Raw genomic sequence first — 144,179 nt, forward strand, 5'->3', positions numbered from 1 at the left:
ACTTTCACAGCATCATCTTTCAGGATTTGAAATAGCTCAACAGCACATCTAAGAAGGGATTCCCAGATGGTGCAGTGGTAAAGAATCCGCTTGCCAGTGCAGGAGACACTGGAGACCAGGGTTTGATCCCTGAGTTGGGAAGATCCCTTGGAGGAGGGCACGGCAACCACTTCAGTATTCTTGCCTGGAAAACCCCAGACAGAGCAGCCTAGTGGGCTACAGTCCATGGGGTCGCAGAGTTGGACATGACTGAGCACACACACGCACATCTAAAACATACCTTCAGAGCAGTATCTGGATTCGTGTTTGACCAAATTAATTATCACACCACCCATCAGAAGGGAGAAAAGTAGTACATACATCAGAGAATTGTGATGCAGTGAAGCATACAAAGCAGGGAGGATGACTCCTAGCATTGATCTTGGTCATCATTATTCCTGTCCATATCCTGTGTTTACAGGAAAGCTGGCCATTCATGTAAATCGGGGATGTCTAGTTTGAGGAAGGGGTGAGCAGAAGGCTTGATGGATTTATGACAGGTTGTTTTATTCCTTACAGAACAAGAGCAGGGCCTTTGGGGTTGGTTTGAAATTGATGTTTGTTTTCAAAAGAAAAGGAATTTTAAAAGAGCTCTGATCCTCTAAGACTGAACGATTGCTTTAGAGACCCATCACCTAGCAACAGAAAGATAATACCTTCTCTCCTCCAACAGGTAAACCTCTGGCTTATCTAATTGAAATTTCAGGCTTCCTGCTACACTCCTAAAAAAACGATCACTTTAAAGGGTTCAAACCATACAAACCAAACAAAGTCAGATTTGAATGTACCACTTTTCAAATGGCAGGCTAATGAGATTTTCATTGGGAGAAGAGATTTGAAGCTTTACAGCTCATAATTTGAGCAGCTTTGTTCCACTGGCATTCATTGAATTTCACCAAAAGACTCTGCAGTAAAATTCCTTTTTTGACTCCTGTCTGGGGATCAAAGATAAGTGTTAGAAAAAGAAACAAAGTATAAATTGGAAGAAAATAAAGAATTATCTAGACTTTTTGCCAGGTTGAGTTATCTGTTATTCTTTCCTCCCAATCCCCTCCTGTCCCCTCCCATATTCATTACAAATATCATCCATTCTACCCCTAAAATGACTGCTCCTTCATGCTTTCCCATTCCTCCGACACTGCCATTGTCAGGGCTCCTGATCCATCTTCCTGACCAGATGGTCCCCAGTCTCATCTGGTCTTCACACACTAGGCTGGTTTATTCTAAGACATGGACTTTCCTCTTTCTACTCTGCTTAAAAGTTTTATTGCTTTTTTCCCCAACAAGTTCAAACTCCTTTACCTAGCATTTAAGACCTCCTGTGATCTGACCTCAGATTTTCTTTCCAAGTTTATTTCTCTTCTTTCTATCCAACAATTCTATCCAAACACAAATTTCTTGTCCTCCGCAAACAAATCCTATGCCTTTTGACTCCACACCTGCTTGTACTTGAACATTCTCAAATGCCCTCTCCTTGAGTCCTAGTACAGTTGACCCTTAAAAAACACAGGTTTGAACTGCATGGGTCCCCCTGTATGTGGATATTTTTCAAGAGTCGTTGCTACTGGCAACACTACACAGTCTGGCCCTGGTTGAATCCACGGGTGTGGAGGAACCTTCAATGGGGAGACCGACTATAAGCTACACAGATCAACCCCCGCACTTCTCGAAGGTCAACTGTAATTCATCTGGCCCAGGTCAGATGCCACACCCTCCTTGACGTTCCTTCTCCTAAGTAGTAGACTCACCTCTTGGTTACAACTCTGTTGTGATATTATTACATTTAGAGAAGTCAATGGGGCACCATGGTTAAAAGCACAGCCTTGGAGGTAGAGAACTGGGTTTGAGCCCAGCTCCGCTGCCTCCTAGCTGTGTTAGCTTGGGCACACTGCTTACCTTCTCTGAGTCACACCTCCATGTTTGTCTATTTTGAGACCCAAGGAAGCCCACGATTGTGAATGTTGAATAAATTAAATTATGAAAAGTGCTTAGCACAAAGCCTGGCGTGTGGTTGATAGGCTGTAACATTAACTCCTATTGTATAAAAACACATTTAACCCTGATTATAGTCTGTATCTTCTCCATCTCCTTCATCCGCTGTAAAATCTCTGTACAAACTATGCAGTAATCACACCGAGTTCTACTGCCCACAGCGCCTACCCTGGACTGATACTCACAAACAATTTTATTCCAAATCATGCTCCCATCAGCCTTCCCTAGGTGAGAGAAAGGAAGGCTAAGACTTGCACGTGAGAGAGGAATTCACATTCCACGGGGCAGAGCAGAGAACGTGAGTTGAGTGACGCCAGTACGGGAGAGAAATATTAATGCCACATGCCCATCTGCTGTGTAGGTGTGCAGAGACCAGGTTAATGGACCTTCAGATTATTCAAGAAAAGTTAGAAACCCAGATGTTTGGAAGAAATAACCAGATTTTAAAATGATGACAAGATAAACAGCGGTGCTGGTCAGACAGAACAGTTTCTGGGGGCTTCCCTGGTGGTTCAGTTGTTAAGACGCCATGTTTCCAACCAGGGGCCATGGGTTCGATAAAACAAACCCACGCGGCCGAAAAACAAACAAACAACAATAGCAATTTCTGGCCGAGCGGGACGACTGACTGCACTCTGACCAGTCAGTGAGGCTGGCGACTGGAGGCAAGTCCATGCTTCTCCTGTCACCTGAGCCTCTGCCTTTCAAGTGGCTCTGGTTTGACTCCATGCAGAATGTATTTAACCCTGGTTAAACTGAGCCTAGATGTCACGCATTTACTTTGCATAATTCCTTACTGTTGAGAGGATTTTAAGATATGCATCCCCCCATTAATTTTGCTCTGTCAACAGTAATCGTCCCGAGCAGCCACCAGGCTGGTCAGAGCTGTGGAAGGGGGTGGGCTGTGATTAATGAAACTCTGTTTGCTGAGAGCAAATGGCAGAGCCCTCAATCACGCCTGAGGCCTCTCCGGCTGCCTCTGGAGAAAGCTCTTGTCCAGGATTATGATTGGAACGGCATTCCTCCCCATTTACATTTTATTTCCTTTTTCAATTATGGTAAAATATACACCATATTTACCACTGGAACCAGTGTAAGGTGTACCGTCCAGGGGCATTAAGTACATTCACAGTGCTGTGCACCCACCAGCCTCCATTTCCAGAACTTTCTCATCATCCTAAAGAGAAACCAGTACCCATGAAACAGTGGCTCCCGATTCCTGCCCGCCATCCCTGTGAATCTCTGTTCAACCCCCGTCTCTATGAACTTGCTGCTCTGGATCCCTCGGGGGAGTGGCATCAGGCACCCCGGCCTCTGGTCCGCCCTGTAACCCTCGGCATAGCGGTCTATCCCTCGGGGGAGAGGCATCAGGCACCCCGGCCTCTGGTCCGCCCTGTAACACTCGGCATAACGGTCTCAAAGTCCACCTACGCTGCAGCAAGTGTCCCGTCTACTTTTAACTTTGCTGCTTTCCCCATGTTTCCTTCATCCCTTTCCCTATTTCAGTGGTAAATATATCCCTCACGGCTCAGATGGTAAAGAGTCCGCCTGCAGTGTGAGAGACCTGGCTTCAGTCCCTCTGTTGGGACGATCTCCTGGAGAAGGGCACAGCTACCCACTCCAGCATTCTGGTCTGGAGAATTCCATGGACTATGTAGTCTTTGGGGTCGCAAAGAGTTGGACATGACTGAGTGACTTTCACTTTCATATACAAAAAAGGATATTGCTTTAGCATAAAAACCACTAAGGATATAACATTCAAAGCTTTAATTCTCTTAAAGATAAAGAATCTTGATTTGAACCCTGGCACCACCATTAACTGGGGTAGCACTACTGATAAAGAGCCCACCTCCCAATGCAAGAGCAGTGAGAGATGCGGGTTCCATCTCTGGGTAGGGAAGATCCCCTGGAGGAGGGCATGGCAACCCACTGCAGCATTCTTACGTGGAGAATCCCATGCACAGAGGGGCCTGGCGGGCTACAGTCCACAGGGTCGCAAGAGTCAGACATGACTGAAGTGACTTAGCGTGCACGCACCACCATCAACTACTTGTATGGCTCCGGGAATGTTATCTGACCTTTCTATTCTTTAGAATCCTCATCTGAAAAACCACAGTAATAATTTGTGTGTGTGGTAACATCCGGTGTTATACACAAGCATACATGAACGTTGCATACCCATTTGTTCTGAAGACTTTTAGTAACTTCATTTTCTTGAAAATTGACTAGGGCTGGTCATATACACTATGCACGTTTTTTATATATATATATATATATTCCAAATAATTTTTAAATAATCTAAATAATTTCCTTGAATAAGTCCTTGTTAGTCGGACAGGACTGAGCGACTTCACTTTCACTTTTCACTTTCATGCATTGGAGAAGGAAATGGCAGCCCACTCCAGTGTTCTTGCCTGGAGAATCCCAGGGACAGAGGAGCCTGGTGGGCTGCCGTCTACGGCGTCGCACAGAGTCGGACACGACTGGAGCGACTTAGCAGCAGCAGCAGTAGACACTGACTCTTTACTAAGCAGGGACAGAGCGATCCAGGGCTACGAGAGGCAGAGAAAGAGCCCAGGCGACCCCTGTGAGGCAGACGGTGGTCCCGTCCATCTTCACACTGAAGGTTGGAAGCCGAGAACACACCACTTGGCAGGATGGATCGCAGTGACAACCATCAGTAAGGAAGTTGAAAGGAAAACCTGGAAGGAACGAAGCAAGGGAGGGAGAGATGAGTAGAGGCAGTGGGGGGGAAAGGCGGGACGGCACCCCAGAGCGGGGCAGAAATCCTGACTCCCTGTCCATGAAGCCCCAGGGGCACCAGCGGCCTCCAGAGCCAACCCTGAACAGGAGGCTGGCGGGACGCAGGGCAGCGGCGAGCCGCTCTCCCCAGACCCCCACAGGCCGCCCGCCGTCCGCGGAGAGCGGCGTGGGGGCCGGGGGTCCTCCATGAGTGACGGCACCAGGGCCCTGGAGGAGGCTGACGGACCGCTGCCCTCAGCTAAGGGCCCTTCCTGCCATGCGCGCCGTCCACACCGCAAAACCGCGTGGGAGCCCCCGGGCAGAGCAGCGTGACGGGGAGGAGGAGGCGGCGTGTGCCGGCGTGTGCCAGCGTGTGCCAGCTGCACTCGGGAGCGCAGAGCACCCCTTACCACCGCTGGGGCCTGCGAACCGACTGGAATGTCCTGAAAAGCTTCTAAACTGTGGCTTTAGTGGCAAGGATGCAGAAGAAATCTAAGCAAATGGAGTGCTGCTTTTATTTTATTATTCTTTCTGGCCTTCACAGTCTTTCCCTCAACAGGTGCTCGATGAGCATCCACTAGTAACCAAAGTATTTCATTCACATATGACCCGTGTTTAAGCTTTCTGAGTCATTTTCACAAACTTCAGTATCATGTTCGCTCCCCAGGGTACCTATGTGAAGTAGTAAATAAGTGTTATTAGCCCATCTGACAGATGAAGAAACTGAAGATCACGAGAGTGAACTTAATTCCCCCCAGGGCCTCACAGATACCAAGCTGCGAAGGCTCAGCTTAGACGCAAATCTTCTTACTCTGGCCCAGCTGTGCCTTCCAACCCACCCCAGGACATCATGTTGTCGTTCAGTTGCTCAGCCGTGTCTGACTCACTGTGACCCCCTGGACTGCAGCGTGCCAGGCTTCCCTATCCATGACATCTTAGTCCAAAACAATTTCCCTATTTGTGCATCCCCAGGAAGTGAAAGTCTGCCTGGCAGTGGGCTCTCTGTCAGGGGAATGGAAAATCTTAAGGAAAAATGTAGGTTTTAGCAGTTTGTGGAATTCTCTAAGTCATTGATCTAGACACAGATGGGAAGGAATGCAGAGCTGTTTCTGGTCTGTTTTTTCAACAAGCAGTGAATCCACTTATTTGCACACGGCTCTGGCACAGTTGAAGCTGTTTAGCTGCTCAGTCATGTCTGACCCTTTGCGACCCCATGGACGGTAGACCACCAGGCTCCTCTGTCCATGGGATTCTCCAGGCAAGAATACTGGAGTGGGTTGCCATTCCCTCCTCCAGGGGATCTTCCTGATCCAAGGATCAAATCCACATCTTCTGAGTCTCCTGCACTGGAAGGTGGATTCTTTACCACTGAGCCACCGGAGATGCCCCTGGCACAGTTAATAACAAGGATTTATGGGGCCTTCCGTGGTGGCCTGCAATGTGGGAGACCCAGGTTTGATCCCTGGGCTGGGAAGATCCCCTGGAGAAGGGAATAGCTACCCGCTCCAGCATTCGTGCTTGGAGAATCCCATGGACAGAGGAGCCTGGCGGGCTACAGTCCTTGAGGGTCACAAAGAGTAGGACACATGACTGAGCAACCGACATTTTGACTTTTTTTTCAAGGGGTGACTTCTTTCCCTGCTGCAGGAGTAAATATCTATAAAATCTCCGCCTTAGATGGAAAGGCTGATTGGGCTATGAAGATCTGTCTTGATCACTAAGGGAAACCAAAAAGCACTTGGTGACCCCTTTAGGCTTCATTCTCTTTCAATCTCCTCTGCCGTCTGCAGCACTGGGAGGTGAGCTGGTGTTCAGCCCATTTACACTCTCGCTGTGTTTGGGGTCTCCACTCACCTGCATCCCCGACACGAATCCCTTCAAAAAGGCAAAGTCACCTCTTCCCCTCTTGCTGTGTTCATTATTTATTTGTGGCTCCCAGACCTACTGTGAATGTCAAAAGATATTTTCCATTCAGAATCAAATCTGGCTGGTTCCACCCCTGTATTTATATGAGCAGGTCTGTGTTTTCTTGCTGTAGAAAAGGGTATTTTCCGTTTAGAGAGCTCTTTGGGCTGAGCGCCCCACTCAAAGCCACACTGTTCTGATGATGCTTTTCTAAAATCAGTTCCTTTATCCCAACAGACTTTGTGAAAGTCTGTTGGGATAAATGACCTCGAGACACAATGAACCCCCCCAACCCCCTCCCATCCCCATAAGCTGGCAGAGCAAACAGCCTTAAGGAAGGTTGTTGTTCAACTGCTAAGTCGTATCCAACTCTTTGTGACCCCAGGGACGGCAGCACGCCAGGCTTCCCTGTTCTTCACTATCTCCCAGAGTTTTTTCAAACTCATGTCCCTTGAGTCACTGATGCCATCCAACCATCTCATCCTTTGTCGTTCCCTCCTCCTCCCGCCTTCAATCTTTCCCAGCATCAGGGTCTTTTCGAATGAGTCAGCTCTTCACATCAGGTGGCCAGAGTACTGGAGCTTCAGCTTCAGCATCAGTCCTTCCAATGAATATTCAGGGTTGATTTCCTTTAGGATGGCTTGGTTGGATCTCCTTATGTTGGCAATTTGTTTCCTGAACCTTCATGGGAGAGACTGCTGAAATCTGGAACCTAGACCCAACTGCATCAGTGGGGAAAGCCTGGCTAGAGAAAAAGCAGCGCAAGACTGGAAAGCACCTTAGAAATCACCCAGGAGAGTAAACCCCGAGCTCGCTTCCTCTAGCAGAACTCCTTTCAGCTGACAAAACTCTCACTTGCTGACTGGCTTGGCCATTCTTACCCCAGTCCTCCCCTGCGGCCTCCCAGGGCTTCACCCCGGGAAGAGTCTTCACTGCAGGGCAACTTCCTCACTTTACAGATAGGAAAACAGAGGTGCGGAGAGAGGGCGAGGCCTGCTCCAGGGCCGACAGCCAGTGAGTGACGAGGACGGCGAGCTGCCTCCCGAGTCGAGGAGGGACTTCAAAGGAGGACCAGGGCCGGCATCCTCGTTCCTCTTCGCTGGCTCTGATGTCAGCGCCTTTCTCCTGAGTGGGAACCCCTGGTGGATCTTCAAGCTGGGTTCCTCTCTGGTTTGTTCGTTTCTGATCCCCTCTTCGTGGAGACCACCGTCTTTCTTTTTTTCCTCCTTGAAGCAGGTTGACATACTAGAGACCTTCCAAGGCAAACCGATTCATCCACCTCCCAGAGCCTTTCCCTTTGTGAATCATAACATACGTAGACAGCGGCCAGGGTTTTGTCGAGTGGTCAGGGGCACACATCACCTCTGGGTCACCGCCTTGGCCCTTCGAGGGCCTGTTTCTGATGCCCTCCTCACCCAGGGATTCTTCCTGGTGTATGTCAAATAAAAAGCAAGCGGCGCAAACCTAAAATGTCAGGATCCAAGCAAACTGCAAGACTAACCTGCTTAACCAAGCATTTCTGGGACGGAAGAGCCCTTTTGACGGATGCTTTTAGACTGTCTGCTCGCTCTCCATCCATCACCAGCTCTTGTTTGCCAACCCCGAGCAGATCATTTATATGTGCTCAGAATCCCGGGGTAATGGGCATGCTGTCGAAGTAAATGGAATAAACAAATTAATGCTTGAGCTTCTCAAATAAATCCAGTCGCATTAGACACACCTAAAGTCACTCAGTCTTGAAGACAGCAAAGTGGAGACTGTCAGGAAACGAGAGGCAGGTTTTTGTTTCAGAAAAAGCAAGAAGAGCAGGAAAAAAAAATCTCACTCAAAAGGCATGAAAATGTTCAAGAAATAAAGCGGGTCATGTTTTCACAGGGAGATAGTCACGATTATTTTTGAGGCCTTGTCTCCCAACTGCCTTTTTCCGTAGCCTCAACTCAGCTTATATTTCTAGAGCCTTCCACTGAGATTTGCATTTCAGGTCTTTTAAAAAGCGGCAGTGACAGTTACTTGACAATGACTGCACGTGCCCAAAGAGAAGATAAGGCTGTTACGCCTCCGAAAGTCACCCTTCGGAGAGGAGGAAGTAGAGCAAATTTTCACATCCTTATTGTCTTTCCTAATACACTTCGACGGCGAGTTTCTACTTGGCTTAGACACACGAGCTAGGGACACGCACGCCCAGGCACGTAATCGCGCTCGGCTGAGACCCCGAAGCACACCAGGCGCTGTCCTAAGGCCGCTGTTCGTACTCACCGTTTTGGTTCTCACAACAGCACTATACATCGTCGTCATCACCCTCATTTTCATATAAGGAAACTGCCAGTGTTAGACTCTTACGAGGTCACCCTAGAGTACTGTTCTTTAAAGAGGCAAAAGAGGAAAATCAACAAAGACTTGAAACGCATTGTACGGTTAAGGTCAATTACATTCAAAGCAAACATTTAGGGGATTCTCTGGTGGCCCAGTGGTTAGCACTCCATGCTTCACTGCCGGGAGCCCAGGTTCAGTCCATGGTCAGGGAACTAAGATCCTGTAAGCTGTGCAATGTGGCCTAAGAAAATAAATAAAGTAAATATTTGACATCTAGGCCTTTAAAAGTTTATGTATTTAAGTTGGCCTAAACTGCATTTTTATTTTTTAGATCTTTCAACCGGGAGGATAAAATGTGACCTTGTAATTGGGATTATTTTCTACTTCAGCATATGCAGTCTTGACTGAGCATAAACCATGTTTGGAAGACCCCGCTGGCAACAGTGGGAAAGCTAGTGACGTCATATTTGGATGTTACCGCCAATCCAGTCACAGGCAGGACTCACACACACACACACACACCCTCTCTTCCTCCTCCCAGAGCTGCGACTACAGTGAGGAAAGGGAGGCCTCTCAGAGAGTGAGCATCTCCTTAAACAGTCCACCCTAGATGACTTACTCGTCTCATCCTTACCCAGACCAGGCCCCCTTCTCTTCAATACAGACCGCATGCCGCAGTTTAATGCAGCAGAATGCAGTGCGGTCGTATATTCCGGTAAATGGACTATGAGGAACACACACATCTGTAGGTGGTCAAAGGGAGAGGGCTGGTGTAGACTTGACATCAGTGAATTCTGATTAGCAAGCGAAGCTGCCAAGCCAGTCAGCCTTGAGCAGGAACATTTCGAGGAAGAGGAAATGACTTTATTGCAGGAAGACAGCTGAACAGGAACAACTCATTAAAATGGGTTTGATGGGCAGGAAGGAGAAAGCAAACGATTCTCCAGAGCAACAGCAAGACTCGAAGTGCAGAAAGTAATGAGCTCTGCAAAGAAGAGCACCCCACCCACCCCGGGTGTCCCAAAGGTGAGGGTGCACGGAGCCTAGGTTTACTGAGTCATCTCAGCAGACAGGGGACACACCCCCTCCTCCATTCAGCACCTCCTCGTGGAGCACCAATCGCTCCCCCAGGCGCTGGAAGCATGGCGAGTGCAGAGCATGGGCAGACCCCAGGCAGGGTCAGCGGGGTCTCCCGGGTCAGCGGCACCGGGGCCTGAATCCCTTTGTCCGGGGTACCACGCCTGCTAGCCGCTTAGGAGGCTTCTTGGTTATTGGATCGACTCTCACAGTATCAAATTGCTTGTGATCAGGTAACTCTTATTTTACTTAACAATGACCCCAAAGGCCAAGAGTCGCGATGCTGGCAATTCAGATATGCCAAAGACAAGCCATAAAGTGCTCTAAGTGAAAAGGTGAAAACCTTCAACTTCACAGGCAAAGGTATGCTGAGGTCTCTAGACCTACAGTAAGAATAAATCTCGGTCCATGAGATCGTGAAGAAGGAAGAAAATTTGTGAGTCTTCCTGTTGTATCTCCAACTGCAAAAGTTATGGCCACAGCGCTTGATGAATGTTTCGTGAAGTTGGAAAAGGCACTGACTTTGTGCAACAAGGTATTTTGAGACAGAGAGAGAGGAGAGACCACACTCACATAACATTTCTTACAGTATGTAGTTGTAATTGTTCTGTATTATTGTATAATAATAATAGGATTGTTCTATTATTATTAGTTGCTGTTGTTAATCTCTTACTGTGCCGAATTTATAAATTAAATGTTACCACAGATGTGTATGTGCCAGAAAGTACACAGTCTCTGTACGGCCCAGTACCACCCGTGGTTTCAGGCTTTCACTGGGGGTCTGGAACGTACTGCTTCGCTGATAATCAGAGACTACTGTATTACAACTATTGATTTCATTCTGCGAAATTTGTATTTCTAATTAAAATAATATTCTATGAAATGGAAAAAAAAAATTTTTAAGTGTTTTGTATATGTTTGTAAATTCCTTTGTTTGCCTACTTCTCTACCCAGTGGTTCTCAAAGTGTGGCTCTCTGCCCACTGTGGGGCCAAGAGGTCTTCCTCATGGCTGGCCTCCTCCAACCCCAAAACTTTTCCTTAAATGTCTGAATGAGAGCAACTCGTTAATAACTGCCTATATATGTTTCGATAAGTTCAGTATTTTTAAACTGAAATTAGCGCTTTTGCGAGTTGAGAGAGTTTATGCATGGCTCCAATTCAGTGTTTTACTAATTCTGTGTTTTATTAACATCGCAAGGCTTCTACTGCACACGTGCATATGCAAATAGCTGAATTCCTGCAATTTGGGGGAAGGATGGGTGTTCATTATCAGCACTGCCTTGAATGATCATGTTTTTCAATTGCTGCTGTTCTTGCTTCTTAATAGCAAATTGTTGTTCGTTTTGCTCATCATTATCAATTTAGTTTGTTGTGTGTTGTTTTTAACCCCACAGTACGTAGTAATGAATATGTATGAATTTTTAGGCTATAATTTTCCAAACTCTCTCTGCTCTCTAAGCACTGGTTGGAGTATGAATCATCCATACCCTTATCATTACAGCAGATGCATACATACTCCTCCCTGAGATTTGCTCATGTGAGAATATCTCATTGGTAATGTGGGCAGTACATGGAATCTTAGCATGCAGATTACTCACAATATACTATCAAGGTAAATCTAATACAAGTACTGGCTTATTTTACATTTGTATGTAAAGTAATTGTTTTAAAATTAAAGAAGCAAACATGAGTTACTGTTTTAATTTTACTACATAATGTGTGCTCAGTCGTGTCCAACGAACTCTTGCAACCCCATGGACTGTAGCCTGCCAGGCTCCTCTGTCCATGGAATTTTTTCAGGCAAGAATACTGGAGTGGGTTCCCATTTTCTCCTTTGGGGATTTTCACGACCTAGGGATTGAACCTGTATCTCCTGCTTGTCAGGTGATTTCTTTATCACTGAGCCACCTGGAAAGCCTTATTACATAATAATAAACACTTAATGCATTTTTAAAACCAGATTTTGATGATGTGGGGTAAATCAAAATTGTGAATCATTTTCAAGGTCAGAATTCCCCAAAATGTGTTCTAACAGATGTTAATAGGTTTTCTGCAAATAATGAGTTTTTTACTCAGCTAAGTTGGGGCTAAGTGATGTGCACTGTGTTCCCCATTTACAGATTTGCAAGGCCCTTGAGCATCTTGTGATGGTTAATTTTACGAGTTAGCTGGGGTAGGTCACAGGATCCAGATATTTGATCCAACATCAGTTTTGATGTTACTGTGAAAGTATTTTTTGTAGGAGATTAACATTTAAATCAGTAAATTGATGAGAGTAAAGCAGACTGCTCTCTGTAGTGTGGGTGGAGTTGAGGGGTATTCAGTCAGTTGATGACTTTAAGAGAAAAAAGACTGGCTACCCTTCAGGAAGAGGGGATTCTGCCAGCAGGCCGCCTCTGGACTCAGTCTGCAGCATCAGCTCTTCTCTGGGTCTGCAGCCTGTTCCGAGCATTAGGGACCTGCCGCAGCCGCTGCAGTTCCTTAAAGTAAACCTCTCTCTGGATGATGCCTACAGACTTACAGATCTGTGTATACACATGTAGGTCTGGATGTATAATTGATACGCGTATCAGTTCAGTTCTGTCGCTCAGTCGTGTCCAATTCTTTGTGACCCCGCGGACTGCAGCAGTCATGTATGTGTGTACAATACGCTGTGTGTGTGTGTGTGTGTGTGTGTGTGTGTGTGTAAATAGAGAGAGACCTCATATAGATACACATACACTTACATGTTTGAACAGCAAGGGTTTTGACTTATACCCAGATTTTTCAATACATGTTTACTAGGGGACTATGTTGGAGAAGGAAGTGGCAACCCCACTCCAGTGTTCTTGCCTGGAGAATCCCATGGACAGAGGAGCCTGGTGGGCTGCCATCTAAGGGGTCGCACAGAGTCAGACACGACTGAAGCGACTTAGCGGCAGCAAAAGCAACAGCAGGGTACTATATGATCTGGTGATCCAGGGTTGGTTAAACCCACAGATGGGGAAACTGCAGATACGGAGGGCTGACTCTAAAGTTACAGACAGATTTTCAACCAAGTGGAGGGTCAGCCCCTAACCCCTGTGTCATTCAAGGGTCTATATCAAGAGAGACAGAATACACACACTCACACACACATACACACACACACACACTCACACATATTCTATTGGTTCTATTTCTCTAGAGAACTAATACATATGTTAAGTCTCTGAAAAGTTCTACAATTTTTTTTTAAAAACCTATTTAACCTAGTATTTTCCCCATCTATTCAAATCATAGAACATTTTTCATATAACACCTGCTAATCTCGCAAGATACAACTTGGGGAATGCTTTTATCAGTCCTTACCGTAGGTTGGCAGCAGTACCTGACTCTGAATCCATTTGGTTCTGGAACAAATAACAGTGTCGGGACACAAGACCCCACGTCTTCTTCTGCACGTGGTGAAGGCAGCAGAAAATAACCGTGTGTCATGTGAGCACAAGGAGGTGAGATGTCCACGCGGTGAGGACAGGTGAAAATGCCTGCCCGTGGGATGGACCGCACGCCTGCGCTTTTGTCCAGGGCTCCTTTGAGGATGTTCTCGGGGACCGCGGAGTCATCCTGAAATACCATCAATCACGGTCCAGCAGGCACAGGGCGGTGCTCCCGCGGCGGGGGCCTAACAAGAAGAGCCAACTCTGTCTCCATCCGAGCCTCCTGCCTCCTCTGTCTCCTATTGTCCCTTCCTGAAAGTGTTTCCACATACGGTCCTCACTGACCCCCATTTATCCTTCAGATCTGCCTTTTCGGGACTACATCTCCTCCCCCGAACCCACCAGGTCAGCCCACCCACCTTCCGGCTTCAGCGCATACCTTTGCTTTGGAGGTAAACATTGTTTGTTAATACCTGTCTTCGCTACTAGGCTGTGAGGTTCAGGAGGACTGGGGCCCGTTCCCATCCCGTTTGTTTTCAGCAGCCCCAGTGCTCGGGGACTGTCAGTGGGAGCTCTTGGCGAAGGAAGGGCGGTTGCAGGGGCGGTTCCCTCTCCTCACTTCTCTCCTGACTCTACCCACGCTAGCCTTTCTTTGCAGCCAAACCTGAGTGCTTTTCTCTCCTCTTTCTCTAAACATCTTCACCTTTTCAACCTTAAGAAAAAATCTATACCAAGAGTCTATGAACTGTTCATACATGTGCGTGTGTGCACACACATTCAGAGGCATGCTTGCACAACATGCATCTGTACACCCAGTTACTTCCAGCGAATAATAATAAAATAACAAAGCTTCCCCAGTGGCTCCAGGGTTAAGAACCCGCCTGCAGATGCAGGGGACACGGGCTCGACCCCGGATCCAGGAGGATCCCCGGTGCTGCGGAGCAACTGAGCCCACGCGCCACAGCTGCCGAGCCTCTGCCCGAGAGCCCAAGAGCCGCAGCGCTTGGAACCCCTGTGCCCCTCGGGGGGACCACCGCCAGGAGGACCCGCGCCCCGCGCCTGCAGAGGAGCCCTGCCCAGTGCAACCGGAGAAGAACCCCCACAGCAGCAAAGCCCAGCACAGGCAGAAATAAAACAAAAAGTAAAATTTTAAAATAATAATACCAACTATCATTTGGCAAGTATAACTGTGAAGAGAGATGGGGAGTGCAGGGAGCAGTACGTCTGGGGAATGAGAGAGGCCAAATCCGATTACAGCTGCGTCACTTTCTGGGTCAAGTAAAATTGTGCAGAAGTTTTCAAACCTACAGAAAGAAAAGCAGCGGCTCGTCTGGTTCCCGGTCAGTCCCTTCCCCACCCCCACCACTGTGGCCGTGAGCTCCACCGCGGACGCTGGACACGGTATCCTCCTGCAAGGATCATCCCTGGAAACAAAAGTATTGAGAAAACCAATGCAGTGGCAAATGGACAGGCCCTCATTTCAGGAAATGTGGCTGATAGCTGGAGGGGTGACGTACGTGAGGACTGAAGGTGAGGCTGGCTGTGGTGGACACCGGCCCGGCCCCGCTCCCGCCGTGCCCCTGGGACCTCGGGCTTCTCACACTCAGTCCCCTCGAGTCACAACGGGAGGGTGAGGACGGCAAGGGTCTTGGAGCCGACGCAGGCCCACCCTGTCCTTCCAGTCCTGCCCCTGCAGGCAGGCCACTCGGGCCACCCAAACCGTGTCATCAGAAGAGGTTGCCGGCGTGGGCTATCCCCAGATGAGGCGCACATGTAGGGCTCTCCCGTGATCCCCTCTGCCTTGCCCTGGACCCCATCAAGTCTGCGGAGAAGTCTAGATCAGACTCCAGATGGGACCCAGTCCTGGCCAAACTCCTGGAGGAGCTAAGAGCATTTATATGCCTTCAATGCCCTCTTCGAGTCAACTCTTTCTCTAGCTGATACAAAAGCTCAAGCAAGAGCAAGCGGCTCTAACAACAATAAGCAATCTCTCGCTGGCCCCAGCACGCACGCTCACGCACGCGCGCGTGTGCGCGCACGCTCACACCCTCTGTTTGAGATCAGGGAGCTCCACACCAGAAATTCTAAAATATGTTAATTCAACTTTTATACTTTCAAACATCTGGACTCTCTAAAAATCTTGCTTTTTTGGTACAAGAAATGGACATTGAAGCACAGTAATCTCTCAAGTTTAAACTTAATAAGGATCACTTTTTAAATTTCCCAGAGAGCCAGGGCATACCAACACTAGCATTCATGCATACCTGATCATTGATAATCCCTTAATTAGGTCACCTGTTCAACTGAACTGCAGTTCACTGATAGGATACTGAGTTATTCAGTCAGAATGCTTTTTATCAAAAAAAAAAAAAAAAAAGGCTCTTCAAACACCGTCTGTCCCGCTGAAGAAAACATTTGTTTTGTTTTGTTTTGTTTTTTGGTGGCTTGTGGGATCCTATTTCCCCAAGCAAAGATTTAACCTGAACCTTCGACAGTGAAGGTGCAGGGTCCTGATCACTGGGAAAATGTGTTAAAAGGTGCTTTTCCAGACACAGAGCCAAGAGACCAGGTCGTGGCACTTTTCACTACACAGGGACCTGCATGAAATTGTTCTGCACAAGGTACATAAAGATGGTCCAAACGGCATCATTTCTAAATGGTACAGGATGAAGGTGGGGCCACCAGAAGTCACAAAAACCCCAACTGCACAAAAACACACTTGGACTTACTCATTAAAATGCATTCTTTAGCTTCTCAGAGGAGCCACTTAAAGGTCACCTCCACTTAAAATCCTTGGCTCAGGAGCTCCTTGTTGCTTTATGACCCAAGTCTATTAAAATTCTTAGAGTCTCTGATGATGAAAATTCCAGCCAGCTTTTTTTTCTCTCTTCGTGAGGTTGAGGGGAAGAAAACCAACACATGAGTCTATTTGAAATCATTTCATGAATTTTAATCATAGCAAATGTGTTTTAACAGTAGTCATAAAATCAACATTACCGCATATACAAAGGACAAGACACCAGATCGGCGTACAAAAATACCACATATTAAAATCGGGTTCATTGGAAAACTCAGGACTTGCTAAGACACCACCTACCACAGAGAGAGCAAGCAAGAATGCTTTTAAGACATTCAGATTGATAAACAGCAGCTTGATATCCCCCTTATGAAGTCAGTATTTGGCAACATTTGGACAATATTCTCTACACAGCCCAGCAGCTCATTTATCTGTAGGGCTGTTTGGCCCCTGAAAAAAGATTCTAAAATAAATAATCCATGGAACTGTAAATGAAACAGGTAAAGGACTTGCGTTAACAGCCTCTGAGCAGCATTCATCTAGCCATTTTACTGGAGTACTAGTTATCAAGAAGGCCAGGAACCCCACCAGCGGAGCCGTCCAAGGGGCTGTGTGGCTTATGCTGGGAGCGTGTAACCATCCCAGGCTGAAACCAGCCTCCTGCAACTGCCAATGGAGCGAAATGGGAACTAGTGGTAGAATAAAATATGATAAATGACCACAACCAGGAGAGAAACCGAAATGTTCTTGAATGAGCCTTCCCAATAGTATCAACCTACTCAAGTCAGGTTACATCCACAGGCGTGGGCACCGCACTCCTCAGGTAAGAGGACATCACTGGAGTTTGTCCGTCATGACTGAACCGCCATCCCGAGAGCAGGTCCTGAAACTGTATGGTCTGCCGCCTGACACCCAGTAGGGCCTCCTCCGACGCTCCCATCAGCTGAGCACCTTCCCATGTCTTCAGTTGACACATCCTGAATTGAGTTCGCTGGGCTGTACTGGAACGACGCATTGTGCTTGGCTAAGTTAATTCCCACTCTTCTGTATTCTTCCTTCAGCTGGTTTCTGCCACGACTGACCTTCAGCTTCTGTTTGGCTTAGGAGCTATAGTCTCACTAGGGCTTCCTCCCTTTGTACCACTGTCTTCTCACTTCCTGGGCGTGCCTGCCTCTCTTTTGCTACAGACTCAAGGTCACATCCCCACCGCCACCACACAGGGCCTGCCTAAAAGTCCACTTGTCTCTCAGCCAGGAAAATGCAACCGGGAGTTTTCTGCAGCACAGTGAAAGACACCAGCTCTTGTGTCCTCCCACTCTCGAAAGAGAGGTGACATAGTTGCCTCAACTTGTTCCCCTTAAGGGGCACCTGCCTCATCTATTTCCTCCTTTTTCAGCCCATGCTCCTTCACTGCCATCATATCCAAATGTCTACTTCTGGATTCTCAAAATGCAAATGTCAAATTAAAAACTGAGCTTCCCTTTGGAACACTCTCATTAGAATAATCCAGTAACACAGCCCACGGAGATCACAGAAGACCTTCACAGGGGCTACCAGCCCTGCACCCCATGATGAGCTTACAGCAGTGTTCTAGAAGAACCAGGCCAGCTATAAGAGAACATACCTCAGAAAAACAAACAGAAATACATGCTGTTGCAGACTTCAAGAGACCCCTCAGTACTTTTGCCCCAAATATTACTGATTGTCTCTAAAAAAGATCATAATATGAATAGTATCAAAAACCTTAGACTAGAATAATAAAGTCCAGCTAATGAGATGAGTGTTTTCAAGCACCACTACATCATAAGTGAGATATAGACAGTGGGATACCCCAGGCAGTGAATCCTGAAAAAAAAATCATTGGCCCAACTGTGCAAGGAAACTTGTGCAGAAAAATGGAGCCATATTGCAAGAGTTCAAGAATAATGGTGCTCTACTCACGACCAACTGAGCAGAGCCAAAAAATAAGTCATTCGGAAGACAGAAATTAAATGTCCCACCCACTAATGTTCTTCATATGGTAGAACTCACCTCTTCATATATATGAAGTCTCGAGAGCTTAGTTATATAGACACTCCAAAGATAGCTGGTTTGACAAAATGGATGTGGCCTATAGCGTTTGTTGGAAAATTAATACCTAAATTCAACATTATATAACCCACATTGGAAAACATGACAAACATTTTACTTGACTTTTTAAGCTTCAGTTACAGCTAAATCGTGTGCCTATATATATGCATATATTTATCCTGTATGTATAGACATATATCTTTATACAGTGAATCAGTTGTGTCAGCAAAGTCAATGGCTTGAATTTCCACTTATTTTTTTAGAAATGTTTCATGTTTAACAAAATTCCGCAACTGGTCATCATCTCTTGAAATAGACTATCACTTTCAAACAGTTACTGAATTATCTTGACTGCCTCATTCTTCTCTGCAGTTCCCGTTCTGGTAAGGATTGCTTTGTGGGTAACGTTTTCCTGAGAATGATGAAAACGGTAAGGGACAGCTTCTCCTTCTGGGTCCAGGATGACAGACTAACTGACTGATGACACGCCTCGTGTGGAAACAAAATGCTGACTAGCTGGCAGCATCACTTTTCTAAGAGAAGACAGAAATTCAAACCACTGGCATCTCACTCCTCCCATACCAATAATCTTTGGACCTCTAATTTCCTCATGAGTCTAAAGAAAATCTATTATTGGGCAAAAAATGTAATCATTTTTCAGGACAAACTAAAGAGTCTCGCTCATTGACAAGTTCTATATTTAAAAAATCTGCTAAATTGAAACAAATGCATTTGATTAACATTATTTTGGACAATAAAAAGCAGACTAACCACTTTAGACATAGTGCAAGTTTTCAAATAAAACTATGAGAGCTCTTTAAATCAAAATCTAGACTGGAATAAATACTCTACTATCAGGAAGAGTCTGATCAATGAAAATATATCTCAAATTGAATTTTCTGCTTCCCTTTACTCACTTAAAAAGCAATTTTAGTAACTTTAATAACCTTCAGGTTTTTACATTCCATGGACGATGTTTTCCTAATGTCAAACAAAGTGTCATTGTGCAAGGATTCAAATCTTCAATTATTTCAGTGATGACGAAAAAAAAAGACTAAAACAATGTCAAATCTCACTCTAAAAATAGTACCTACATTTTAGTCTGGCATCTGAAAAACGATGCCCACCTATGCCCCCCTCAAATACAAGGACGAGCTGGCAGACTTCAAGGGCAAACAAAAACACTGCCTGTGAACATTGCAAAACAGGCTTGCTCTTATATTTCACACCTTACTAATGCAGTGATGAAGTTTGAGTAAGATGTTGAAAGTGAAGAGGGATTTCATTAGGCTTTCTTCTTTTTTTCTGTAACATTTACTTTTTGGCCACAAGACCCTAAACACAGTTTCCCAGTACAGGTCATGCAGGTCAAACATTTCACAGCTACTGTCTAACTACTTACTATTTTTGGACAATAGATTCCCATGAAGCTAATGATCCCAGAAAAGGGGCTTTATCAAGCACTCTTTTAAGCTTCACTGAGTTTTCCTTGGCCCAGAGTATCTAAGTAATGACCCCAAAGGGCAATCAATGCAGTTTTACTGTCATACTTGAGACCATTTATTTTTAAGCCCAGAAGGAAAAAAAAAATTTAAGCCAACTGCATGTCACTAAACCACAAATTGTCTTCTCCACCTGCTGTTTACTCCACTAACACCCTGACGCTAGATCCCATGGCACAGCCCTCCAGAACTCCGCTGTCCGATAATGGTGCCCACTTGCCACACATGAGTGGCAGCAATTTAATTAACTTAAAATACAAAATCCAGTTCCTCATTCAGACTAATTTCATTTCAGTTGCCCAGTAACCAGTGTGGCTACTGTATTGGACAGCATACCTTCTAGAACATTTCCAGCATCACAGAACATTCTATTGAGCAGCGCCAATCATGAAGATCCCAAGGGCTGCACCAGTACAAGGTTTAACCATCAAGGGAACCACTCTTAAGTCACGTGCAAGATTAAACTTAACTATATTTTTAAAGGAAATATCTTATAGGTTTCTGATCATAAAGTATGACTGGAACAGAGAACCTATTGCCTTTTCATCACAACCTATGCCCCAGGTCATTGTACAAAATTTTCCAAAAACAATGCTTTTTGATAGCATACTTCACTCTACTTAGCATATTCAGCATTCTCTTGGTTATGTCAAGATCATTAATAAAGAAAAATCCATGCTTCTTATAGTTTACTATTTATACAACACTTACTGTCCTTTACAGGTAAAGTGGGAGGCAGGGGGGAAATCAATGTTTTGCAACTCAAAAAATTCAGATCGCATGTTCTCTTTGTCTATACTCATCCCTAAATCAACCCTCCTTTCATTTCCCAGAGAGGTAGATGCTAACTAAAACAAATATATAAATCTACAAAAACAAAGACCTTAAACAGTAGTTGAGTTAGTAAAGGGTATTCATCCACCCTGAAAGGAGATCGTAGCCCAGCAGAGATGGCGACAGGTCTAGGAAGGAGCAGGAGGAAACCGTCGTGCAAAGTCCTGGTCCCCCTTTTGCTGCAGAACAAACCGTCTTGCAGCTCTGTGGGTCTGAGGGGAGTCATCTAAAAAATCAAGCCACCAGAGGTTGCTTTCAGATCCGACTTGCTGTGCTTTCCATTGTGAGTTTTTTCACTGATGTGAACTGTGAGTTCTGGCTGATGGTGTCACTGGGCTTGCGTCACATGGGGTAGACGTGTTCTCAGGGTCACGAGTAAGTGCCAGAGGCCAGAGCAGTGGATGCCAAATAACATTAAACAACACTAAGCCTATAAGATTCTATCCGGCAGGCTGAGACGTCGCATACATGCGCACACTCACACACAGGATTGCACGCTGATACGCAGGTACACAAATAAATAACTAGCAGGCAGAATCCACAATGGCTTTACATCAGTAAGACTCACACAAAAATTCTGATTTGGGTTGCAGGCAGAATCCACAATGGCTTTACATCAGTAAGACTCACACAAAAATTCTGATTTGGGTTGCTATTGTACCTTAAATTGTAATGTCAAGAATCTATCATAGAGCCGATTAATTTTGCACTGCTAAACTGCAATTGGGATTTTAAGTAAAAAGTATGTGGACATTTGTACTATATGGGTTTGTGCTAAGAAACACAGGGCACTGCATCATCACATATGTCAGTGTCTATATATAACCTACAGACCATGTAGAATTCTATCACACTACACTCCAGGGCTAGTCATTTCATATAGGACATAAACATATGTAGATATCATTCACAAAAATAATTTGAATATGGCATGACTTAACATTACAAGGGTAAAGTCCATTTGAAATGCAGAATCCTTAGTGTAACATTTCTGTGGGTTTTTTTCCCCAAGAGGAATAGAAATTAGGTCAGACATGCATCACAGCAGCCTGGGAGAGTTTGAGAAATTGAAACTAACCCAACAGTATATTAGGTTACGTAATAGAGGATAGTATTCAGCTAATATGATACCTAAATTATTAATACCAAACAAATCCTAGATTATTTGTTGTATAATGCCCAATAGCTTACACAATAAAATGGCATTTTAACCTAATTTCTAGTTTGAGATTTCAAATACATTTCCTAAAGGGCTAATGACGAATTTGAAAGATCTGAAAAACCCGAGTTCATATTTTTATATCAAATTCTCATGTCAATGAATATTAGCTTGGGATTCATTCATTATACTGTCATTTTATCTCAGTTAATGCCATAACTTTAATGTGCATATTTTGTGCTGCTTGAAGGTAAAAGTTGCTAAGTCACTTCAGTCGTGTCCGACTCTGTGCAACCCCACAGACGGCAGCCACCAGGCTCCCCCGTCCCTGGGATTCTCCAGGCAAGAACACTGGAGTGGGTTGCCATTTCCTTCTCCAGCGCATGACAGTGAAAAGTGAAAGTGAAGTCGCTCAGTCGCGACCGACCCTCAGCGACCCCATGGGCTGCAGCCCACCAGGCTCCTCCGTCCATGGGATTTTCCAGGCAAGAGTATTGGATTGGGGTGCCATTGCCTTCTCCGAGGTGAAAGTTAGCATGTAGGTAATTAAATTACCTCAGTCTTAAGGATTATTTCTAGCCTTACTTTTTGGAGGCAGTCACTGCTTATCTTTGTGTCCCATTTTCAGGAATTCAGTGGAACATGGACATATCTGTGAATGGGGGCGGGGGGGCTTGGCACGCACCACTTGCTTCATGAATTCCATAAAAGAAACTAGAACTGTAAAGCGCACAGCTATGTCTGAATGCACACATATTCAGGCATAGAATGTATCATTTAAAACCAGCAGATCTTTCTTCATGAGCAACTGTAGGCCATTAAACATTTAAGAACGTTTGAGAATTTATGATGAACTGGTCCACTTAAACTGGGAATGTGAATTGAATTGCTAGTTCACCTTGCCATTTTTCTCAATAAAAACATATCTTGAAATACAAGAGAAGATCTCACTTCTGCCCACAAGAAGAAACTGGAGTGTGGAGTGGTTGAACTCTCGTGGAGCCATCTCTTTCAGGAAATAACCACGGACTGTCTTAAAATGCCAGTGCAGGTTTGTTAGCAGTTACCTACACTCACGGCTGTGAGAACACATCAAAACTGGGAGAAAAGACAGAATCTTCTGTATTCTCCGTTTGTGCCTTACAGAATACAGGACTTGAACACGCAGAAGAGGAGCAAGTATGGAAGTGACACGTCTGTGACACCTCGTGGGGGGCCCAGGCGGCCACCGCTTCAGACTCTGGACACGCTCACGCCTACAAGTCTCAGTCCTGGGATTCTTCTGAAAAGACTCAAGACCTGAGGTAAATCAAATGACACACACACACAAATACACAATATTTACATTTAAAATTCTTATTTGTGAGATGGCTTGAGAAAAATTGGCATGTGGGTTTCCTGTGGGATTAGGCATTTCTCATTATTACTCAGTTTATTGCTCCCCTGTCCGCCTTCGGTTTAATAAACACAATCGAGCTCTAATTGCAAGGGAAGAAAAGAGAAGGTACGTGACAAACACAGCACATTGGAAACGCTCGCTCAGACGTGTTCCTGAAAAGATAACTGTCCGCTTAACTTATTTTACTTTGGGTGTCATTCAAAACGGTATAAAAAGTCATACAACTAAATGGAGACAGGGTCTCATTTTCTCAAAAAAAGGAAAGAAACCAGCACTTCATGTTGCAGTTGAATTTTTACATGGATTTTCAGGTTTAATTCTACTTGTATGCAGAGCATCTTTGTTTTAATCTACCACATTTAGAGAAGATCACATGGTATGCACTTCCAACAGTTTAACGTCTAAGTAGAATAGGTCTATCTTGTAACATGATTTGGAGAAATGATAAATTACAGTCCGTTTAATAGGTGATTATGAGGATGCATGCAACCGTCTTCGAAGCTGTCGCCACCAGGGATCCGAGGGCTCCGCCTGCTTTCGGGCTGGGACCGCGGGTCTGCCCTTCGTGTCTGACTTCGGGTAATCAAATGGCGGCCCAGGGCCCGGGGGCCAGCACCCGGCCCCCCGGGGTCAGCGGCCCCCGCCTTCTCACCGCGATCCCCCCACCAACAGCTGCTCAGCCCCGAGCGGGCCCCCACGGAGCCCTGCCCGCGGCCCTTCAGCCGCAGGATATCACGGTGAAGCGCTTAGAAATGCAGGACATGTTGTGCAGCACGATGCCCAGGAGGAAGACCAGGACGCAGGCCACCAGAATGACGGTGCACACGCCGGACCAGGTGGAGCTCTTGGCCGCGCCCCGCCGCTCCGGCTCCTCGGCCGCCGCCTCGCCCGGGGCCGCGGGCTGCAGGGGCTGCTGCTCGGCCGCGGGGACGCTCACCATGGCCACCGCCGGCTGGCCCCCGGGCAGCAGGCGGCAGCCCGCGTCGCCGGGCAGCAGCGCGCGCTCCTTGGAGACGGGCAGGGGCAGCATGTAGCACCCGTTGCTCGGGAGTCTGATGAAGACCGGCGTGTGCTCGGAGGCGTGTGGGATGGCAATGACCCCCAGCACCTCGGGGTCGTCCGGCAGCTGCGACACCGAGAAGCCCGGGGGCAGCCTGGTGGTGCCCCGGCACCAGGGGCACCGCACGTCCTTCTGGCTCGTCCGCATCTGCTGCAGGCACACGGAGCAGCAGGTGTGCCTGCAGTCCAGCAGCTTGGGCCTCCGCCGGGGGCTGTAGTAATTGAAACAGATCTGGCACTCCAGCAGCGAGTCCTGCGAGAGCGTCTCCATGGCGAGCGCCGGGCGCCGAGGGCAGGGCCGGGCGATCCCGAGTCAGAGTCCGCCGCTCAGCGCGCTTCCTCCGGAGGGCCTCGCCGCAGTCGCCGGGGGGTCGGGGCGCTCACGGGCTTCCAGCATACTCAGGCTCGCGCATTTCTGAAGGAAACAAAAACGCACACAAAGTGAATTACTTCCAGCAAGCCGAGATGGATGTATTTCACTGCTCGAAAGTCTGGATGTCGGGTTAAACGAGTACAAGTTTCCCGCTCCTGAGACTGGAAGAGTCCTGGGATGTCCAGTGGACAATGAGTGAGCAAGTCCTCTCCTCGAATACTTTTCTTATTTCTAAAGAAACAAGCATCTCTACAGGGTATGCAATGCCCCCCAAATGTTCTACAGAGGGAGCCTGCTGTTTCTGTTTTATTGTTCTTCTTAACTGTCCTTCTAAACATACTGCAGAAATTCTCTCATTTCCAATAAGCTTCTAGCATTTCCTAAATTTCTTTCCTGTGCGCCTCTGACCTTTTCCTGACTCTGCTCACCATCCTGTAAGTGCTCATTGCCAGATACAGGCACCTCTACAAATCTAGGTACGTCACATAACCAGCTCACTGGATGGATGTGGGTTAGGACTATTCCTCTCTCACCGGTTATTAAAATGGTACCACCAAATAAGCACACACAGGTATTGGTTATCTTTCCCACCAAATCTCCTGAACCAAGGCAATTTCTGTCAAATGGCTTTCAAAAGAGTCAAAACAACCGCCAAATAACAACAATGAATCTTTAGGTCACAAAAATACACAGGATCACTAGTATGTTTCAGTCAGTTCTTTTAATTTCATGATTATTTGGGACTGCATCAACAGGACCAAAAGCAATTATCATTAATTCACTGATTATAATCAAGTATTATTGTCAAAGAAAACTGGCAAACAGCCTTCACCAAAAAAAAAAAAAAAGAGTAGAAGAAGAATGTTAGCCTTCTGGTATTGACAGGAGGCAGGATAACTTAGTTCAACTTAACTGGAGTTTAAGGAATCCATCAAATGTTTTAATAAATGCTGCCCAACACCATTTCCTATTGAAAGCATCCGAATTATGTGTTCTGAATGGAACCATGATGACTCTGGAAAAAACTGTTCAACCATTGTTGTAGAAATAATTGCTAGTCCTAGAATGCCACCTACACCCAGAAGCAGGAGCTAATAATATAGATAACCTCCTTCACATTTTTCTTAAAAAGAGAACCTTCTTTTTCATTCTGATTTCCTTTGTGAAATTATGAATACACCCCTCCACGGTGATTACGATTTAAGATCAAAATCAAAATGTAGAAAAAGGTTAAAGTCAGAAATAATCACTGATAAAAATTAATGCTGACAATCAAAAGAGAAACATTTTAAAATATTTGCTGTAGTTCAGATCAGATCAGTCGCTCAGCTGTGTCCGACTTTTTGCGACCCCATGGACTACAGCATGCCAGGCCTCCCTGTCCATCACCAACTCCCAGAATCCACCCAAACTCATGTCCATTGAATCGGGGATGCCATCCGGCCATCTCATCCTCTGTTGTCCCCTTCTCCTCCTGCCCACAATCTTTCCCAGCGTCAGGGTCTTTTCAAATGAGTCAGCTCTCTGCATCAGGTGGCCAAAGTATTGGAGTTTCAGTTTCAACATCAGTTCCTCCAGTGAATACCCAGAACTGATCTCCTTTAGGATGGACTGGTTTTGCTGTAGTAAGAGGACTTAAATTATTGAAAATAAAATATAGTAACATAGCATTCAGAAGGTGCATATTATAATCAACTGCTCGTCTATCCGGAGAAGGCAGTGGCACCCCATTCCAGTACTCTTGCCTGGAAAATCCCATGGACAGAGGAACCTGGTGGGCCGCAGTCCATGGGTTCACTAAGAGTCTGACACGACTGAGCGACTTCACTTTCACTTTTCACTTTCATGCACTGGAGAAGGAAATGGCAACCCGCTCCAGTGTTCTTGCCTGGAGAATCCCAGGGATGGGGGAGCCTGGTGGGCTGCCCTCTATGGGGTCGCACAGAGTCAGACACGACTGAAGCGACTTAGCAGCAGCTCATCTATCCACTACTTCAAGAAATAGTTGCGGAAAAACTGAAATCTGCTAAGTGTAGAACTTAAAATATTCTCACCAAAAGAAAAAAAAGATTAAGATGTGAGATGATGGATGTGTTAATCAATGAGATGTGGGGAGTCCTTTCACAACGCATACTTATTTCCGTACTTTAAAGTGTCCATTTTAAATGTCTTACAATCTATTTTGTCAATTATACCTCAATAAAACTGAAACAAGAAATTAAAAAAATAAATATCTACTGAGTATCTATCATGCAAAAAACACAATACTAGCCATGATAGATTAATAAGATGAATCAGACCCAAAAAGCACTCCTAAGCTATTTAAAGTTAGGCAAGAATGAACTCATGAACGTATTTTCTCTTCCGTTCATTTATTCATTCAAATTCTCATTGAATATTTACCATGTGTCAAGCATTATGGTAGTTATTTTTGTCCTTTGTAACAAAAGACATTGTCACCACCCATAAGAAACTCCCAGACTAGAGGTACTTAAACAGCTATGCAATTAAATAGTTATAAATATAGTGACGCTTGCCTCACTGGAGCTGGATGGAGCAATCAAAGAGGCTCAGTGAAAAGTCTGGATTATGGAGAGGATTTAGACAGGTAAAATCAGGGGCAGGCTACTTTCAAGTTCAGAAACCAGCATGAGCAAAGGAAAAGGGGTGAACAATTAATTACAGAGTTACTTTTGTACTCTAGCTGTGACACTGGCTAGGTTTTCTCTAACACAAGAGTAACTTACAGATGCCATCTCTAAGATAGAGCTTCACAGTTTTAGGCTAGAAGCGTAGGTCTTTGATACAGACACCTTTGACTTTTTATTTTTTTAAAGCCTTTATTGCTTCTGTTTTTGGATTCTTGGCTGCGAGGCATGTGGATCTGAGCTCCCTGACCAGGCATCGAGCCCACACCCTCTGCATTGCAAGGCGAGGTCTTTATCACTGATCCACCAGGAAGTCCCTGGATGCCTTTTAAAGAAACAAAATTCACACAGAACCTGCACACACCCTCCCGCAGGTCTAGCTGGGGAGAGCAGAGCCCACAGGGAGGGGAGAGGTGAGTGGACCCAGGCCCAAGCCACAGGCCCCAGACCACAAACTGTGGACAGCCCCAAGTGCCAAAGACGCGGGATTCATCAGGGAGCCACGGTCAATAGACTGGAAAGAACTGCTGGGAAGCTACTGTAATATTAGACAAGAGATAAGGAGTGTGTGCATGTGTGTGTGTGTCTGAAGTCAACAGTGGTGATGAGGATGAAGAGATCAAAAGTGCTGACAGCTCGTACAGGAGTCAGGTGGGATCTGGCCACGTTGACAACGAGGTTGTAAGGGGAAGAGGCAAAGGCCGAGAGAGAGGAGGGTGAAACAGACACGAGAGAAACAGGAAAGGTGGAGAGAAACACGATGAGTCCTGTTTGGGATGGACTCCATTTGAGGTGTGGGGACAGTGTAAGAAATCAGACACTCAGGAAGATGCTAAAGAATCAAAAGGAAGCTGAAAACATGGGTCTGATGTTGCAGAGCAAAGTCAGGACCGGGCCTGAGAGAGCTAGATGGCACCTCCAGAGAAGGGATCTCAACCAGAGACAGACACAGCAGACTGCAGCCAGGCACTTAGGGAGCACTTATTGTTAAGCCTGGCTGAACGGAAGAACAGGGGTGGCGAGGGAGGAAACCCAGGGACCCCTCCCAGCATGTCCCTCAGACGACAACGTTCCAGGCAGCCTGAGACTGTGAGGAGTGTGTGAGTGCTCGGTTGCTCAGTCGATTCCGACTCTGCGACCCCATGGACTGTAGCCCACCAGGCTCATCTGTTCATGGGATCCTCCAGGCAAGAATCCTGGAGTTAGTTGCTATTCCCTTCTCCAGGGGATCTTCCTGACCTAGGGATTGAAACTGGGTGTCCTGCATTGCAGGCAGATTCTTTACAGTCTGAGCCACCAGGATACATACACACACACACACACACACACACACACACACACACACACACACGGCTGAAGGTTTGTGACTGAAGGGCGAGTTCAGGCATGGCCAGGCAGTGAAGGGCTAAGGGAGCCCTGGTGCCAATGCCTCCTTCCTTCCAACTTGGACACTGCCAGGTGTGGGCACAATCTGCCCAGGGCACTCCTGGCCCCTGAAGGGCAGCCGTGAGCCACAGCCCAGGGAGGAGGAAGGCTCGGAGTCCCCTGGCTCTGCCCCAAGACCTGCCACACGACCGTTTTTCAACAAAACCAACATGCACTTTATTCATGAATTTATGTTCCAAGTAACATTCACTTAATTGGTGTCGAGCTCCCTTAAGATTAGATTATACGACTCAATTTCCAACATATCCAAGTTAAAATTTCCAACTTTATCCAACAGTAGGCCTTAAAACAGAGGCCAAACACAAAAGCAGAGGGGAAACAGTTCCTCCCCTCTCTGCTCAGCTCTTCAAGTCTTTCTGATGACAGGACAGCCTCTTGATTTATACGCTGATTTGCTCTATGTGAAGCCAGCCCGAACTGAATTCCAGTTTATTTCCTGTCTCATAATTAGTAATGATGATGATTAGTTAGGTAAAGAGAAGAAGATTTATGAGGTTCTGGACCAAAGCTAAAGATGAATCATTCTTTCTCTCTTTCATCTCCCTTTCTTCCTTTCATAAACCCAAAAGATGTGAGTCAACTATAAAAAAATAAGGTCCACATCAGCTAGACAAGAGACTCAAAATCCCCAGTCGAGCACAGGAGACGACACGAGAGCACCACAGGCAGCCTGTCTTGGCCATTACTGTCCTTACAGGAGCCAGACGCGACGCTCAAAGCAAACACTCAGAGTCCAGAGGAAAGAGTGTTTGGGCAGAATGCACGAGCACAGGTACAAGCTGAAATACGCTGGGATGAGTTTTAAATGTCACTACAGTTTATTTTGAAAGAATGCAAAGGTTAAAAATAAAATAGAAACCAACCAGACAGACCACAAAAAGAGGAATAACAGCTAAGGGAGGGCCTTCTCAAACTAATATGTTTTACAAGATACAACTCATAGTCAACATATCTTCATAAAACAGTAGTTTTGACACTTCCCTGGCAGCCCGTGGTTGGGGCTCTGAGCTTCCACTACAAGGGACATAGGTTCAATCCCCGGTCAGGGAACTTAGATCCCTGTGTGTTGCACACAGCAGCTAACAAAAAAAAAGTATACGCCTTAATTTTAAAATACTTAAAAACAGTCTCATAAATAATGTCAATTGCACAATATACAAATGAAAGGCCCTGAATCATCATTGAACTCAAAGCTAATTCATGCCCTGGTTTTAAAACCGCTTAAAAAACTGGGATGCGTATAAACAGAGGAAGGTGTGACTTGGAGGGAAAATGCCAGAACCAGACGGCGTGTACACCGTCCTTGTTGCTCAGGGTCCACCGACATGCGGTGCTTTACGATACCAGTGTATCTTCACAAAAGAAAATTTCTTCTTGTTAAAAAACTACATAATTTTAAGCATCTTTATTAAAGTGTGGGTGTGATCAAGTGCTCCCATGAATTTAGTGGGTGGTCTTCTACGCTGAGTTTTTGTAGTTTAGTGGCTTTCAGAAGTCCAGGCACATAAGGATAAAACAAGCTGATAAAATATATCCGTCCCTCGGTGTCTGTGGGGGACTGGCTCCAGAATCCCCTCTGCTGCTGCTTCTGCTGCTAAGTCGCTTCAGCCGCAAAATCCAAGAATGGAGGAGGAAACAAATCCACGAGCGCTCAAGCTCCTCGTTTAAAATGGCCTAGGACGCTGGCCCGGAGAAGGCAGTGGCACCCCACTCCAGTGCTCTTGCCTGGAGAATCCCAGGGACGGGGAGCCTGGTGGGCGCACAGAGTCAGACACGACTGAAGCGACTTAGCAGCAGCAGCAGGATGCTGGCCCTCTGTATCCTCAGATACGAAACCCTCAAACATGAAACTCTGGGATACGGAAGCTGCCAGCTACAATCCAGGCAGTTTTTCCCTGCTTACACTTTCACGATTCTTCGTACACTGTGACTTAGGTTTGCGACCGTGACATCAAGTATGAAGCCTCTCCCCAGCACTGTGACATGAGCTGATACGGATTACATCTGACTGGCCTTGATGGTTCCATCTGCGGTCCACATGAGGATCTTAAATTCAGTGGTCCCACTGAAAAAAACCTCAAGGTCAGAGATTAAACTAGTCACTGTATGCTGCCGGGAGCCAGCGTGAGGAACTCCGCCCGTGGCAAAGGTCATGAGGAAGGAGGCTCGGCATTCGCAAAGGCGGGATCGAGCCTCAGGAGTCCCCCTGGAAATTCTCAAGCATCTACCCCCAAAACCAGTCTGCCTACTTTACTGCTTTGTGCTCTCACCTACACCTCTGACTTTATGGGGGGCTGTCCCCTACCACCATCTCTCTCCTGAATAGGTTCTTCCGGCCACATGTGATTGTTCAGAGCCTCCCAACTGTGAGAGACATAAGATGTTCTAAACTGTCTAAATACAGATTCCTTTGAGCAGTTAAAAGATTGATTAGAAATTGTATTGGTGAAGGGATTTTCACTTGTTGGGCCAATGTTTGCTGCTAAGTTTCCATATCCCTTACCTACTGTGTCCCTGGCAGTGTACTGATTACATTCAGGAATGTAAGTAGTAGCTTTAATATTTGTAACCTTGGACCCTTGAGTTAATTCTTTTTCTTGTTGTAGCCCACCACACCTTTGCCCTGTAGGAATGCAACTTTATCTAATGCTTTTGGAGGGTGGCGCCTGACTAATCACCTTTAGAGAAAAATAAGTTTTCTGAAGAAAGGGTCTTAAAATGTTAACAGGCCTCCGGGCCAGAAAATGATGCAAATCACCTAAACTTTATCATATGATAAGTTTGCAGGAAGGAAGCCTGGCTTGCTGCATGACTCTACCCCTTCCCCCATTATCCTCTATGCATAACTTAAGGTATAAAAAACTACTTTGGAAAATAAAGTGCGGGCCTTGTTCACCGAAACTTGGTCTCACCATGTCGTTCTTTCTCTCACCTTCTGGCTGAATTATTCAGCCTCTTTTCTCCACTGAACTTCCTCACTGAGCTATCCTCATTTAACCACTCTTTATACCTTTAATTAACATTTAAATAAGCTGTTGCTTCCTGATCCCGATGCCATCTCCCCTTCGAATTCCCTGGATCCACCGGGCTGGACCCCGCAGTATGCTTTTCTTACTGTCTTAAAGTAGCATGTCTTTTTGATACAGGTCGTTTACTTATTCAAGAAAATGTAAATATTTGAAATGAGATTAGAGAAAATAATTACAATTCCATTTAATCTGGCATTTTGACTGGCAAGACCATTTAGTTATACTGGATCTTGGCAAACACTCTGATTAATGGCAAGAATGGGAATGGCTTGGCGGTGGCAGGTGTGTGGCTAACGTTTGCTCCTCTGGTAGCAGAGAGCAACCCTTTCAGGACACAATTGCCTAATGCGTGTAAAGTCCAATTTGTGTAACAACTGTCTGTCTTCATGGAGAAGGCAGTAGATCCCAGGGCTCTAACAAATCTCAAATGAGAATTCTATCAGCCCAAACTTTAAAAAAAAGTTGTCCTGTTTTCTCCCATGAGCATCATGGTTTGCAGTATTTGATGATACAGAAAACCTGGAGAGTAAGAATGGTTACTTCAAAGTCTTGAGCAGGGACGTCCCTGGCAGTTCAGTGGTTAAGACTCTGAACTTCCACTTCAGGGGGCACAGGTTCAATCCCTGGTCAGGGAACTCTGATCTCACAAACAATGTGGTGTGGCAAAAAAACAAGTCTTGAGTGACCACGGGGTATGGGGCAAAGGATGGTGCCAGTGCTGGAGGCAGATTGGCCGCAGTAGCAGAGGCAGGCGGGGTAGGACAGAGGTCACTGGCTAAACGGGCAGAGCAGCAGACCCAGCAGAAGGCAGTGGTCACCTGGGGACTCGCCACACAGCCATGGGACTAGCCTGGCTGGCACTGCCTAACGGGGTAACCACGAGCGAGCCCGAGGGGCACGGCCACAGCCTAGGTGCCGCGCCCTCCATGTGCCAAAGCTTCTGCTGCAAAAGTGCAACTAACCAAGCAGCTGAAACGGAACCACAGCCTCCAGAGATGTATTTACTCAGGAGCATTTCATTTAGGCCAAGGTAGGGAAAAGAGGGATGAATCGGACCCATCCACAACTTGGTGATGAACATTTAAAATCAAAGCATATTGGAATCAAGACATTTTTAGGAATTAAAGCCAGATTTCAGGATAATAAGCACTGGGCTTTGTTGGTTTGTTTGCTTTAGTATCTATCAGACAATCACTACTATTAGGAATCGGGAGAGAAAGCGTTTAGCTCCAGTTCTGCCCTTAAGTAGATGGGTTACCTGAAGCAAGTCACCTCTCGGTGAGTGCAAGGTCCTCTCCTCCAAGGACACTGGACTCGATGGACCCTCGAGTCCCTTCTAGTGAAGAGAGTTCCTTGACCTGAGTAACTGCTAACCACACGTGGGTTTTCAGCAAATGACAGAGCTGTCAGGCTGCGTGTTCTACAGTCACTCTCCTTATACCTGACAGATCACTATGCATATTAACTGTCAGGGATCTCATGCACGTTTACACGAGACATCTAAAATGCCATCTGCAGTGGGCGTCTAAAATAAACAGGAACCGCTGGAAGCTTCTTCCCTACTGTACGGTATAGGGAACTCTGCTCACTTTTACGCGGCAGCCTGGATAGGAGGGGTCTTGGGGAGAATGGATCCAGGTAGATGTATGGCTGAGTCACTCTGTTGTCCACCTGAAACTGTCACGACATTGTTAATCGCCTATATTCCCAATATAAAATAAAACGTTTTTTAAAAAAGAAGCTTCTTCCTTTATGCCTTGAATTTAATGAATGAGTATAAACAGAGCTAACACCCTAACAGAAAACAGCCACAACTTTGATTTGTAGCAATAATCAAAGGAATAACTATTTTATATCTGATCAATAACCATCTCAGCTCAAGCAAGATATCCCTGTTATCCAAGCTTGCTACCAGGTGAGGGTGAGGTTCCAACTGTCCCCTGAGGAGACGCCTGCATACCTGTCTGGCTCATACAGAAGCCAAGGTTAACACTGGCTTCAGACATACAGTTGCACCTTCACTTGCTCTGATCACCCAAGGATGGTGAAGAAAGAAAGGTGCAGATGGTCACAAAGATAGAGAAGAGATATAAAGGACTGTCCGTGGATCCCCAGGCTCCCTGGAGAGATGCAATGATAAAAGATGCCATGAGACAGACAGGTAGAGCAGAGGGGAAAAGGTCAGTTACTTCAACTCCTAGAATCTGAGGAGAGCTGAAGGAGCTGGGAACCAAAGCCAAGGGGAAGGGTCGACACAGCACTAGAGGGAGACTCTTCTCCAAGTGATCATACAAATTCAGTTGATCGTGCACAGGGCTTAGACAGAACGGCTAAGCAAAGAGCTATCATTGCCTGTTAGGGGCAGAGAGGATATCGGAGCCCAAGGAATCTAAGCTGGCCCACTATTCTTTTGACTCCAGACACTGGGGAGTAAGAGTCAGAGAGAAGGACACAGAAATATTCTTTATTTGATTAAGCACCCCATCCGACCCGTGCCAGCATTATCTCAGATAGCAAAGGCGGCTCTGAGCTCACAAGGCTCAAGAGATGCCGGAGTTTAAGGTGGTATCGCAAGGCGAAATCTAAAGATAGCCCAGTGCCAAGGAAGCACATTAAGTCACCTTCGGGGCAAATGGCTTGAGGGCCAAGACTGTGTGTTAAGGATTGAGGGGCTGTCAGAGCGGCAAGCATCTTGGAGAGTGGAGGCCTCTCTCTGCCAAGGGCCCCCACGGCCCCTGCTCTTCACGTGCAGGGGACAGAGAACCTCTGAAGGCCCCGACAACAGCCGATGTAAATATCTGCATTTTCTTAAAACGAGTCACACACGCACATCCCCAAGCCTATTTCTTACCAAACCACAAATTCCAGCACAAATTGAAACCTTGAGGCAATTTGTTTTTTTAATGTTTTCCCATGATATGTCATCTACCTCAGGGCCCACAACCTTCCTCTGTAGGGCAAACGAGGCGTCTTTTAGGCTTTGGGGTTCATGCAGGCTTTTTTGCAAATATTCAGCTCTGCCATCAAAGTGTCAAAACAGTCAGATCGAACGTCAAAGAGCAGCTGAGGCTGCGTTCCAATAAGACTCCCTTTACAGAAACAGGCCACAGATGGGATCCGGCCAACAGGACGTCATCTGCTGACCTCAGGCCTACATCGTTTCTCATCAGCTCTGCCCTTAATCCCTGAATTCAGTATATTACTCCGGAGACACCCATCCTCAAATCAGCTTATTGCTCTAACATGAGCTATCTCACCTGAGTTTTCTGTGAAGCCACAGAATGCAAAATATTTTCATAATTATTTGAGGAAGACATTAAGGGAGTATCAGCTTTACAACTGCATTGTCCTTTTAAATGACTATTCCCAGACAATAGGAGGAAAGAGCTGAGCAAAGAACATTGGCAATGGCCAACACCTGTAGGGCCCACCAACAGCAAATATCCACTAAGACCATTAGTGAGAACTTACAGTTAGGGCTCCAAACATTCTTCACACTGAAATACATGGTTCTACTGCTTCATCAAATAAGTGATGGTTCTAGAATTCCTTATGACAGCTCCAGACTAAAGACAACCCTCCATCTGATGGAACTTCACAAAGACCACGATAATGCCTCCTGATGGTCTGAACTTTGGATACAATGCTTGTTTTTCATCGGCATCGTCCTGCAGTAGCTCAACAAATTTAAACTTGGCAAGGTGAATCCTAGCCCTATACAGAAGCATCTTCTGATGGTTCAACTTTTGGATACATTTCCCAAATACATGGGCATCCCTTCAAAGTGAGATAGAACATGTGTGATTTACAATGAGAGAGCCATTCATCTGAGGCCTCTGAAGGCTGGAAGGAGATACAGGGCAAGAAAGTCTTGGCTCAATTTTTTAAAAACCATGTAATTGTTAAGACTCTCCCATTTTCACACATGAAAAAAATTTAATAGGTATAGTTCTTTTTAATTTATTTTATTGGAGTATAATTGCTTTCCAGGCAGCTTAGTGGTAAAGAACGTGCCTGCAATGCGGGCGATGCAGGAGACAAAGGTTCAGTCGCTGGGTGGGGAAGGTCCCCTGCAGAAAGGAAAGGCAGCCCACTCCAGTGTTCTGGCCCAGAAAATCCCATGAACAGAGGAGCCTGGTGGGCTACAGTCGATGAGGTCGCTAAGAGTTGGACGCGACTTAGTGACTGACACACGCACACACACAGCTGCTTTGTGATGTTGTGTTAGCTTCCGTTGCACAGAAACGTGAACAGCTGTATGTATACATGCGTGCTGTGTCGTCTCAGTCGTGTCCAACTCTTTGTGACCCCATGGACTGTAGCCCGCCAGGCTCCTCCGTCCATGGGATTCTCCAGGCCAGAATGCTGGAGTGGGTTGCCATGCCCTCCTCCAGGGGATCTTCACCCAGGGATGGAATCTGCAGCCCTGTGTATTGCAGGCAGACTCTTGACCACTGAGCCACCAGGGAAGCCCCATAATGTATACATATATCCCCTCTATTTTGAATTCCTTTATTTCTTCAGAGTTGCTTCAAGTTACCTGGAGAACATTCTATATTAAACATTTGAAAAAAGGATGGCATATTAAAAACCTGGTGGGCTTTATGGCCGTCACTTTAAATAAGTCTATTCAAAAACCATTCACGAGATGATTTTCTTTGAGCAGAGAGTGTTTATTGCTTCAGTCTCCCTACCTACCCTCAATATCGATGATTCATCGCATGAATTAAGCCTCAAACTGAAGTTTCAAAGAATTCCTAAAGGCATCAGTACTAAAATTAAGCGCCACAGGGAGTCAGCTGTCAGTCTGTTCATTACTTCTGCTTTTTCTTACTTCCAGCTGCAGTAACTCAATGAGCGTTGATTTTCCATTTAGGCAAGGTAAGAAAAAAAAGAAAAACGTACAAACCCCTAAACTAGATATTGAACGCTGCTGCAACCAAAGGCTATCAATCACTAATTCATCTTTCCAAACCAAACGATAAATCCAAAAGATTTTTCCTCTTGCTTTCTGATATTTTTAAGTCACTTTGAGGTAAAATTTATCAGTGATAAAATGCACATGTTTTAAGAGTACAGTTCAATGAGTTCTGAGCAGTGAGAAGCTGTGAAACCACTGTGCCAATCAAGCTATTCCACCACCCAAAGCGGCCCTTGCCCTCACCCAGCCTGTCCCTCCTACCCCCACCCGGACCTCCAGCCCCTAAAGTCACTGCTCTGCTTTCTATCTTTGAATCTGTTTGTGTATTTAAAGCACTACCTGTGGGTTTTGACTTAGGGGAAAGTAGCGATATTTTGAGGGTACTTTCAGATTGTCCCAGGACCATGATTTCTGAAAACAAGGTGTTTATTCAACTTCACAGAGAAAACCCTAGTGACAAGCACTGCTATAAACGCATGCATTCAAACATGTACGGAGTAAGAGGCACTGCTCTCCGTTTGCGGGGTGGAAAAGGAAAAACACGGGGCTCATCCTTGCAAAGAAGCCATGCTCCTAGCTACAGGACCGTGTGACCTGGGCTTAAGGCGGGCGGGGTAGGGGATCGGGTAGACACGGAGAAGGAGCCCCTGTCCGTCTGGGATGCAGGAAAAGACAGCATCTCGACTCCAAGCTGAGGACACAGCGTAGGCAAGAGGCAGAGTTCCACGCGGGGCAGATGGGGGTGGATAGGAACGGGGCCAGCGCCTGGGTGCCAGCACGCAGCTCCAGGACTCCTGTAAGAGGGGACGGGGACAGCCCACCGGCCGTCCAGAATGAGCTCTGCCAGCACCCGACAAGCCCTCGGTGCCCGCAGCTGGTGTGACCGCGTCCCGGGAGGCGCTCAAGAGAAGGCGGGGCCTGCGCAGGGCGGCGGGCTGGGGGCAGCGCTGGCTAACCACCCACCCCGGGCTCCCAGCTCAGCGGAGAAGCGGATGACGAAGCGGGGGTAAGACACGACCTTGGCCACACGGTTCTGAAGCACGACAGGAGGAAACAGCTGGGCCCCGAGCCGAGGCCACTTCCTCTCCCGGTCCTAACGACTGAGCGCCTGCCCCCTCGGGGAGACGCGAGGTCACCGGGCGGCGAGACGCAGGCAGCAACGCAGACCCCACGGAGGCAGGGCCGAGACGGGGGAGCGGGGTCGGGGGGCAGGGGCCCCTCCTTCCTCCTACACAGAGCCTGGATTTTATCTGGGAGGTGAGGGGGCTTGTGAAGACTTCATAGGAGAGTTGTTATCCAGTCGCTCAGTTGTGTCCGACTCTATGACCCCATGGACTGCAGCACGCCAGGCCTCCCTGTCCATCACCAACTCCCGGAGCTTACTGAAACTCATGTCCATTGAGTCGGTGATGCCATCCAACCATCTCATCCTCTGTCATCCTCTTCTCCTCCTGCCTTTAGTCTTTCCCCAACAGAGTCTTTTCAAATGAGTCAGCTCTTCCCATAAGGTGGCCAAAGTATTGGAGCTTCAGCTTCAGGGAGAGAGGTTTCCCAACCATAACTGCATTATTATTATGTTGAGCTAGTCTAAAGAATATAGCATGAAGTACATTCATAAGATTGAGTACATTCATAGAAGTGATTCATCTCCATGATCTATTTCCAGAACTTGTTCATTATCCCAAATAGAAACCCTATAGCCATTAAACAGGAACTCCCTACCTTCCTATTCCCCAAGTGCCTGGGAGCCTCTCTTCTGCATTTTGTTCCAAGGAACTACCTATCTAGGTAGGACCTCATGTAAGGGGAATCAGGTAATGCTTGTCTTTGGGGTCTGGTCTGTTTCACTAAGTATGTGTTCAAGGTCCATCCAAGTTAAATTAAAGCAAGTTTCAGAATTTGTCCTTTTTATGGCTGAGTACTATTCCACTGTGTGTGTGTGTGTGTGTGTGTGTGTGTGTGTGTGTGTGTGTGTGTGTGTGTTTTAAAGCTTCCCAGCAGTGGGGATGAATTGGCAGGAGTTCAGCTGAAAGAAAAGGATGGGGAAGGCTGGAATGAAAGCTGTGGGGATGGAAGAAAAGGGAAGAGCGAATGAAGAGGACTTGGAGACAGGATAGCAGTACAGTGCGAGAGGAGAGCAAGGGAGAGAGCGAAGGAGGGACGAGCGAAAGATGCCCAGTTTCTGGTTCAGACCACTGAATGGAGGTAGCAACTTTGAGGAGCATGGCTCTGCTGGAATGCAGCGAGTGGGGAGCATGGTGCTGCTGAAATGCAATGGGTGAGGAGCGTGGCGCTGCTGAAATGCAATGGGTGGGGGGCATGGTGCTGCTGAAATGCAATGGGTGAGGAGCGTGGCGCTGCTGAAATGCAATGGGTGGGGGGCATGGTGCTGCTGAAATGCAATGGGTGAGGGGTGTGGCTCTGCTGAAACGCAATGGGTGGGGGGCATGGTGCTGCCGGAATGCAATGGGTGGGGGGCGTGGCTCTGCTGGAATGCAATGGGTGGGGGGCGTGGCTCTGCTGAAACGCAATGGGTGGGGTGGGGCTGGCGGTGAGGGGTGTGGCTGGAGGCCACAGAGACGGCCAGTATACTCTACATTTTGAAACTGTCTAAGCACTAGAGTCCTGACTTCCACAGGGGCGCTTAGACAACGATTGAGAAACTAGCTTTACCACATACTTTTATTTATATGAAGTTATATTTCACCAAGTCAATTATTAGACAACAAAGAAATAGGTATTTTCATTAATAGGCCCTCTAGAAAAAATGGAGGCAAGGGAGGAGAACAGTGAATCACAGATGTTTAAGTTTATAGAGATTAAACCTTAACAGTATTCCCATTCTTTTCACCTTTGAAAAGCTACAGTCAAATACCCGTAAGGGGGTGTGTGGGGCCAAAATGATCACTAGGGCATCACATTGTCAAATAAGGACTGTCTCTGGGCCCACAGCCATTCCTTGCCTTGTAAATTCCTTTCTCACTCAACACCAGGCTGTGATTATAAAATCAACGCAGGGGAACGCTGGATTCAGCTTCTCTCCCTTTCTTATTTACTCATCAGAGCTCCTTGCTCCTCTGTGAACAGACACGTCTCTAAATGGTACAACCTTAGATGGTGGGCACTTCTTTATAAATGACACAGCATTAAAGGCCACACCTACTCTCACTCATTCTAGTTTTATCTCAACTAAAACAATTCAACTTTCCAAGGAGGGGCAAACTGAAATGTGAAGTTATGAATGATCCAAACCTTTATACCCAAGACCGTGCACAAAGCATTTAAGCTGGCTGGGAGGAAAAAAATTTAGCAATTTAGGACACAGTGTTCACCACCTACTCTCACCAAGTACCTTCAAAGCAAAAAACACTGTAAAAATACAATCTCTGTGTCAAATAAAAGTAATAACTCATTTTATTGTAAAACTTGACATGTAAATGACTTCTGTAATTAACAAAAATTCTTGTTAAATATTAAAGCTTAGAGGTCTCGTCATCAAATAAAGAACAATTTACTTCCAAAACTTTGAAAATTATGTAACCTTTTTAGAATATAAATACATATTCTAAATATAGCATGTATGTGTGGCAATATATATGTGTCATGATCTGTTAGGATATTTATATATATATATAGGTCACATAAGATCCAATCCATTTTGTGGAAACTAACAGAGACAGACAATTCTTAAGTCAAACTGGTTTTGTTACAGAATTACTGCAATTTTTCTCCATCACATCAAATACATTCGATTCTAGAGGAAGTAAAATATTTAAGCCAGGTTTTTAAACAACTGATAGTCACAACATCTGAGTTAATCAGTAATGGCCAAAACTTAAAAACAATTTCTACCAATGCCTTTTGCAATATCCTTTTCATACTTTTTTGGTTTGAATAAAGTCATCCTAGAGTATTTTGGACTTGAGTAAGTAGGGAAGTTGGTATTGTTAGTCACAATATTTGGATTTTTTTGTGTTAAGTACATCTGTATAGACATAATACTTAACTAAAACTACTTAAAACATAAAACTGTGTATCTTTATAGGACAGAATACTTATTTTCCAAAGCTAGCTTCCCTATTGGCTCAGATGGTAAAAAATCTGCCTACAATGCAAGAGAGACCTGGGTTTGATCCTTGGGTCAGGAAGATCCCTAGAAAAGAGCACGGCAACCCACTCCAGTGTTCTTGCCTGGAGAATCCCATGGACAGAGGAGCCTGGTGGGCTACATCCATGGGGTCACAAAGAGTCAGACCTGATTAAGCAACTAACACATTCATTTTTCACACATGTATAGACATATTACCTAATCAAAACTACTTAAAACATAAAACTATGAACCTTTATAGTACAGAACACTTATTTTCCAAAGCTAGCAGCTCAGTTAAATAAAGTAATTGATAAGTCTTATTTGGTGAAAACGACTAGCCCAGTTCACTAAGGCAAATATTACGTTTACCAAATAGTCATGGACTGATACTACCCTGTTTCCTCAAATCTATTTAACCTACCAATAACTTACTATAAGAGTTCCAGTTTCATTTAAGAAAAAAATCTCTATAACTTATCTTTCTTAGAATATTCATAAAATGTATCTAAAACCAGGAAGCTAATATTTTGTAAATTACCCAAACTCTGAGTTTCAAACAGTCTGATTTAATAAGCATTCATTTAGTAAGTAGAAAGCAAATTAAAATAGAGTCTTTCAGGCCAGAAAATAAAACCGATAGGATTTTAGAAGCCAGCTCTCGATGGAGTCCACCTATGCTAGGTCCTGCCTGCTTTTCAAGCATTCATTTTCAACTACGAAGTGGTACTTTTCTATGCTTCACATTGCTGAGCTTTTGTCATTCTGCTCTTATTTTACGAGTACCTTTAATAACACAGTAAATCTATATCTGCTTAATTCAAGATACTCTTTCAAAGCAGAAGAAATGGTTAAGCATATTTCAAATCTTTATGCCAGTTACACAGTGGCAGCCAGCTTCCTCTGTTCCTGGTTCTATGCTTCTTCTAGTAAACTCAATGACTTTTACCAACAGAGAAAATAGCTGTTTCCTTGCTTTATGCATATTATGACATTTTTCATAGAGACATAATAATAGGAATAAAACAACAAATACAGATTTAAATGAAAATGGACGTCTCACTGGCCATTAGCTGATGTAGGTCATGGGAATCAGATTACATTGGTTTATTGAGACAGCCAGTCTATTTCAGAAAATAATTCTCTAATGCTCTCAAAACACCGAGTAAGTTAAAAGAAGGTCAAATTTAACCTACATCAAAAGGAGGGAAGAGGGAGCAAAGCCTTAAGGAAATTCAACTGTAAGGTGATTCACAGGGACCCACTGCTATAGCTGCAAACTCAATCCAACTTCCACCAGAACTCCTGTCCTTCAGATGCTCGCTTGAACTGTTGCAACTGCTCGTTTCCAATCTAGTGGAATGTCAATGAGACTGCAGATCCAGACTCGCACACAACACGGTTTCCTGAGGAAGCCATCCCACAGCTGACACCACTCAACCCGAGCACTGTCTGTGAGTCTAGCCCGTTTGTTTTTCTTTAGCTGATGGGCTCTCGGGGCCAAAAGGACTATGCATGTTTAAAATGCCATCTATCCCCGAAGCTGGATTATAATAAGCAGATAAAGAGACAGGAACATTGTGAAAACAATTTGAAGAGATTTTTCTTTCTGTCCATCAATCCAGAATAGGGCAATACATCATCCAGGTGACCCTTTCCAATCATGGCTACTTTCAAAATCTGATTGCCATCTGCATTAAAAAAAACAACTTTATTCATAAGATAAAGTATCAAATACACTGGGAACACCAACTCTGTTCATCTTGAATGTGGTTAGCAAAACACTCATGCAAAACTGCTCCGTTCCACAAATCAGCAAGTCTTCATTCGTGCGATCAGCCATCCAGTGACTTATTTAACACCCACTATGCGCCAGGCACGGGAGCAGATGATACGGCCTGTGGGTACGTATACAATCTTCTTTCTGTCGTGCCTGGCTTGAAGCCCACGCTCCAGCCACTCGGAGGCACTTGCGTTTCTCTAAAAGCTAATTCCTCTCTCACTGCTGAGCTTTTGCACACACATCATTCTCCTAGCTTGGGGTGCTGTCCCTCCCTCTTTCAGTAGGGCAACACTCAGCCCAAATGCCCACCACCAACTCCAAGAAGCCTCCCCCCATCTTTCCACCTGGGTTAGATGCTCCTGCCATGTGCTCTAAGAAGCCCTTTTTATAATGATCATATTTCATTTACTTGTGTCTGCCCCACTGGAAAGGGAGCTCGTCAAGGGCAAGAACCTACACGCAGCCCGTATTTGGCCAAGTGAGGGGCTCAGTGGCCTCTCCTCCACTGGAATGAATGCCCTAAGACACGACCTGTCTTGTATTCGTTCCTTAGTATCTCGGCAACGGCTGGCATTCAGTGAGTGCTCAATAAATGCTTGGAGAATGAATGAAACCTAATTGAAATCAGGTCATTTTTGAAAAATTGAGGATACATGGTCACCAGTGTGTGTAGGCAGTTCCGAAACCATGAACATGACTGGATTCACCCATTAACAGTATGTTTGATTTTCTCTTCCCAGAATAGTGAGAATGGTGAGTTCACTGAAGAAGACAGTTACTATGTTGGTAACTAAACTTAGACGTTAAACTTGTACTTCGACAAAATAATTTAAATCTACGCCTCATAATGTCCACCGGAGGCTGAACAAATGAATTTCTGGGGTATGTGGTTCTGAGGCAAATATCTGCAAAAGCTCCCTGGGTGATTGTGTTGCCAAATAAGGGCCGAGAGCCACTGAAAACTCCTCACTCTACCTGAAAAAGGGCTCTAATCATCTACCCCCAACAGGCACTCCTTAACACTGCTCTTGAGAGAACAAATCAGGAGGGAAGTGTGTCATTCTCTATAAAGCTACTTATGACTTTACCTTCAACCCAGTATTTCTACTTTTAAATATTCAGTCTGAAAATATACCTCCAAAATACAAAATAACATGTTCACATGGTAGTTCCTTCCTTTCATCATTATCTGCAGCACCAGTATGCTGGGGAAAGTCATCCAAATCCCCATTCATGGAAACTAATTGTGTCTGTTCCCCAGTGAGTACCACGTGGCCATGCAGAAGGGGAAAAATGCTATGAGCTGCTCTGGATGAGGCGAGAAGACAGCAAGGTGAAAGATCAAGAAGGAGAGTAAAAATATTTTTTATTGCTTATTTATTTGCTTATTTCTATGCAAATAAACAAAAGAATAAATTCATTAACGTAAATGGTCATCAGTAAGTGGACAGATGGCAATGGAGAGAAAGGATACGGGGCTGCGGCCTCTCAGTGTATCTTTTGTACAGCTGTGACTCTTAGGTCATGTAAACATTTTACACATCCCTCAAAATAATTAAAGAAGACGGGGGGTAAAAGTCAACCCTAAAATCAAGTATAAACAGAAACAAGGGAAGTGATCTCAGATGGACAGCACAGCTACATTCAGTAGCTACTGAACATAAACGCCTGGCAACTCTTAGTCGGGTGCATTCTTTACTAGTAATAATGATGATGATGATGATGATACCTGTCAAGCAATTTTGAACCTTACTTAATTGGTTTGTTGTTGGTATTGGTGCCAGTGTAGTAGTAATTCTGAAACTATTTTGTACATACTACCTGCTAAAATAAGCAATTATATTGCTGTTGTTAGGAAAGAAGGTTTTCACACGGTAGGAAAAGGGGATATAAAAAAAATACTGAAACCAGGGAAGGTAAAAAGGAATCAGTTGTGCTGAATACAAACTGGAACCACAGGCATACAATCACAATTTAAAATAGTATATATGTATTTCTAAGTTTTGTCCACTGTAAAAGTCTAGAAACAATGACAGTCCAGTAACAATAAGCATGCTTCAACACTAGATCCTGGTTTCTCAATACTATTTCTCACTAAAAAGAACCTGAAATCCTTGGGAAATGGCTGATTTCAGGTCCGGAGCAGAGAAAATACAAAGTGAGAGCCGGGATCATTCCACAGTGCCATCAAGTAAGAGTGATGGGGGTGTGTCAGAAGCCACAAGGGTTAGCCTGAAGGTGCTCAAACTGCCGCAAACCTGGCAACCTCTGAACATGGGGAAGAACGACCGTCTGAATGTTGGTGTCTCCCTGAAACTGAAGCTCTAAGCCCAAGGTGATGGTGCTTGAAGGTGGGGCTGCTGGGGGCAATTGGGTTGAGATGAGGCAGTAGGGTGGAGCCCTCATGATGGGATCAGTCCTTTCTAAGAAGAGGAAGATGGTAGAGCGTTCTCTCCACAAAGCGCGGACGGTGAGAGAGCAGACGTCGGAGAACCAGGAAGCGAGCACTCACCGGGAACTGAACCTGCCCAGCCCTTGACCTTGAACTTCCCTGCGTCCAGACTGACCTTGAACTTCCCTGCGTCCAGACTGGGGGAAATAATTATTTGCTGTTCACGCCACCCAGTCATCCAAGATGACTAAGACAAAGCAACAGTTTACAAGACACTGGATTATAAAACGATCCGTGACTCCACAGTGATACTCAAACGGAAAAAAAACAGAAAGAGGAGTTAGGGAGGAAGAGTGTTGTTTTATAACTAACAAGTGCTAGTTTATAGATGAAAAAACCACCGATTAAACCTAAAGAACACCATTTTCCCATCTCCAGCACAGTGACTGATTTAGCCAAAGTCCATCAACAGATACTAAAATCACTGGGGGGAAGGTTTTTCAAAGACAGGGTATTTACTTGCCTCAAAGAATCAGTGCTCGGATTGCTTATTAAATGGTAAAAAGTCATCCTTACGATGCACAGATTGGGCAGACAGCACCTTTAACCAAAGATCTAATTCACCACACGTGTCACCGTCCTTCAGTGGTGACGCAACGGAATATCGTTAATATCAAAATGTCACCAACTCCCAGAGTTCACTCAAACTCATGTCCATTGAGTCGGTGATGCCATCCAACCATCTCATCCTCTGTCGTACCCTTCTCCTCCCGCCTTCAATCCCGCGTCAGGGTCTTGATGGACAGGGAGGCCTGGCGTGTTACAGTCCATGGGGTCACAAAGAGTTGGACACAACTGAACGACTGAACTGAACTGAATCAAAATGTCATCTTGATTTCACCACAAGGGTGCAAGATATGTAGGGCTGGTATGGGCTCCTCAGAACGGTCAATGCCGTGGAAAGGCAGAAAAAGGGGGGGAGGGGGCAAGGAGACCATTCTGTAACAGATTACAAGAGACTAAGAAGATGCGTAATTAAATACGATGCCTGAACTCAGGTGTGACCCAGGATTGAGGTGGGTGTGGGGGGGAATGCTATGGTGATAAAGGATATTGTTGAATATGGACTGTATATTTAATGACATTACCAAATTAATGGAGAATTCCTTGAGTGTGGTGAGTGTGATTTTGCGGGAGCATGTCCTGACACATGCTGGGTTGAAGTGTCACGATGCTGCAAAGGTGGTGAAGCCTTAAACTCGTCCCATTCCACCTGTTTAGTTGGTCCTTTTATGTCTAAGATTATAGGTGAGAGGAAGCCTCGATACAGCTACAGCAAGTCTCTCACACTTCTAGAAAAACTGCCAATCACCCTTTAGAAATTAGCATGGTGATCCACAAAAATAAAACTCCCTGACTGAACTCTACTAAGATTCAAACATTCAAGTCTTGACCCTCAGCACCTCAGAGTGTGGCTGTATTCAGAGAGTCTTCAAAGAGGTGATTCAGGTAAAATGAGCCCACTAGGGTGGCCCTAATCCAGGGTGACGATGCCCTTATAAGACGGGGGAATTGGGGACGGGCAGGTATTTTGGAGACCACGTGAAAACACAGGGGAAAGACGGTCATCTACAAGCCAAGGAGAGAATCCTCCGAAGCAACCCACCCTGTGGACACCTTGACTTGGCCTCCCGAACTGTGAGAAAATAAATTTCAATCTGTGCTTCTCACTGCGGCATCCAGAGCAAACTCACCCACTGAACGTGGTGCCTGTCTCGATTAAGCTTCTATTTTGCCAGGCAAAGGGTCTAGAGCAGCTCCTAGCTCACAGCGCCCAAATGCACTCTTTCCCTCCAGACTCCTCAGGGCTGGCCCGCAGGGTCCTTCCATGCAGGCGCGTTAATCACATCTCCCCCCATCCCCAGGCTCCGGGACGCCCTCCAACTCCTGGTTCCCACCTCTGTGCCTCTCTGAGGAAACATACAGGATGGTCCTCCTGCCTTGAAGGTGTCCCTTCACAACCTCTGCAAAATTGGAGGCTCTCTCCTCCTCAGCCCCTCAGCTCTTTGTCAGCACCTAGTAAGATCCTTCCCGTGAAGCATTAAAACTACATGTTCACTCACAACTCTTCCCCAAACTCTGGGGCCTCTAGAGCAGGAGGTGCATGTTCTTCATGCATAGACCACAGCATTTAAGCACACGCCAGGCATCTATATCTTCAGCAAATTAAGTTAACATGAAATACAAACAATCCTATACCGTCCATTTCAGCCTCGTCTGGCTTTTCACTTACTCAGCATGTTCAAGGGTCCGGAGCAGCAATCACCAAAAGGACTCTAAAGATCAGCCCCCTAACCAAAGGCAGAGGAGTAACACTTAAATCCCCCCATTTCAGCCTGTACTTGGAGCCAGCCAGATTTTCATTAGCATTAACAGAAATGAACCTCAGAGAACTGAGATTAAATGAAACATATCTCAGAGTGAGCTTAAACCAACCTCTCTTTCCAGAATAAACTGCTGTAATCCTTCTGAAGTGCCCGGCCAACCACTTCTCCTGTCCAACCTGGCTGCAGAGCATCTACGCACAGCCAGAGAGCGTCCCCGACGGCTGTACCACCGCGGAAAGCACGAGCTGGAAGAGCCACCACCGACGAGGCCGGCCCTGGAGGGTGCAGGGAGGGCAACATGCAGACTGGCGCCCAGACTCTGTTCAAAGCCCCCCGAGGCCCCTGCTCTCACTCCACATCCAGATCCATCAGCGTCTTAACCCACCCTTTCCTCGTGTCTCAACTCTTCGCCTCCCAACGACTCCCTCCTGGAGGACACTTGCCGTGTTAGAGCCTTTTATAGGTTGATGCTCCTTGATCCTCCACTGACAATTTTTCCCATTTACTCTTTCGTTCTTGTCCCCACTGGAATATGCCTTTGTGATAAAGACAACTGCTGCTGCTGCTGCTGCTGCTGCTAAGTCACTTCAGTCGTGTCTGACTCTGTGCGACCCCATAGACGGCACCCTAACCCTGGGATTCTCCAGGCAAGAGCACTGGAGTAGGTTGCCATTTCCTTCTCCAATGCATGAAAGTGAAAAGGGAAAGTGAAGTTGCTCGGTCGTGTCTGACTCTTAGCGACCCCATGGACTGCAGCCTACCAGGCTCCTCAGTCCATGGAGTTTTCCAGGCAAGAGTACTGGAGTGGGTTGCCATCGCCTTCTCTGGATAAAGACAATACAAGCTGCCAGTTCACCTTCAACCTCTTCACCCATCTGCAATCCAAGCTGACCTTTGCCATCTTACACAACTTCAATAAACATAATGATTATCCACCTTGTTGCAGAATACCAAATAACTTCCCCCTCCCCTAAATCACTTGCAAGTTTCATGCCAGAGGTCCCATGACCCTCGTGTACTCAACGTGTTTCCTAATTCACTGCAGTAGGACCACTGACATGAGGAAATTTACACTGATACGCTACCACAGACCACACGCACATTTAATCAAATGTCCTAATACACAAGGGTAGGACCCAGAGTCACAGGCTGTATTTACTTGCCATGTTTCTTTATTTTTCTCCCATCTGGAAGAGGTCTTCAGTCTTCCCTTTCCTTTATAACCTTGACAATCTGAAGATCACCATCAATTATATTTTGGAGCACAACACAAAAGTTGTGTCCGATTCTTTGAGACCCATGGACTGTAGCCCACCAGGCTCCTCTGTCCATGGGATTTTCCAGGCCAGAATACTGGAGTGGTTGCCATGTCCTTCTCCAGGGAATCTTCCTGACCTAAGGCTCGAACCCGTGTCTCCTATGTCTCCTGCACTGGCCAGCGGGTTCTGTATCACTGGGGCCCACCTGGGAGTTTGTCTGATGTTTTCTCAGGAAGAGATTCAGGTTATACATTTTTGGTGGGGAGAGGGGAGATATTACAGAAGCAATGCTATCATCTTCCCCTTCTATCTTAGCACGTGATTGTATTATAGCTACTTGATCACTCAGGTCTCCAAGATTTCTCCAAAGTAAAGTTCCTCTTTAATCCCTCCTTTTGTATTTAACAAGTATTTTGTGGAGAGATAGCCTGAAGCTATGTAAATCCTATTCCTTATCAAGCTTTAACTCTCTGATTTTGTTTTTTAACATTTCTTTCCTGAATTAACCATTACATGATGATTACCAATGATGACTGTTAATTCTACCTTTTATTCTACATTTATTAGTATTATCTATCTTTGATAGAATGTCTTATTTTCCTTATTTATTTTATTCATACTAGTATGGATTCACCGACTTTATATTACTCAATGAATTGTGATTCATTACTGCTATATTTATTTTGATGCTGAAAACGACCCAGGTTGGGCTACTGGGAGCTTCTTCAACCTGACTGCTATGTCCTTCTGAAATGACCCCACCATTCTTTGAGCACTTCTTACTTTCTGGCACAAAAAGGTGTTTTAGGCTCATCTTATATTTCCCCTCCCCCAGGCCCAGAATGGCGTTTAGAAACCAAGACTTGGCTAATAGGTGTGCTCATGCCACTGGATATCTCTGCTCTGGGGCCTGTAAGTAGACACACCTAGAAAATACATGTAACCTCGGCGCTCTCCTGGAATGTTCAGAGTTTTGCTCCTATGAAGCAGAAAATCCTCAGCATCAGTCAAGCCTCCTGGAACCCTGCAGCCTGAACTGGTCTGTCTTTTCTCTGTAGCCCACAACCCTGAGGACCTGAGCCTGCAAAATGGGGTCCATCCCTCACAGCTCCCCCTCTTCCACAGCCTCACACTCTGGGGTCTGGAGCCGCCTAGTTCCACCTGATGAGTCGGCCTTGGTCTCGCTCCTAGGCATAGGAGCTCCTGCTTCTAACTCCTTGACTTCACAGGCGAACTTTCAGAGTCCCTGGGTCCCAGGCAGCCCAAGAGCCAGGCTTGCACTGAACACAACTCCATTTCAGCTCCCAGAATCCAGCATCTCAGCTACCTGTTTGCTTCAACCCTCGTTGAAAATCAGCACCAAAAAGTATTTAAATTCTTAATTGTAATCCACCTTAAACCTACATTAGGGGCTTCCCTGGTGGCTCAGAAGGTAAAGAATCTGCCTGCAATGCAGGAGACCCAGGCTCGATCCCTGGGTCAGGAGGATTCCCCTGAAGAAGGGAATGGCTACCCAGTCTAGTATTCTTGCCTGGAGAACTTCACGGACAGAGGAGCCTGGCGGGCTACAGTCCCTGTGGTAGCAAAGAGTCAGACACGACTGAGTGCCTAACACTTAACCTACATTAATCTCTAATGGATAAAAAAAAAAAATTCAATTGTGAAGCAAAGTATCTTTCTGGTTTGTGAGGGTGATATTTTGGATCCAAGGTCAGTGCTCCTCGACAGTTCTGAGCTTCTTTTCTTCTTCTACCTCTGACACCCCATTTTCTAAATCACTGTTATTCCTCCCTCTACTGATCTGCACAGCTTGTATCCCCGGAAGCATGTGTCTGTCCAGGTAACCTTGAGATGACCTGTAAGTCTTCTGGCCCTAATACCTACTGCAGGAGTCTGATTACGGGTGAGGAAGACAGGAGAAGCAGCCATTCACAGGAAAGGCGATCAGCAGTCAGCCTCAGTCCATTTTAGATTCCATCTTCTGCCTTTTAGAAATTCCTACAGGGTTCTCTACATGATGGATGTTTAATAACATTGTCAGGCTAACTAGCAGTGATTTCTAGTGGGTATCCATAAAAAGTCACTACTAAGGCCTATAATTTTGGCCCTTAGAGTTTTCATTTTTCCAAGGTGGGAGAGTCAGGTAATAAATATCTTCAGAACCACAATGTGATACGACAATAGCTATTAGGGCTCAAGGAACCAATATCCATGAAATAATCCCTTACCCATTAATAACAGTTACACAGTGTCATAGCCCAGAACTAGGCTGGGCTGCAAACCTTCCATCTTTACTGAAGAATAAATAAACAAAGAAGCACCAGCTGCGCCTGAATTTTCTTAGTGTGAAGTAGTAAGATCTTTGTTTCCATCACTGCAAACATGAATCCATGAATTCTGAGTCAAGGCCTCCCTTTTCTAGCCTAATGATTCTCAATTTTGGAGGGTTACAGATGGTTTTGAAAAAGTGAGGAAGGGTACATATCCCTCCATGTCTGAGAAGGTAGAGGTGCAGAAAAATACACATAAGCACACAAACAGAACTGTGTCTATAACTTCACGGAGTCTGATCACTGAAGCCCCGATAAAGAATGCCCTAGGCCATTGCTTCTCAGACTTCAATGTGCCAATGAATCACCAAGGCTGTTTTGAGTGGCTATATTCTAGAATAGAAATGAACATACTTTTTTCTGTACAGGGAGAGATGGTAAATTCTTTAGGTCCTGTGGATCTTACTGTGTCTGTTGCAACTATTCAGCTCTGCCGCTGTAGCAGGAAGCAGCCATATACAATAAGCAGCCATATACAACACGGTGCCTGTGTTCTAATAAAACTTTATTTATAGAAACAGGAGTCAGGCAGGATTTGGCCCAAGGGCTACACTGGAAGGTATTATTTTAAAGTCAGAACAAGGACAATAACAGCAAATCATAAAACTCAACTCAGTTATTTTTTTTAAGGATTCGCATTTATTTTTACCACAAATCTTGTCATAGTCACCCTGCTATTTACTTACCCAGCAATTCCCATCACTACATTTCTTCCTATTGAACAATGTGTTATGAACAAGCCATTGTTCCTTCTTCAGCCGACACAATAAGGATCAGAATAATTCCACATTATGAACATTTCCTGAAAGACCTCTTGCGGCCCAGCTCTCTGACTCGCAGCGAAGTTCTGTTAACTGACGGCTGACCGCGCGCACGATGTGGAAGCAGAGCGCGGCCTCTCATGTTCCCAGCCGCCCGCTGCTTCTCTGCTGTCATTTTGTTAATAAGCCTGGCAGCTGTCAGACTCAGGCCAAGAGTCACAGGGCTGTTTCCCCGGAGACTTGTTTCCATAAAAATTAGGGCCCACAGGCAGCTCCTCTCTGGCAGACCCTTCCTTCGTGGCCAAAGGTTAAACGCGCGACTACGGAGTGCCTTCCAGGGCGACCGCCACCCAGTCACTTGGTTTCCTCATAGGCTCTGGACAGACCCGAACGGGCGTCCTGAACATCCATCAGGCACAGCCACCCGACTCCTCAGAACGGGAGAGGGTTAGGTGGGGTTTCCTCCCAAGTGTCCTGCATCGTAAAGCTCAGACCTGGCTAGGTGCCGGCCGACCAGCTCCGGAGAGGCTGATAGAATGGCTCACGCGGGCTTGTACCAGGGGAATGTGGATAACCACTTCTGAGCGATTGGTAAGACTATTTTCTTTAGGACTCACGCACACTCCCACAGAAAAACCAGCTCCGGCTAGAAATGACTTAGGTTCCCAGTGTTTTTTCTAGCCATTTCTATTGGTTTCTCAAGTCAAGCCTCCCCAAATTAGATATCAACTTCCCTTAGGAATGGCGCTCTGGTATAAAAAGCCCTGATGGTATTCCAGTAAGACTCTACAGAGCACAGATCAGGTTATCATTTTGTATGAGAGCCAAAGTCAAATTCATGAGCAAATGTCTTCTATAAAATCCCAAATAATTCAAAGAGTTATCAGGAACAGAACGCTGGAAATAATAAAAATGACCCCGTAATGCCCCCCTTCACATGGCAAAGGCCGGTGGTCGGCACAGCCTGGCGTGATGAGCCACACCTGCGCTGGTGGGCTCTGTGCGCTCGTTCTGCTATTCAGTGTCAGAAGCCTGTTTGGGTCTGCTGTGTTCACAGCAGAACGTTTTACCTGGAAGGGAAGCTCCCTTTCCTACACTCCCAGCACACACAGTCTACCAAAGTACTCATCTCGCATCTACCCAGTGACTCTGGAGGGTGATGAGGAGTTAGAGGAATAAAGCAGCTCCAATAATATATATACATATTTTTAAGGCGTATTGAAAGCATGGGTCTGTGGGTCGTTTGTGCTTAAAACTTTTACCTCCAAGGAGAGCAGTAAGATGCAGTGGAACTTGTTCTCTCAAAGGAATCTGCAAAATGCATGTTATCCTAGTTTTTAAAGCACTGATGACCACTTTAGATATTCACAATGGCCTTGCAAAAAGGTATTTTATTCACCTACTCACCCTAGTGATGAACAATTTATGCAGGGCAAGTAACAAAGGGCCTATTTCATTCATTTTCTCTATTCCTCCCAGGGGCCAGAAGTGGATCTGAGGGCAGAACGATGCTGGTGACACTGTAGGATTTTTATGCCAGGAGAGAGGCTGGGTTAAGAAGATTTTCTTGTTCATTTACAGGGGTGACAGCTCTGGCCGTGCTGTGGAGGAAGGGAAATGCTAGGGATGTGAGATAAAACTCGGTGAACAATGAAGTCAGCTCAGGGTGCCAGCTATCTTGCCAAGCCCACACGCCAGCCCCATGCCAGCGGGGCATACAGAGCGTGCCCTTCAAGCCGCCACTCAAACCAGCCACCTGGGAGCGTCTGTGCTAGAAAACATCAACCTTTCATCTAATTAGGTGCTGAAATTTAACATTTATCGTCAAAAAGTTTTCTTCCCTTACAACAGGTTCCGACAGCTTTTCTATCAGCTCACCTTACGTGGGTAGATACATTTATCTGTACTTGCCGCACTGCCCCGTTTGGGTGACTACCCTCCAAGCACTCACACACCCTACTCTTCGAGACACTGGCTTCCTACTGCAGAGGCAGAGGCAGCTGGGCTGACAGTCTTCCCAATTAAAACCATCTCCTAATAATCTCTGCATATGGTGAACCTGACCATGGTTGTCTAGTCCCATGAAAAGTGCAAAGTGTTAGTCGCTGAGTCATGTCCAAGTGTTTGCAACCCCACGGAAATGGGTAGCCATTCCCTTCTCCAGGGAATCTTCCCAACCCAGGAATCAAACTGGGGTCTCCTGAATTAAAGGCTGATTCTTTACCATCTGAGCCACCAGGGTAGCCCGTTTAGCCTTGAAAGCCTGCTCAAAAAATTTAGCCAATGCGCACTTTATAATTCTCAGTCCAGCAACGTTGGCTCAACGTGGGCTTTTTCCTAAGCCTTTTTTTTAAAATCCCCGAAGACTATCTTGAAAAGTGGCGACACTTTCCACTTCGCACGGAAAACCGAAACAACCAAGGCACAAGGGTCAGTCTTCTCCGCCTCTCCCACCGCTATGCCCACACGATCTCATCGAATCCAGTCTCAGCCCAACCTCAGGCCTCGCTTGGTGCTGTTCCTACTGCAAAGAGCCTTTTCACCATCTCCTTGGCTGGACAACTCTTCGGCCGAGAGGTTGAGGTGGGGTGAAAGGTGGTCCCAGAACACATGCACCCTCTCGGAGCACAGCCTTCCCCTGCCCGCCACGTTCTCCCACGTCTTTCCTTACACGACGTTTGCTGGAATGGAAGCCCCAAGGACTCATAACATCACCTCATCAGTAGGAAGGCAGACAAAGCGGTGCACTGACATCCAGGAGCACTGAACTGTCCAAAGAAAGGACTCAGCTTGGCCCGAGCCGGGCCCCTGCACCTTGGAAATTCACTGTTCAGAATCGGAAACTCAACTTTGGCGGCTAATCAGTTTCAGGCCTCCTGCAAGTCATTCGCCCTCACTGATTTCAGACGTCTGATAAGCAAAAACACCTACACCTATCTCAGAATGTTGCTCTGAGGATTGAACGGGTTAGGAAGGTACCCGCTGGGCAGCCTGTAACAGCTGCTCGAGAAACACTGGCGCTTCTCCCTGACGCATCGTCTAACTTCACTTTAGGAGTAACGGTGACATTGCCAACAAGAAAACAGAACTTTCAGAAATAAATAGAAAGAAGTGAGTGGGAGGGCACAAGGAAGACGTAACAGAATAGCACAAAAGAGAAAAAACACACCTCACAGGGCAGCAAAACCTCTAACACACCAGCAAACCGGCTTCGCTAAAAGAATGCTTTCCATTTGCAGAAGGTCTGCTTTTGTGGCTGGCCTGAAACCCTCTGCTTGATGGCATAACATGCAGCGTTGCTCTAAAAAGGTTTGGTGTCGTTATAGTCAAGCTGCTAAAAGTGCCCAAAGTCTCTTGGCTCAGAACAAATTCCTACAAGTGTCCTGAATCTGTTAACGACGCAAAGATGGTTTTGCATCAACGGAAAATACCGGCATTGCATATTCTGCCTTGAGGCTTACTCTCGAAATCACAACAGCCACGGTGTAAACATTTCTTTTTCTAAAACATACCTCAGAGGAAGCCAGCCAGCAGGGTGATATAATTTGAAACGAAAAACTGCCATTCAAACATGGACAACAGTCACATCTGACTTCACCACTGGGGTTTCTCATAGACTTCTCATGGAATGGAATTCTTGCCCCCGCCCCCAGCCACCCACAGACCTGCTCTCCCCACAATCCTCCCCATTTCAGTTACTGACTCTGCGTCCCCAGAACAGCTCCATCCTTCCAGCAGCTCAAGCCAAACCCCTCAGCATCCTCTGGGTCACCTCTCTCAGACACACCTCATATTCCATCTACCCCCCTCAGCTTCATCTTTTTAAGAAGGTCCTAAATCTACTCTCTGCTCCACTGACCCCACCTTGGTCCAAGCTCCCACCCCTCTCACCTGGCACATTGGTCCTGTCTCTCTGGCCCTGTCCCCTTCTTCACTCCTGCTGCCTGCTCCCAGTATCGCATCCAGAGGAATGTTAGCCGCTCGGTTGTGTTAGCTGCTTAGTCGTGTTCCACTCTTTGCAGCCCCACCGGCTGTAGCCCGCTAGGCTCCTCTGTCCATAGGATTCTCCAGGCAAGAAGACTGGAGTGGGTTTCCATGCCCTTCTTCAGGGGATCTTCCCCACTCAGGGATCAAACCTGGGTCTCCTGAGTTGCAGGTGGATTCTTTACCATCTGACCCACCAGCAAAGCCCACAGGGCATGACAACAAAAGTCAGAGCAAGGGCTTCCCCGGTGGCTCAGTGTCTGCCTGCCGATGCAGGAGACACAGGTTCAATCCCTAGTCAGGGAAGATCCCACATGCCTTGGAGCAACTAAGCCCAGGCGCCACAACTATTAAGCCTGTGCTCCAGAGTCTGGGAACTGCAATCACCGAGCCCATGCACCGCAACCACAGAAGCCTGAACGCTCTGGAGCCCGAGCTCCTCGACAAGAGCATAGATCCACCCTCTGCAGCAGAGAAAAGAAGATCCAGCCAAAAATAAATAAATAAAAATTTAAAAAGTCAGAGGAAGCTGCAATAATCACCTTCCAGAAGCCCCACAAGGGCCACTCGTGTGAAAAGTAAAACCCAAGCCCTTGCAGGGCCCGCAGGACGCCTGCTGTCCGACCCCATCGTACGCCAGGGACCACCCCCGCCCCACCCACCCTGCTCCCTCCGTCCCGGCCCTGCCTCTGACCCCATCGTGCACCAGGGACCCCACCCACCCTGCTCCTTCCGTCCCGGTGACCCTGCCCTCTGCGTAGACTTCCCTAGATGCACGTGTGTCTTCCCGCCTGGGCTCCGGCAGGTCTGTGCTCAGCCCCCTTCTTAGACAGCCTCTCTGCCGGCCTGTGCACAGATTCCAACGCTCCCAGCATCCCCTCTCCCCCTCTTTGGTTATTTTTCCCCAGACAGGTACCACTTTCTAACACTTTATGTAAGCGATTTATTCGGTTTTGCATGGAGTCTAAGCCCCCAGAACACGAGTTCCCTGTACATCTCACTTGGTACCCCAGCATCCAGCACACCCTAGACACTTGACTGAAAAACTGCTTCGGGGCTTCTGTTACATCAGCCAACTAAAGTCCGAGGAGACGGCAGGAAAAACAGGTTCCCGTTGACTTTGTCCCAAGTCTCTCTCTGTCCCATGACACTAGTTAGTTTTGAAATTTTTCAACACTTGGCAAGAAATATCATTGCTTCCACAATTTTTCTGGCCACTAATAACGACACCGTGTTTGAAGGACCTATACCTTCTATGTCACATATGGGCAAAGAAAAAAGTTAATACCACTCCTTGACCATCATCTTCCCACAAAGGAAGCTGGAAGTCAGTGACCGAACAGTGAGTCACACCCATGTTCACTGAACACACAGGGACCTACCTGTCTGTGTGTGGCTGAAGCTGGGCACGGCTGCGTTTTCCTAAGGAGGAGAGAGTTAAGGAAGGGGCTGTGTAGGGTGGAGGGTTCTATCAAAACCCCCAGGGATCAGCCTCCGTGGGAGACCCCACCACCTCCGGGGCTGAAGGGTGAAAGAAGCGTGTTGTCAGCAGTCTCAGCAAACGCTTGTCCTGTAGCCCCCAGCAGCAGGCAAGAGAGAGGCAGGGACACCGGGCTCGGGCAGGGTTAGTCCCCATCGAACGAGGTGGAGGAGCACCGGGCTTTGATTCACTTTGAGGCCTCAGGCAATCCACAGTTTCTCAGCAGCTCCGTGTCCCTAACTCCAGGATAAATATGATGCTTCCTCATTTAAACCTGCCAGGGACAAACTGAGGTGAGTTAGCTAATATATCCTTCCTGTCTCCTTCAGAGGATCTTCGTTCCCAACCTCCTAACTGTGGATTTTGTCCCCAGGCAATAATACAGCAGGATGGAAAGCAAGTCTGAGTCAGACTCCTCTGGAAATAAAATGCTAGACCCTTCCCTGATGAGCCATTTGAACTTGAACATCACTTGGGCTTAAACAGTACATCCAGCCTGCTGTGCCTCAGTGCCCCTTCTCCGTAAAAAGTGAAAACCAAGAAAGCACGACCTCACACGACTGCTGGGTGACCGCGTGAGAGCATGCGTGCAGAGCCCTCGGGACACTGTCTGGCATGGAGTAACCACTCGAACGCAAACGTAATCATCGCAATCATTACCATCATTATCATTCTCTGAATCATTTTTCATAAGCAGCCTAAGTGGGTCTGGTGAAAGGACAAACTTTCCTTGCGCATTCTCTAGAATTCTTCTGTCTTTAAAATGATTCTCTTCTGGAAAAGTAGAGTTGAAAATAACACACACGGTTGCCGTGATCCCACCAAACTTGTAGCTCTAATCGCTAATGAAACGCAAGTTGCTGAAAAGCAGGACCAAGCTCCGTAGGCTTGATTACAGCACAATAAATGCATACCAAGGAAAATGTTGGGAAAAGAAGACTTCGTTTCAGACCACTTTCTATGAAAAAAAGATAGAACTCATGTCAGTAAGGGAAATCTGTTTGTGAATGGCACCTAAAAAGATAAGTTATAAAATAAACAATTCCATGAATCATAAAATAACCAAGTGCTTCTCTGAGCTCAGGGGTCTGGTGCAAGCTTCCTGAAGCTCCCACGTGGCTTCCGCACCCCATCCCTCACCCGTGAGGTCTCCTGGCACTCAGGAATCTCCATCTGGGCAAGGACCAGGGACCCCAACAGCTGGCGAGGCACCTCGCAAATGAGATGCCCAATCACCCGTCTGCTTTGACGCATGATTGACCATACAGCCAATCAGATCAGAGAACCACTTCCACTCCAGGGGGCCACTTGGCCCCCAGCAATGGGCCAACAATCTTCCTCTGCCCTGTTCCCTAAGTCTCTCGATGGCTACCCATGATTATAAGAAACAGCCCTTCCTCAGATCCTCAGCTGCCTCCCTCTCTCCCTCCTATAAGGAAGCTGGTTAGTAGCTAACTCGTGTACAACTCTTTTTCGACCCCATGGACTGTAGCCCGCCAGGCTCCTCTGTCCATGGGATTTCCCAGGCGAGAATACTGGAGTGCGTTACCAGGGGATCTTCCCGACACAGGAACCAAACCCACATCTCCAGGACTGGCGGGGAGGCTCTTTACCCCTGAGCCACCAGGGAAGCCTTGTGAGGACCCTGTGGTTGTGCCCAACAGTTACTCAGATAACGCAGGGTAACCTTTCCATTTCCATACCCTTAATTGCCTCCACAGAGTCCCTCTTACAATGTAAGGCAACACTCGTGGATTTCAGGGATTAGAACAAGGACGTCTCTGGGGCCCACGTTCAGTCTGTCAGAGTCAGGCCCGTGTCACTGCCATCACCACGATGCTCGCCCCTCTGCCCACCATCGTCACCTTTCAGTGGAAACTGAGGCTCAAGGCTGCATGCCTCACCCGGGTTCCCCGTCTGGAATGGGGCTGAATTCAAACTTGATCTCATAATTCCAAGCCCCACTTCTTTCAGCCAGCCCTGCTGCCTCCCCAGATAAGGCAATGTTTGCGATATTATTTTCTTTTCCAGGCTCTCACCGCCCTGTTAACAAGAAGCGTTTCAACTCTGCCCCAGTCATTATCACTGCTCCTCAGCCATAAATGCCAAGTGGAAATTTCCAGTTCTGTGCACCCTCGCTGGTGAGCCTGCCTCGAGCCTGGCACTTCCCTTTGGCCCAGCACAACCAACAGGGCGCGGAGGCAGCGATTCATTGCACAGACTCCACATAACCACCCTGGGAGAGATCGCCTCACAAGAGAGTGTGCGGGAGGAGGACTTCGCTGGTGGCCCAATGGTTAAGACTTCGCCTTCCAGCGCAGAGGGTGTGGGTTCGATCCCTGGTTGGGGAACGGACTACCAAAACCTAAAACGGAAGCAAGAGCATAATAAATTCAGTAAAACTCAAAGGAAGCAAAGAACGTGTATGGGCAAGGGAGCCGCCTCTCAGTTTTAAAGGAGGCGAGCAATCCAAGCTTGCTGAAGCTGAAGCCCCAGCACTTTGGCCCCCTGACGCGAAGAGCCGACTCACTGGAAAAGACCCTGATGCCGGGAAAGACTGAGGGCAGAGGGGCGAAAGCGGATGAGGTGGTTGGATAGCGTCAGACTCAATGGACATGAGCTTGAGCAAACTCCAGGAAATACTGAAGGACAGGGAAGCCTGGCATGCTGCAGCCCATGGGGTCGCAAAGAGTCGGACACGACTGAGCGACTGAACAACAGCAAGGAGACCTACACATACCAGGAACAGTCTCAAGTAAAATTTATAGCGAAGGACTTCCATTTCTATCCTCCAGGTTTGAAACAATCTATTTAGAAAATGCAGAAAACTGTCCCCTTGGTGACCATCCATGGTTCCTTCTCTCTTTCTCTTAAGTGAGAGAACTAGAGAGGGCTGAAAGTGAAAGTTGCTCAGTTGTGTCCGACTCTCGTGACCCCATGGACTATACAGTCCATGGATTCTCCAGGCCAGAATACTGGAGTGGGTAGCCTTTCTTTTCTCCAGGGGATCTTCCTGACCCGGGAATCAAACCCGGGTCTCCTGCATTGCAGGCGGATTCTTTACCAGCTGAGCTCTCAGGGAAGCCATCAGAGAGGGCTGAGGGGGTGGTATTTAAAGCCTCATGGCTGGTCCCCTGGTGCGCAGTGTGACTGCAGCTGGGTCATCAGGATATTCTAACACCGTGAAGCCTGGGATCTCCCATCCCCTCCTCTCACCCACACATCATGGAGGAGAGAACCTGATGCTGAATCACAGGCACTTTAACAATGGGAGAAAGTAAGAAGCCAAGCAAATCTCACCGCCAAGCTTATACCTTGCCTGTGTCTGTGTTCAATCTAATGTGAAAACGGCGGTGAAGAAAAAAAAAAATCAATGTTGCATTGCATCAGAATGCAACTGGTATAGTATCAGCAACCTACACGATTTTCCTGACTAAGAACTCATTGTCTCTGTCCCCAAAACTATAACACAGCAGCAAAACAGGGCTTGTGAAGGTCATGTGGAAGAATTCAAACCGCAGAGGTAAAGAATCCTCCTGCCAAAGCAGGAGACGCGAGAAGCTCGGGTTCGATCCCTGGGTCAGGAAGATGCCCTAGAGGAGGAAATGGCAACCCTCTCCAGTATTCTTGCCTGGAAAATTCCATGGACAGAGGAAGCTGGCGGGCTACAGTCCATGGGGTCACAAAGAGTTGGACACAACTGAGTGACTGAGCACACACACCCCTCCCAGGGATCCCTACTCCATACTTTATATGACCACACAGTGTTTCCAGGCCGTTAAAGAGCCCTGGGCCCTCGTCCTGACTCTGATCGCTGACTCACTGTAGAACCTGGACCCATCATCTCTCAATTTCTCTGAATCTCAGAGTTTTCATCTGTACGGTGAAGAGGGCTGGTTAAGATGACCTCCAAGGGCTCCTCTAATTCCAACTCTAAAAGCTTCCAAAGATCCATTAACAAAATTCACCACTGGCTGACTTCTATCTGAAATTAGATTCTGATTGAGCTGGTGAGTAAAAAGAAGACAATGAAGCTGACGTCCGAGACTCTTTAACAACTAAAAGCTGGAGAACACAAGCAAGCTGGTGAGCAAACACAGTGAAATCCACATCAGGTCCCTCTGCTGGGAAAGCTACGAAGCCTGGAGGTCCTGAGAGTTTATCCGCAGGAGGGTCTTCATTCCTGCTGCCTCTTGCACTCAGAGCCCCCCAAGTACCAACTCGGAAGGGATGGGTGGAAGGGGCGGTTATTCTCGGGACTCAGATCCCACACGGACATCGTCACCAGGGCCCTTCTGGCCACTGAACACAACTTTCAGGGTCACCCTGATCCAAGGGTTCACTGGCCCCGGAGAAAGGGCATCACTTTGCTACTTTCCACCGAGAGGGGAGGCGACCTCTGTCCTCTCGAGAGCCCGGAAAGCAGCCACAGAAAAAAGAAAGCTGATTCAAAGAGCTGTTGAGCTCTCTCAGGACTTAGCTCCCTGAGCTGCTAGCTCCATGGAACAAATACACCAGCTTAAGTGGGAAAGCTCAGGGGGGAAAAAAAAGTGACAGGAAAATTGAGGACTTGCTATAAAACTCATCTTCAAAAAGCCATAATTATCACAATAGTGTGTCACCTAAGCATTATTTACAAACATCCTTCTGCACAATCCCCGTCTTTGAACCGCCCTCATCTAGAGACACCGCTATTACTCAGGATAGCGTTTTAAATTAAGTAGTAAAACGAGGAGAAACCAGGATTTTTCAATCAAAACTCTGCCATGAATATAATTAAAACTGACACAGGGAAACAGGTATCAAAGAGAAGGAATCTGGCTTTTTACCTTCATGCTGGTAATTCCTACTCATCAGTTGTACAATTCAGCTTTCAAAGACTGTTTTGTGCATGACTCGTTGGATAACCCTCAAAACTGGAAGGGGAAGGCGGTGTATTAGAAATGGAAATTCTTGTATTTTGCTGAAGAGAAAAAGGAGACTTAAGGATATTGAAAGGTGAGCGCAGTTGAGTCACAATGAACCCAGATCGCCGAACTCCTTATTTCAAACGCTCCTCCGGGACGCCACCCAGTAAGCCTCGTTGATTTCATTTCTGTGGTGAAACCTAAATAACTTTTATATCAAACGCTGTTATATATTTTGCCCGGGCTTCGCCTTTCAACTTCAGGGCCTCAGAACACTCTGATTTGAATCTGGGCAAAATGAAGTAAACAGCAAAAGACTTCCCTCATGGCTCAGCCAGTAAGGAGTCTGCCTGCAGGAGACCCGGGTTCGATCCCTGGGTTGGGAAGATCCCCTGGACAAGGAAATGGCACCCCACTCCAGGACTCTTGCCTGGAAAATCCCATAGACAGAGGAGCCTGACAGGCTACAATTCATGGGGTCTCAAAGAGTCAGACACGACTGAGTGACTTGACTTCAATTCAAAATGTATTTCCAACTGCCACGTAAATGGGATTTTTCTCTCCAAGTAGCCGCAGGTCCCTCGCAGTCCGTCGTCGTTCCTGCAGTCAGTCCGCCTCCTAACCCACTGTTACTTTGTATAAAGGACCACGCCTACCCTTCCAGTCAAGTTCTAATCACACCGAGGCACAAAAGCAGCAATCACCCCACTCTCCACTTCCAGGCCCTGGCCAGCAATCAAAAATCTGACTGTGGGTCTCTGTTCATTCTATTTCTGGGTGATACCATATCGCAAAACACCTCTCAGCCTCAGCCCTGTTGATCAATAGTCGTTTAAAAGTAAATTTGTCATGGAAGTGTATAAACATCTACATTCAATAGTGTTTGCCAAAGTAATGCATTTGCCCCGTGATTATAAATGATCAAATAAGTGAAACAACACAGCAGCAGCAAAAACTGCACCAGTCTGATAGAGAACAGGCTTCTGGACACGGGGCGGGACTGGGGAGGAGGGGGGGTGGGGTGGACAGGGAGAGGAGTGTGGACACGTACACCCTGCCTAATGTGAGACCACCACCGCTGGGAGCTCACCATCTGACAGGGGAACTCAAACAGGGCCCTGTAACAGCCTAGAGGGGCGGGATGGGGAGGAGGGTGGGAGGGAGGTTCCAGCGGGAGGCGCCATGGGTGCACCTGCGGCTGATTCATGCTGATGTTTGGCAGAAACCACAATATTGTAAAGCAGTTATCCTTCAGTTAAAAACATATATATTTTTCAAACTGTTCTAGTATGTGCTGAGGTGGTGGGTATGAGCCTGGCTTTATTTCTGCGATCTTCACTGTTACTAAATCTACTGAAATAAATGAAGCAGGGCTAGAACCCAGAGTGGAGCCGGGTAGGCAAATGCTCTGTCCCAGACATGGTCTGTCCCAACCCTCCTTTCTCACAGCCAGAATCCCCTCCCCCGAGCCAGCCACCCCAGTTTCCAGGACCAGCCCCACCCTCCGTGGAGACACCGGGGTGGTGTTGGTACAGCCCCCCGGGACCACCCCCTCCCAGCCCCTCCGAGTGCTGGCTCCGCTGTGACCTCCTGCCCCGGCTCCACTGCCTATACCTGAACCCTCTCTTGGTTCCTTAGCCCTCGGCTCTGAAGCTCACTGGACTCCTGGCTGCCTCTCTGTCTCTCAAGCCACCTGGACCTGCTGTCCCTACAACCATGTGACTCTGAAACGAAATCAACTCCAAATACTCATTGGAAGGACGGATGCTGAGACTGAAGCTCCACTACTGTGGCCACCTGATGCAAAGACCCGACTCACTGGAAAAGACCCTGATGCTGGAAAGATTGAAGCAGGAGGAGAAGGGGACGACAGAGGATGAGGTGGTTGGATGGCATCACTGACTCAATGGACATGAGTTTGAGCGAGCTCCGGGAGTTGGTGATGGATGGGGAGGCCTGGCTTGCTGCAGTCCATGGGGTCGCAAAGAGTCAGACATGACTGAGCGACTGAACAACAACCATGTACCCCAGTTCAGGGAGCCTGTCCTGAGATGCTGGAGACTCTAGAAATAGTCTCCAATTCTGTCTCCCTCAGCCTCCTATCGCAACCCCTGCCACGCCCTCCCCCTTACCTCCCACCCCCACCCCTGGTCCCAACCTCCTGCAGCTCCTCCAGTTTATCTGGAAGTGGACTTCCGCCCATGGCCCTCACCAGGCACTCCTTCCAGGCCGGGCCTGACTCTAAGAAAAGATCAGCGGCTTCTTCTCAACCAACGCTCTGCACTTCAGACCTTGTTCCTGCTTAAGTGCCTCTGTCTGAGCCTAACTATCGACTCGTGGAGACAGAGCTCTTGAAGACTGTCCTCCTCCTCATCCTCGCTGTTTACCTGGGATCGGCCAGGGGCCTGCACACGGCCGTCTATTAATTGCCTGTAGACACCATGATGCAGCAGATTGCACTATTTTCACACAGAGACGAGGAACCTGGGATCCCATTTTAATAAGAAATGTGCTCAGGTTTGGCTGGCAAGACTGGGGCAAAAGCAGGACCAGATGAGGCTGACCTGGCCTCCTTCTTAACGTATGAATCCTATCTGGGGAAACCCTATGCTGGGTCAGTTACCGAGTGCAAGAGGACGGGGAGGCACTTTCTAAGCCACACGGGCTGCTCTGATGCCCCTTGGACACGAGCCCATTACTGAGGGGGGCTGGGGCTCCCCGGCGTCCGAGTCACCTGCGTGCCCCGTTCAGAAGCCGTCTCGAGCTCACTCCACCTCGCAGAGCAGGACAGGGTAGGCATTTGCTCAAATTCCCACTTGAGTACTTCTGATAAAACCAACTGTTTCAAATAAAACTGGAAGGGCTTTTGTACTTCGCACTGGTACCATCTAAGTTCTGGGTTTCAGGCTTAGTTGACTTAAGTGAAATCAGCAACAGAGCAGGAGAGGGCTGTCTGGGTGCTGATCCAAGCCCTAAGCTGCTTCCAAAGCGCTGCATGACTCTCAGAGACCGCGTTCCCAGGGGCTCCATGATGCAATCATCAGAGACGCTCCATCACAGCTCCCAGCTCTGGAAAGCTGAGCTGCATCCCTGTCCAGGGGGAGTATATGCCACCCTCTGAAACACACTTGAAGCTGTGGCCTCAATGAGCATCAAGTTGTCTGCTGGGGAAGAAGGCAATGTTATGGGTTGAACTGTGTCTCCAAAAAAGATGTCCAACGCCCGGGAGCTCAGAATGCAGCTGGACTGGGGAACAGGGCTGCTGCCTGTGTCATCAGCTAAGATGAGGTCACACTGCATTAGGGGGACCCCCTAATCTAATAGCACCAACGTGTTTAAGAGAAGAAACACGAGGAAAGAAGGCGATGTAACGACAGAGGAAGAAGAGATCAGTGATGTATCTATGAGCCAAGGTTGCTGGCAATAGCAGACGCTGGAAGAGGCAAGGAAAGATCCTTCTTTACAGGTTTCAGATGAAGCGTGGCCCTGCCCACACCTTCAACCTGGACTCCCAGCCCCCAGAAATTCGAGACAAGATTCTCTTGTGTGAAGCCACCCAGCGTGTATGACTTCGTTACAACAGCCCTAGGAAAGGAGAGCCCAGGGGAAACAAACAACTGGGGGATCACAAAGACCTCTTGACTGAGAAGCAGTACCAAGGAGGAAGGAGGAAATACAGACGGTCTCCAGCTGAGGGTGGTTCGATTTAGGATTTTTTGACTTTACAATGGAGTGAAAGCAATGCGCACTTGGGAGAAACCAAACTTTGGATTTTGGATTTGCTCTTTCCCCAAGCGAGCAATTCCCGGTCCGCTCTCATGGTGCCAGGCAGTGACGCTGAGCACGGCTGCACGTCAGCCACGCGACCAAGGGCAAGCAGTCACTCTGTACCCAGACAGCCATTCTGCTTTTCACTCTCAGTACAGCATTCAATAAATCACATGAGACAGTCAAAACTTTATTACAAAATAGGTTTTGTGTGGGGCTCCCCTGGTAGCTCAGATGGTAAAGAGTCTGCCGGCCATGCAGGAGACCCAGGTTCCATCCCTGGGTCAGGGAGATGCTCTGGAGAAGGGAGAGGCTCTGTGTGAAACGGTTTTGCCCAACGGTGGGCTCGTGGAAGTGTTCTGAGCATGTCTAAGGTGGGCGAGGCTGAGCTACGGTGTTCAGCAGGTTGGGTGTATTCAAACCACTTTTTACTATGATATTTCTGACGTACGATGGGTTGATTGGGATATAACCTGGCTGTACGTGTTTGTGACCAGGAACGCCTTTCATAGTGTGGCCGCCTACCTGGCTGAACTGGAGGGAGACAGACAAGGCCCTGCATCCCTGGAAGGAGCCTTCCTTCCCCTAAGAACCTAGACCATCTAACTCAGGCCCCGAGGAGGGGAAGGAGCAGGGAGGGGGGGAGCGACAGAAATGAAAGGTTTCATTCCTCCCCATTTGAGCCAAAGCCCTGCCTCCTGCATCCCGGCCCTCAGTCCCTTCCCTGCTCACATGCTTACAGAAGGACCCTAATGGGTGTTTTCACAGCCATGATCTGGTGCAATCTTCATACCACAGGGAAGGAGGGAAAGTATTATCACTCCCATTTTATATGCAAGGAAACTGAGGCTCACACAAGATCACAAATGCAATGACCACCCTGCAAAGAAGGTCAGTTAACAAAGCAAAAGGCATGGGAGTGGGCATGGGGAGTGGGGGTAGGAAAAAAGCTCTAAATTTCATCTTAAAAAAAAAAAAAAAGATGGGGTCAAACGAAAGTTCCAAAGGGAATCAGATCTGTTGACCTTGGAAAGTGGACCTTCATCTGTTTCAGTCGTTCAGACAGCGCTGCTGCGGACACGATCCTCTGATTCTTTGACCAGATTGGTCGAGGGTCTCTGAGGAGAAAGCCCAAGCACGTAAGAACCCTGGCCTTCTGTCTCATTCGGGGCTTCGCTGTCTTCAGAAGCGTCTGCGCAAGCAGAGGGCCCTTCCCCAACCATCACCCTGAGCAAGCCAGGCCTCAGGGAGTGAGAGGCTGGGGGACCACAGACCCGCGTCCAACAGCCCGTGATGACTGGACGGACCAGCCCCTTCCCCGAAGTATCACCCTGCACAAGCCAGGCCTCAGGGAGTGAGAGGCCGGGGGACCACAGACACGCGTCCAACAGCCCATGATGACTGGACGGACCAGCCCCTTCCCCAAAGCATCACGGAACAAGAGCAGAGATGGCAGGGATGCAGCGGGCTGGCAGGCACCCCAGGAAACGAGAGGGTTATGCCACAAAGCACTGGGCAGAAGAACTGGGTGGAGAGCTCTGACTCCAATCAGCGGACTCTTCCATGTAGTATAATCCTCCCCCTCTGGAAAACACCCGTCACTGGTCACCGAGAAAACGTGCCTTTCCCACCCCCAAACCCGTGGCCAAGATGTCAGGCACAGAGACCTCAGGAGTCACCACTCACCACCCCGAGAAATTTCCTCTGCGAAGTGCCCTCGCTCCCCATCTTGTCAGCTTGAAAATATTAAACACCACTGAAGGAAATTTAAGGTTTCTTTTTCAGATTTAAATGTCTACTTATTTCAAAATGAATTAGTAGTTCTCTGGGTTTCATAATGTTTAATTCATTAATGATAACTACAGCTCGAGAATTTGAAAGGGAAATTGCTTTCAGGATAAAATTAAATGTGAAACGCTGAGCGATGATTCACGGCTGTTCCTATCTAAATTACTAATCCATGTGACAGACCTGGTTGGCAGCACAAAAAAGCAATACTCTTTTCCCCCACTGCCTCAGAGACTTTGCCCAATTGTTTTGCAAACCGTCTAAACCCAAGTCCTAAATAATCCCCTGCCAGCAGCCTCCATTTCATTGCAGAATCTAGTTCTTAACATCTCTATTGCCTCAGAGAGGTTCAGGAGGGACTAATACTTCGGTGCCTCAGAAAAAAGAGTTTTCTCCACATTCGAGTCTAGATGTACAGTCCGATGAATTTCCAAGGCAACTCATTTTAAATTTAAGGCAAATATCCAGGTGGTATCTGTCCTCCTGAAAGAAACCTCCATAAAACTCTAAAAATGAGAGCTTTCTTTTAGTTTGCAAGGAAGGCTGGCCAGCTGAGAGTCAGTTACATATACCCCTGCTGGAACAACTGGGAGCTGGAACAAACCCTGTGGTCCAAAAGACAAGATAATATGAAGTTTCCAAAGCTTCCTGCAGCCCAGGTTACGCTGCCTCCTAGAACGTCACCTAGGTCTGCTCCTGCGCCAGCACCAGGGTTCACACCCTGACCAGGGTGGAGAAGCAGGGATGCTTCTGACCATGTGCCCCCAAAGGAACTCAGAGACCAAGGTCCCACAGGGCACATCTCCCTGGGAACTGCGGTCCAGACCACCCTGAAAGCCCAAAAACTGGATTCCCCCATCTCCAATCTCCCCCTCACTCCCCGCCACCCTGCATGCTGGTCCTCAGTGGCAAGTCAGACCCCAGGCAGCCCTCGGGAGTGCTCCTCCACGCCAAAGCTTTAATATGATGCTGCCTTAACCCTGGGGACAATCCACGGAAGGCGCCCTCAGGGTCCCCATACTGCAGGACAAGGCGAGTCAGCAGACATGCGATGCACTTGCCCAAGTTACAGGCCAAGAACATAGCAGAGCCAGGACACACACCACACTTTCTGCCCCGTTGCCCATGCTGTGGACTCTCTGATCACGCCACCCTCAGCTTTGAATATCCGACTTACTCCTTACGACCGGGCAGTAGGCCCACATGCCTGCCGAGGTCTGCAGGCCCTCGGGCGGCTTGGTTCACTTCCAGCTTCTCCATCTTCCCCACACTCTGGCTTCTCCAGACTACGAACCTGTTGTTCTCCGCCTCTCCTCCCAGGAGGGCTCCCGAGACCCCCTTGGGTATCCCTCCCCTCCCCCACTTTCTGCTCCTGCAGTGCTACGTTCATTCCCGTCGTCAACCACTCACGGCTTACTGTTGACACTGGGGCTTCCCTGGTGGCTCAGCTGGGAAAGAATCCGCCTGCAATGCGGGAGACCTGGGTTCGATCCCTTGTTGGGAAGATGCCCTGGAGAAGCGAAAGGCTCCCCACTCCAGTATTCTGGCCTGGAGAATCCCACGGACTGTACAGTCAATGGGGTCACAGAGTCGGACACGACTGAGCAACTCCACTCTCACTGACACTGAGGGCACGTGTGGGTCTCCCCGTCAAATCCACGAACTGCTTCTCCAGGGCAGCGGCTCTGGCTCTTCCATGACCGGCCCCCGCACCCACAGCAGGGCCGCAGAGAGGCAGTCCCTAACCTTTACAACTGACGAATGTGCCATGACAAACGTGTTCAAAGCCAAAGCAGACCACAGACCCAGGGGCTTGTGCCACATTGACTCAGGACCCTTACAAGTGGAGAGGAAGAGACGGGCAAGGGGTTTTGTGCACTTTTTCAAAGCTCTGACTGTCAGGGAGCTTTTTTTCTCCATCAAGCATTCAAACATGGCAACCACGTGCTGGAGAGAACACCTAGCTGTCTGCTCACTAGCTAATGGGTTTATGAAGCAAGCCTGTTTCCGATTTTAAATCAGCAAGGGATAATCTTTAGAGGGGGAACTCAAGAGTCACCCATGTGTTACAAAAGCAAAGAGATGACAAACAATCCCAGCTCCAACTGGCTTTTATTGTTGCTTCCTGGCAGCAGAAGCGAGGGCAAAGAGATACTTGGAGGCAAGAGGTTTTGTAGCTGTCGGCGTTTTTCATTTTAAGGAGAGAGTGTGTCCACTCCCCACAGCTCTTCTGTCGACCCTTCTGCAGGGATGAGTTCATGCAAAGCAGCCGGGACTCCCCACAGCACCAGTCCCGACCATTCAGGTCGGGACTTGGCTCAAATAAACCCTGATGCCACTGACATACAAAAATAACAAAAAAAATAACAATAAAAAAACAAAAAAAATTAAAAAAAAACAAAAATAACAATTGCAACTCATGGTAATCGCTTAAATTATAAGATAATGTTCCTAAATGTTCCTCAACCCCTTAGAATAGTTGCGAATGTCCAGTGAATGCGATTTCTCTGCTGCTGCTGCTGCTGCTGCTGCTAAGTCGCTTCAGTCATGTCTGACTCTGTGTGACCCCATAGACGGCAGCCCACCAGGCTCCCCCGTCCCTGGGATTCTCCAGGCAAGAACACTGGAGTGGGTTGCCATTTCCTTCTCCAATGCATGAAAGTGAAAAGGGAAAGTGAAGTCGCTCAGTCGTGCCCGACTCTTAGTGACCCCATGGACTGGAGCCCACCAGGCTCCTCCATCCATGGGAATTTCCAGGCAAGAGGACTGGAGTGGGGTGCCATTGCCTTCTCCGGTGATTTCTCCTAGGTACTGTGAAAACACACAAAAATACACTCTATTGTTATGTAAATTTAACCTTCAGGTCATACCCTAGCTAAAACAAACACTACATTAAATCATTTTCCCTCACCTACTCAGAACTTAACGAGCCCCTGGGGGGCATTCTGGATGCCCTGGGCTCTCTTTCATAAACTCTTCCAAGGAGACTCCTGGTAACAGGATCACGCGCCATGCTGGGTGTCCTTTCCCTCCACCTCACCTGCAGCCGGCACAGGCCCTCAGAGTAAGCTCCTGACCCTAGAGGTTGGCCTTCACCCAAGTGTTGCCTTCGGTTCACAGCAACTATCTTTGCTATGTTCAGGGGTGTTGCTCCCAGGGAGAAGCATTTGCCAAATATTTTCTAACTTGTCTCTTTTCTTCCCCGTTTATTCAATGTCTCGAGAGCAGCCATGCCTGCTCGTGTCAGCTTGGAGACCTCAGGACAGAGGGCAGTCCAGCCCAGACACCCTTAGCTGACCCTGCAGGGCACCCACTGCCCTGGGCATCCAGAGAGGCCACCTCAGGTGACCAGGATAAGCATGGGCTTTAGAAGCATCTTCCAAGTTGTCTGCTAAATGGATGAGATGCATGCAGCGTATTTTGCCTTGCGGTTACGCAGAGGAACGGTGCGGGGCAGGACAGTCAGGACCAGGCGCTCCGGGCGGCTCCACAGAAAGGGCACGCAGCCCTCTTCCCAAGGGACTGAAAAGCAGGCAGAGTTGCCCATTCTTGAGTTTCTTAGGGTTCCCACTTTAATGATTAAACAGAAAAACTGAAAAGCATCCATTGTTCATAAAAACAACCTTTCATAAGCATGTCAGGTTCTCAGAAAAGGTTTTTAGAACATTCTAACATCTTGGTTTTCTTTGGAAGGAATGATGCTAAAGCTGAAACTCCAGTACTTTGGCCACCTCATGTGAAGAGTTGACTCAATGGAAAAGACTCTGATGCTGGGAGGGATTGGGGGCAGGAGGAGAAGGGGACGACAGAGGATGAGATGGCTGGATGGCATCACTGACTCAATGGACGTGAGACTAAGTGTTCGAACTCCGGGAGTTGGTGATGGATAGGGAGGCCTGGCGTGCTGCAATTCATGGGGTCACAAAGAGTTGGACACGACTGAGCGACTGAACTGAACATCTTGGTTAAGCTTGTGTGTTCTAGGAATATTCTAAGTTCTCCATTTCTTTGTAGGAAGGACTAGTTCAAGGAACTCCAGTCTTAACCATTTCCATCACCACAAAATTCTAATGAGGGAAATCCACAGAAACGCGAAATTTCTCTCAAATTTTCAACTGCTAACAATACAAGGAACCATGAAATAAAGACAAAACGGGAATGTGTATAAGCAGAAGCACCTTTGGACAGGAAGCCACGACAGCAGTCGTGTAACTGGGCTTCATGGAAAGCATCTGTGTTCCGTGATACAGACTTACACGCTGAGCTTGTGCCTTCTCAGTTCAACTCAGGAGGGAAAAGGTGGGCACGTTCGCCAGCTCGAGTCCAGCATCGCCATCTGTCCTTCCTACCACATCCTTCCACCCCTCTCAAGCCTGTCCTGGAAAGAAAGAACTGAAAATACGGAAATAGCACCTTACTGGACCCGCAGCTAACACGAGTCCCCTGCTTTCAGGATTATACAGCTGGGGTGGGGTGGGGTGTAGACAGCACAGCAGGAAGCCTTCAGTGGCCAGACTTCACTGCAGCTGCAGCGTGGCCTGTGCACTCCAAACAAGCTTTACCGATCACAGCCTCTGAGGATGGGATTTATTCTTGCAAACACACACAAGCAACGGCAGTTTAAAAAGTCTTCCTGTCCACGTCTGCTCACCTCCCACAGAGCCCGTCTCCACCAAGTGCTCTCACCTGCTCTGGTCTCTTCTACCCAAGGATGAGAACAAACCCCCTCCTCAACCCAGCTGTTCCTTACCCCCGCTTCTTCACCACTGGCGCGGCCCCTTCACACCCCTGCCGTCCCCCCAAAGTCGCGCCCGTGTGTCTCCTCAGAGCCACTGCCTGGAGATCCTGCTTCAGGACATCACTCATCTCTCCTTTCTTTCAAGGATGTGGAGAGAAGACTTCTTTTAAGTTTAACCAAGAAATGGAAAGGATCAAAGTCCTATCTTCCCATCAGAAAGTTTGCAGGCCTCACTTACTCAGTTCCAAGAGAGAAACAAGTCAGGCCAAAGTAAGGGACCAGCTCCACCCCAGGAAAAGGCTCAGCTGGAACTGAGCACCCCCCACCTTTCTGGATCCTTTCTGGATCTGCCTTGCTTTGAAGCTCCCCTTACTCCTCCACCACCCATCCTCAAGTCTCAGCAGAGCCTGTACCAGCCCGACCACATTACTCCCTGCATCCTCTTTCTCACCTTCCCTCCGTCTGACCCCTCCACTCTCCTCCCACAAGCCCTGCACCTGCTTCTCAGAGGGGTTGGTAGAAGCCTGAATCACAGGGTTAGCTACTACACCCTTATGGAGGTGAATGTGTAACCCTACCCAAGGGCACTCACGTTTTAGCAAAGGATTTTGTGGCTCAGCTGGTAAAGAATCTGCCTGCAATGCAGGAGACCTGGGTTTGATCCCTGAGTTGGGAAGATTCCCTGGAGAAGGGAAAGGCTACCCACTCCAGTTTTCTGGCCTGGAGAATTCCATGGACTGTATAGTCTGTGGGGTCACAAAGAGAGACGACTGAGCAACTTTCACTTTCATGGGCATAAAACCCACAAGGAACAAACAACTAATTTATACTGATTGTCAGTCTCAAACACATCATTAAATTTCTCTGCCCGCTTCTGATTCCTCCCTCGGCCTTGTTGGGAGAATGGGTGAGCTAACACGTCCATAACACTGAGAGCAGCACCCAGCACCTTACGTGGGTCATGCACTGGGTTATCAGTATGAACCTGCACAGAAGCGCCCCCGAGAGATGAGAACGCGGAGTGACCTGCTGGGATCACAAGGCTGATCACAAGGAGCGGAGCAGGGATACAGCTCCGAGTCCACAGGAACCAGCTCATGCCGTCTTCTCCACACCACAAGGAATGAATCTCTAATGGTAAACCAAGGCCAGCAGGCGGCGGGGCGAGAGTGCGCCCGTTGGGGGTCTGTGGTACTCCGACAGCAGAAGGTCAGAAGGAAGGGCTGGACGGCCGGAGCAGGCATCAGGTGATTCCTGCAGCGCGGCCTGAGCCGCACAGGCTGAATGTCCCATCGGGGCTCACTCACGCCGTCTCTGAATCGCAGTGACCTCAGGCTATCAACTCACCCCATGTAGACCCAGATTCTCCTGAGTATAAAATGGAAACCGTTTACTCGGGAGGGCGTAAGCCCCTTTCACCGTGAAGTGTTCGTGGCAAAAGGCAAAAGTTTTCATGAGGGAGCTTCCAGAAAAGGGTCTTGAGGTCAGGAGGGCAGCAAATCAGTTGGTGTCCCCCGACATTCAGAAGGGGGATTCATAGAACAGCATGCTAGATATGAACATTTATTTTAAAAAAACTTAATACCAGAGCCAAGAAATATTGCTAATGACCTTGATACATATGGTTAACATTTCTGAATGAATTCTGAGCAGTCTGACTTTTAATCGCCAAAACACTGCTGAAAACCTACTCATTTCCATCATATGTTACAAATCCATAATCAGGCCTCCTTTCTCTCTAGCTTGTCCTACGTCGGGAAAGCATTGACTATTCCACCAGAGGAGACTTCCCTCGAAATAACCTCAGTATCCTCAACTGTCACATAATTCAGCAGCTACTCACTGCACTATAAGCCTGGGATGAATTTCTGGTATAGAAACAAAATGGCAATAATAAGATAAATTCTATCATAATAAGATAAATTATAATTCTATCCTGACCAGAGCACAGGGTAACTGAAATGAAAACTAGATTTTTAGCATTTCATATTTAATATTATGTCCATTGAAGATGCTTGTTTTCAGTATATTTTGCTTCTAATAGCAGTTATTTTTTCTTTTTTTAGATTTTTTTTTTTATGTGGACCATTTTTAAGGTTTCTATTGAATTTGTTACAATATTGCTTCTGTTTCATGTTTCGGGTTTTTTGGCATGTGGGATTTTTACTTCCCTGACCAGGGATTGAGCTGCCTGCATTGGAAGGCAAAGTCTTAACCTGGGAGACTTAAATACACTGGACCAGCAGGAAGTCCCGGCAGCAATTGCTTTTTATTTGTACTTTTCAATACTGTGAAGTTTTGCAAGATCAGTGTATTATCATGCACTGGCACACTGATGCTACTGGCTGAGTTTCCATTCTGTTACTTGATACACAGCTTTGAGCAAGATGCTAAATCTCTCTGTGCCTCAGTTTGGTCATCCAAAAAATGGGGACAAAACCTGCTCCTATATTACTGTGAGGATCACACTGGGTGACTTGAGTTTGACAAGACACTAGATTTAGTGACTGCCAAGTACACAGTCAGAGCACCTGACCTGCCTCCTGAGAAACCTGTGTGCAGGTCAAGAAGCAAGAGTTAGACCTGGACATGGAACAACAGACTGCTTCCAAACAGGCGAAAGGAGTAGTCAAGGCTGTATATTGTCACCCTGATTATTTAACTTCTATGCAGAGTACATCATGAGAAACGCTGGGCTGGAAGAAGCACAAGCTGGAATCAAGATTGCGGGGAGAAATATCAATCACCTCAGATATGCAGATGACACCACCCTTATGGCAGAAAGTGAAGAGGAACTAAAGAGCCTCTTGGTGAAAGTGAAAGAGGAGAGTGAAAAAGTTGGCTTAAAACTCAACATTCAGAAAACTAAGATCATGGCATCCGGTCCCATCATTTCATGGCAAATAGATGGGGAAACAGTGGAAACAGTGGCTGACTTTGTTTTTCTGGGCTCCAAAAGCACTGCAGATGGTGACTGCAGCCATGAAATTAAAAGACGCTTACTCCTTGGAAGAAAAACTATGACCAACCTAGACAGTACATTAAAAAGCAGAGAGATTACTTTGCCAACAAAGGTCCGTCTAGTCAAAGCTATGGTTTTTCCAGTAGTCATGTATGGATGTGAGAGTTGGACTATAAAAAAAGCTGAGCACCAAAGAACTGATGCTTTTGAACCGTGGTATTGGAGAAGATTCTTGAGAGTCCCTTGGATTGCAAGGAGATCCAACCAGTCCATCCTAAAGGAAATCAGTCCAAATTCATTGGAAGGACTGATTCTGAAGCTGAAACTCCAATACTTTGGCCACCTGATGCAAAGAACTGACTCATCTGAAAAGACCCTGATGCTGGGAAAGACTGAAGTCGAGAGGAGAAGGGGACGAAAGAGGATGAGATGGTTGGATGGCATCACTGACTCAATGGACATGAGTTTGAGTGAACTCCGGGAGTTGGTGATGGACAGGGAGGCCTGGTGTGCTGCAGTCCATGGAGCTGCAAAGAGTCGGACAGGACTGAGCGACTGAATTTAACTGAAGTACATAGTAGCAATTTTTTCACTTATAAAAGCACAAATCCAATTCAAAGATATTTATTTACCCAAAATTTTGCAATCTCCATACTTAAAGACTGGCAGGCCTTAGCTCTCACAGCACTGGGGCCAGCGACCCCCACTCGCTCCTCCTCTTCCAACATACTAAACTCTCACTATTCAGAAGTGAGTTATGCGCATCAGCCCACTGAACATTCTCTGAAGGAGTAAAAATGCTTTCTCCATAACCCAGAGAAAGTGGGCTTGTTTTCTGAGAAAATGAAATAGGCCAGAGCCTGAACCAGCAGATTCCAGTTAATCAGTACTACCTGCTAGGAGTTTTTTGAGACTGATGGAGCCAAGATTCTATTAGTAAACAAACCTCAGGAAAGGAAAATTAAAGCTGCTTTACTCCTCAAAGTATTTTCCTAATCTATCTTAATAAGCATAGTTTCATTCTGTTTATTCACAACCATTTTTCATACCATACTAAATGAATTTTGTCTGATTAAGTTAATTTTAGAAATATAAATATGAATTTCATGCTTCTACTACTATTTGCACGCACTTGGGCTCTAAGTCTATTTTGTTCCCTGAAAACCTAACTCAACATCTTACCTTAAACCCAAAGGGAAAACCCCTGGGTTGAACAAAAAGTTCGTGGCAATGTGCCCTGAGACTGTCCTTGCAGCCACAACATAACAGCACGTCAGGAGAAGACTCTATCAAGACAGTCACCACGTCTTTCCAACAGTAGACAAGTATAAACGAAGTCAAAGGTAGTAACCGACACGTTACACTTCTGAGTGCAGACACAAGATGGGCTGCCAAGATGCAGTGTCCCCAAAGAGGGCACTGCCCTTAATCAACCAGCGTCCATGAAGACATCCAAAAGGGCACGGGAAATACAGAAAAAGTTAGATCTCTGCAATCCCTAAGGAGACTGAGAACTAGTTAAAGGCGTAACAGTTCACACTCATATTTACTGGTCAAAAAAAGAGTAAGTTAGGTCATCAGAATGCAAAGAAGAATAAGGTGGACCCAGCCCTCAGAGAGCCCGCAGCTGGCCATGCCCAGGACCTGCACTAGGTCTGACAGACACAGAAGGCAGTAAAGGTCATTTTTAGGGGCCATGACCAAGGCTTCCAGGGGTGCAGTCAGTAAAGAACCCACCTGCCAATGCAAGAGAGGCAAGAGACATGAGTTCGATCTCTGGATTGGGAAGATGCCCTGGAGAAGGAAATGGCAACTCACTCCAGTGCTCTTGCCTGGAGAATCCCATGGACCAAAGAGCCTGGAGACCTACCGTCCATGGGGCCGCAAAGAGTCAGACACGACTGAGCACACAGACTTAAATAATAACTGGGGATTCAGTGAAGGGATCTGAGCAGGGAACTAAAGGTAGAGTTATAGTTTGAATGACAGGGTGGAGTAGAATAGAGGAACAGAAAGTGTGTGCGCGCAGCTGTGTCCGACTCCTCGTGGCCCCAGGGACGGCAGCCCACCAGGCTCCTCTGTCCCTGGGATTCTCCAGGCAAGAATACTGGAGTGGGCTGCCATTTCCTTCTCCAGAGGATCATCCTGCGTCTCTGGCATCTCCTGCGTTGGCAAATGGGTTCTTTACCACTAGTGCCACCTGGGAAGCCCAGAAGAATAGAACAGAAGGACAGGATTGAACACAAGAGCAAGCAGGTTGGCTGGCCACAAGCCAGGGGTTGGTGAGGTTCCCAACCGGGGCAGTGGTAAAGAATCCACCTGCCAACACAGGATCCCTGTGTTGGAAAGATCCCCTGGAGGAGGAAATGGCAACCCACTCCAGGATTCTTGCCCAGAAAATCCCATGGACAGAAGCCTGGTGGGCTACAGTCCATGGGGTCCCAGAGGGTCAGACGCGACTGAGCACACACGCATGCTGGCCAGAGTGACCCGGCTCAGATGAGGAAAGGGTCTTCCAACCAGGTTCCCCGTATTCCAGGCAGGGTCCCATAGATAGCAACCCTCATGCACAGTCTGTAAAACATTTTAAATCTAGAGGAGATCGTAACCAGTCTGGGAGTAACACACAGAAACCAAGCTGTGTGACGACCTGAAGTCCTGCACTGCAGGCGGATGCTTTACCACCGAGCCACCAGGGAAGCGCCAACATGGAGTCACAAACCACTTCCGTTTTCAACACATTCAAGCGCCCTCTGCTCAGGAAACGTTTCCCTTGTTCCCACCACTCTTTTGACCTCTGTCCTCTCGCAGCCAGCCCTCGAGAGGGTCTCTCTCCCACTGGCGACACGGTTCAGCCTCAGACTCATGATGACCACGCGGATGTGGGTTACCCTCCAAGTGGCGGGTCTGACCTCGCTGCTAAATTTCCAAAGTGGACTCCTGATGTGTCCCACGTCGGTGCTTCCCCTGCAGTTTGACATTTGTTACCACCCTTCTTCACCCAGGACCTCAGACTTGAGAACCTGTTTCCCTCTCACCCCTCATTCAATCGGTCTTTGAAATCCCACTGGTTCTGGCTCTGGAACGCCTCCCGTGCTCATGCGCAGCCCCCACTCCCGCGGCCCCTCTCCTGGAGTCCATCTCCCCGCCTGTGCTCTGGCCCCCACTGGCCTCCCCACCTTCGTCCTCCCACCAATCCACACTCATTGCAGCCAGATTAAGCTTCTGAGAGCACAACTCCACACCTCGTCCTCCCCGGCCCCCACGTCATCAGTGGCTTCCTGCCAAATAAATTCCAAAGCCGCTCTCCACCAACCACTCTCATCCTCCCCCCTACAAGTCCTGCTTACTCCATACTTCAGTCAGAAAGCATCTTTTGTTGTCCAGAAGAGAAGATCCACCCTCCCTCACACCTTGTTCCTGCAGAAACAGCACTGCACCTGCCCGCCTGTCCAGACGACTACCCACCTTTCCAGGGACGGTTAAATGCCACTTCTTCCAGGAAGCCATTCTCTAGCAGGAAGCCATCTGCCCCCTCTGAATTCCAAGGCCACTTCATCCAGTTATCACCTGGCATTTGAGCCCCGTGCGTACACACTGCTCTTCCTCCTACAGAGGCAACCTCCTATACGTGTGTGTTAGTCACTCAGTCGCGTCCGACTCTTTGCGACCTTAGGGAAACCTCCTATACGTGTGTGTTAGTCACTCAGTCGCGTCCGACTCTTTGTGACCTTAGGGAAACCTCCTATACGTGTGTGTTAGTCACTCAGTCGCGTCCGACTCTTTGTGACCTTAGGGACTGCAGCCCATCAGGCTCCTCTGTCCATGGGATTCTCCAGGCAGGAATACTGAAGTGGGCTGCCATGTCCTTCTCTGGGATCTTCCCAACCCAGGAATCGAACCTGTGTCTCTTATGTCTCCTGCATTGGCAGGTGGGTTCTTCACTGTCGGAGCCATCAGGGAAGCCCCATCTCCTATATGAAAATAATCAACAATGCACTAAATTAGCACTTTCTTACCAGGAAGTATTTGTGCCAAGAGCTATGGAGACACAAGACCATCAGCTGACAGCTTAGCAAAGAGATGATGCTCAACCCATGCAAAAAATAATGCAATAACATCAATAACTCTTTTTAATTATCATATACAGATGTTAGTTGAAGTCATAAAAATACAGGACATCTCAGAGAAAGTGAGTCATCTTAACAGAATGGAAAGTCTGCAGCAGCACGCCGCAGTGGCTTACAGCATAAACCCTGGAGCCACTGATGGCGGGGTTCTAATCCCAGCTCTGGCGCTGACTCCTCTCGTGACCCTGGGTAAATCACTTAGCCTTTCTGCGCCCCAATTTCTTGAAAATGGAGAAATTAAATTAGAGATATTAATAGTAGCTTCCCCTTAAGACTACTGTAATAATGATGCCCATACTGTATGCAAAACACTTAGGAGCCCAGCACAGAATTAGTGCCAGCTGTATCAGCTTGTGGTTCAGTCGCCCAGTCGTGTCCAACTCTTTGCAACCACATGGACTGCAGCACGCCAGGCCTCCCTGTCCTTCAGCATCTCCGGGAGTTTGCCCAAGTTCATGTTCACTGCCTCTCATCCTCTGGGCCCTCTTCTCCTGCCCTCAATCTTTCCCAGCATCAGCGACTTTTCCAATGAGTCGTCTATTGGCGTCAGATGACCAAAACACTGTATTAGCTACTCTTAGTCTTATTATTGTGAAAATGTTTTATATATAAGGGATGAAAAACAGAAGAATCAAAAATATTTGGTTCTTAAGATTTTTCTAGAAAAAAGAGAGACTTTACCATCTTAAAGTCATCAAGCCAAATCTGCTCTGTCTGCTGAGTGGGAGTGTTTGCTTGACAGGACAGGTGACCTTCACCGGGGTGGCTCTTTGTACAGTGGACCGAACACTGCGAACAGGGCAGGCTCGGAGACCACTGACTCCAAACAAAGGCTTCAGCCAACGAAGGGCTCACCCACAATCTGCCGTTGTGTCCTGCAAACAAGCCCGCTGTTGTCATCCAGACGGGTGCCAAAGGAAACCGTCTGACTTACGCATTCCGGACAGCAGCTCCACGTAGACACACCACAAATACAATCAGCGGCTTCAGAGGAAATCTAGTACGAGGCGCTGACTCTGGTCTGATAAGCGAGCCAATCAGCAGCTTCAGAGGAAATCTAGTACGAGGCGCTGACTCTGGTCTGATAAGCGAGCCAATCAGCGGCTTCAGAGGAAATCTGGTACGGGGCGCCGACTCTGGTCTGATAAGCGAGCCTTTGGGTTCAGCTTTTTAAAGAACACTACTCCACCAGATTCAGCAGCGCAGAAGCATATGTGAGTCCATTTTCAAAGTCCATCACACCATATAGAGATTTACTTACTAACGGTGGGGAACAGCTGTGACTACGGGGTATCAACATCTGTCATTTCCCCCCCAAATAGGAAGATGTAGTAAACATAAATTGCCACAAATATTTGAACTTGAACTTGTGTTGCAGACACATATTCCTACCTGGGGAAATGAGAACTGCTGGGACATCTGATGTTTTATTACTTTTTACTGAAAATATTTATAGCTCAGGGCTGCTTGTTATTCACAGGTCAGAATTATTAGACTGGTAGAGTAATAAATCCACGTTTATCACCCTCTTGTTTTCTGATAAATTTTAGAAAGCAAAAGAATTTTAGCAGTAAGACTGATGTTACCTTCACAAGAACAAATAAACAAACAAACTCTCATTGTCCACGGTTAGAGTGTCTGCTTTTACTCACTACCTGGAATACTGGCACGGCTGCCCCACACAATCCCAAGCGTCAGGGAAGGTTAGGGAGGCAGTGGGTACGGCTGTTTAGTGGCTAAGCCTGTCCGACTCTTTCCACCCCACACACTGCAGCCCACCAGGCTCCTCTAGCCATGGGCTTTCCCAGTGAGGATACTGGAGTGGTTGGCCATTTCCTTCTCCGGGATCTTCCCGACCCAGGGACTGAACCCATGGCTCCCGCATCGCAGGCCGACTGTTCTACCCTTGAGCCGCCGGGGAAGTTCCCCTGGGAAGGTAGACTGACTGCCGAAACACATGCCCCAGGCCTCCCTGGCTAATGCCGTGTGGTTCAACGTCTTCACACTGCAGCCCAGCGCAGCCTGGCACACGAGGCTCTGCTCCACATGGTCATTCAGGACCCAGGCTCCTTCCCTCTGTGACTCCCCCGTACCCCAGGGCTTCCCGGTTCTCCCCGGCCCCCTGCAGCTGGCCAGCAGGCCAGGAAGAGAGTCGAGGGGCAGGAACACCCCGCCTCTCGACACCTCTCATTCCCACATACACCCTCTTGGTGAGAACCAGTCACGGGGCCCCGCCTCCATGCAGAAAGTAACCCAGGACCTCGGGTGTCAACTGGGGCGATTCTGACTCTCAAGGGGCACGCAAAAACGTCTGGAGACATCCGTGGTTGCTATAACTGGGTAACAGGCACCTAGTGGGCAGAGTCCAGGGATGCGTCCCCCAGGGCACAGGACGGTCTCCCCACAACAGAGTGAACCAGCCCCAAACGGCAATAATGCTGTTTTGGTAAGCATCAAGCCAGTTGTCAGAACTGCATGCACATCAGTGCTTGGATCTCCCACCATTTCCCACTACCACACACTCTCACCAATCCCAGCAAATCCACATATCGATAGTCTGTTCATCTGCTGCTTGTTGGTTCCTCCATTCACTCACCCAAGCTCTTAAACAAGACAAAGTCCTACAGTCAAAGAATTCACAGTGGAGCGGGTGAGTCAAGCATATATAGAATTATCAGATATGGGGATAAGTGGGATTTAGGGGAAAATGGAAGGAAAATTTAATTTTGCTTGAGAGAGTTGGAGGAGAATCCATAGGACAAATGGAACAGGAAAGATGTCTTGAAGGAAGCATATACTCATGGTTTTCCATCAGAAAGCTGTGTTTTTATTGGCAGGGAGGGGTGGACAAAAAAAGTGGTTCCAGGAAAAAGGGAACCGAAAAAACAAAGGGATGCCAATACGAACGGATATGATTTATTCCCTTTTTGTTTGGGGGAAAATAAGAACTAGGAGAGGAAGGTGACCAAAAACTGCCTTTTGTTCCATGCTTTTTAGCAATGTATTCATGAAAGTCTCAAGTTCCCAGCCATACACACGGGCTGTCAGTCAAGTGGTCTCTAGAGAAACACTTCCCACCGTCAGACTCCATAGGAACTTGTTAGCACAGGGCAAAGTCAGGTAATAGCCAGAAACCTCACTGCAAATTTCCCAACAAGACCTGTCGGGGAGTCCTCCAAACCACGCTGCCGCCAAGCCAACATGCAACTGACTCAGGCAGATGGCTGACCAAACGCGTCCATCCTTGTTCCCAAGGACAGGACAGGGCAGAAGGCAGATCTCCTCCTAAATTACACTGCACTGAGCCCGTTGGGTTAAAACAGGAAAGTGTTGCTTCTTCCCGTCTTGAATCCCAGCATCGAGAGTCGCTCCCAGCTCCCCAGAAGAGTCCTCCTGGGTTTATACCCCGGCTCTGGCGTAAATTCACTGTGTGACCTTGAAGAAGTTACAGAAGTTTCCAGAATCTTAGGAAACTTCCCTCCCAAATAATATGCTTAAAGCTCTTAGCACTTCACCCGAAACAGATAATAAACATGTGTACCATAGCCATCTCCTCCACCCCCCAAAACTGTCTTTCAATTGTCGTAAAACGCACTGTAGAAGCCACCCAAGCTTGGGAAGAAAAGCACCTGATGGGCTGTCATGTTGTTTTGTAGATTATTAACAGCAACTTCAATTTTCTTGGGCAAGATGCTATTAATCACAAACCAATCCCACCATGTGAACAACCGTGGCTCTTATTTTTAAAGCTAAAATTAAAATTTTAAGACTACCACAGTCCAACACAATTATTTACCTCATTGTTCTTTTCACTCACATTCTTCCTCCCTCAAACTGTTGTCTCTTATTTTTCTCCGTGACCAGCTTTGGGAAAACAAAGTGTATCTAACTGTACCATAGGTTACACTGAACGACACTAGTCACCTAGCACTAAAAAGCCTCATAAAAGGAAGATACCTGCTTCTTTTCAAGTCAGAATCTCTAAAGAGAAGTTAAAATGGGAAGGAAGCAGACTGCAGAACCCGGAGGCAAGTCAGCCCGTGCAGAACCGCGTCCTCCTACGGTGAGGGGAGGCACCTAGGGTCCTGGCGAAGTTGATGCTGACCACGTTCACGAAACGTGGAAACCGACGTGCATGGCGACGCCTTCTGCAGTCAGTCAAGCTGCTAAGTCACTTTAGTCGTGTCCAACTCTGTATGACCCCACGGACTGCAGCCCTCCAGGCTCCCCCGTCCATGGGATTCTCCAGGCAAGAGTACTGGAGTAGGGTGCCACTGCCTTCTCCGAGTCAGTCAAGAACAAGGAATAAAACAAAAGCTGAATCAACCAGAAGACCGAGGCTAAATCACGCCTAGACTTCAAAATTGATTATCACTGCCCTCCTAATTTACAAGGAATTCTAAATTGTCTGGACAGCATCTTCTTCAATTTCCACTGCAGACTGGACTTGACCCCGAGAGGATGCTATTCTAAGGAGTACATTAAAGACAGGGCTTGGCATCTGCACGGACAGATTTCACAAACAAGGTATAATCAGTCTGGAGTCAAATCCAAAGTGTTCTTTTTAACTTCTTAGTAAAGACATTTTTCCTTGTACGTCAATGAACCTCTTGTAGGTAAGTATGACTGGCCTGAGATGCAATTCTCAAAGACTTTACTTATTATTCTGATATAAACTTAAGGTGTATGAACAATTAATTTTTGAGAGCTCTGAATCCACTGTTGGGAAAAAAAATAAACTATAGATTCTGCAAAGAAACACTAACTGTCTGAACTAATATTTAGCATTTTGTGTGTAGAAATAAACACAATTTTAGTAAATGAGTTCTGTTTCCCTAAAGATTCCTCTTCCATAGATAAACTGCTTACCTTCTTCTTAGGTGAAGTAAGAAACCATGAAGAAATCTGTCTTATCAGGCACATGAGGGAATATGAGTTCTCAGTGTACACAATGATGAAACGGGAGTCTGATGGGAAGGTGATGTAAACGTCTGACAACTGCCCTTGGGTGTTCTGTGCTTGAGATTTACAGAACTGGCAACCAGCAGACTAATTACTGTTTCTGGCAGTTTGTTGCAGGTCCTAACATCCCCAGATAAACAGTTAACACTTCTCAAGAAGAAACAGAAAACAAAGGATTACCACTTGAAGCCGCAGCTAAAGACTAGAAAAATCTACGGCTTATCTAAGAGCCTGATCTGGTTGCCACCAACCAACCCTCCAAATTAGTAATGAAGATTCCGAAAGACGAACACTGGCCAACGGAAGCCCAGCCCTGGACACTGCCACCCAGGATCACGGGGCCAGGTCTGGTCCCCTTCCCAACCCCCGCTTGGAATTAACAGACTCAGCAGGAAATCCCTCCCAATCTCTGGGATTTTCCTCTGGGAGGAAAGCACTGTGAACACAAATGCCCCCATCACAGCCCACCCCACCACCACATTTACACACGGGCACGTTCCAGAAGCATCCCGCTGCAACAGAAGACAAGGCAGCTCACCTGCCGGTGTCCGGTGTTTCCACCAAGAAGAAAAAGAGACAAATCGAGAAGCACCTACGCTCCTAGATATAACAAATGCACTCGGGATATCAGCGCGTTAAGGAAGCCAGAGCGGATCTAGGCTTGCACATTTTCAAGTTAGGGCCCAGCCTCAAATCCAGCCTGAACTGGAACCCAGCTCTCAAAGCTGTTTCTGAAGATTACATTGATTGCAGCATTCCTTCAACAAATATTTATTGAACGTCGACTATGTACCAAGCTCTGGGCAACAGCCCTACCGGGCACAGCAAACACCACTGTCCAGGGGGAAATTTTTAAAGATTCCACTAACTTTACACTGTCCAGCTTTCGTGGCTTTATTAAAGCGCTCTCTTCTTTAAAGTAATACTAATGCTAATGAGATTCCATCCAAAGAGCAGATGCCTGGATAAAGAGGCTGGCCAGCCAGGCGGCTTTCTCCATCCTTCCCCCGTCCGGTTCTCTCCTGCCCACTCCCTTCCGACGGCCGTGTCTCTAACGACGTGAAAGACCTACAAAGCCTGCTTCAGGATGCAAACGACAACCACGGAGCAAGGACAGGACCCAGAAGTAGGGTGACCAACTGGTGCCAGGTTCCCTGGGACTATTCTGGTTTTTAAAGTATAAGTCCTTCCACCCAAGTACCCTCTTCGTCCTGGACAACCGAGTCGGTGGGTCTCCCTACCCCTAAGGAAGCACACCCCAGCAAAGGCAGGTGCGGATGTTACAGGAGGCCCTTCCCCTGCCTGAGTGAGGCCAGCGGGGAAAGGCGTTTAGCTGGTGCCCTGTAAGGAAAGCCCGTGGGCTACCTCAGATCCTCGCGGCCTCCTCAGCATCCTCCTGAGAAAGTCATTTTAAACACCACACCATTTAAGAAAGCTTTACAAAGACTATCCAATGACAGACTCCAATAACACGACGTACTCAAGAAATCCTCACCTAAGTGCCGTAGCTATAGGGATGGGGGTGCTTCCCTGGCTAGCTCCAGAGATCCTTGAGTTTATACCATAACTATTCATCCCAAGATTTCTGGAATCCAGCACCAAGACTGGGGGATGGTAAATACTGAATAGAACAGACCTTAACAGTAGCTCGGAGAAGGCAGTGGCACCCCACTCCAGTACTCTTGCCTGGAAAATCCCGAGGACGGAGAAGCCTGGTGGGCTGTAGTCCATGGGGTCGCTAAGAGTTGGACATGACTGAGCGACTTCACTTTCACTTTTCACTTTCCTGCATTGGAGAAGGAAATGGCAACCCACTCCAGTGTTCTTGCCTGGAGAATCCCAGGGACGGGGGAGCCTGGTGGGCTGCCGTCTATGGGGTCGCACAGAGTCGGACACGACTGGAGTGACTTAGCAGCAGCAACAGTAACAATAGCTGCCACACTGCAGTGCTCTGACGTGCAGGACGACATGCTGAGCACTTTACAGGAATGGCCTCGTGTACTCACGGTGACTCAGTGAGGTTGACTGACCTCTGTTTTCCAGGTGAAGAGACCATGGCTCAAGGTCATCAGGCAGAGTTCATATTTGAACCCAAACTATTTTGCTTCAAAAGCTCCATGTTTTCAACACTGCAACTGAATTAAGTTCAAGTAAGGTGGCCATTGAGAAACCCATATGCAGGTCAGGAAGCAGCAGTCAGAGCTGGACAGGGAACAACAGACTGGCTCCAAACAGGGAAAGGAGCACGTCAGGGTTGTATATTGTCACTCTACTTATTTAACTTCCATGCAGAGTACATCATGAGAAACGCTGGGCTGGAAGAAGCACAAGCTGGAATCAAGATTGCTGGGAGAAATATCAATCACCTCAGATATGCAGATGACACCACCATTATGGCAGAAAGTGAAGAGGAACTAAAAAGCCTCTTGATGAAAGTGAAAGTGGAGAGTGAAAAAGTTGGCTTAAAGCTCAACATTCAGAAAACCAAGATCGTGGCATCCGGTCCCATCACTTCATGGGAAATAGATGGGGAAACAGTGGAAACAGTGGCTGACTTTATTTTAGGGGGCTCCAAAAGCACTGCAGATGGTGACTGCAGCCATGAAATTAAAAGACGCTTACTCCTTGGAAGGAAAGTTATAACCAACCCAGATAGCATATTAAAAAGCAGAGAGATTACTTTGCCAACAAAGGTCCGTCTAGTCAAGGCTATGGTTTTGCCAGTGGTCATGTATGGATGTGAGAGTTGGACTGTGAAGAAGGCTGAGCGCCGAAGATTGATACTTTTGAACTGTGGTGTTGGAGAAGACTCCTGAGAGTCCCTTGGACTGCAGGGAGATCTAACCAGTCCATTCTAAAGGAGACCAGTCCTGGATGTTCTTTGGAAGGAATGATGCTAAAGCTGAAACTCCAATACCTTGGCCACCTCATGAGAAGATCTGACTCATTGGAAAAGACTCTCATGCTGGGAGGGATTGGGGGCAGGAGGAGAAGGGGATGACAGAGGATGAGATGGCTGGATGGCGTCACTGACTCAATGGACGTGAGTCTGAGTGAACTCCGGGAGTTGGCGATGGACAGGGAGGCCTGGTGTGCTGCAATTCATGGGGTGGCAAAGAGTCGGACACGACTAAGCAACTGAACTGAACTGAAGGTGGGTGTATATGTATGTATATATATACATATATATATAAAATAACAGGCCAAGAACTGACAGAGGAGAGTACCAGATACATTTCTTTTATTCTCTCCACTTTCAGTTTTGCCATTGCAAGGGAAAAAAAGGCAGAAAAGCAGATCAGTTATGAGTTAAGCTCACACATGCAGCTAAGGCGAGGCAAGGATCTGAGTTAGAAGAGCAGCACTGTGCCTGGCAAGCAGCAGACACTCAGTATTTGGATAAATTTAAAACACAACCATGCCTAACATAAGGTTTCAGTTACTGATGCTCAGTGTTTCCAAGGCTACTTTACCCACCACCATAGGTGACTAGATGGAGCTTCTAAAGGGGAAGTGTGATGGAGCAGGAGGAGATGGACAGGCACTCATCCCAGTCACCGAGGGCTCCCTAATGCACGGCTGAATCAGCTGCTACTCACTTAAAATGATGGTTATCCTCATGGCTCACACAACAAAGGGGCAAATTCTCTAAACAAAGTACAGAGATCTATCCTCATGATCGCCAACCACTTCCAATCTCATTTCACCTCAAAGGAAGCAATCTGCAAACCTACAGAGCAACACAACTGCAGAATAATATCACACTAAGCACTTTGGTTTTGAGACATTTATCTCCATTCCATTCATTACCCGTCAAACGGAGAACACTATGTTAATGTATTCTTGGCCATTTTCTCCAAGCAGCTGAACACATTTCCTCTTTCAGAATAACATAATCCATAATGATCAAGCATTCCTATCATGTGAATGAGTATTCCAAAATCTAAAGAGGTGAGGGAAGCTAGATGTCTCTCCCAAAGGCACTTACAGCCACAAGTGAGCTAGGAGGCAGGTGAGTAGCCAGCTGTGGGCAAGGGCCACCCACTCATATCAAACTCAAACCCAGTCTCGTTGAGACTGTGGGCCGGCCTGCGAGGGTGTCGAGTTCTAATGCTTATGACTGTACGTCAACAAGAAGAGGGTTTTTTGGTTTGTTTTACTGTTGTTTTGGAAGAAACAGGCCAACTCACGTCAAAAACAGGCCACCAATGACAATTCATTTTGTTAGAATGATGACTCTCTGTGCGCATGTTCGCCTCCCGACCACTGGGATGCACACACTGCAGGCTGGCAGCTCTAATCCAATTCAACACTTACTCATTATTAATGTAAGCTGGGGAAGCTCTTAAAAATTAGTTTCTCTCTTCTTAACTTCCTTTCATTCTACAGGCCAAAAGCATCTATAATTCCTTTATCCCAATAAGTCAAAGTCATTTCTCTGCTATCAATGATTTAATATTTATTGAGCCCTTACTTTCTGCAAACATGGTGGGCAATACAAAATAGGGTCAAACTTCATCTAGTCTTCATCTTCAAGGAAATTATAAGAGAACTGAGATTCTGCTGTCTCAGTCTCTATACCTGCCAGCCCACAGACCCCTTGGGAAGAACTGTACCCCTAACCCTCTCCCCCAGCTGAGCAATGACTTGTGATATGTGGTCGGATGACAAACGACATCCTGGGAAGTCTTTTCAACACTTCTCCCGTTATGTGCACGAGCTTGAGTGGGTCTCTGCTCTCTGCAACTAAACAGAAAGAAAAAGACACTGCAATCTCAGGTGATAATACAGGGCAATTGTGACAAGTGCCCTTGGTAGAATGAATGAGTGAATACTGAGTGAAGTGAGAGGCAATTTTGCCAAAGGACACTGTAGAAGTCAAGGATCACTATGAACCAAAATGATGGAGTTAAACTTTTTAGGAGAGTTAAGAGCTGAGTCACCTTTAATGATGGGGTATCATGTGGGAGAGGACACTGCAGGCCACAGAATATTCCAGAATTAAGAAATAGGCTATGGAAAGCATTTGGGGGGACTAGTAGGCTAACCACTCCAGCTAATGTGGTACTTTCAAGCCAGGCACAGCAAAAGTCAAAGTTGGACAGGAAGTTGGGGGTGGGAAAGCCAGGCGTGAGAGTTCTCAGCTGGGAGGGAGAAATCAAGGAAGATGTGGGAATTGTCACTAAAGATGCCCAGTGCATCTATTAAAAAGCAGAACACCAGTGTCAGTAACCACGGTCCCCATTTGCACGGCATATGTTTCCACAGTATCTCTCAAAGCTTTTACCAAAAGCTCATCAGTTCTTACAGATCCTCAGTGAGGAGTACATGATGTGTGGTTATCTGGATTTACTAATGAAAGTGAGGCAGAAAAGTGACATTTCCTTTGGTAGGTGGGAATAAGATGGGGATGGGGGCACAGAAAGAGACAAGGCAAGCACAGAACACAGTGTCCACAGATTTCATTTCATCACGACTTCGCTCCCATCAGCAGCCCATCTGCATCTGATCATCCCATCCCTTGCCTGAAGCCTGCTCCCCCAGGAAGCCCATGTGATGTTAGAATAACCTTTACCACGCAGGATGTTGCAATGAGCTTAAGCCATGCAGGGATTTATAAGTCAAGTGGAAAATAAGGCATCCTTTCCACCCACCCCTGCACTCCCAGCAGACCACAGACATCCCCCAGCACTGCCCCCCCCAACACACACATACACACACACACACACACACACAAAACTCCACAAAGAATGTGCTCCAAGACCACAGCAGACACACCAGGGCTCCACCAGGAAATCCCAGGCCTCAATAACTACCCAAAGGAAATGCAAGTCCCATCTACAGAGGAGGACTCTGTCCTTAAAAATGGCAGTAAGTCAACTGGCAAAAGAAAACCCTAAACCATGTAACAAGTCCTTATTTCATCCTGGAATACACGGTGCAGCTCCCAAAGCCCTGAAGAAGGGTCTGGAACCCCAGCACCTCCTCCCTTCCAGCTTCCACGACACAGAGGCCCGCCGTGCCAGCAGTCACGTGCCCTCCACCAGCGTCTTCGACCTGGATGGCCGACTTCACGGTGAAGGTGAAACAGTAGGAACTCAGAGGCCAAACACGATCGAGACATGTATTTCAGAGCTTCCCAGAGACCCTTCCAGACGGGACCCCAGGGCTTCATTCCCCGCGGCTCACTCTGCGCCTCGCCCTTAGCTGGGTCCTGGGGGTCTCGGGTGAATCTGCACCGATCCCCCACGGGTTTCTCACCTGCCCATCTCCACTTCTGAGCCCCGGTGGGTGCACTCCCTCAAGGGAGCTGGACTGGAGAGCAGCCTCTGGACTTTCAGTCAACACCGAGGTCCGAGGTCACTGTGACTCGGGGCCAGCGACCAGTTTACCATACCACTTGTCTGCAGAGTCGCTTTTGTTCAGTCACGTCCGACTCTTTGCAACTCACAGACAGCAGCACATCTACAGAGAGCCTTCTATAAAGACAACCTCAACCACCTGATTAGTGACCAGAAGCAGCACTATCTCACTCAGTTCCATACTTATGCCAAAGGGACATGTCAAACCCTAAACATTCTAACCGATGATTCATTCAGGCCCACTCTTGCTCTTTTTTGACCCTCAGCTGCTCCAAACAAGCTCAGGAAGGCTTAGACAAGAGGCAGATGGCGATGGAGAGGGAGTCTGGGAGCTACACCTCTCTGTTACATAACGCTCAGCACAGAAACCTCCCAGAACCAGCCTTGGGAACACCTCCTGGCTCATCACTTCAGAATAAACCACGACTCAAAACGGGCAAAAAGAGAAAACAGTTGTCACTTTGGTATTTGATGACCAATGTGCAATCCTAGTAGCAAATAGAACATCAACATATTAGTAAAAACAGGTCTGGGTAGGATCAGATTCTTTAAGAGACATACCATTTGTTCATTCAATCTACACTTATGTAACTCTCAACGCACCAGCCTAGACCCTGTAGGAACACACAAGGCCACTTGTGGAAGGTTGTTGGTGCTGCTCACCTAGACCCCGTTTCCCCCTGTTCAGTGCAAGGAGCAGCAGGTTACCCTTAAATGGGGTCACAGGAGGAGTCCTCGAAGCAGCATCAAGTCACTTCCGGGTCAGACCATGTCCTGGTCAGAGCAAGATCCTCAGGGCCCCCTGCCCCATCGCAGGGACCTTTCATCTAGGCCCCCGTCAGGATCACACCCCACGAAGCTGGGTCCTTGAGGGACTGCCAAGAGCAGGCCCAGCTGCTGACCGTGCTGGACACGGAGCGTGGGACAGAAAGAGCCGTGTTCAGCCACTGAGATCCGGAAGGTACGTGTCACGGCCGCGTGACCCAACCTATCTTGCTGACACCTCACTGCTTAAAAAAGACCGAAACCTGCCAAGGTCCCCCTCCCACTCCACCCCGTTTTCTAAGACAGAAAAGCAGAATTTACTTCAAAATTCAAGTGCAGCCCAAATAACACCTTGAAATGTAAAGGGCGCCAACAATGAAGACTGGCAACTAACAGTCTCTGAGATGCAGCTCTGAGAGAGCAAGGAATGAAAACAGAACGGCCACCAACAAGGGGGGAATTCAACCATCTGCACGGAATTCAGCAGAGGAGCTGGAACACTATGAAGAAAAGGTCCCCTTCCGACCACAGGCCCAGTCACGTGTGAAGCAGTGAGCACCCTCGTGAAGAAACACTCAGGCAGAGGCTGCATGGCCGCACGAGCCGCCTCCTCAGAGGCCCAGGACCCCGCTCTGTCCCCGCCTCGCTAGCATCCCCGAGCCTCGAGTCAGGTCTGCAGCGCTCCGTCACCCGGAAGCTCCCTGGAGGGGGTTCGCTTTTTCGTCTCCACACCCCACCCCAGTCTGGCCCTTGACAGTGCTCGAGCCCAGCACCCACCAGGTCCTCGATAAACATCTCCCAAACGAAGTAAATGAGCACTGTAGGAAGAACTCAGCTCTGCAGGCCAAAGCCAGTCTCGTAACCTCTAGGGCTCCTCCAACCTAAGAACTAAAATGCACCACGGCCCACATCTGGGAGTGGGGAGCCCGCCCTGAAAAGGACAAGTTAAGCATCAGTGTGAGGCTTGACCAGGAATATTACCAGACTCGCTTGAAAACCACCGTGAGAGCGAGCCCCGGGCCCTGAGCCGGGCGCTCTGCTCTTGGACGGCGCTTACACGTACAGGCAGCTGCTTTCCCGTGTGGAATTCTATGTTGTGAGGTATTTATTTTTTCTATTAAAAAAAAGCCACACCCTTTGTTTCTATTGCATTATTACACTCCTTATTATCCCATCACGTGGCTTTTCCTCTTGGGCACACACCCTGCATTATTGCTGACATCAAAATCACTTGTCAAAATACCTCTACCCTAGCCCCACTACACCTCTGATCTTTCCAGAGCACAGGTCTCTGTTTCAGCTGGGACAGGGTGGAAACTCATCTGCTTTTCCCAGAGATACCTGAATACTCTGAGTAGAAGAAAAAAATGCCAGCATCACCGACATCTTTTGAGGTCACCTTTCCAAACAAAATTACCCTAGAGGGCAACGACAGATCTTTGAAGTTTTTAAATTATATTTTTTTAAGGGATTTGGGCGGGGGTGGGGGCAAGGTGAAGGGAGAATGTGCCACAGATGTCGAGCGGGGACTGCAGTGTAAGAGAGCACACGGGCCTCCAGTCCTCGCCACCCCTTCCACCTACAGAAGAAATCTTGATCCACTCCTATCCATTCTTCTTCCCTGCTTCTCCCGGAGGACGCCCAGACTCTGCCCTCCAGGACACAATACCCACACCAAGCTGTCCTGAGCCATCTGAAGGTGAGGCTTTCACAGAGCCTTATCAAGATAACCCCAGGTCTGGTTAGGTTGCCATCAAAACAGAACTATGCTTGGAAAGGAAAGAAGAGGCCACAGTTTTTGGAAAAGAACCAACAACCTAGAGATAAAAGCAGACTGAGGGCCTAGTGGTTCATGGCTACATAAATGGAAACTTCGCTGAAGCTCCATTTTCCCTTCTCTTCTGCTCTCCCAACAGCCCTCCCACCCACCTCCCAGTAACTTAACTGCTGGCACATCCCTCCTGCTGTTGCAAATATTACAATGAAGAGATGGGGGAAGAGACAGCATTTCATAAGAAGGTTACTACATGTGACCAATGCCCTAACAGAGCACTGGTCAAATTTATAATCAGCCTTACAATGATACCTTTTCAACACATGATATTCCATTTACAGACTGAAGCCAAAATGTATTTCTACCGATAGGAAAGTAGACATATTCAAACCCCACATTCCCAGACAACTGCCGATTACATCAAAACTGCCCTAAAGGAAAGCCAGTGGAATTCACACAACTCCAAAGGCAGCCTGCCCTCAATGACTTCTTCAAAAGGAAGGTTTAAAGTCATTTGCAATTTCTTTCTCTAGACCAGGAGTTTCGGCGGTGCCCTCTCCTCCACACAGACAGGAATGGATGGTGTGACGCGGAAACCATCAGAGCCGCCCCTTGCAGACACCGCTGACCCAAACGACCCGGGGACACCCAGGCGCCTACGCGGATTATCGGGGTTTACCTGCATCTGTCCCCGAGGCCCTTTCGCCCCCTTCTGCGTGATGACATCAAGTGGAAATGGCACGCGTTTGGGAGGCAAAAGGCTGACAAGCAGGAAGCACAGCTGAGCCCGAGCTTTGTTCAGCCTGCAGTGAAATACACGCAGTAAGGGTTAGACCCGCGCAGCAAAGAAACGCAAGCGTCCTCCCGGGCAGAGCGGCGGAGCGCGGCACCCGGCCGGTGCAGGCGGCGGGGGTGTGGCGGGCTGGGCCGCCCAGGCGCCGAAGCGCGTCCTAATTGTCTTTATAGGCTCAGTGACCACCGCCCCCAGTCCTCTGCAGTCTCCCCCGCCCCTAAGTTATCCTCCGGGGGTACAGCCTCAACTAGCAACGATAACCCCTCGGAAAGAAAAACAAGAGAAGGCGCAGGACGGCATCGCGGAGTATGAGCAAAACGCCCTAGGTAAACCCGGCTACGCCGGGGCGCGGGGCGCGCCGCCCCCGCCCAGGCCGACACTCCAGCGCCGCGGCCGCGAGCATCCTTCCCCGCGCCGGGTCCGCCGCCTCCCCAGCTCGCTGTCCCACTGCTCTGGGTCTCTCCTCTCTCCACCCTGGGCGGCGCTCCCCGCCCCACGCCCACCCTCGGCGGGAGGGGCGCCGGCCGCCTCCCGGGCAGCGCCCAGCGGGTCCGGCCGCCTTTGTCCTGCCGCTGCCCTTCCCGCAGCGAGTGCTCCGGGCGCGGGGTCGGCACAAAAGACCCCTAACATCTGGCCCTCTCCCGTCGCCTCTCCTCCCGGGAGGGGCCGGATCCGCAGGGACAACTTCAGGTGCCGGGCAAGGCGCTCGACAAAGGCGCCCCAGGGGCGCATCCCCGGGGGGCGCGGGGTCGGGGAGCAGCCGGGGCGCGCGCACACGCATGTGCACCCCAGGGGCGCGCGGCGCGGGCCCGAGACCAGCTCCCAGGACCAGGGCTCCAGAGGGCATCCGAGGACTCGGCGGAGCCGCCGGGCGCGCCGCTCCCCGCCCCGGCCGCCGGCCCGACTCCGCCCGCGCTCGGAGAAGCGCACTCCGGGGGCACCTCCCCCGCGCCCCGTGGCTCTGCCCCCCGCTCCAGGGTCCAGAAGACGCCCCCCGCCGCGTCCCCGTAGGCGCCTCCCGGCTCCCGCTGGCCCAGCTCGGGGACGGCCGCTGCGAGGGCGCAGACATCCCCTGGCGCTCCCCTCGCCGCCCGCGACCCCGGGGGGTTAGAACGGAGCAACAAACCGAAACTCACCGACCTCTCCCCGCGGCGGGCTCGGGCGCTCCCTCAGAGGCGGCGGCGGCGGCAGCATCGCCGGGTCCCCGCGCGCCCGACCCCCGCTCGGCCGGACGCGCGCCCCGGGTGCGGGGCGGGCGCGGGGGGCGCGGCGGCGGTGCCCGCAGCCCCCGCTCCCGGCGCGGCCCCTCGGGAGGCGCCCCACCTGCCCGGCCGCCCTCCGCGCTCCGGGCCGGACGCCGCCGCCAGCGCTCGGCTCCGAGCCTGAGCGTGTGGCGTCCCCGCCCGGGCTCCGGCACCAGGAGGCCGGCTCGCTCCCCGTGGCGCCGCCCCTCCCCGGCAGCCCCACCCCCCGCGGGTCCGCACTGTCCGTCTGTCTGTCCGGAATCGCCGACCACCCCCGGGCTGAAGAGCTGCCCGCCCTCCCCCGCCGCACCCCAGGGGCCCAACCTCGGCGGGGACGCGTCGTGGTCCCTTCTCTGCGCGCGCGGGACCCGGGCTGGCCCGAGTCAGGTGTGAAGGAGGCCGGGCTCCGCCGGCGGGGGCGGGCCGGGGCGGGGCGAGGCGGCGGGGGCCGGTCCGCGGCGCGGGCCCGGACCGCGCGGGGCGGGAGACCGTCACGTTTCCAGAAACTGCGCGTCCGGATCCGCGTCGGTGCTGGTCCTTTCTGGCCGCCCCTGCGGGTTCCTGTGGCCCAGGCAGGGCGGGCTCTTGCTTTGGTAGAGGAGAAGACGCGGCCACAGAAGCCGGAATGACACCCGCCACCTGGCTCCCCAGGATTCGGGGCGGGGATGGGGGGACGGGGCAGGGGGTAGCAGGGAGGGGCACGTCCTAGGGCCGTGGGAACCAGCGGGACCTTGGACCTGGGGGTCCACCCTATTTCTCCACCTCGAAACATAACTCCTACCTTAGGGACAAGCTTTGCACGTCTAGTTCCTCTAAGAAAATCGAGGCGTGCCTCCGGTGTTGATTTCAGAACAGGAGAACCGAAGAGGAAGGTCGCTGGGAGAGATGTCTACACAGACTAAGACTATTCCGTGACTCTGGTAAAGTGAAGCCTGCCAGCTTTCCTAGATCTTCCTCACCAGGCTTCAGCTGAGTGTCCCTAGTCGCCCAGCGAAGCAGGCTCGCTGGGATTTGCTGGCTGCTGCAATGGAGATGTCTTTATGTCCTACTGTCTCGTCCAGGGGGCAAGGACCTCTTCCACATCTCATTGAAGTGCTTCTGCCAAGATGATGAAATGGACAGCCTGCGTAGCACCCTATGTGACCTACTAAAATTCACAATGTGCTCGACAGACCCTTCTTGTCTTGTCCCTTAAATAAAACCTGTTAATAGTGTTTCCAAATGTGCGGTCACTCAGCACATGCAGAAATCGGTCACCGAGAAGCATAAAGCTTCATGGATGTCAGGCCGCTCTAGGGTCCCAATTAAAACGTTCTCCTGGCTGACCCACGTCCTTCTGTTCCCTGAAGTTATATCCTCTGTTGTACGCCTGGCAGGAGTGAAAGTGGTGGTCTGTTTTAAGAGCAGACGTATATCCTCGCAGTAGAGAGCTTCAGGAGTCTTTATTTCCAGGCTCAACTTTAGGAGCCTGAAAACAAATTTTTTGTCCTTGTTTTTGTCGCTTTAATGAGAAGCTAATGAGCATATTGAAAGCTCTGATGTTAACCAGGAGCTTCGAATAGGATGGTGAGTGACAATACAGCAAGATTTTACTAGAAAAATTTAGCCTAGAAATATTGTTATTCAAAAGCGACATTAAAAGCTACGTTGAAGAAGCTACTTTCAGGGGTGGGTAATTCTTCCAAAATGTTTAAAATCTTTCTTTTCAGCTGCTTCCCAAACAATCTTGGGAGGATTCAAGCACTCAGCCCGCTGTACAGTGAACTCTTCCACACTCACTCATTCATTCCCACTGGCTGGTCTTTGGATTCACGCCACATCATGGGTGTTCTGCTTCTGTCCAACCTTGTAGAGCCGCCACACAGGGAGGGTTAACTAACCGTGGGCAGACTGGGTTAGGCCATTCTTAAGATTAGTTGGGGGCCAGCACCAGGGCAGGGGAGACACAGGCAACGACATGTCGGAGAGGATTCTTCATTGAGACCCTTGCGGGAGCAAACCAGCTTGGAGCAGGCAGGGTTCAGAGCCAGAGCCAGCAGGCAGTGTGGTCGGAGCTTCAGGAAGGCATGCACCCCAGACAGAGGCATTGCCCACGTGTGGGAGTGAGATGCGATCAGGGTCTTCAAGATCCCAGGCCTTGAAGATCCATGGTTATCAGGATGAGGCCCTGGCTCTGGGGAGTCAGGTAAGGATCAGATGTTCCCGAGTTCACTCAACAAATGTTCCTGGTGGCTGGCCTTTGTCCCCAGAGCCCAGCCCTCGCATCAGGACAGAGAAGGAAACACACCCAAACCCCCACCCTCACAGAACTGTCATGCTGATGGAGGAAGCCGAGAACACACTAGATAATAAACGAGTACGAGAAATTATGTGTTGGGGAGTGAAAAGCAGAAGGGGGCAAATCAAGCCAGAAGAGGGGCATGGAGATTTTGCATTGGGTGAAAGCTGAAATTTTAGTTTGGTGGCCGCGAGGGCCCCTTGAGAAGATGCTTTTGAGGAGGGATCTGAGCAAAGATTTCCTGTTATCAGACAGGGTGCAGAAAGAGGGCTGTAACCTGCCCCCGAGCCTGCCACCCCACTCCCTGGGTGGAGGTTGAAATACTGGGACTGGGTTACAAGGTCAGTCAGACCAATAACATTGATGCTTAGTCACCTGAGGCTGAATTACCACTGCTAAAATCCAGGCAGGGATGAGTTATTCATCTTTGTACCCACAGCATCAAGCACAGATATCCAATAAATGTTTATTGAGCTGAACCCTTAAATCTCCGAGAACATGGGGTGGGGCTGAGATAACTATGGCCCCGTGATTCCCAGGACAGCCTTTCTATCAGGAAGATACTTCCACAGACAATGCGATAATCTTTTTTATCCCTTTTCATGACTGTCTTCCTGATCTTCGAGGGCAGAGATTCTATTTCAGCTTGGTCCCTGAGTGCCTGACGCTCTAAGAAGGAGGCAGAGATGAAATAGCACAGGGAAACGAACAGACCCTCCCGGGTGCTGACGGCCCTAAAGATCCCAGTCCAGCCCATTAGTGAGGGTGAGGTTTTTGTCTAACATGTCTGAGTTTTACATTTTAAAATCGCATCTTGAAACTGAACTATGGTGATAGCTGTACACTTGAAACAAGCGGATTTTATGGTGCATAATTTATACCTAACGTTGTTTTAAAACGTTGAAGTAGGAGCCAGGTTCAGACAGCTTTCGCGTGCTGTAAATAACCCCAAGAGGCATGTTGCACCAAACACATCATCATCCTTCCTAATCACTGTTTAAACCAAGTTGACTTGGATGAAATACTAGGGAAAAGTATATATTGGTCTCCACCCCTAGTTCCTGGCACAGAGCTCCCAAGTGATACGAACACCGGGAGCATCTTGTGGTCTAACATTTGGTCTCTGGCACTGGTTCCTGACATCACGGTGATAGAAGTGTCTTTTGTTCTGGTGAGGTGACCCTGGGTGGGCTCCTGGATGAGGACTGGTCACCAGAAAGACCAAGACACGGTCAGAAGCTTGGAATTTTCAGCCCTACTCCTTGTACCCCAAAGAACTTTGGGAGAGAGGCTGGAAATGCCGTTACTGATGGATCATGCCTGTGTGATGAATCCTCTGTACAATTGCCAAAGCGCAGGGTTCGGAGAGCTTTCCAGCGGTGAGCACGTAGAGAGGGGCGGGCCTGGAGGGGACGTGGACGCTCCGCCCCCTTCCCACATGCCTTGTCCCCTTGCACGTCTTCCATTTCAATGTCCAACTGTCTCCTTTTCCATATTCTTTTATAATAAACTGGTAAACAGTGAGTAAACGGTGTCCCTGAGTTCTGTGAGTTGCTCTAGCAAACGAATCAAACCCGAGGAGGAATCTCTGATTTGTAGCCGTGGGGTCCGGTCGAAGCACAGGCAACAATCTATCTGGCCGCGAGATTGGCGTCTGAAGTTGGAAGGGGGTACAGTCCCCTAGGACTGAATCCCCTCAATTCTGGGATCTGACATCATCTCCAGGTAGATATGTCAGAACTGAGCTAAACTACAGGATGCTCAGCTGATGTCACAGAGAATTACTTGTCTTGGCAGAAAAAGCCCACACATTTGGCAACCAGAAGTGTCAGAAGTGAGGCGTTCTACGTGAGAGGGAAGGAGAAACACCCAGGAAAGTGAGTGTTTCCTCTGAATTTGCAAATTTACTTTTCCCTTGTGTGATTCTCGCCACCTTCGAGTATACATAGTCTTTTTAAAAGTGTAGAAAACAGTCTTCAAGTACATATAGTCTAAGATAGTTTACCGTTAATGATTGTTAAAGATAGTGCACATTTCAGGACTGATTTTTATTTAGGGGCTCTACATAAACCAATCTCAACAGACTAATTACACCAGTAAGGTATTCTCTGAGAGAGCTGCTGTATCTGAAACTGTCTAATCTCTTACTTATGTAGAACCAGGTATAATCTGTGTACTATGAGGCCTCATCTGGAATGAAATAACTGAAGTATTCTGAAAACTCCAAAGGATTTCATAGGAACCATATCCAGACTGCTTTTCTAACAGTGGCAATGGGTTAAACAATGCCATCCTTTTCCTTAACCTCATCTTTAATATGTACAATACACATTCCAAAACTGCTGGCTAGAATTACAGGGCCATTAGCAGGGGTGATATTCAACAGCTACAGGCAGCCGCCAATGTATCTGGATGATGATTGAAGACAATACGGCCATTTCAGTGTGTCCTGGCTGAGTGGCAGCTGCCAGTAACAACACCAGCCTCTGCACCCCCTCCTCACCCGCAGTATCTGCTGCTTTTTCATCATATTTACAGGTTGTGTGTTAGTTGCTCAGTCGTGTCCGACTCTTTGCAAACCCATGGACTGTAGCCCACCAGGCTCCTCTGTCCATGGGATTCTCCAGGCAAGAATACTGGAGTGGGTTGCCGTTTCCTCCTCCAGGGGATCTTCCTGACCCAGGGACTGAACGGGTCTACTGCATTGCAGGCAGATTATTTACCGTTTGAGCTACGGGAAAGTCCTATTTACAGGCTGAGGTTGAGTAGGATCCTCACTCCCTCCAGGAAGTCAGCAATGTCTCTGCTGTAAGCAGGGCAGAGGGAAGTCATTATATACTGGACCCCGTCCCTCGTGCCATCGACGTGAGACACCCCTCACTGACTGGCGGGTGGGAGCGGCTACAGTGGATCAGCCAGCAAAGGCACGGCGAGGGCAGCCCCTCTCTTCCGCATGCCCCCCACCCCCCCACCCCCTCAGCCCCGGTCCTGTGCTCGCTCCCTCCAGGCGCGCCCTCCTCTCCACCATCCGGGCCGGTCCCATCTCCTTCCCTGTTTTTTCTTCCTTTGGCTGTAAGGTTCCTGGCCCTCATCTGGCTCCTCCTCTCATGTGGCCGCTAAACCTGCTGCCGCAGCTACACTTAGTGCGAAAGTGCCGCTGTGAGATGGAAGGAAGAAGAGGGCAGAGAAGGCCCCCGCCGCTTCTCAAGGCCCAGGTCTGGATCCAGGACCTTGCCCGTGGGCCCCGAGGGGGCCCAGACCCCCAGGACCCACTCCTCTGTCCTCGCCTGCGTCCCCCCAGGGCTGGCCTGGCGCCCCCACCCCCGCCGCAGGCCCAGACCCGGCCCCCGACCCTCTTCTTCCCGCAGGCTCTGGTCTCAGCTCCCTCCTGCCCCAACCATTTAAACTCAAAGAACCCAAGCTGTTTCTCTGCTCCTGGAGCCGGAGGACCAAGTCGGAGCACCCTCTAGTGGTCAGGAGGAGCGATGGCACCTCTGACGTCTCCCAAGGTCAGCCCTTTAGAGGTCAGTGCAGGATGATGTCAAACAGGACGCTCTTCAGTACTTCCCACCTCTTCTTGCTTTCGTGTACTTCATCTGCTGTTACCTCCCTCTCTTCCCACGGGTGGAGTGTGCTGGAACGGTTGCTGGAGTAAAGCATCCCTTTGTGGTTGTTCAGTCGCCAAGTCGTGTCTGACTCTTTGCGACGCTAGGGACTAGCCCTCCAGGCTCCTCTGTCCATGGGATTCTCCAGGCAAAGATTCTGGAGTGGGTTGCCGTGCCCTCCACCAATGGGATCTTTCCGACCCAAGGGTCAAATCCGCGTCCCTTTTGTCTCCTGCATTGCCAGGCAGGTTCTTTACCACTAGCGCCACCTGGGAAGCTTGTCAGCAACCGCACCCTTTTGAAACTTTACAGAAGAAATGGAGACTGTTACTGTCTTGATCCTTATCACATATCCCTGCCTGACTATATACCTGACTATATAAAGTCTTTCTACTCACCAGGGATAGGGCAAAGTTCTTGAGGTGCTAGCTAACTGTGTTTCCCCTTTGCCTGGCAAAGTAATAAAGCCACTCTTTCTCTGTATTTCTGCTTGGCATTGGTGCACAGAGAGCCAAGATCTGGGCAACATTCTGACACCCCCACCCTCCGCCTCACAGTGTCCACAGCAGTGTGACAAGGTCACATAATCACCTGTTTTAAAGTATGTCAAGGCTATATATTGTCACCCTGATTACTTAACTTCTAGGCAGAGTACATCATGTGAGATGCCCGGGCTGGGTGAAGCACAAGCTGGAATCAAGATTGCTGGGAGAAATATCAATAAGCCCAGATATGCAGATGACACCACTCTTATGGCAGAAAGGGAAGAGGAACTAAAAAGCCTCTTGATGAAAGTGAAAGAGGTGAGTGAAAAAGTTGCCTTAAAACTCAACATTCAGAAAACTAAGATCATGGCATCCGGTCTCATCCCTTCATGGCAAATTGATGGGGAAACAATGGAAAGAGTGTCAGACTTTGTTTTTGGGGGCTCCAAAATCACTGCAGATGGTGACTGCAGCCATGAAATTAAAAGACGCTTGCTCCTTGGAAGAAAAGTTATGACCAACCTAGAAAGCATATTAAAAAGCAGAGACATTACTTTGCCAACAAAGGTCCATCTAGTCAAGGCTATGGTTTTTCCAGTAGTCATGTATGGATGTGAGAGTTGGACTATAAAGAAAGCTGAGCACAGAAGAATTGATGGTTTTGACCTGTGGTGTTGGAGAAGACTCTTGAGAGTCCCTTGGACTGCAAGGAGATCCAACCAGTCCATCCTAAAGGAGATCAGTCCTGGGTGTTCATTGGAAGGACTGATGCTGAAGCTGAAACTCCAATACTTTGGCCCCCTGGTGGAAAGAACTGACTCATTGGAAAAGACCCTGATGCTGGGAAAGATTGAAGGCCGGAGGAGAAGGGGACGACAGGATGAGATGGTTGGATGGCATCACTGACTTGATGGACATGAGTTTGAGCAAGCTCCAGGAGTTGGTAATGGACAGGGAAGCCTGGCCTGCTGCAGTCCATGGGGTCGCGAAGAGTCGGACACAACTGAGCGACTGAACTAAATTGAAGGGTGTTTACATTGCTGCTTCTCACCGTGACCCCCTGTCCCTTTAAAGCTCACTCAGATTTCTCCAACGAGACCCTTTTTTTACCTACTGCGCAGGAAACCCTGTGAAGCCCTCCAGGTACAAATCCTTTCCACATTCCCCTGCTTCCTGTTTATAAAAAATAGGCTTGCTTCCTTCAGCCTCCTACACCTTCCAGAATTCCAAAAGGCTGATTCAGGAAGCGAGGGAATGCAGAAACAAAGGAGGAACATCAAGAAACAATAGAGCAGCAGGGGGCAGGTCCTGGTTCCTCCAGAGGGCATATACACAACAACAGCCTTGAGCCGCCTGCAGGGACTCAGGCCCCCACCCAGTGGAGGCTGGTGACCTCACGCCGAGCACCAGGTGCCTGCCAATCAGAAGAAAGTCAGACACCCCGCAGCCCTCACCCCAGGTTTTGCCTATAAGAACCTCCCCCCCAGCCCATCAGGGAGTTGGGATTTTGAGCATGAGCCATCGGTTCTCCTTGCTTGACCCTGCAGTAAACCTTTTCTGCTCCAGACTCTGAGGTTTTGGTTTGTTTGGCCTCTGGGTCAGGCACGTGAACTTGGATTTGACAGCATGCACTCTGACGATAGTTCATGAGATTTTCACAGCAAGTATACCTGGGGTGGTTTCCATTCCCTCCTCCAGTGAGGGACAGGGAGGCCTGGCACACTGCAGACGTGGGCTCGCCAAGAGTTGGACCCGACTCTGCGGCTGAACAGCAACAACTCTTAAGACCCAGGCTTCCCAGGTGGCACTAGAGGTCAAGAACTTGCCAGCCAGTGCAGGAGATGTAAGAAAGGCAGGTTCGATCCCGGGGTTGGGAAGATCCCCTGGAGGGGGCACAGCCCACTCCAGTAAGAGGAGCGTGGCGGGCTACGGTCCGCGGGGTCGCAGACACAACCGAGGCTACTTAACACGCTCAACGTCGGTAGGTCCTCAATCCTGGAACTGCTGTTTGTTCACCTCGTCCGCCCCGTCATACATACATCCCACAGCATCATGAGGAACAGAGAGCCCGAGCCGTGCACACAGGCAGCGCCTAATAAGTGTTCAAAAATGACCCAACAGGAGTTTATTTTGTTCCTTGCAGAGTCTCATGCTCCCTACATCCCCTGTCAGGGGATTTTCTCTATGTTGTTTCTTTACAAATCTGTTACAACCTAGTTATTCCAGTTCAGTCAGACTGCGATTTAGGGTCATTTCCAAATCGATTAAAAAAAAAAAAAAAAGACGTGTTTGGCTGCGCAGGGTCTTAGCTGCAGGACTTGGATCTTCATGGCAGCGTTCAGGACCCTCAGCTGCAGCAGCAGGCCGTTTAGCTGTGGCTGGCGACGTCTCAGCGGCGGCACGTGGGATGGAGCTCCCCAGGTCCTCCACAGTCTCCTGTGAGTGTGAGAGTCGCTCAGGCGTGTCCGACTCTGTGACCCCGTGGACTATAGCCCACCAGGCCCCTCTGTCCATGGGGTTCTCCAGGCAAGAATACTGGAGTGGAGAGCCTTTCCCTTCTCCAGGGGATCTTCCCAACCCAGGGATCGGACCCAGGTCTCCCACACTGCAGGCGGGTTCTTTACCAGCTGAGCCCCAGGGGACGCCCTCTGGTCTCCTCTCGGGGTGTCTGAGCTTCTTCCTGAGCCGCTGACCCTGAACACCATGCTCCTCACAACCTGTCACTCCTCCCTGCCCACAGTGGCTGCTAGAAAGTCTTAAAACCATATTCGTGAGCAACTTCTAGCAGCTGAATATTTATCTTGGTTTTAATGCAGTAAACTAAGTCCAGCTCCATTTTAACTTCCTAACTTTATTTTTCCTTTGCTTCATTAAAAAGACACTTATCTTCCTCCATTTGAGTCATCCTTTATGCTGCCTTAAATTCTTTTTTCAACAATAGAACGAAAATAACATAAACGAACAATCAAACATTGTCACTCGCTATCGGTACTTCCTATGCAATTTGTAGGGCTCAGTAGTAAATGAAACATGGGCCCCCTGCCCCAGAATGATTAAGAGTTTTGAAATGGTGACAACAGAGCATTACACCAAGCATTGCACTCTGCAGAGTGTGGGGCACAGGTCAGGCGTCCCTGAAGCCAGCCGGGAAATAGACACCTTTTATTTTACCACTTAGTAATGACATTTATGTTCACTTATCTCTCAAAGTTTGTTCAAGAACCATTTAAGGCCCAATTTGCATCGTGTACACAGGTGCATCGGAGGAGGCAGAAGCAGAGAGTTGAGAAAATTAAAGGTGTCCTTGGAGATTACATTTAACTAAAACTAATTATCCTATGAAATTATTCTCAGCCAGCTTCTTGGTTCACCTATCTCTGATTCATCTTCGCATTTCCCCACAGGCTGATGCCACCGTGCTATAGGAACACCAACATTTGCTGGCTGGCAGTTGGATACATATAGAAGGTTAGGAAAGCACTTTGGGGTTTGATCTGAGGATGTCTGGAGTTGTAGATTCAGTTTGGTAGGCAGTCAGTTAAGGAGGGTGGCGAGAGAGGAAGATAGATTTAAGAGTCAAAGATATTTGAGATGCTGGAAACATTTTATTTGGGTGGAAAAAATCAGCAAGCAATTGGAGATGTGAGATTGATTCACTAAGGGTTGGCCTGGTTAGATTTTAAAGCAACCTAGGTAGAAACTGGTGGAGAAGGCAATGGCACCCCACTCCAGTACTCTTGCCGGGAAAATCCCACGGACAGAGGAGCCTGGTAGGCTGCAGTCCATGGGGTCCCCAAGAGTCAGACACGACTGAAGTGACTTAGCAGCAGCGGCAGCAGGTAGACACTGGTGGGAATGAGATCACCAAGGAACTCCATAAAGAAAGAGAAGAGGTTCAAGGAGCAAACCACGCAAAATGTCCTTCAGGGTTCGGGTGAGAAAGAGGAACCACACAGGTGCTTTCTTTGTGGCCAGCACCCCTCCTGACTCATCTGCCACCAGGTTCTGGCTTTCATCAAAGATGCAGATCACTGACCCCATCCCTATTTCCGGAATACAACCTTGACTTTTCCAGCTCCTTGTTCTGTCTCCTGAAATATTATTTCTCTTCTCCTCCATGCCCAGTTATCTGCAAGGCCCGTCTCAGATGCCCCGCCCCTTCATCGGAGGCTCTGACCGTCCTCCCATGGGGACATGATCACTCCTTTCTTTAACCCTCATTGTGCCTCTTTGCAAAACCCTATTGCACTGTAATAGTTGTGAATTGCTGTAACAAATTAGTCCCAGATTTAGCAGCTTAAAAAAATACATTATCCCCAGTAGTTCCTGGGGGTCAGGAGTCCAGGAGTGGTCCAGTCAAGCAGTTCTGGTCCAGGACCTCTCATGTGGCTGCAAGGTATTAGTGGGGGCGGAGAGGGGCCAAGATGGGGCCCCCAATATTATATCTGACACACAGGAGGCTGGGGGTCCAGAGTGTATCAAAAAGAATGGCGTCCCTCACGCTGGGTGGAAGACCCGACAAATCATCAGCCAGACTTCTGACTCTCCTTCCCTGGGTGCCAACTACACCCCGCTGCAGACAGATGTTTTCGGCACCTTCATGGATGGGCCCCCTTCCAGCTTCGTGGAGATGAGTCCTGCCCCACACGCTTCTGCCTTCGAGGCCAGAGTTGCTCAAAGCTGTCAGGCTTCCCCACCCCGACTCTCCTGGCAAAGATGAAAGAAGGGAAGGGTACAGTAACGCCTCTGCTCAGAGAAGCCAGTGCTCTGTCTTTGTGGTACAGCCTTCCTGACTGGCCTTGGTATGAAGCTGGCTTCTACCAAAGCACGTCAAAGGACCTTGATGTGAACTTGATGGGACTCAAACTCACTGCAAGCTCTTAGAGGACGTGGGCCTCACAGGTCACACCTCTACACCTGCCTCAGAGCCGGTCCTCCCGAATGTCTAAAGGTCTGGCTTTTTTTACTTTCTTTCTTTTAAAATATATATATATATATATATATTTTTTTTTTTTTTTTGGTCACACCAGGTAGCATGTGGGATCTTGGTTCTTTGACCAGGGATCGAAGCCATGACACTTGCTTTGGAAGCTCGATGTCTTAACCACTGGACCACCAGGGAAGCACTTTCTTTTTCTTAATTACAGCACAGCTGATTTACAGTATTGTGCTAGTTGCAAGTGTATATCCAAGTGATTTCGCTTACACACATGTATGTGTATATCTGTACTCTGTTTTTCCATTCTTTTGTATTACAGTTTATCACAACATATCAAATATAGTTCCCTGCACTATACAGTAAACACGTGTAGTTTATAAAGGTTTGAATTTTAAGAAAGTGAAGCAGGGCTCAGCAGTGAGATACTGGAGTCAGTAAGTGCAGCTGCCACTTCCGGAAATCTATCAGTGCAGGTAAGGGTAAGCCAGGGCCACCGGGAAGGAGTGGCATTTTTGAGAGAAGTTTCGAAGGCTGGTGGAAACTTCAGTGTGTTTGTCCACTGAGAAGGAAGAGGACACTGTAGAGCTAAGGAAGATGTCTAGGAATTATTTATTTGACTGACGAATTTGCTTAAGGTTGACTTAAAAACTGAATCTGTTTAAAAATGTAAGTTCACGAGCATTCGTAGGACACACACATACATATGTGCGTATATATACACCTGTACATGTATGTATGTACACACGCACATACAAATAGCTAAATATGTAGTAAGAAAAAAGATAATTTCAATCAATTCCAGGTGCCACAAATTGTATAGGTCATATTCTCTTACAACAATTAATGCAAATAAGAAAAAAGTTTCAATGAAAAATACTCGACTGTCTGACAACAAATATACTTCTTGTTCTGTTAGCATAAAAATACAACTGTTGAGACAGAAATTTGAACCACACAAATTAAAACTTAAAATATTTCACCACAATTTTGCCCAAAAACAAACTCCAAAGTTTTAAAAACTCTTACTGTTAGTCAAGAAATGTTGAAAGAGAAAATATAACCATTTGAATTTGGAAGCTAGAAAAAGATTATATAATATCTATAATGAAGAAAAGGAAGAAAATAAGAGAGGCAGAAATCTCTAAAAAGATTAGCGATGGGTCAATAAATTCAAAAGCTTTATATTTGAGGAAAAAACGAGCAAAATGGGTTACTTACAAATTAAATGAAGAAAAAATAGAAATAGCACAAGTTTAGAAATGATAAAGTAAGCAACAATTAATGTGGAAGGAAATTTAAATAGATTAGCGTATACATGCATACACAATTCTCTTACCGTGTTCAACTCTATGCTGATAAATTTCAAAATCTCGCAATTTGCTGAAAAAACGTATATTTCCAAAACTGATACCAGAGATAATATAATGGACTAGAGTAATAAAAATAAAATAAACTGAAAAAAACTATTAACTACTTCTGCCCTAAAGTTCCAGGACCAGATCATCTTACTAATAGATTCTTTCTCAAGGAATGGAAATGCATGTCCCCCGTGATTTGTTTCAGAGCGTGTAAAAATGGAAATTACTCCATTTGTTTTGTAATCCTTCCCTTCGCTTTCTTTTACCCCATCTTTCAGCATTTATTTATTTTATTGGTGTTTTACACTCAGTTAACCTCATATTCTATCAAACTTGCTGCCTCACAAAAACTGTTTAAAAAGTCTTTCTGCTTCTGAGAAGCTTTTAATAGGCCATGAAACATGTTTATAGATAAGAAGTAAACAGGAAGATGTTTTCTCCTTCTTTCCAGAATCCAAACTTTCAATAATAAATATCTATAATGTGGGTGGCACCTACCCTGCTTTTTAAGAAAAGCAAATGGTTTGTGAATATTATCCTGTCTTTTTGTATTTTAACTTTAATATGTAATTTGTTTGGGTTTGTTTAGCTTAGTTAATGTCTTTCCTTTTTAAAATCTCTGCAGATACTCAAAGGGCTATGCCAAAGTCTCCACTTTCCAATTCTTCCACTTGCACTGAGATTTTCCCATGAATGTTGTGTCTTACCAGTATTTTCCTGAATACCAACTGTTTAATAGTCTAGATCAGCTCTTAATAAACAAGTCAGAGTTATGCGCAAGGGAAGAAAACTTTTGACTCCAAGAAGATTGCCATCACGCTTGGCACACTCGTTGGAAATCTAAACAACCTGGAAACCTCAGAAATGTTTCCGATTTGCAGAGCTGTGTTCATCAAGTTCAAGGGCAAAACTCGTGGGAGGAAAAGTGTGCGCCCGCCCTTCTCTGCTGTGCCTCTTCTGTGGGGGCTGCAATAAGAGTATTTTCTCCACCCAGCCACAAAGATCTGAATCTCTCCAAAAGGAGAGGCTCTCGTGGCTAACTGAGTGCATCTGAAGTCATTCATCGTCCAACTTCACAGCGCCTGGACCACAGACGGGTATTCCCTTCCGTCTGCCTCCTTCGACTCCTGCTCTTCTTTCTCATGGACCTAACTGCATTCACGTTAACAGCCACGCACACGCACACACACACTTGAACATACTTACATGTACTCTAGATGTTTGCTGGAAGGCGCGGCTCAGCCTTTTGTTCCTGGGGCCTCGCACAGTAAGTAGCACACAGTTTACACTTAGCAAATGTTCTTTCCAACTAAATCAAGTCAAACTGAACTGAGTGTAGCTACAATAGAAGAGTGGAGCAAAAGCAGAGGCAGCGGCAGAGGAAAGCGTTTCTACTTCCGCCTGGGGGAGTTAGGAAACGCCCAAACAGAAATAACACAGAAACGTGTTCTGAGGAGCTATACCAACCGTTTCAACGCTGCAATTTAATTGCATGGAGCAAACATTTAATTTCAATAATAAATGCTCATACATTTTTTTTAACACAGCGTTTTAATCTTTGAAACCCTTCCAGGCACTAAATAATTGAATTTTCTAGATTACATTCTTCAAAATTCATGCACATTGATTTACTGTTCCCAGCAGAGCAGTGAAATGAAAATAGAAGCAAATTAAAGACAGCACAAAGCTCAGGACTCCCTTCCGCTTCATTCAGACCACCCACTTCTGAAGCGGTAGCTCCAAAGAGCGACAGATGGCCCTGCTTCTGTCTCAGAGAAGTGGGGAGCACTCGTGCCCACGTGGACACCAGCCTCACCTTCTGTGCCCGGGGAGATGGTCCAAGAAGACCTCAGCTCCCCTAGGCCGTAAGTGCAAAGGGGCGGCCTCAGAGCTTAGTGGGGGCTGTTCTTCTTAGCACTTACTTCTACAGTCATTTCTTTCTTTCCCAGTAAACTGAAGAACTTCCAAGAATGATGCGGGCCTTTGAAGAACTCTCTGATCCCAGACAGTGAAGTTTCTGCCCTGGTGTATCCCGGTGCTGCGGCCTATGTACTTGTGAACAGATGTTTAACGGGACTTTCCTTGTTGACATATATTGTGGGCAGCCCCGGGCTGAGAACAACCAGAGAGCAATCCCTTCATCCATCTGCAACTTAGGTGAGCAAGACTGGGAACAGGAAAGGGTAAATCAGAGAAAGTTTACCAAGTGGCGGAGGGAGGTCTTCCTTCCACTCCAGGCCGGAAGTGGGGGCCACTGAGAGACCCCCGCACAGAGGCTGGGGGTCTTGAAGAAGATGGGACTTCCCTCGTGGTCCAGTGATTTAGCCCAGAGCTCCCAGTGAGGGGGCCCAGAATCAATCCCTAGTCGGGGAGCTAGACGCCGCGTGCCGCACAAAGATCAAACTCTCCAGTGCCCCAGCTGAGACCTGGCAGGCAAAAAAAAAAAAATCAATTAACTAAGAAAGCAAACAAGAAGAAGAAGATGGTGGGAGGGCCAGGAAAGGGCAAAGAAGGGAAGGACCCAGCCCTTCATGACTGTCCCTGAGCAGAGGGTGAGGCCAGAGGTGTGGAAGGAAGAAGCTTGTGGTTGAACGGGAGGCTGAAGCTTTGAGTTAGACGAGAGAAGACATTTTAACTTTTGAAAAATGAGTCACCGCTTCCCAAGTGAGATGACTCTTGTAACTGAAAGCCACGAGACTTGCCTGTGGAGCTGAGAGAGCCGTAAAGGGAGACATGGATATTCCCACATCCTGGTTAATCCACTGAGATCATCCCCGTCAGCAAACTGGCTACGTTGCCTTAAAGCATCACCTCACGTGTCCTGATGTGGCCGAAATGAAGATGCTGCTACACGGCCAATTCTGTCCACTGTTGTGATGACCCCGTTGGCTTAACTACCGGGTATTCCAATAATTGCACGCACAGAAGGGTGACTGACTGACCACAGGGAGCTGCAGCTTTAGGCCTGTTTCCCCTTTTTCTCGTAATGTGGCTCTCAATAACACTGAATATTGAAATTTAGATCAAGCTGTCATTAACTTGACATTACGACTTGTCTGGATAATCAAAACCTGGCACACGCTCAGCGTAACTGTTGTTTCAAAACAGTTTCGGTTTTCCACTCGGAAACAGGCCAAGGGACTAACCTCCATGCTTAATAAGGACAAAGCTTAGCTGGAGAAACAAATTTCAGCCAAGCCTTCAAATGTCCTGAGCTTAAACTACTTTTTTTGCAAGCAGGTTTTTTTTTTGCAAGGACAGGATGCTTGAGTGACATATTCCAAACCCCTAAGTGATGGTGGAAATGGACTTGATTTTGAATCACTGAGACATAAAATGCTCAGGTCTCATTCAACACCTGTGAGGAACCGGGAAGGAGTTTCTTTCACTGTGAACTGCTTTCATTTTCACCTCTTGGAAGAGTCAGCAATCTGACCAAAAGAAAAAACAAAACCCTAAACTGTCAGGGGACGGCTACATAAATTAACTAATAAAATCTGAAATGCTTTGTAATCGTATGATAATGACAGTGTACAATAATAAAATGGCTCACAATTCGAATTTACAATCCCTACTTACTCCTTAAAGCCCCAGCATTTTAGAGAGGAGATTATCTATTCACAAGGCATCTGCCCAACTCCTGTAAGAGGATTCTATTATGGGTAAACTGGAGATAAAATGAGAGTTTTAATATGATAACAGGTCAGTGGTTTTTGAATTGTTAATGTATAAAAGACCCTAGAGGCATATGCTGAATATATAGTCCGTGAAAGACAAAATTAAATAAACAAAAAGCAATTTACAAGCTGGAAAACATTTTTTAGTTCTCATGGAGCGTTATAACACATGTCCTCTAGCATCCAACTTAACAGGGCTGAGCTGACAACCACAGCAAAGAGGCAAGTGAATTAATTTCTCTTCACAGGCCCAGAACCTGGAAGAAAATGGTCTGTGGGAAAACATTTCAGAATTGAAAATGTGAACCACAGGGCAGACACAGGATTCCTGGGGGCACAGAAGCTCCTGGGAATGAGATTCATCCTGGTGATATTACAAAACCATGAAGATGGGATGTACTTACTTATGCGTTCGTGTTTGCTGTACCCTACCCACTTCCAGAAGCGGGGTTTGTAGTGAATGCGAAAATTCTGGGGAGGAGAGGGCATCTTTTCAGTCTGGATCAGGCAGTATTTTGAACATACGCATGGCTGCAAGACTGTCATAATGAGTATGGTACCCACAAGATGTTACAGGCAGCTTCCCCTTTACCTGTGCAAGGATGACCGTGGCCGTGTAACTAACTTGCTTGTTTTCTGACTCTTGGGCCACAGATGCACATTTAGGCCGTTGACCTCTCACCCTGAAACGTCTGTGTGAAAACGGCATCCAGAGCAGGGAGACGCCCCCTTATCAGTGTTGCTGCATAGACGCCTCTCCAGGTCACTGCCTGGAAGCCTGAGAAAATCTGTCCCCACTCCTAGTGGGTGGTTTAGAAACAAGAGCTGCAGTGGTGGCTAGGGACAGGAGGATGGGGTTGAAAACGTACGAGAAATGGTCCTTATAGACTCTCCAATTCTCTGGTTTTCCAGCACCAACTGGGCATCCAACAATTCAATTCCATTCTGACACCAACTACCCAGAGTCAGTTCAGACCCCACAGGTGAAAGGGGTCAGTCCCACAAGGCCCCTTTCCCTTCTAATGCAGGCGGGATGCCAGGCTGTTTGCACTTCTGATTTGGCTGCAAATTCTAGGTTCCCACACTCTGCTCTCAGCTTTAGCCGTTTGCGAGAACAATTCACAGAACTCAGGGAAAATGCTGCACTTATCATCACACTTCATTATAGAGGGTGCAAGTGAACAGCCTGCTTATCACGAGGGACATGGGGCGAGATCCAGAAGACTCCTGAGCACACAGTTGGAGTCACTACCCTCCTGGCACACGGGTGTGTTCACCAACTCGGAAGATCCCAGAACTCTATCATCTGGAGGTTTTTATGGAGGTCTCCTTACACAGACATGATTGATTAAATCACTGGCCATCGGTGATGAACTCTAGCCCCTCTCCCCTTCTCAGAGGTTTAGGAGTGGGCCCCAAAGTGCCAACCTTCGAACAAGGACTTGATCTTTCTCGCCACCACCCCTCATCCTGAAGCTCACCGCCCCTAGGAGCTCACCAAAAGTCATCTCGTCTGCAAAAATTCAGGCTGAATGGTTGAAAGAAGCTTCTCATGGATGAACTCTTCTCATGGATGAACAGAAGCTTCTCTGTCTGACTCTCAAAGATGCTCCTAGGACTTCCCTGGTGGCCCAGTGGCTAAGACTCCGCGTTCCCAGTGCAGGGGCCAGGCTGGGTCCCTGGTCAGGGGACTAGATCCCACCTGTGAAACCAAAGATTCTGCACGCTGCAACCGAGACCGGTGCAGCCAAACCAAAACGAAAAGGGTGATCCCATCACTTCTACACTCAGGAAATTCCAAGAGTTTTAGGAGCTTTGTCCAGGAATCATGGACAAAAAAAAGAGATATTTATTTCTTTTTGTACCACCCAGGCGCTATAGCATTAAGCTTAGAAGGCTCTGCGAGACCCCCCTCCAAACCAGCCTCCCACAGTAAAATAAAGGGAGGCTCACTCCCTTCTTCCCTCCAGGAGCCCTGTGGCACACTTAGTGGGCATTTCAGCTTTGTTCCATAAGCATTTCCCGTAAGCTGGCTGTGAATGTCGGTCACTGCAGGGGTGGTGGACATGACCTCAAGCTAGTCTGTGCCACGGGCTGACATCTGTATGGTACACTGAAGGGCTCTGGCCCTGCTCTACCCCATTCAATCCTGTTAACTGTCCTACAAAGGAGGGCCTGTTCTACAGATGAGGAAACTGAGGCTTGGACAAGTTAAGGAAGGCCAAGGCCACATGCTAGAGTGCTGTGGAGATGTGATTTGCACTCAGCTCTGTCTGACTCCGGAGTTCAAGTTCTTCACTCTTCACCACTCGGTCTCCAAATCATCAAAAGAAAGCAGACTGCTGTGGAAGGGACCACAGGCTTGGGATTAACACAGTCAGCAGCGATCCCAAATAATGTAAGAGAACACTACAATAGATACCCTGTAATGTAACGATGGCCCTGATAGTGAGACCCTCACCGTGAGCGTCTTGGGTCCTCTGACGAGGCGTTTTCAGTTACTGGTAACATTATGGATGCAACTACAGAAAATTTCATATAATCAAAACAAAATTTAAAGAATGTTTTTTAAATTTCTGGCCGTGCCATGCAGCATGTTGGATCCTCCTCAGCCAGGGCTGAACCTGCGCCCCTACTCTAGGAGCTCAGACTCTTAACCCCTGGGTCACCAGGGCTGAACCTGCGCCCCTACTCTAGGAGCTCAGACTCTTAACCCCTGGGTCACCAGGGCTGAACCTGCGCCCCTACTCTAGGAGCTCAGACTCTTAACCTCTGGGTCACCAGGGCTGAACCTGCGCCCCTACTCTAGGAGCTCAGACTCTCAACCCCTGCGCCACCAGGGCTGAACCTGCGCCCCTACTCTAGGAGCTCAGACTCTTAACCCCTGCGCCACCAGGGCTGAACGTGCGCCCCTACTCTAGGAGCTCAGACTCTTAACCCCTGGGCCACCAGGAAGTCCAAAACAATTTTTTTTTCCCTTTCCATTATACTTTAATATTGTGTCCTTATACTTCTTACACTTCTTCTTGCTTTTCAAAAATTTTTTAAAAGGTAAAGTTTCGTTCACAATAAAACTTCACTAGTTCAGATGCCACTAATTCATAATCAGTGTTACCTTAATAGGAACTGAGCTGAATTTTACTTTTGCAGACACTTTCCTAATAAATCAAGAGATTAAATAGTTGTATGAGATTTATATTCATTATTGGGCTCTGGAGTACTTTATTATTCTCAATTAAAATTCTGCATTGCTATTTTGACTATTTTTATTATTTTTAAGTCCTACTTGCAAAACTTAATAAAAAGCAAAATATAGTTCCTAGCATATATAATATAGAGTGTAGAAATTAGAAATATTTATGCAGTAAACATTTGTTTTCCAAAATTTGCATAATCAATTTAGCAAGTTTCTGTTTTTTAATGCATGCATTCAGAAAAATCTATTATTTCGTGGTGTAGTTAACATAATCCTTACAAAGAATGTAGTTAGGGTGGTTATTTCCTAGGTAATGCTATCTTTCATAGTAAAAATCACAACCTCTGAGACTGCAGTAGTATTGGGATTTAAAAGTTATTTAACCATAAATTTCTAGGGACACCCCAAGTGTTCTTTCAGGCTATAAAGTGTTCGGTTGCTTCATAAGAACAAAGCAAATAGTCTTCTTTATGGAATATTTGCTAGATTAAAGGACTCCTTTTTCCTTACTTCAGTTTCATGTCAGATGTGAATCTCTATTTTTAGCCAGGGAACCACGTGGACATCAGTGGTCCCTGCAGAAGAGCTGGGTGTCTAAAGAAGAGATAAATACAAATACCTTGGTAATCCCCTGAGTGGCTTCCCTCTCCATCCCACCACCACCCCCAAATCTGTGAGTCTTACACTTGCTCTCAGTAGTGTTCAGAAATTTCAATAGAAACAGAAATAAAGTTGGACCCTATAGCAGACCCTACTAAAATGAAGTTGGGTTTTATAGAAATAAAAATTAATATCAGTGGTTTAGCAGTGAAAGCAGGAGACAGTAGCAAATTTTCGCTGGGAAGGCTGCCCCCAGGGCACTGAGGAGGTGAGCTCAGCAAGTGAGCTCGCCCGGCCGCTGCCGTGGAGGCTGCCTGTGAGGGCTGACGCCATCCTTCCTTCAGCTATCGCAGGCCCTGATTACAGAAAAATCTCCTGATTGAGGGTCGGCAAATCTGAAGTTTGAGATGCTACATGACACGGTCACATGTAAAGGCTGAGGGGTCTGAGCAAGTCCATTATCCAATCTCCTCATCTCACAGATGGTGTCAATGAGAAACTGGCTTTCCAGGTGGGGCCAGTGGTAGAGAACCCGTCTGCCAATGCAGGAGACACAAGAGACGCACATTGGATCCCTGGGTCGGGAAGATCCCCTGGAGGAGGAATGGCAACCCGCTCCAATGTTTTTGCCAGGAGAATCCCAGGGACAGAGGAGCCTGGCGGGCTATGGTCCATGGGGTTGCAAGAGAGTCAGACATGACTTAGAGACTAAACAAGAACCAACAAAGAAGAAGAAACGGAGGTTTGGAGAACTTTCAGGAATTTGAATATGGTCAAAAAACTGGTAAATGCTGAAAGGTGGGGATCAGATCTGGACCCGGAAACGTGTACCTCCAAATCCCCGTTCATAAGACCACCTCGGGCCAGCTGCATGCAGCAGGCCAGCCCATACCCTGAACACCCCAGAGGTGCGCAGCACGGCGGTCGTGCCCTGGACCGTGGGAATGCAGCCACGGCGCACAATGTCTAAGAGGAGCTGCCAGACACGGTGGGGGCTCCACGCCGCCAGAACACCGGAGAACAATCTGACGACACTGGTTCGCCCTCCGCCGAGCGTTCCTCCATGGCTACACGGCCTGGTTCACTTGTTCTCTGTCACAGAAAACGCACTACGTGCCTCCATAAACCTCAGTGGCCACTCGAACAATCAGTGACTTTGCTCTAACAGAGCTTTTAGGGAAGTGGTGGTTGAAGTTGAAAACACTATAGTTCTTGCCTGAAAAAGTCAAGAAACTTCCTTGTGGTTTGTAGACACTAGCTCTGCATGAATTTAGGATTTTTCCTCTAAAGTATTAGAATTGTAGCTCAGAAGACCCAAGACAGTGACCACTAACTGAACCTTGTGAATTTTTTCTCATTTACCCGAAGGCTTGGGAACGAAAGCTCAGAAATGGGAGGCAGAGACAGAAGAGGACGTTTCTGAAGCACGCTCCACAGAGGAGAAAGAGAGTTTGGGTCCACGTTCTTCACAGTTGCATTTTAGGGGCAAACGAGTGGTTTCAACGGGTAGAGAGGCATGGGGATCACAAGAGCAGACACGGAGGCAGGGAAGCTCATGGAGCATGCGAGAGCCGTGAGGTCAGTGCAGCCAAAGCAGTGTGTGTGCGTGTGCGCACGTGCACGTGTGTGCGTGTGTGCGCGTGCACATGTGTGAGTGTGTGCGCGTGCGCGTGTGTGCGTGTGTGCGCACGCATGTTCGTGTGTGTGTACACGTAGGTGTTCACCCACATCCAGATGTGTACACACGCGGGGTCATCAGTCAGTGCTGGCTGATGGCACAAGAACGGTAATGGGAGCAGCTGAGCTCAGGCCTTCACTGAAAGGGCTCCCACGACGTGCTGTTTGGAAGAAGCTGCTTAGAAGGCTGGTGGGGAAGAAGCCCTCAGATACAGACTAGTCCTGCATTTTAAACAGCCCCAGCCCTGGGGGCTAAGGGTAAGCTTTTCTATCTTAACTGAGGTTTAAATGAACAGGCTAGTAGAGGCTTTTCCAGTTATGCTAATATCTGATGCCAATTATCATTACAGCCTTAGTTTTAAACCTGATCTTTCTGCCCTTCTGCAGTCATCATTCATAACCTGACTCACATATAGAGAAGCTTCACAACTTTCATTGCCAAATACATATATATATGTTTCAATTTTTAAAGTTCTTCTATTACAAAATTAAGATGACTTTTATTGTGAATTTTTAATAGAAAAAGAATTTTCCCCTAAACATATTCATGTTATTAACTTCCACAGAGAGTAATTTTGTGCTATTCAGTGGTTATCTCTAGACTACAGGTTGGTAGACAGTTTCTATTAGATGGCAAATATTTTAAGCTTTGCAGGCCCTACAGTCTCCATCATACCAACTCAAAGGTTGTAGCAAGAAAACAGCCATAGACAACATGCAAATAAGTGAGTGTGGTTGTGTTTCGATAAAATTTTATTTAGAAAACAAGTCAGAAGCAGATTTGGTCCCTGGGCCATAGATTGCTAACTCCTGCTCTAGACCGACAAAATTTTCTTTACAATCAAGAAACGCTTAACCCATTTTTGTAACCGGTCAATTTTAATTGTCTTACGGTTCCATTTTCTCTGTGCTGACCATCTGGATCAATCTTATACGTATTTATGCAATCGTCACTTCCTCCGCTCCTGGATGAGTACTGTGTAGCTTAGAAAGCACTCAGAAGAGGGGTTCCTTCTTGGTCCAGCGGTTAAGAATCCACCTGCCAATACCGGGGACATGGATTCAAAGCTTGGTCCAGGAAGATCCCACATGCTGCAAAGCAGCTAAGCCAGTGAGCCGCAACCACGGAGCCCACGGGCCACAGCTTCTGAAGCCCGCGCGCCCTAGAGCCCCGCTCTGCAAGGAGAAGCCGCGGCGGTGAGAAGCCCTCGGACCGCAAGAAGAGTAGCCCCCGCTCCCTGCAACGAGAGAAAGTCCGCACAGCAACGAACTCCGTGCAGAGTTCAAAAAATGATTAATCTTAAAAAAGAGCATTCAAAAGAATAGTTTTTACCATTTTACTTTCATTTTTAACAAGACATTTACAGAGTTCCTTTAGCTCATGAGAGTCTTGTAGAAAGTGTGGGTAGGCACCCACGCGCATGGCCCCTATGGGGACAAATCCAGAGAGGCGGTCTGGCCAGCCTTGGCTTTGTATTTTAAGATTTTGTTAAAAGCTTGACTGGGAATTTTCTCTGCACTTTTCAGTTAAAGGGCCAAATCCCATTATTCTACTATAAAAATAATCTTAATCAGGTAAGCCAAGAATATGGTGGCCATTTACCTTATAGAAGCAAGAGAATTCATGTCTCAGAATCAAAAGTATCTCGCCCATTATCTTGTAATAACCTGTAACAGAGTATAATTTGCAAAAAATATTGAGTCACTGTGGTGCACACTTGAGATGAACAGAACACTGTAAATCAACTAAACTTCAACTTTTCTAACAAGCGCCTCGGATATTGGCAGGTCCCGATTATCTGCAGACCCCTTGAAGTAAAAGAAAATGAGACGGGCACTCTATGGATGCAAAATTGGGCACAAGAGTGAGTTTTACTCTAGTTGAGAAAAGAAATCTCAACAAATAATAGCTTTTAAACGTCTAAAAACTGAGAAATACTATACTCATTTTATTTCAGATTACCTTTAGGATTTCCACTTAAGATACTTCCTTCCTGTCATATTTAAAATTTTTGGCTGGTTAATAATTATGGAAAAATATTTTAATCAAGAATTTTAAAATGCCCCAAAGCAATTCAAATTGCTCTTGTGTCGTATGTTGTGTATTTGACACGTGTTATCGAATTATTCTCAGTGTAAGAGTTTTTTTTAACCTTTTACTCTTAAATAATTTTAGATTCACAGGAAGTCACCAGAGTTTTGTTGCTGGAGTTTTTTTTTTCATTGTCACTTGTTTCTTTAAACCACTCTGCTGTGTTGGTGGTGATTTTGCTACTTCATCTGGAACCACCGAACTTCAGCAAGATAAGACGATCAGATATTTTAAAATTATCCCAACTCAAATGCATTGGGATACATAAAAAAGGTGCAATTTTACACATAATTGTATGTGTCTCTAGCCCTGCTGTCACTGTGCTACCTACAACCACTGGGATTCACATAAACTTGGTTTCAAGAAATTCCCAGAAAATAATGAAGTTGCAGCAGAAGCAGTGGTCTTCATTCATTGCAACACAAAGCTCCGCACACTTAGAGAAATGTGTGGTCACGCAAGCACAGTGCTTGGGCTTGAAAGGGGCCTCGAAGCTTTCAGCTTCCTCCACTTCGCGGTAAGCCCACCTCTGACCTTCGAAGTCACTTAGTTTAGGCCTGGCATCAATCACGCGTCCCCAGTGGTTAGCCAGCCTCTACACAAATGTCCCCTGTGACACTGAGCTTATTACCTCCCAAGGCAACCCAGTCCACTTTCAGACAGTGTATTAGTCAGGGTTCTCCAGGGAACAGAGCCAGTGTATACGAAGAGATTTATCATAGATACTCGGCTCGCACAGAATGGAGGCCAAGAAGTCCTGTGATCTGCTCTCTGTACACTGGGGACCCAGGAGAGTGGTGGAGTGACTCCCTCTGAGTCTGAAGGCTGGGGACCCAGGAGGGTGGCGGTGTGACTCCCTCTGAGTCTGAAGGCTGGGGACCCAGGAGGGTGGCGGTGTGACTCCCTCTGAGTCTGAAGGCTGGGGACCCAGAAAAGTGGTGGTGAGACTCCCTCTGAGTCTGAAGGCTGGGGACCCAGGAGGGTGGCGGTGTGACTCCCTCTGAGTCTGAAGGCTGGGGACCCAGGAGGGCGGTGGTGTGACTCCCTCTGAGTCTGAAGGCTGGGGACCAGGAGGGCGGTGGTGAGACTCCCTCTGAGTCTGAAGGCTGGGGACCCAGGAGGGTGGCGGTGTGACTCCCTCTGAGTCTGAAGGCTGGGGACCCAGGAGCAGGGTAGGAAGGATGATTCCACTCAGTTGGAGAGTGTGAACCCGCCCTCCGTCTGCCTTTTTGTTCGTTCCGGATTCGCGATGGATCGGCTAATGCCCACTCACCTTGGTTTGGGCGTCTCCTGTACTTGGTCTACTGATTCAGATGTGAATCTCTTCTGCAGACACCCTCACAGACACACCCAGAAATAATGTTTAACCAAATATCTGGTACCCTGTGACCCAAACAAGCTGACACATAAAATTATCATCACAGTCTTGAATTATTATAGAATTCTTCCTTATGCCAAACTAAAACCCACCTCCTAATATCCATTAGCTAGTGGTCCTAAGTCTTCCCTTTGAACAATAAATCTAAATCATTCTTCCGCACAACGGTCATCCAAATATCTGACAACTGTGTTTGTGTCATCCACTGTCTTAATTTGAGATTCCTACTGACTCAAAGAACATGAGTTTGAACAAACTCTGGGATTTCATGAAGGACAGGGAAGCCTGGCATGCTGAAATCCATGGGGTTACAAAGAGTCAGGCACAACTTAGCGACTGAATAACAGAGAAGCTGACCCTGTTATAAAAATTTGTTTCGGTGCAAATAGTTTATTTGGGACCTTTTCCTAGGAAACACCAGCAAGGGAGCAGGGAGTTAAGCCAATGGAGTGTCTGTTATCAAGCTACTTACCCTCTGAGCAACCTGGGCTCGTTCCTTCCAGGAGACTCTGGAAGTCAGGGTAGAACCTGGGCCTCAGAGTTATCCCATCTAAAGGGTGAGGGAGCCAGGGATTTATACACTAACCCTGGTCAGTTATCACCTGAGGGCTGTTCTTGAAAGAGATTAGACTCCGCTTCCAGAGAAAGCCCTTAAACAGGGCGATGCCTAGGCTGCCAGGCGGACCCCAGCAAGCCTGCCCTTCCCTACTGGAGGGGACGTGGAGGCATGCTCTCCAGGCCATTCTGCCCTGCGGTCTCTGAGGGTTCTGCACACAGCACAGCTAGGGTATCTTCAGTCCTGTTCCATCAGGTGGTCTTGGTTTTGCCATTTTTTTCTTCTTAGAACTGAACACAACACTCCCTGTATGGTCCCTCCCTCATTCACCCAACTCCTAGTCCTAGAAAGAAACACGCCCAACACAGAATAGGCATCATCATTAATTGAAGATAGGAGAAAACATAGTCAGGTTCAGTCATGGAAGCAGCTTAAGTAGTATTTAAGCAAATTCGATGCCAATGGAGTAGGCCTGGTGTGGTCCTGATCCAGAGTGTCCACCGAGGTTCCTGAATGGCTTTTACTAGAACCATCTCCAAGTAAGCCAACTGGGAAATTCTATTTCCTTTAAAAATTCCAGACAGATTCACTCTCTCCTGGTCCCGTATTGCTGGAAAGGGTGTTCTTTAGTGCTCTGCTATATATGCAAAGAGAGCTCAGCCTAAGATTAAATTATGGAGAAGGCATGAAAATTGTTTATGCTGAATAATCAAACATAGTAAGCTTTTCGCCACAAAGTGACAGCTTTCTTCCCGATGACTCATTGCCGCAGCAGCTTCAAAATATATTCACACTTCTTCGCTGCTCCTGTCTTCAGAAAGTGGGGCCTAATTTCCCTCCCCTTGAGTGTGGGTTCTACTTTGATTCTAACAAAGAGAACAGAAGCAACCACAGGAGATTCCTGACGGTAGGTCCTAAAGCGATTAATAGCTTCCTCGAGGTCAATCTCTTTTACGAAGATGAGGGAGCCACGTGGTAAAGACGAGAGAGAGCAGTCCTCTGGAGATTCTGCCTGCCAAGAACCTGAAGCCTCCAGCCAAGAAGAGCAGTGGGAATGAGTCATCTTGAAAGCAGGTCAAACCTGCAGATGACTGCAGCTCTGGTTGACTTCTTGATGGCAGCCTCATGAGAGGTACTGACCAGATCCACGAGCTCAGCCACACCTGGGCTCCTGACTCTCAGAAACTGTGAGACCACATACATTTGAATTTTCTTTTTTAAGCTGCTATGTTTTGGGGTGATTTGGCTCACAGTAATCGATAAGCAATACTTGCAGAATGCATACATGGCCAACTGGTCTTGTTAGATAATGAAAAATTATCAGCTTTTTAGCTAAAAGTGACAGGATTCTTGAACCATGAACTTGAATACATGAACCGTGAACTTCCAGATGTTCAAGCTGGATTTAGAAAAGGCAGAGGAACCAGAAATTAAATTGCCAACATCCGCTGGATCATCAAAAAACAAGAGAATTCCAGAAAAACATCTATTTCTGCTTTATTAACTATGTCAAAGCCTTTGACTGTGTGGATCACAACAAACTGTGGAAAATTCTGAAAGAGATGGGAATACCAGACCACCTGACCTGCCTCTTGAGAAACCTATATGCAGGTCAGGAAGCAACAGTCAGAACTGGACATGGAACAACAGACTGGTTCCAAATAGGAAAAGGGGTACGTCAAGGCTGTATACTGTCACTGTGCTTATTTAACTTACATGCAGAGTACATCATGAGAAACGCTGGGCTGGAGGAAGCACAATCTGGAATCAAGATTGCCAGGAGAAATATCAATAACCTCATATACGCAGATGACACCACCCTTATGGCAGAAAGGGAAAAAGAACTAAAGAGACTCTTGATGGAAGTGAAAGAGGAGAGTGAAAAAGCTGGCTTAAAACTCAACATTCAGAACACTAAGATCATGGCATATGGTCCCATCACTTCATGGCAAATAGATGGGGAAACAGTGGAAACAGTGTCAGACTTTATTTTTGGGGGGGCTCCAAAATCACTGCAGATGGTGACTGCAGCCATGAAATTAAAAGACACTTACTCCTTGGAAGGAAAGTTATGACCAAACTAGACAACGTATTAAAAAGCAAAGACATTACCTTGCCAACAAAGGTCCGTCTAATCAAGGCTATGGTTTTTCCCATAGTCATGTATGTATGTGAGAGTTGGACTATAAAGAAAGCTTAGTGCCAAAGAACTGATGCTTTTGAACTGTGGTGTTGGAGAAGACTCTTGAGAGTCCCTTGGACTGCAAGGAGATCCAACCAGTCCATCCTAAAGGAGATGAGTCCTGGGTGTTCATTGGAAGGACTATGCTGAGGCTGAACTCCAATACTTTGGCCATCTGATGCAAAGGGCTGACTCATTTGAAAAGACCCTGATGCTGGGAAAGATTGAAGGCAGGAGGAGAAGGGGACGACAGAGGATGAGCTGGTTGGATGGCATCACCAACTCAACGGACATGAGTTTGGGTGGACTCTGGGAGGTAGGTAGTGATGCACACGGAGGCCTGGTGTGGTACGGTCCACGGGGTTGCAAAGGGTCGGACACGACTGGGTGACTGAACTGAACTGAACTGACAGGATTCTTTCTTGTGATCATTGTTATGAAATCTCCATTTCCCTCCAGTTCTTAATGAAATTTTAAGTCATTTATCAATAACTTTCATTACCCATTCTTGAATTGCACATGTCTTTACCTATCTCACCTCCCTCCCCTCAAATCTCAGTCATCTCAGTAAGGTTTCCCAAGCTGTGCTGTGCGTGCTCAGTCACTAAGTCGTGTCCAGTGCTTTTGTAACCCCATGGACTGTAGCCCACCAGGCTCCTCTGTCCATGGGATTCTCCAGGCAATACTGGAGAAGGTGCCATTTCCTTCTCCAGGAGATCTTCCCAACCCAGGGATCAAACCCGAGTCTCCTGCGTCTCTTGCATTGCAGGCAGATTCTTTACCACTGAGCCACCTAGGAAGCCCCAGAGCTGCACTACCAGGACACAAATCCCATCGACGGCTGACCTCTGCCCCCTCGCCCTAAGGCGCACAGAATAAATTTCTTACTTGGAGTGGAGCAGGATCAGTGGGCATCAAAAAGGCTTTATTTCGATATGTTTCATTATCTTTTTATCTTTCTTTTCCTCATCTCTTTCCACATTTTATAATCTTAACATCTGAAACTCTCAATCTGATTTTGACCTAGCCCATAAAAATGCCTTCCTGACTTTGGTGGCTTGTGAGCAAAACAAACAACCCAGCCAGCCCATGGACTCTGGCCAATTAGTGTTTCAGCAGAGTATTTCTACCTAAGGCAAGGGCTCCCTGTCCTTCCCTCACCACTGGGAGTGACAAGACAGTAGATGGGGGCTGGGAGAAGAACCCGACTGTCCTCTGTGATCCTGCTTCTCTGACCAGAACCAACAGGCTTCCCTATGTGGTGGGTTGAACTCACCTTGTTTCTTTTTTCCCCAAACAGCTGCAATTGCAAGTTATTGCTTGCCAGAACTTATTTTTCTTATACCTGTTCAAACATCTATGAGTGAGAAAAAGCTGATGAAAGCGAAAGGATACTCCACTGTCCTCAAGTTATAGGTGACGAAAGAAATGAATGCATACTGATATCAGAATAGGATCAGGAATACTTTTTTTTCCCTACAGTTATGTCAGAACTAGAGAGTGAAATAGAATACTGGTTGTGGGTATATTGCTCCATATTCTTAAAAAAAAATGTGCATTATTTGGAACTTCCAAGTCTATTAGAGCATGGCTCATCACAGTCACTGCACTGTAATTATCCTTCAAAAGAAATGCATGTTCTACCTGGTAATCAAAATCCTCGGGTGAGTCAGTGAATTAATGAGTATCTCAGCTGGTGGGTTTGCACCTCTGATCTTAGCCACTCAGTTCAGTCAGTTCAGTCACTCGGTCGTGTCTGACTCTGTGACCCCATGAATCGCAGCATGCCAGGCCTCCCTGTCCATCACCATCTCCTGAAGTCTACTCAAACTCATGTTCATAGAGTCCATGATGCCATCCAGCCAATGTCATCCTCTGTCGTCCCCTTCTCCTCCTGCCCCCAATCCCTCCCAGTACAGGGTCTTTTCCAACGAGTCAACTCTTCGCATCAGGTGGCCAAAGCATTGGAGTTTCAGCTTCAGCATCAGTCCTTCCAACGAACACCCACACTCAGGTGCCCAAAAGCCCCGATGCCGCTGTCCCAGAGCCTACTTGGAGTCTCTTCCATCTGTGTGCTTTTATTTTGGGGTCTTTCTTACCTCCTCAATTCATACTTTAAATTGAGATTTCGTAAGCCAAGCCAAATCGGTGCATTTCAAAGGTTTATTCTAATCTCTTGCATTGTTCTGTAATTATGAGTTGGGTCCAAGCAATTCAGAATTGTGTGCCAATCCTGAAGTTATTCCAAATTGCTGATTTTGGAAATCAGTATTAGAAAGTCTGGCACACAGTAGGCATACAATAAATGGTTATGGAATCCTGGTGTATATATACATGTATTTTTTTTTAATCTGAGATAAAATCTACTTTCAATAGACGGTAGAAGCAAGATGTTCCTGACACATGACAGACTGACTCAAGGCATCTGTGATAAGAGGGAACACTGAACAGAATTCCTGGAAGAGGTGTGTTCGCTCAGCGTCCTTATTATCATGTCATCTCCCACTCGTCATTGATTTTCTCAAACATCCAAAGACATTAGAATAAATTATAGAGTCTTACAGTTATTTAGTCCATGAAAATATAGAATTCAGGAATCTATCCAAGACTTGTCACTACCTGAGCTAGAAGGGCCTTTAAAATATACTCTGATGGACTCGAGTGCTAGTATGATAGATTGGCCCTAGGGGTTTTCTTTTGATAAAATGAAAGAGAAGGAAGAGAGAAAAAAGGGGGAGAAGTGAGAGAGAAGGGGGTCATCCAAACCCCAAACTCAGCATATTCATATGAGCACATAAGACCGAAAAGATGCAATGTCAAAATTAAATTTGAAAATTCCATCCTAATTTTATGGATGAGGAATCCTGCCCCCTGTCCCCATAAGATGAAGGCTTCCTATCTCCTTATTCTGGTGAGGAAAAGAAATGAGAAAGATTGATGAAAGCACCTTTCTTTCAAAAGTCTTCTCTTTCAGTTCAGAGCAAGGAAAATTAAAATACCAAGCAAGTTCATCCTTCATGGTACGCCTCTTGTCTCCTTTTCATCTTTCTTCTACTTTCCAGATTACTAATTTCTCAGTCACCTTGTTTTCACTCCCTGTCTGATGGTAAGCATGTTTATAATACTTAATATTTGTTATATCCATAGATGCTGGGACTTTAGCACTTAATATTTGCCATATACATAAGAACTCAAAGAATTCATGAATATTAATTTGGTGTCCCAAGCTATTTCAGAAATGAGAGTAAGGAAAACGAGGCTTAGAAAATCGAAAGGATAATTGCTATCTTGAGTGAAAACTTGAGGGCTTCATCTGGATGTGGGGCCTCCGACACAGTTCATCGCCAGCTAAATGACTGTAGGCGAGGGTATCCGTCAGTGTAAGTCAGGTTATGCTGTGGTAACAAAGAGCCCCCCAAACTCAATGGATTACAACAATTCAGGTTTACTTCCCTGAATTCCCACATCCATCACAGGGTGGTCACGGCTTGGTGACAGAGGGGAAAGAGCGTGCACACAGTAGATAACACGCTGGCTCCAGAATCTCTCTCCCGGAAGTGGTTCCTGTCACCTCGACTCACAGTCTGAAGGCCAGAGCAGGTCCAGTGACTCGCCAGTGGGGCAGGGACAGTCTTCTCACCAGGAGAGGCAGCAAGTCTTGTGAACGTAATACTATCGACCACAGTGAGAGACCTCACTTGCTCAGCTGTGAAAAGTTGGGTCTAAGGTACCCCCCAGATAAAACTTATAAAGTAGTAAGTCAGAATACTATTTGGCAATAAGGTAGGGCAGTATTGTCATTATTATTCATATCTGCCCACTACACCAACACTCTAAATTCAATGATTCCTCATAAAAGCAACAGAAAAACTTAGGAAAGGCTTCTTGCTCAGTCATGCTTGGCCCAGCTTTTCTGGAAGATGCTTCCCAGCGACAACCAATACAGGAGCCCCTCCCTATCCACAGTGTTACTTTCCACGGTTTCAGTTACCTACAGGGAACTGTGGTCCAAAAACGTGAAAAGGAAAATTCCAGAAATAAACAAATTGTCATTTTTAACTTGCACGCCCTTCCGAGGAACTGACGAGAGCTCTGGTTGTCCTTTTCTATCCTGCCCAGAACAAGAATCATCCATTTGTCCAGCACGTCCCCCCATTAGATACTTTGTAGCCACCCCAGTTATCAGAGGGACTGTCATGGTATCACACTTGTCGTGTTCCAGTAACTCTTACTTTACTCAGTAACGACCACAAAGCACAGAAGTCGTGATGCTGGCAGTTTGGATGCACCAAAGAAAAGCCATAGAGTGTTTCCTTTAAGTGAAAGGGTGAACCTTCTCCACTTCATAAAGAAAGAAAAAGTCACATGCTGAGGAGGCTAAGATCTACATTAAGAACGAACCTGTATCAATAAAATCGTGAGGAAGGAAAGAGAAACCTGTGCCCATTTTGCTGTCACAGCTCAGTCTGCAAAAGTTACGGCCACAGTGCGTGAGCAGCGCTCTGTTAAGACGGAAAAGGTATTAAACCTGTACAATAAGATATTCTGAGAAAGAGAGATCACATGATTTTATTATAATATATACTTATGCTGCCACTGCTGCTGCTAGGTCGCTTCAGTCGTGTCCGACTCTGTGCGACCCCATAGACGGCAGCCCACCAGGCTCCCCCATCCTTGGAATTCTCCAGGCAAGAACACTGGAGTGGGTTGCCATTTCCTTCTCCAATGCATGAAAGTGAAAAGTGAAAGTGAAGTCGCTCAGTCATGTCAGACTCTTAGCGACCCCATGGACTGCAGCCTACCAGGCTCCTCCATCCATGGGATTTTCCAAGCAAGAGTGCTGGAGTGGGGTGCCATTGCCTTCTCCAAATATATACTTATAACTGCTCTATTTTATTATTTGTTATTGTGCTTAACTTCTTACTGTGCCTAATTTATAAATTAAACTTTATCATAGGTAGGTACGCACGTATGTACAGGAAAAACATGGTGTACACAGGGTTTGGCACTATCCATGGTTCCAGGCATCCTCGGGTGGGAGGTCTTGAAATGTATCTGCTGAGGATAAGGCAGGACGGTGGTGTTCTTTCCAACCCCAATTCTATGATACTCTAACACAAAAGGGGTCAGCAAAGTGCAAGAATTCTGTTAAATCACTCTAGCCACGATTTTCTTTAAAATGTATCTGCTTCATAGTTATACCTAAAATCTCAAAACACTAATCTAGGGACTCAGGTGGTCCAGCAGTTAAGAATCGGCCTTCCAGTGCAGGGGCCGTGCTTAGCTTCTCAGTCATGTCCAACTTCGTGACCCCATGGGCCATAGCCCCCCAGGCTCCTCTGTCCATGGGATTCTCCAGGCAAGAACACTGCAGTGGGTTGCTGTTCCCTCCTCCAGGGGATCTTCCCAACCCAGGTCTCCCCGGCAGGCATTATAGGCAGATTCTTTACCATCTGAGCCACCAGGGAAGCCCATGATGGGGACTCAGATCTAATTTCTGGTCTGGAAACTAAGATCCCACATGCTTCAGGGCAGCTAAGCCCACGCACCCCAACTAAAGAGCCCGAGCTCCACCGTGACCCAGCGCAGGCAAAATTTTAAACACACACACACACACACACACACACACACACAAATACTAATCTAAGTCTGCTAAGCTTCTCACTGGAACTCTTTGCCCCTGAAGTTATCTTACCGAGAAGGAAGTCAGAGAGCCCCATCCAGGCTTGGCCTGTGCAAGGAAAACCCATGAGTTTCTGGTTCCCATTCAGTCTATAGCGAGAGAATCATATTCTTTACCTGATTATATAAAAATGGGAGGCTGATCCTAAATACTCACAATCCTTTATTAAATAAAATTCAAAAACAGGTGTTGGGAGAAGGAAAGGGACTAAAAGTTACCAAGTGATTTATATACTACAGGTTCAGAATGTCTTACTGGAAATCCTTGGAGTGTGATATGTTTCAGAATTCAAAATTTTCAGGTCTCAGGAAGGTAATAGAGTGCATATACCAGATATTAACACCATCAAGCTATATGAAACTGAACTCATATTTAAGTATTCTAGCATTGAATATGTATCAAATATAAATGCACATAAGTATAAAAAATAAAGACAAAGAATAACTTTATGTGTGTTCAGAGCTGATTTTTTTCCAATCAGTTTTCTGCAAGCTTATGATAAAATTATGGGTGTTCAGAACTTTCAGAATTTGGAAATTGTAGATAAAAATTTGGGGCTTTAATTTTATTTCACATTTCAGTTCAGTTCAGTCACTCAGTCATCTCTGACTCTTTGGGACCCCATGAACCACACGCAGCATGCCAGGCCTCCCTGTTCATCACCAACTCCCGGAGTTTACTCAAACTCATGTCCATCACGTCAGTGATGCCATCCAACCAGCTCATCCTCTGTCGTCCCCTTCTCCTCCTGCCTTCAATCTTTCCCCAAATCAGGGTCTTTTCAAATGAGTCAGTTCTTCACATCAGGTGGCCAAAGTATTCGAGTTTCAGCTTCAGCATCAGTCCTTCCAATGAACACCCAGGACTGATTTCCTTTAGGATGGACCAGTTGGATCTCCTTGAAGTCCAAGGGACTCTCAAGAGTCTTCTTCAACACCACAGTTCAAAAGCATCAATTCTTCAGCACTCAGCTTTCTTCACAGTCCAACTCTCACATCCATACATGACCACTGGAAAAACCATAGCCTTGACTAGATGGACCTTTGCTGGCAAAGTAATATCTCTGCTTTTCAATACACTATCTAGGTTGGTCACAAGTTTCCTTCCAAGGAGTAAGCGTCTTTTAATTTCATGGCTGCAGTCACCATCTGCAGTGATTTTGGAGCCCCAAAAATAAACTCTGACACTGTTTCCACTGTTTCTCCATCTATTCGCCATGAAGTGATGGGACCAGATGCCATGATCTTTGTTTTCTGAATGGTGAGTTTTAAGCCAACTTTTTCACTCTCCTCTTTCACCTTCATCAAGAGGCTCTTTAGTTCTTTCCTTTCTGCCATAAGGGTGGTGATATCTGCATATCTGAAGTTATTGATATTTCTCCTGGCAATCTTGATTCCAGCTTGTGATTCATCCAGCCCAGCATTTCTCATTATGTACTCTGCATATAAGTTAAATAAACACGGTGACAATATACAGCTTTGACATACTCCTTTTCCTATTTGGAAGCAGTCTGTTGTTCCATGTTCAGTTCTAATTCTTGCTTTTTGACCTGCATACAGATTTCTCAAGAGGCAGGTCAGGTGGTCTGGTATTCCCATCTCTTTCAGAATTTTTCAGAGTTTATTGTGATCCACACAGTCAAATATATCACATTTAATATATTCCTATTTAGTGATCTGGATGGCACCTCACTCCAGTACTCTTGCCTGGAAAATCCCATGGACAGAGGAGCCTGGTGGGCTGCAGTCTATGGGGTCGCTGAGAGTTGGACACGACTGAGCGACTTCACTTGCACTTTTCACTTTCATGCACTGGAGAAGGAAATGGCAACCCGCTCCAGTGTTCTTACCTGGAGGATCCCAGGGACGGGGGAGCCTGGTGGGCTGCCGTCTATGGGGTCGCACAGAGTCAGACATGACTAAAGCGACTTAGCAGCAGCAGCAGCATATATTAAGTGGAGAAAAGCGTGAATAGTATACTACCTTTACCTTGGGCAGGGTAATGAATATTTGCTTATAATTTTAAAATTTACTCATATAAAAAAAAAAAAAGAAGAAGAAGAAGAAGAAAATGTAAACCTAAAGCTGAACAGCGGAAGCCGGGGGACAGGATGGAGAACACAGGGATAAAAGCCAGGCTGCTCTGAATATACCTTGACTACAAAGAAGTTTTTAATTTAAGAATGTGTAATCCTTAGAAGTCTTAAAATGAAGCAATGAATGGGCTAGAGCAGAATCCAGCCGGCGGCATAACCACACCAAGAAGGATTACTTCAGTGACTCAAAAACACAGAATTTAAATGAAGATCCTTTAGTAGAATGTAACCTCAGTATGGCTTCCCAGGCGGTGCTCGTGGTAAAGAACCCGCCTGCCAATGCAGGAGAGGCAGGTTTGATCCCTGGATCAGGACAATCCTCTGGAAGAGGGAATGGCAGCCCACTGCAGCATTCTTGCCTGGAGAATCCCATGGACAGAGGAGCCTGGTGGGCTACAGTTCCTGGGGTCACAAAGAGTCTAACAGGAGTGAAGCAACTTAGCGCACACCAGACCTAGGGCAGGAAATGAACAATATAAGCTTGAAATACTTCTCATCCCAGAAGACAGGTCAACCACTGTGCCCCGTCAAAATGAGTAAGGGGTCAACTCAAAGAAGCTCAGTGGCCCCAGACGGGACAACTTCAGCATCAGTAAGAACACAGTGGATTGAAGCCCATCAGATATGTCTAAGTCTCTGAAACCAACTCACTGGTCACTTTCACAGGATGCTGACACCAACACATTATTTCTGAAAACAGGTCAATAAGGGGAAAGAGTCAAGCATTTAATCTACCGTTCCTCTACAATCTATCTCTGGGTTATCACAGAGTTGATGAGGAAACATTTCTCTTTACCAAAAAAAAATTCTCTCTCTAGTAAACAGGGAAGGAATGATAGAATTAGAATGCCCTTCTTTTGTAATTACTAATTAAATAATTTAATTCAGCCATTGCTCTTCAACGGCTGCTGGCATAATAAAAAGAGATAATTGTATGTTATATTTTTTCTGATGGAAGTGGTAAAAAATAAAACTTGAATCCAATCAAGCCTCCAAATTTTGTTTCTAATTTATAGCAAATATAGGGGACAGAGAAAGATATAAAGTGACATGAAAGTGAAAGTTGCTCCGTTGTGTCTGACTGTGCGACCCCATGAACTATACAGTCCATGGAATTCTCCAGGCCAGAATACTGGAATGGGTAGCCTATCCCTTCTCCAGCAGATCTTTCTGACCCAGGAATCAAACTGGGATCCCCTGCATTGCAGGTGGATTCTTTACCAACTGAGCTACCAGGGAAGCCCATAAAGTGACACAGCAGGGATGCAATAGACAAAATCTTATGTAATAACACATTGTTTTATTCTAATGTTTTGACAACTGGGGCCTTACTAAGCATGGGAAACTGTCCTCTCACGGGTAACCAGTTACTAGAAATAGTGAAGAATTCACACTTGACAACACCTTTATATACACACTGGCCAATCCAGAGTCAACCCCCCAGCCCCTCAACTGGGGCTCTTACACTCCGTGGCAATATTTTTCTGACCTATTACTCCAGGGCCAGGCACCCGACAACTGGAGCCTTATGGAGCCCACTGAGACGCAAACTAGCCAATTTTTTTTTTTTTTTAGCTACACTGGGTCTTCGTCGCCGTGCGAGGGCTTTCTCTAGCTGCAGTGAGCAGAGGCTTCTCTCTAGGTGCAGCGTCAGGCTTCTCACTGAGGGGGCTCCTCTTGCAGCAGAGCTCGGGCTCCACGGCTCGTGGCTCAGTGGTTGCAGCTCCTGGCTCTAGAGCAGAGGCTCAGTAGCTGTGGGCCCACAGCCTTAGCTGCCCCACAGCATGTGGGATCTTCCTAGACCAGCGTCTGAACCTTCGCCTCCTGCATGGCAGGCGAATTCTTAACCCTTGGGCCACCAGGGAAGTCCCAAAGTAGCCCGTCTTCAGCTTGCTTGATGCCTTGCTGGCCTTTCCGTGGAAACTGCAATGACAGCTCGTGCCCTCATTTCCTCCCCCTCGCCCCTGACGCTTTCTCACGTGGCCTGCCATGCCGTCTTCCCTCAGGAACTGTGAGTCACAGACTCTCTTTTCAGTGGCAACTGTCTCTTGATCTGTGAGCCTCATCATACCTGAACAGTAATAGAACCCATTCTTTATCTAATTATTTTTGGTCACAAAAGAGAAAGTTGTTCAGTTGTGTCCAACTCTTTGCAACCCTGTGAACTGTATCCCGCCAGGCTCCTCTGTCCGTGGGGATTCTCCAGGCAAGAGTACTGGAGGGGGTTGCCATTCCCTTCTGCAAGGGATCTTCCAGACCCAGGGATGGAACTCAGGTCTCCCACATTGCAGGCAGATTCTTAACCATCTGAGCCACCAAGTGGCTTGCAGGATCTTAATTCTCGGCCCAGGGATTGAACCCAGGCCCACAGCAGTGAAACCTAGGAGTCCTAACCACTGGATAGCTAGGGAATTCCCATAAAACCTACATTTTAAAACACCTTGACTGTGTGAAAACTCGGCAAGACAAATAAGAAACAAATTGCAAGGAAATTTATCTCAGTTTAAAAAAAAAAACATAGCACAGGGATAAAATAAGAGAGAGAAAGAATCTTTGGTTAAAAAACTCATAAGAAACATCAACTAATTCCTAAGTATGAACCATATTTTATTCTGAATTTGAACCAACTCTTAAAAACATTATGAGACTAATGGAGAAATTTGAATGCAGACTAGGTAGTGATATTTGACATTTTGAAATGAATGATCATACTTTTAGGTATCCTCATAGAATTGTTGTTATAGTTTTAAAGGGACACTTTATCTTTTACAGATTCATACTGAAATATCTGGGCTTCCTAGGTGGTTCGGTGGTAAAGAACCTGCCTGCCAATGCAGGAGTTGCAGGTTCAATTCCTGGGTGCGACAGTGGGGGAGAAGGGAATGGCTACCCACTCCAGTATTCTTGCTTGGAGAATCCCCATGGACAGAGGAGCCTAGCGGGCTACAGTCCATGGGGTTGCAAAGAGTCCGACATGACTGAGCAACTAACACTTCACTTCAAAAATCAAACCTAATACTAATGATTGTCTAAATAAACAACCTTCATGTCTCCCCCTTACTCAGGGCTAGAAATTGCACTAAGAGCGTTAGGAATAGTATCCTTTTAGTCCTCAGAACAGTCCTTCAAAGGATGAAGTTTTGCCAGCTCTAAGGATGTTCACAGGGAGCTCAGGGAAAGGGATTACGGTAGTCCCAAGGTCTGAATTAACCTCGACCACGACAAAGGATTAGAAGCCTGGACACTAGTGTGAGTCTCCAGATACGACTTGGTTCTGTCATCTGTGACTCCTGAGATCATCCTCAAGGAAAAAGACCCTCTGAATGTCAGTAATCTGCTCTCTCCGATCTCCTTCCAGCAACGACTATCAAAAGCAAAGCATCCTGTGATTCTGTTCTTTCTCTGAATCCAACATTCCCCACCAGGGATTGCACAGCCTTTGTGTTAGCTTCTCACAATACACAAACTGTCTGGGAAAGCCAATATATTCAGAACTCTTCCTGAATTTGCCTTTTGGGTTTCCACATGGAAACAATTACAAGGACATAAAAACGCAGCTAGGAACACTGTTGACGCCTCTCTCCTAGTTCTCTTGCCCCTGCCCCATGCCAGGTCCACTGTGTGGTGCTTGCCACTCTTTTTCTTCACACAAACATCAAATGTCCGCCTGAACACAGCAGCTGTAACCAACTCATGCCTCCATGGGGCAGAGTGAGCGCTGCTCTCTCCTAGGAGAATTTCACCTGACTGAATTTAGAAAATTAACCATGTCTTGAAAGGGTTAGGGTGTTCTTGGATTCAATTTCCTCGTTATAAACTTTAAACTGTTTCCTAGTTCTGGTGCATTAAATCCTGGGCCTGAAAAAAAAAAATTTGTCCCTGATGTAAGTGTTAGAAAGAAATGTAGGTCTGGACTGTACATCAGTGTTTAGGAGTCAGTACTTTCTCCCCTCCTCTTAGCCAGTAGGACAGAACTAGGACAGAAACCATGACCTTAAGTGAGTTTAATCCTTCCAGTGAGACGACTGTCTTGCTCATCAGACACCAAATATGACAGCATCAGAGGTCACACTCAAAAGACCCATCACCTATCACTTACATTCCCACTTCAAAATTAAATGCATGAGCAAATCTTTGAAAGTATTTGAAAAGTAACATGTTTTCCCTGTTTGATGTACAGGTACTATTGTAAATAGTTCACTTAATAAGTCTATTATTTGTTTCTGAGTTTGACCCCTATTCCTCTGAGAGGTTTCTTTCTTTTATCTGTAAACGTCACAATTCTTCCACTCACCCTTTAAAAGCCATCTAGTTCATCTTTCCATCTTTTGTGATTCATTCCCCCCCCCCCACCCGCCCCGCCACACACAATCTTTTGTGATTGATTCCCGCCCCCCCCCACCCGCCCCGCCACACACACACGTTTCTTTGGTCTACAGACCTTGAGCGCAAATGTATCATTTAGCCTCAATCACTTAGTAGCAAGTTGCCTCTGTACACATTTATTACTTCTATTCATAATTAGTCATGATTAACTAGATTGGAAACTCTCCAAGGGCAGAAATTGTTTTCTCTATTATTTTATCTTCTAGTGCAGGGCCTGGCTCTGAATAAATGATCAATTAACACACAGCAATTAATGATTTGGGCCAGTGTCAAGTGTACGGAGATGATGGTTTAATCATAATCACCTGCGATAATGACAACACTCACATCACCTTTAAGTCCTGTCCCTACTGGCTAACTTCTTCCAGAAAATGCTTATGAATTTTGCATAATATTGCTGGCATCTTGACATTACTATTGCCTGAGATTTATAATCTTATAAACCATTTGTCACTGAAATAATGTGGAAGATAAAAGTAATTTCAGTAATACATTGAAAATATTCTGCTGTTGAAATGTTTGTATGTACATCATATAAAATGAGGAGAGACATGTTTTAGAAATGTCCTAGGCTGGTGACAAGATTGGACAAAGCAGGGCCACCATGCCCTGGGCAAGGATGCCAATAACTTGCAAAGCGCCAATTTTCTCGGGCTCCAATGAAAGGTTAACTGGGGCTCAAAGAGAACAAAGGGACCTGCTTACCTCTTCCTCTCAGCTTCTCGGGGGGGACTGGGCTGAGGACTAGTCATCAGCCGAGAATACTTGCTCCCCACCCAGACCTCTTGCTACGTGATAATCTGTTAGAACAAGTGAGATATGCTGACTTCCAGGAGCCAGGAACCCACGGTGGTGGAGTGGGGTGTGGCACATTTTATCTTGCAGCAGGGCTGCAAGTGTCGCATCGCAGCCAAAACATGACTGTTCACTCATTCAGCAAATGTTCCCGACCCTGTGGCCAGGCACCCCTCACACTCTTGATATCTCACACAGTGGCAGAGACGGAAGGTGCACCGAAACAAGTACCACGCCAAGTGCCAGGGGAGCCCTCCTTCCTGAGCCCAGGCCACAGTCTCCAAATCCAGTTTAGAAACTCCAAAAATGCTTTAGCAAGAAGCATTTATTTTCCCAAAATTCAGGAGCTCATTCCTAATCCCCTCAAAAAACTTGGGGATAAAATCCAATAATAGAACATTGCCTGAAGTGTATTCCCAGGACCACTAGGTCTGCAGGATGATAATGGCTGTTACCCAAAGAGGGAAAAAGAGGAAAGAGAGGGTAATTCCTGATCAGTGAAGTCTAGAAACTGCTGATTTAATTAATGTCGGATATTTTTTTAAAGATCCTTTAAAATGTTAATACTCTTTATGAGTCACTAGGAAAGGATAATATTCCCTGGAGTTAGATAGATGACGATTTCTTTCTTCAATGGACGTTTTTCTCATGTACATACTTCAAGATTGTTGTCGAGCTTCCCCATTCTCTTCATGGGGCTTCTCAGGTGGCTTGATGGTAATAGAATCCACCGGCCAATGCAGGAGACACAGGTTTGATCCCTGAGTCAGGAGGATCCCCTGGAGAAGGAAATGGCAACCCACTCCAGTATTCTTGCCTGGAAAATCCCACGGACAGAGGAGCCTGGCCAGCTACAATCCATGAGGTCACAAAGAGACACGACTGAGTGACTCAGCACACACATACACATTATTTCCATACCCTCTTCCAGGAGGAAGACAGCAGGCTGAATATCAGCACAGTACAAAGGGGATATCAAAACATGTTTATCTCCGTGGTGAACTGTTAAGGCCCTACAGGAGGGTATAAATGCATTTCAGATAGCCAGGAGGTCCTACTGAACAGCACAGGGAACTCTGCTTAGTGTTATGTGACAGTCTGGATGGGAGGGGAATTTCGGGGAGAATGAATACATGTGTAAGTACGGCTGAGTCCCTTTGCTGTCTGCCTGAAACCATCACATTGTTAATCATCTATACTCCAATACAAAATTTAAAGTTTTTTTTTTTTAAGGATATAAATTCATTTCAAAGATCAAGAAATGATGAATGGTGGATTTTTTCAATGCTTTCTTCCTAGTTCTAATACGTGTAGACAAACTACTTTTCCCATCTCCTAGGACTGTTTGTACTGACCTTAGAGGGCTCTACTTTAAGCTTACAAATTGGAATACAAGCTTGGTTTCCTGTTTCTCCAGCAGAATTTGGAAAATATGTTGATGCAGCTTAAAAAGCATCCACAATAACGCAGACGATTAGGTGGACTAGCTTTCGGTAGATCAAAGCGGCCTCTGCAAAACTCAGTGCTATAGATGTGAGTTCTTAGCCAGGGCTGCGTACTCGAATCCCCTGGGGAGCTTACAACACACCCGGATGCAAGCCTGACCCAGATGAACTAAATCAGATTCTCTGGTGGTGAAGCCTGAGAATTGTTATTTTTTAAAACTCCCCGCAGACATAGAGAACAGACCCGTAGACACAGTGAGGGAGGAGAGGCTGGGGCAAGTGGAGAGAGCGGAGCTGAAACGTGGACATGACCGTGTGGGAAACAGACAGCCTGTGCGCATGCGCCGTGCGACGCGGAGGGGGGGTGGGGGGCCCGTGACAGCGGAGAGGGCGGGGCGCGGGGGAGGTTCGGGAGGGAGGGGACACGCGCACCCCTGTGGCTGATTCATGTCGGTGTAGGGCAGAAGCCAACACAAGGCTGTAAAGCAGTTATCCTCCAATTAAAGCAAAACGCAACAACTCCCGGGTGCCTCTCATGCACAGCCATGGTTGAGACGCACCGCCCCGAAAGGTCCAGCTGTTGTCACAACAGCCAGTGACCACCCCGCCTCACTCTCAGGACTTGCTGGTTTGGGGAGCATTTGCCGTGTTACTTGGGTTTCTCTTACCTTGGGCGTGGGGTATCTCTTCACAGCTGCTCCAGCAAAGCCGCAGCCGTTGCTCCTTACCTTGGACGAGGGGTATCTCCTCACAGCCGCCCTTCCTGACCTTCAACGTGGGATAGCTCCTCTAGGCCCTCCTGCGCCTGCGCAGCCACCGCTCCGTGGACTGCAAGGAGATCCAACCAGTCCATTCTGAAGGAGATCAGCCCTGGGATTTCTTGGGAGGGAATGATGCTGAAGCTGAAACTCCAGTACTTTGGCCACCTCATGCGAAGAGTTGACTCATTGGAAGAGGCTCTGATGCTGGGAGGGATTGGGGGCAGGAGGAGAAGGGGACGACAGAGGATGAGATGGCTGGATGGACAGACAGCCACTGACTCGATAGACGTGAGTCTGAGTGAACTCCGGGAGTTGGTGATGGACAGGGAGGCCTGGTGTGCTGCGATTCATGGGGTCGCAAAGAGTTGGACACGGCTGAGCGACTGAACTGAACTGAACTGAACTGCCGTGTTACATTAACTTGCTTGAGCTGCCGTAACAAAGCACAACAGGCTGGGGGACTTAACCCACAAAAACGAAGCGTCTCACGGTTCCGGAGGCTGGAAGTCCAAGCTCAGGTGCTAGCAGGGCTGGTTTCTCCCGAGGCCCCTTGTCTGCTGGGCTTGCAGACGCCGCCTCTCACTGCACCCTCACGTGGTCCTCCTCCGTGCGCTCCTCCTCCGTGCACTCCTCCCCAGCGCCTCTGCTTCCACCAGCCAGGTGGGATCAGCGCCAAACCCGACTCCTCATTTTAAGCGAACCGCCTCTTCAGAGGTCTTTGAAGTACAGCCACATTCTGAGGTACCAGGGGTTGAAGTTTCAACACGTGAATCTGGGGGGAGATGCAAAGCACCTCATAACAGGTGTGACAGGAGACCCCAGAGACTCCAGGAAACACTGCACACCATCACACCCACAAAACTGACACTTTTTCCTGCTTCTGTGATAGTGGAGCATGTGGCATCACACACAGACAAAGTCGCCCTACCTAGTTACGGCCCTCAAGATACTAAAATTTTGAATACATCCCACAAACCTTAAAAAAACAAAAAAAAACGAGGGGGTGAGGAAATGCTTTATTTATGACTTTTGTAATTGTGGTATTTATAGATATAACATCTAAGTGACTATAAAGATCATATAAAATATTATTGAACAGACAGATAACCACAACTAATATACATGAACAGGCTTCCCAGGCAGCGTGAGTGGTGAGGAACCTGCCTGCCAATGCAGGAGACATAAGAGACATGGGTTCGATCCCTGGGTCAGGAAGATCCCCTGGAGGGCATGATCAGTACAAATATTATACCAACATAAACCAGTTATCTAAATTTGATCATCTTATTAAGCTTGTAGTATCTTCCCACTAAACAGCTGTGGGTTTTGCTGGGCACTTTAGTACTTTTGAAGCCTGACACCTTGCACTTTGAGAGGGAAGGAACAAAGTTTTTATTGTCCATGTGCTTTTGCGTCTGCGTCTTTTTTGCAGCTCCGGAGGTGCCATCAAGAGATTTATCTGAGGAAGGGCTTCACCTGCCAGAGCTTGATTGTTTGCAGATTCACTGCAAAACCCACTTACCTCACGTACTGTGCAAATCAAGTGTCTCTTTTCACTTACAGAATGAACCCCTGAAGCAAGAGAGCTATACCACACCTGCCTTTTTTCCTCCTAACTCTGCTCTTCTGGCTGTTTCTATTTGTGTTTCTGAACCAAGTGTGGTACCAGGTGTGGCTTGAGCTCAGGCAGTGATGTATTCCTTGTTAATGACTGAAAAGTCAGGAATCTAGGTTTACGGTGATCTCCGTCAAGTGGTAAATAATGGAGACTCTGGTTTATGTGTCATCTCTCTCTGTTTGACCTGGGAATGCTGATATCTTTGATTGTTGAATCGCTAATGCAATCATTGTATACAGTGAGGAGAGAGGCGTTCTTAGAAATATCCTAGGCTGGCGACAAGTTTGAACATAGAAAGCAGCGCCATGAGGCCCTAAAGGATGAGCTTTCTTGGGCCCCAGTTGAAGATTAACTGAGGCCCAAAGAGAACCAAAGCCTACCCACCTCCCCCCAGAGCCTCTGAGAGCTGGGGTTATGGCTGGTCATGAGGCAGAAGCACCTCCCATCAATGAGGTCACGCCAGTCAGTTCAGTCGCTCAGGCGTGTCCGACTCTGCGACCCCATGGACGGCAGCATGCCAGGCCTCCCTGTCCATCACCAACTCCCGGAGCTTGCTCAAACTCATGTCCGTCGTGTCGGTGATGCCATCCAGCCATCTCATCCTCTGTCGTCCCCTTCTCTTGCCTTCACTCTTTCCAGACATCAGGGTCTTTGCCATGAGTCAGCTCTTCGCATGATTCTGCGCAGAGATTGCGTCACTCAGGAAACTTTTCTGTGCTGTCTGGAGCAGCACACAGCCTTTGAGATCCACAGTGGCTGGAGCCACGAGCTTCTCTGTTCTGTTTATTTTTTAATCTCTGGCTGAGGTTATAAAATTGAAGTTGTTCTTATATGTGAAATTTTTTTTTCCTTTTTATTTCCTTGTAAAAGGAAGATGAAATATTTTATCACATTCTGTATTTGTGGCTACCCCATTCCTCTCTTCTCCTACTTTTAATTTTCTTTTCTTGCCCCCCCCCCCACAGAATTTTTTGGAAATTAATTGGCTGTAAATATCTTTCATCTATTGAAATGATTGTGCACATGATAAATAATGAATCAGATAAAGGAGAGAAAAATTAGCAACAGTACAAAGTTACTCGTGTTTATGAAAGCACTTTGCTTCACTGGCATACACAAGCACTCATATAAATTCAAAATAAAAATTTTTAAAGGTTTAACATAAATTTGAAAGGAGGAAAATCTGAAATAAATTCCAGGAAGGAGGAAAATCAAATGTTAATGCTTTCAACTTTGGCTCTATAAGAAAAAAACTTCAAAAGCTTGCTGAATCTACTCCTCAGAGGAATAAAAAAGTTTAACTCTTGGATAAACTAATGGCCTTGATTACTGGTTATAAGATAAAAAGCAAAAGAATGCTAAGTTACTTCAAACACAATTTAAAAAATTTTCAATATTAGGTTTATAACTACAGATGTTCATAAAATATAAATCTTTTGAAAAGTTTATCTTGTTCAATGTGAAAATTTTAATTCAAAGCAATGAATTATGTTTCTCCCTGATTTTAACACAATACAGAAAACAATATTATAAATTATACAAAAACTTGGATTTATCATGGAAAGCTTAATCAATCTGAATGCTTTAAAGTTTCATGACTCAAGGAAATTTGCATTATTACAAAAATGTAAAACTATTTGTCCAACTAAAGTATAACTAATGTCATATAAAGGGTCTCATTAAGTTTATAATTCTATGTGTCATATACGTACAAAATCATGTAAATATATGAAATCAAAAATATGTATTTATTTGGGTGTTCTGGGTCTTAGTTGAGGCATGTGGGGTCTAGTTCCCTGACGAGGGATCGAACCTGGGCCCCTGCATTGGGAGCAGGGGGTTTTAGCCACTGGGCCACCAGGGAAGTCCCCCAAATTCCTAATTTTTAAATTGAGGTGAAATTCACGTGGCGTGAAATTAGCCATTTGAAGTGTCCATGTCTGTGGCATTGAGGACACTCTCGATGTTGCACAATCATTGCCTCTGCCCAGTTCCAGAACCAGACGGGGTGGTCATCACCCCAAAACGAGACCTCAGGCCACTGAGCAGTCACTCCCTGTTCCTCCCTATCCCCTTGGCAGCTTCCAAGCTGCTTTCTGTATCTATGGGCTTACCTGCTCTGGATATTTCATATGAATGGAAGTAGGCAGTATGTGACCTATTGTGCCGGGCCTCTTCCACTGAGCGTAATGCTTTCGTGGTTCATCCACGCTGGAGCATACGCCAGCACTTCATTTTAATAGCTGAGTAATATTTCGTTGTAGTTATAGACAGCACACTTCCTCTATCCTTCATTCACTCATGGTGGACATCTGGTTGCTTCCACAATTTAACTCTTGTGAATAGCACTACTCTACATTTTCATGTACAAGTATTTATCTGATACCTGTTTGCAATTTTTTAAAGTACATATCCAGAAACGGAATTTCTGGGTCTTATGGTTATTCTACATTTAACTTTGTCAGAAACAATACATTGTTTTCCAAGTGGCCATTCTATCCTACCAATTAACTTTAAGACTTTGAACTATTAGTAAGTCAAGCTATTAGTATATATTAACATGTTGTACACCTGAAAACTCTAGTTTTACTATACTCTTGTCATCAGCTAGCTGGTTAGAATGAATGTAAAAACCTACTACTTTAAGAATTTTTTAAAGATGTCTTTGATTGTAGAGAGGTATATATGTAAGATAATGGATGTATTTTGTTTTGCTTTAAATAAAATTGGTTTTGCCAGAATATCAAAGAAGATAATAGAAGGCAATTTGAGGATATACCACAAATACAGAAAGAAGAAAAAACTAAGCTCAAGAGCCTGGGCTTATAATGCCTGCATATAGTGAATTTGAAATAAGTGAAGAAATAGATTAAAAACGTTTGCAAAGTTGACTGGGTGGTAATCGATTTATCCATAAGGTGGAAAGAGGCTTGTGCATCATTGACTACAAATGGCTGCATAAATGGTAATCAAAAAAGTAAAATAAGAATTTGGGTCTCCTGGTAAGATGGTAAACTGATCCTTGAGTATAGAGAAAGCTTCTAACAAAGACAAAGACAAAGAGAAGAGTGAAAATGTGGTCTGTGCCCGACATCAGTGGTTCCCTTCTCACTAAAATGCCGTGTGACTTGTGTTTGCTGCACTTTTGTATTAATTTTAACAAAATGACTTTGAAAATAGGGTTCCGGACAGTCATTTTTGTGTCTTGCTGTGTTTCCTCTAAGCATTATCTGGAAGCATTTCCTGTCTTGATGCAGCCACGACTGAGGCTCCGATAATGGCTCCTCTGGGAGCGCTCTTCAGTACTGCCTTTCCAAATTCAGGGCCCAGAATCAGAGCTCTACAGCTATAAAGCTACCTACTGTACCTACATCGTCTTTGGAGTTCCCAGAAGCCCACGAGCCACCACAAAGATTTGATCTCTCACCTTTCAAAATAAGAGATTGTAGAAATAATCTGGCATTCTCTAGTTTTAATGTACTCAGCACTGTTGTGTCCACCATATGAAAAATCAGCAAAAAGGTAAACTTTCTGTTTATTACATATGAATAAAATGTTACTGTTAGAAACATGCCTACATTCACGTACAAAGGTGGGCAATATGACTTTGAAAAACTAGATTAATTTTTAAAAGACCCTTTATTTTCAATATAAATTCTTTTGCCAATCGATGATAATCAGAATCCACTTTATCAGGTAGATCAAACACTCTTGGAGATTTGACAGTGCGCTCATTGTTTACAATGTATTTATATTGTACCCTCACAATAAGCATTAACTAAATCCTTAGAAGTCAGTTGCTTATTGTATTTCAGTAGAGGATTCTCCCTTCATGGATCACAGCCTAGCTGTGGCTAAGGGGCTTGTGTAACTCAGTGACGCTATGAGCCACGCCGTGCAGGGCCATCCGAGATGTTCAGGCCATAGTGAAGAGTTCTGACAGAGCACGGTCCACTGGAGGAGGGAATGGCACGTTCCAGTTCAGTCACTCAGTCGTGTCTGACTCTTTGCAA

General features: G+C 47.1%; 1 protein-coding gene across 5 annotated transcripts; it reads right to left on the reverse strand.

Annotated features, from left to right (window-relative positions):
- Positions 1 to 16,401: 16,401 nt before the first annotated feature.
- RNF152 (ring finger protein 152) lies at positions 16,402 to 109,377 on the reverse strand. Of its 5 annotated transcripts, none has more exons than XM_070361587.1 (2): positions 109,232 to 109,377; positions 16,402 to 24,702 (listed from the first exon to the last, which is right to left on the reverse strand). In XM_070361587.1, the coding sequence occupies exon 2, from the start codon at positions 24,556 to 24,558 to the stop codon at positions 23,947 to 23,949; it is 612 nt and encodes a 203-aa protein (XP_070217688.1). In that variant the 5' UTR covers positions 24,559 to 24,702; positions 109,232 to 109,377; the 3' UTR covers positions 16,402 to 23,946. The 5 variants fall into 5 exon arrangements, with proteins under 5 accessions (XP_070217688.1, XP_070217686.1, XP_070217685.1 ...); XM_070361585.1 differs by lacking the exon at positions 109,232 to 109,377 and adding an exon at positions 95,685 to 95,765; XM_070361584.1 differs by lacking the exon at positions 109,232 to 109,377 and adding an exon at positions 95,257 to 95,587.
- Positions 109,378 to 144,179: the final 34,802 nt, after the last annotated feature.

Source organism: Bos mutus, chromosome 24 (genome assembly GCF_027580195.1).
Source record: "Bos mutus isolate GX-2022 chromosome 24, NWIPB_WYAK_1.1, whole genome shotgun sequence".
Lineage (NCBI taxonomy): Eukaryota > Metazoa > Chordata > Mammalia > Artiodactyla > Bovidae > Bos > Bos mutus.

Bases quoted from the DNA above. Each gene is read 5' to 3' on its own strand.
- RNF152 (XM_070361587.1), bottom strand. From the start codon at position 24,558: ATGGAGACGCTCTCGCAGGACTCGCTGCTGGAGTGCCAGATCTGTTTC.